This window comes from Cheilinus undulatus, linkage group 7 (assembly GCF_018320785.1).
Source record: "Cheilinus undulatus linkage group 7, ASM1832078v1, whole genome shotgun sequence".
Lineage (NCBI taxonomy): Eukaryota > Metazoa > Chordata > Actinopteri > Labriformes > Labridae > Cheilinus > Cheilinus undulatus.
In genome coordinates this window covers 39,578,829-39,683,509 of record NC_054871.1, presented here as the reverse complement: position 1 = coordinate 39,683,509, position 104,681 = coordinate 39,578,829, and the positions used below count along the sequence as shown (strand labels likewise).

Below are 104,681 nucleotides of genomic sequence, written 5' to 3'. Positions count from 1 at the left end.
TCAAAATGAAAACATATGCTTACAATGTAATATCAGTTAAATAAAAATATGTAATTTAAAATAACTAATGCCAAGTCTAGCCACAAATTCTCGATTGGATTGAGGTCTGGGCTTTGACTCAGCCACTCCAGAACATTCACCTTTTTGTCTTTAAACCATTTCTATGTTTCGCTGAATGCTTCGGCTCATTATCTTGCGGCAAAATAAACCTTCTCCCTAGCCGTAGTTCTCTTGCAGACTGGATAAGATTGTCCTCCAGGATTTTCCCATCTTTTGCAGCATTCATTGTACCCTCTACCTTTACAAGCCTTCCAGAGCTCTGCCAAGAAGCATCCCCACAGCATGATGCTGCCACCACAGTGAGGATGGTGTGTTTGTGGTGAAGTGCAGTGTTTGGTGTCCACCAATTATAGCATTTTGTCTGATGGTCAAACACCACCATTTTGGTCTCATCAGACCAAAGAACTTTCTTCCACTTGATGATGGAGTCTCCCACATTCCTTTTGGAGCTTTAACGTGTTTTCTTCAACAGAGGCTAAATCTAACAAATAAAAAGATAAAAGGAAAGAATGCAGGAATGCAAACCCGTTTTCTCACAGAGTAAGACAGCCATGTTTACATACTGGATTGTTTATTATGCAACAGAAAAAAAAAATGGATTTGTCATGAATAGGGTTTAGTAGGTCAATCCAGGGACATCAAGCTGAGAGGACACAAACACAAAGCAGCTGGTCTCCTATGGTGTGAAATGTCTGTTCAGTGTACAGCACTCAGAGCTGTCTGACCACAGAAACAGAGAAGAAGAAATATAACCATGTCTCTTTTGAAAAGTGTCCTTCCTGTAAGTCCCTGTCTAAAAAGATTATGGGTAGTCTGCATTGCAGGGTTTAGCCTCTGTTTCTGCAGCAAGAACTCCAGTTTAGACAGCATTTTTCATTGCTCTTTCTGACTGCTCATTTGGGGCTGTGCAGCCTCACTGCTCATGCAGCTCGGTTCTATTATACCACAATTATCAGCTAATGATTTAATTAAATATCCAGATGCCTCACTTTGCCTCTGGCTTACATTGGGGGCTTTCCTCTGTGGCTAGGTCAACACCTTCATAATAAAGTAAAATACAGCAGTTGTTTTTGGATGTAATGTAGAACCCTCCTGTGTGCTACTGACCATTATGTACACTGGTGAGGGAGGTGGGGGCAATCACCCTCCTTGGTGCCCTCATGTTTTAACAATCATTGCAAAAATGCCCTCTCTGATGCCTCTACAGAAAAATTACTATGACAAAAAGCACTCTTTGGTGCCCTCTGAGTGGGATCAAAACAACATAGTGCCCTTCTAAGTGCCCTCCAAGTGGACAAAATTTAACAAAATGCCCTTTATAATGTCCTCTTCATGGACAAAATTTGACAAAGTGCTCTCTTAAGTCCTCTTAAAGGTGGAAAAAAATAGCAAAGTGCCCTCTTAGGTGCCCCTTATTGGACACAATTTGATAACTTGCCCTTTTAAGCGCCCTCTTTGTGGACAAATTTGATGAAGTGCACACTTAATGTCTACTAAGTCAGTGATTCCTGACAGTTTCCCTTAGGGCCCCTTAACTCATATCTAAAAAAAAGCTAAGCTAGATAGATATCTAGCTCACCTGGAGAGAACATTGCTGTAAGAGTGTCATAAGGTTCCTTGTCACTCCTAAGATTAGGAGCAAATATTTGGCTGTACCACAAACATGCTGGAAATTGTGCGGGGCTATGGATGTCAATCATTCACATATGGTTTATTGTCCAAGAATAAAGGTGTTTTGGGAAAGTGTTTATTTGCTTAAAAGAAAATTCTTGGCTATGTTATACCTATGACATGTAAGGTACTCATTTTGGTATCATTGCAGGAGATACTGTTTTAAGACAGGATAGATATCTTTTGAAAATCCTGTTAACAGTCAGTAACAAAGCCATTATGAGGAGATTGTATAAACCTGACCCACCAACACAACAAGAATGATTAAACATTGTTAAGGAAATATTTGCCATGGAGCAGCTGACCTATGAACTGAGGATTCAAGAGGAGAAAATGTCAAGAGAAATGGAAGAAATGGATGATGTTTACATCACAATGACATGATAGAGCCTGAGTAACTTAAAACATTGTAGAGCCAAGGCAATCCAGAACTCATATTCGATTTGGCTGTTGTTAATTCTATAACTTTGTTATACAAAAAAACAAAACAAAAATGAAGTATAAAAGAAAATCACAACATAATAGACCTATATACATTGTCTACATACACTGTCAAAAGATCTATGTATAAACTATCCAGCATTATGATGGAGTATTAGGACCACTCTAGAAATAAATTGCAAAAAGGATCCATTGATTTTCAAGAAAATAATTGAAATTCTTAAGTTAAAAAAAATACTTTACACTGTAGTAAAAATCACAATTTTAAAAAAACTTAAAATTATTTGGTTTGTAGTGTCAACATTTTATATTTTACAAGCTACGAATTTCATTTTTTTTGATTGCTCAAACTTTTTAAACTCTGAAATTCTAGTTTAATTTCCTGTAAATAAAAGACTTTCAAATGTTTTTTCCCAAAAATTGTGACTTTTTGCACAAGATCAATGGATTCTCTTCATTTTTTCATCTCTCATGCTATGAGCCATGACTACCAGCTTATTTCTGTTGTTGACAAAGAGCTACAACCTTCTTGCTTTTACTTTGAGTTTTTGTTTTATTTCTCAGTATGGATGCTTTTTAAAATGTATTGTAGCACAATACTTCCCCTAAAATACACTTGAAAAAAGGAATAATGCTTATTTAATATTTACTCAAAAAGCTCAAAAAGTGTTTATTTCTACTGTAAAAATTGCCATTTCTTTCCATACTGGCTTTATATTAAACAACAGCGGTTGCATCTTGGTTACAACTGCACTGAGCTGCATTTGAAACTAATATCTGTACCCTGCATCACATCTTACATAAGCTGTGAAAATATTTCAATGCAACTGTGAATAAAAAACTATAAAAAGTCACAATTATATACTTATATATCAGTATACATCATATAAGAGGCTCTTTTGTTAAACAATAATATCATTTGTCACTAAAATGAATAAGATCACTTTATAATACAGCTGCTGTAAAGTTTAAAAGAAAAAAGGTCAGACTGTATAAACAGCAGCCTAAAAAGACTGTAAACAGACAGGGATGTATCACCAGCATGAAGGTCTTTAGGAAGGAGCTCTTAAAGAGCCATTGAGCTGATTGAAGAGATGAGAGGAGCGGGCCTTTTAATGTCAATGTGTCCTTGTGAGTGACTTGACCTGCACTCTAAAGGACAGTAATAGCTCAGTGGCTATAAAGGTAAACACTGACAAATCAATGCATCTCTTTTCATCATCATCCATCTAAAAATAAACAGCCCTGCATCATAAACATTCAACCCTGAAGTAAAAAAAGAGCTCTAGATTCTGTTAATAAAGGCTCAAGATATTCTTAATGCATTCTATGGTATGCCTGTTAGTTAAATCAATTTTCTCTGAGCATATGAATGGTCGTGGGTATAATGCCATGCTAAGCCCATTGCACATGAGGCTGAGCAGCAATAAAGGGCAGTGAACAGGAACTCTCTATCTGGTTGTAGGATACTTTGGCTCCTCAGGTTTCAACCCAAGTGAAACTCAATGCTATTGTGACCTTGCTCTCTCTGCACAGTCCTACCGCTCCTACTGCTTTCTTTCCTTTCCTCCCTCACATTTGATTTCTCTTGGGCTCTTTCCTTCTCCTCCACTTCTATCTGATGCAATTTCTTTATTTAATTCATCAGCATTAAGATTTCAAGGTCTAATCTGTGCACTGAAAGTTTGCATATTGCTTTGAAGGAGCAGCCCCAGTGAATACATGAAGCATGTAGAGTGAGTGTGAATCACTACAGATAAAAAAAGCATGATGTCACCTGCATGAATCACCACATGCTTGATGATGCACGCCATACAAACTTGTTAGCCCTTTTCTGAAGTGAAGTAGGCCAAGCTAAAGACCCAGTTTTATAAGTGAGCGTTAAAAGGAAATGTCTTTAGATTATTTAGGAGGACCAGGATCGTCTGCTGAACGAAGGCAAAGGAGGAGTCTCTGTATTGTGTCTGCTCGGCCCTCCAGCTCTGCTCTGCTCCGTCTAAATTCAGTGGCACAGGAGCCTGAATAATTTATTGGTTGTGTGAGCTGTTGCCTTAGGCCGAGTGTGACAGACATGTTTTCTTAAAGAGACGCTCTGTGTGTATCTATCAGACATGGAGAGCAAACTCCCTCCCTAACCACGTTCAACATTGAAACAAGAGAGAAAAATAATGTCAGGTGTTGAATTATAAATATGAAGACATTGACTAAATTGCAAAATCATCCCTCCTCTTATGTCACCTCTCCTAATTTATTACAAATTCCTAATGTGTTAATTATAAAATTAAAGCAACTGCAGAAGGACTTAAAATCTAACATTGCACTGTCAGGCTAGTCATAATGACACAATACTAATAATTATAATCATTAATATAAATAAATCAAATTATTGGTCAAGATTTGTTACATAACAGGGCACCACCTTGTAGACGAATGAACTGTAAACGTGTAAATAAAGCAGCCATACAAAATTTTATTGAAAATTTAATGCAAATCTCAATCTCAAAAAAGCAGGGATATTATATAAAATGTGCATACAAACAGAAAACAGTGATTTGCAGATAGACTGTTCCATATATCAATTTCATGTTTGGGATATGTTTCATCAACCATACAAAGGCTGAATCTCAAACTCCTCCCTAAACCCTGAGCCCTTGACTTAACTGACTGCACCTGGAAAGTGACTGAGTGCATGAAGTCAGCTCTTTGTTTTATTTTTGACAGTCGGCATCTTGCAGCGCTTAAAACAAAGATAAAAACAAGCATGCCTCACCTATAGACCTGTTTTTCAGTGGATGAAAGCTGTTTTATATAACATACTTCGAGGAAAAATACTTTTTTTTTTTGCATCGTCCACCCCTTTTTGCACCTTCCATTTTTTTGTCTACAATTTTGCTCTTTTCACTCTTATAGCGTTTACCAGCGGGCACCCCCCCCCCGTCATACGTCACAGTGCAATGAACTATGGGTAATTCCCTCATGCTAAGTCTGCAGAGATGCCCACTCATGGAAAGGGTGCATGAAGGGCTCAAAAAGTCAGCGAGAGATCCCTCGTGCACTTTATGATTTGACGGTGGGACGGCCCTAAGCCCTCATAGGCTTAGCGGGAACGTGCCTCAAAGTCAGTGAGTGGACATTAGGATTGGGCCGAAGTGTTTTGGATGGGCAGGACAAATTATCAGAAGCTGATTGGACAAACATTTTGTTTGTCACATTCATGACAGGCCAATCAGAGCGACAGGATAAAATGAGGTGGTAGACATGCACAGCTCTGGTAAGTGACATGAGCCTGGCAGGCAGGTGCTGTCGCTCTTATGAGCGATGGAGCTTGTTGGTGGATAAAACTTACGCCAAGGCCACTTGGGAGAAGTTCAAACCGCTTCTGCACCAAGAAAGGCTTTTAGTGTGGTTCTGTCCCCTTCTTTCAATAAAGAAATGCTCTCCAGATTTGACAAACAACTGTAGCTAAGGCTACTTTAGAGCTAATTGCTTCATCAGTGGCAGCCATTGCTTCTGGCTGCAGTACAATTGAACTCTGCAAAGTCATGCTGAAGCAGGTTGCATAAGAGTGAAAACAACTTTAGGTAGATGCCTGTAGGCATACTAAAACCATGAAATGGATGATCATTGATCATTGGATTATTCATTGTATAAAATGGCATGAAGTAATTAACAATAGGTATAAGAATTAATTCTCAGTGAGATTTTGATACTTCTGTGGGCTTCATAAAATGATGTTCTCTGGCTATGATTGCTTTTAGACTGAAGAAAAACCACCTCATATTGGACTCTGCCTGGGGCCTCAAAATGACTAAATCTGCCCCTAGCTGGTCACAGTAACAAGGGCTTGTTGTTACATTCAAGGGCACCTTGGCAATATCCAGGGGGTGAACTGTCCACAGATCATGCTAACTGATCTGTGTTTATTTGAGCTACTGACCCTCCACTCCTCAAGCTAGGTCCTCAAAGACTGAAATCCTGTTGCTGTTATATCCTCAGAAAAACAGAAAATGTAGTCCAGCCAGTTAAAATGCTGTCTGTGTCACTGCAAAAGTAATATAACAGAAATAAACCATAAATAAACCACTCTGAGAGGAAAACTGGGAGACTGCTGTTGTGATTTTCAAGGTGAGAACAATTACAGCACATAATGGAGTGGAAAGCCTGTGAGATAGGCGCCCTCTGGTGGTATTCATGGTTAACTATGCCTTTAGAAGTGAAGTATTACAAGTTACAAAGTGATAACAAGGGTGCATTAAACTTCTCAGCAGGACCACCCATAAAGGGGGGAAAGATGGAAAGCTTTCTAGGACCCAGCTGCTGAGGGAAGGCCATGAAGACCATTCATAACCTTGTTGAATATAAGCGGTGAGATAAAATACACATTTGAGCACTCACACTTGCAGCATAATTCCAGATTCTATCAGCTATTATTGGACTAAAATGCAGATCGTTTCATAATTTAAAGAACTGCATTGTGGGCCTGGACATATTTGTCTTTTGTTGGGATTAGATAGAGTAGTAATGTGGTTCCAAATCCAACAAGAGGAAGAAAAAGAAACCCAGTAGGCAGTACATGAGGCAGAGGCAGCTCGTAGACATGCTGAGATTGCAGCCATTGTTTATCAACGAAAAATAGAAGGATGCTGGTAGTGGAGCAGGTATGTAGACAGGAGGAAGTAGTAAGGTGTACTAGGCTGTGGCTCAGGCTAAGCAGGCAGATTCTACCCCTAGGGAGGGGACTAGTCTCCCCTCCTAACACAGGAACATAACACTCCAAGTTGCAGACAGCACAAATGGCCCAGTCTCAGCCTCAAGCCAGAACCCCAGACCCCACCTTCCTGTGATTTCAACCCCCAGTATTCGACAGCAGTGTAGTGCTCCCCCACCTCCTCACAGAGGTGGGAGTAATCAATTCATTAGTGCCTCAGTTCAACAGTTCACGGGGTCTCCACAACCCCTAAAGCAGGAGTAATCAACTAAAATCCAAAGAGGTCCAGTCAGAGAAAATATATTAAACCAAAGGTCCGGAACAATGTTTTTCTAAATAAAGATCCACTGTAAGATTAACGGTGGAAGAATGATTGACCCACGCAAACCCACTGAGGAAAAAAAACACATGATTTTAATCGAATTTTACTCATGTTCGATACAAATTGTGGAATTCCTGGAGGAAACAAACGCATTTAAACCTTTTAAAAATTCTTAAAGTTTAGATTAACAACTCAGTGGTTTCCAAATGGGGGTTCTGACCCCTTGGGGGCTGCCAGAGTATGCTAGAGTGGTCACAGGAAATGGAGGGAAATAGGATAGAAATAAGATCAATTAAACTGTCCATAAAATCCCACATGTATGTCACATTGAATCACTTTATATTAAAATCCATATGCCATTTCCCAAGCAGTTTTACAAAAATAAACATTTAATGTAATGTATTCTCAAGATATTTTTAATGTAATGTCATAAAAATAAGTCATAGATATAATGGCTATGATCCTGAATCAAATTTTCTTACTATTGCAGAGACCTATATATCAATAGGAAGAATTCAAATTGCTGAGTCAACACTTTCCATATTCTCTTGTAATGCAAACTTAATCCATTTTCCTCATCAACGGTTGCAGCTTATCTAAAAAGATGACAATTTTAGCCAACATGTCTGCTGCCTCGATCATAAGTTTTCTATTATAGCTTTAAATGAATCCATTCTATGAACTGTCTGATTATGTCTAAGGCTAATGAAAACGGGGATCTTTGCATGGCAAAGATTTGGAACCCCTGGTCTAATACCAAAAAAAGTACTGAAAATTCAATTTACTTTTTAAATGAAAATCCAGTGTAAAACTTAAACATGCATGCTGGTATAAAACACGTTTTTAACTAACGTTCTCATTAACCAAAGAGGTTAAATGTTATCACAATATACAGATTGGTGACCTCTGACCTAGGTGAATCCAGGCAACACAGGAACCTAGTTAATTCTGCACGTCTATTCATTGAATCCATCCCAATGCATCCATTAACGGAGCTATTTTTTTATTTCACTCAGCAACAAAATGAAGCATTCATGAAGGTAAAGCTGTTACTTTAAAGCAGGACTCTTTCTCTCCTGTTATTTTATGGCTCATATTTGTGAGGCATGAGTGGCACTTAGATTCAGTCATTTGAGAATGATTCTGACAAAGAAGTTCTTATAATCAGACATTTCTGTTTTTGCAGCTATATATACATGTATCTCTTTTTCTGTAGAGATAAGTATTTCTCCACAGTGCTCTGCTTATTGACTTGTTTTTCTGGCAGACAATTTCGCCAGCCTTGGAAAAAAAAATATTTGTTGTAACAGACCATAATGCTCAGTTCATCAGTTTACCCAGTCAGAACTTAAAAATAAATCTCCTTTCTCATTTTCATACATTGTGAAGACTCTCTGGGGTATGGCATACAAACAGCGATGCTCAGAAACTGTAAAAGCGATGAAATGAAGTTTTGAGATAAATGACAGATTCTGGTGAAAATGATGAACCATTTAATCTGATTACACTGACTTCGATGAGATTAAAGTGTTTTTTCCAGAAGGTGGAGAAATTGTCAACCAGAAATTTAGCCATTAATGCCACCTGTCTGGGGAGAAACTTTTCATAATTAAAATCTGCGAAAAATGTGGATGCACCATGATAGCTCACAAAGATGAGTAAATGCAAATCACTGCAGTTTTACCGGAGAGGATCAAATCCTTCCCCGACTGAACAAGCAGTAATAGTTTGGTGTACACTTTTTTATTAAAGTTGTAAAAACAAAACACTGTTCATGCATACACTTGAAGCATCAATTAAATGCAGAATTATGTGACTTTTATCGTAGAAATTTGAGATCGAAACAGTGCGTTGTTGTTGAAATGCTCCAGTTGACCTTTAAAACAGCTGCAGTAACTTCAGTATACCAAAAGATGTCCCTGTTTATCCCAAAACTATACCCTAAATCTTTGAATCATTGAACCAGCTTTACTTTTGCACTTTTAAAATTATATTCTAAAATTACTTTAAAGGATTTACTTGGTATCTGTATGTTGGTAGGAAGACCTCAGAAGGTCACCATGTGCAAGTGTTGAGATTAACAACCTCTCATCCTTCTGTTTTCACCTGCTTTGTTTATATCTTTTTATTTGCAAGGTTTAGCCAGTTCATTGTATATAAATTTATTTCTGATGTTTCTTTTGGGCTTATTTTCAAAGTTGTAGAACAACATGCATAGTTTCAACAGAGATTCAACTGGCTATTTGTGGAAAATGCCAGAGCTAAACCTTGTCACTCTGAGACTGTTTTTCGGGGTTGTCAAATTTATTTATCTGTTTATTTATTTGTCTATTCATTTATCAATTTATTTCAAATATTTTATTCACCAATAAGTGCTAACAAACAAACCTGTAACAAGCTTTGGTAAAAGTTAGCAGTAGCCTAATGATAATGATAATGATAAATCTGAAAATAACCTATGAAAAATAATACATATTAATACAACTGAATTAATAATAATAATAATAATAATAATAATAATAATAATAATAATAATAATAATAACAATAATAATAATAATAAAGTTTTGTCATGTTGCAGCCTGATGCAATGACAGCTGTTATTAAGGCCAAGGCAGGCCATACAGAATATTAAGTTTATTAGTTATTATGTGTGAAAAAAGACTATTTAGTCGTGTCAGTTTGTTATTTGCCAATAATAACAATAACATTTTTAGTATTAAACAAGTTTTTGAAAGATTTCAAAAATATTTATGTTATCTCGTTTTTTGGTCTAATAAATTTGTTAAGCACTGTATATGAGCTTACATAGATGTGAATATGCTTTATGTCCATGTTTGTACAAATATGTAAATGAACACTTGTAAATTCTTTCACTATCCCACAGATGTTACAGCCACCTATTTAAACGTGCAATTTATTTGCTCCTCAGCTACAAATTTAATTATTGATAATACTATTATTATAATTTTTGGATGTGTAATGTTGCCTGGATATTTAGTCCATCTTTCAAATCAATACCATTCACACTGTTTTTCCTAGAATCTGGACTTGATCCTTCCACAAGTTAAAGTGTGCATTTGTAAATATGTAAATAAGATTATTTTACCACTGCTTTTTAACATTGCAAACATTGCAGTATTGCAAACATTCATATTTACATTTTGGTTCTTGTTTTATATTTGCATATATAACTTTTCCCTATTTTGAGCTGTTGTTATAACCAAATTTACCCCAGTGGAGGATTGATAAAGGTTAATCTTAATTTTGGACATTTACTGAAGTTCTGTTGCTCTGTTAAAGGGATACTTCAACATTTTGGCAAATTTGCCCATTGCCATAATTCCTATAGTCTTAGTAATAGGTTAGTTTCCTTTAGTTGTCGGTGCAAGCTGTTTCTAGATCTGTGGGGACCGATATACCAGCTGAACAGCTAACGATATGGAAGCAGATAGAATTTTTTGCTTTCCCTCATCAAACTCAACAAATACACAATCCAACAACTACAAAACGCTCTCGTGGAAAAGTTGTGACCTGCACATTCACCACGCTATGAAATAATAATGTATAATTATGTAACATTATGACACATGAAGCAAACACTCAGAACTGTTTCTTGAGTAAACCACTGGGCGGAGTGACACAGTGCAGCAGCCATGTCTGGAGTGTAATTCCAGTTTTGCATTTAACTTTAAAACATCTCTTTCTCATAATGTTCCATGATTATTTCATAGCATGGTGAATGTGCAGGTCACAACTTGTCCACAAGAGCGTTTTGGAGTTGTTGGATTGTATATTTGTTGATTTTGATGAGGGAAAGCAAAAAATTCCGTCTGCTTCCATAGCGTTAGCTGTGCAGCTGGTATATCGGTCGCCCCAGATGTTGAAACAGCTTGCACCAACAACTAAAGGAAACGACCCTATTACTAAGACTATAGGAATTGTTGCAACGGGTGAATTTACCAAAATGTTGAAGTATCCCTTTAACTTAAAATAAATCCTTTCTACTTTTTTTCACTCATTATTGATGCTTCAAGCTAAAGGAGGAGGGGCCTCATATTGGTCTTTGCTCTGGGCCTTCCACTGCCTTAAACCGGCCCTGGCTCAGACCTGCAAGTCTACGCCCTGCCTCATTTTGTGGCTTTGATTTTATATGTCTGCTGTTTTGGCAGTATTTATTATTAGTAGTACATTATAGATCAAACAAACATCCACATTTGGACAACTTTCGCTAGATTTTAAGTTACATCAACATTTGATCCATGTTTTTTATGCTCTTAGATGATCATCAGGAAGCAACTGAAACAGTACAAGAAGTTTCAACTTGAACACAAGACAGCACACCTTAATGAATGAACTTACTGAAGGGAGTGGGTAATAGATTTATTGATGTAACCGGCTCACTATAGGGCCACAGGTTTTTACTGTAATTATTGCTGGGGGGCTGAGAACATTTTATAGTGGCTTCAGCCCCCCAAAAATGTCCTAGCTTCCATAACTGAAACTGGTGAAAATTATGGGAACATTATGGGTGTATTACGACCTGTAGCCTCTGCATAAGGGCACCAACCTTTATACAGCCTTCAAGTTCATTTTTAACGGAACACAGACAGACTTAAAGAAAAGCTTATTCAGCTCGATGAAGAACAATTTATTGTAGCGTAATGTGACTCTTTTGAACACCGTCATCCAACAATTCCAACAAAATATCATGACAAACAAAATTTTTCAGTGACAGAAGTATTTTGGTACAGCAGGAGGGTTACTAACATTTCACCGTTACTCGACTTGCACCGCACAGACCGCCTGCACAGCGGTCAGCTGAACATTTACAACAGTTTACATCCATCACAGCCACAGGGGATGATTACTGGCATTGTCCAGCCAGGTTTAAGAGAGAGCAAAAAAAATCCACAACTTCGAATATGGAATGAAAAACACACAGTCAATGTTGAAAACCTCTGTATCTTTTTGCTGATATTGCTTGCATGACAAATACTCTGAGTGATGTTAAGAAAAGGCAATAACCTGTACAGAATAGTTCATATGTACAGTGCTGAGACAGTTGGTTATTGTAAAATCATTGCAGTCTCTACTACTGGCAAATCCAGGATTTGTAAATCCAAATTTAAACTAAAATAGTGCTGTAAGTCAGTGATTCTCAACTGGTGGGTCAAGACCCAAAGTGGATTGCTAAAAATATATATATACAGTCATGTGCATTCGTTTTAGGCATGCAGGATTCATCATTGGGCCCAGTGTGCTACAACCCAGGGGTGGGGATGGGCGGGGGCAGAGTCAAGTGGATTCATGTTGACAGCCGTGTCCCTCAGCAGCAAAGGTCAAGCTCGATAGCATTTTTCTTTTTGTCTGGGACTTCTAATCCCCGGTGATACGCCCAGAGACCGCCGGGGTTTTTCAGGCTCTCGGGACATCCACAGCACAACCAGGGGCTTGTGGCAACACTACTACCCACCAGGATGGTACCCTTGGCTGTGCTTACTCGCCTAATCCACCCCTTACCCCGCCCTAAAGGTGTGGTCTTTCTTATTTTTCCAACAGATTACTCTCCCATGCCCCAGGTAATATGCAAGGACATCCAGATCACGACCTGGGTTGTGTCAATCCTTACTCTCCATTACATGCTTCACTTCAGCCTCAGTTTTGGCCCAACATGCCTAAAAGTTCTGCAAAGTACAGAAAATAGCAAAAAGTCTGATGTACAGAGGCCCAGAGTGGACACATGCCCATACAGATTATTTTTTCTCCATTTTCCTGTGTTAAAAAGTACATTTGTGTTTGTTTTCTCAAAATCCTGACATTTCTACACTTTATCTTGCAATAACAAAGCTACCCATGATATTGTGTTAATTTCTCAAGAGCTCTAGTAAACAAAGAAAATTAATGTTATCAAAGGAAATGAAGCAAAATAACCTATGTGAAAGCATGTTCCACCATAGCTTCTGTAATGACACACTTTTAAAAACATGTTTGTTCCACTCAAAGTCCAAGCTGCACTAAAAAATCTGTTTGGTTGAAAACTTTTTGGAATGTGGATTCTCATTTAGGAGAGGGTGGTGGGTCTTGAGGCTAGACCGGCTGAGAACCACTGCTCTAAATGACAGTTGTGAGTGCTTTTACTTAATAAATCCAAGGTTTACAATGATGGATTAATTCAGAAGCTTTTACCACCAAAACACTACTAAAATAAACCACAGTAATATATGTTATAGGCTGACATTTAGCAGCACCTTTCAAAGGTGTACAGTACCAATGTTGTGTGTGTGATAATACCTCCATGTATTTGCAGGGATGAACATAGGTGTACAGCCTTAATGTCATTGTTACCCTGCCATACCATGCATAGTGCACAGGATCAATGCCCTATTTATCTATGTAAAAACATCATAAGGGCATTGTGAAGTGTTGTGATTTCCCAATTACAGATACTAAAAATCAAAAATGTATAACTACTAGTGTTAACTCACAACAGCTGAGTTGTTACTATGTGTGATTTAAGGTGACTAGTGATTTTTAAGACTAGTGGTTTTCTTTTTTTTCAAGTAACTAAGTTTAATAAGTGGCCCCTTTTGCAATTTAACAAGCAGATATGCATACGCTTCTTTAAGGAATGTGAAAAAATCTACCACCTGTATCTTTTTAAGTTACTACTACTGAAGGGGAATATGAAAGTTCTTTTCATGTGTTGAATATTTGCTTATTGAAGGGAGGTAAAGGCATGACTGAAATCCTTCAAATACACAAGTTAATGAGGGAAACTGATCCCAGAAAGCTAATAGGTTTAGGTTATAGACTGTATAAAGAATGGACAACACAGAAGCGGGAGAAAAGTGAAGCCAAAATATTTGGAGCACCCCCTTCTGACAAGCTGTTTGTATGGGTAATAAACCCTGCCTCCTCCATGTTAACATCTGGAACATGGGTCACACTTGACATTAGAATAGATTAAGACAAAAATAGTGTATTTCTGCCTTAAAATGTAAATCTTAAACTTGCCAGGCTGTGTCAGGAAGTCATACCGGAAACTGTCATTGCTTGGCATCAGCAACATGGATGCCAAAAGACTGCTTGTTCTCCTCCAGACTTTGTTTATAGAGGAACAAGAGACAAGATGACAAAGGTGATCAGATATAGATTAATACCTGCCACAGCTTGTTTTCCCTTCTCTTGAAAATGGAAACACAACCCCATTTAAAGGCACCAAATTAAATCAGTTAAATCTTGATATGATTATGTATTTCCAAGTGAGTAGTTCTGTTTTAATTAGTTATCTCATGACAAAAATGGGAATGTGACAGCTCTGTTTACAAATGTGGCTCCTCCAAATTAGCTGACTGGAGTAGGAATCGGAGGCCAATCGTGTTGAAAATGGACCCAATGGTGCGCAAAATCCTACAGATCCTTGAGTGTCCACTTGAAGCTGACTGAAAAAGCTGAGGAGGTCACATTCAAAAACGCCTGTTTTTTCCTACAGTTAAACTGATTTACCTGGCGTGGAGGCAATCAGTATTGCAAATTACTCAGTCCTGCAGACCTTCTAGTGTTGTCTAGCCAGACAAAAAGAGTAAGAGTCTTGTGGAGTTTTGTACGGAGCTTAGAGGCTAGCCGAGCCCCTTTCCCTACTGGTTCCCAACTTTTTCTGCCAGGCTCCTTTTGGCAAATTAAAATATGTTCAAGCCTCCCACCCTTCACCATAGAGCTAATCAGATACATCTATTAATAAACTGAAAAAAAATCTTCTCACAAAGGTAGGATGTGGCAGAAGGCAGGAGTTTGGCCCTGTCCTTAATACCTACCATTGCACTGGTGAAGTCATGGGAAAATATGATCCATCATTAAGTCAAGTGTCATTAAATTTTCTTATCACAAAGTGATAAGAATTAGTTCTGCTGTGGACCTTAGCTGTTTGAGGGATCTATAGTGTTTTATCTGTAAGTTAAGTGTGTTTTGGTTAGCTTTGGTTAGAAGGCGAGGCTTTAACTGTAGTCAGTCCCTTCTGTGCATGCCTTAGCTCCAAAATTGTCAGCAGATCAACATGTCAGCATTAGTCATGGGGGGTTTGGCTTCAGTTTCCAAAGATGTGTTGTCCATACAGTCTACGTATAGTTTGGGTGCAGAGAACACTCAAAGGAACACTGACATTTGTTGAAATATGTTTGTTGTTTATCAAAGACTTTAATCAGTTTCATCTCTCTGCATCCGAGGCTAAGCCTAGCTTAGCGCTAAAAACTGAAGCGAGAAGAAACAGCTGTCTGAAACTGAAAAAAATGCACTTCCTATAAAACCTTAAGATACATCTTTATACAGGGTTATAAATTTGCTGATGAGAAAACTTACAAGTCTGTACTGATATTATAGCTCTAGAGAAGGCATATAGTTCTAGCCATAGCTAAGCTAGCAATTTCTATGTGCTTTCTCCTAAGCTAGCATGATAGGGTTTTAATATCTAGCAAAGAGATGAAACTTCATATCAGTCTGACCTGGTAACAAATATATTTCCCTACATACTGGAACAATGAAAAACACAGGAGTCAGTTTACTGGGATGTCGTACGGTTATCTGAATGTCTTTAAACTTGGTGTAAAAAGCTATTAGCATAGCTTAGGCCATTGGAGCTTCCCCATTATGGAGTCACTGAGGCACTACTTCCTTCAACGACGCCAAGGCTGAATGGATGCGCACATGAAGCCTGTTCTCAAAGTCGTAGCCTGTAAAATCCTCCTAAAACAGACGGACAGATAGATTAGATAATACATACAGACAATAGATAGATAGATAGATCGATCGATCGAGATAGATAGATAGATGGATGGATAGATGGATAGATAGATAGATGGATAGATAGATAGATAGATAGATGGATAGATAGATAGATAGATAGATAGATAGATAGATAGATAGATAGATGGATGGATGGATGGAGGGAGGGAGGGAGGGAGGGAGGGAGGGAGGGAGGGATGGATGGATGGAGGGAGGGAGGGAGGGATGGATGGATGGATGGAGGGATGGATGGATGGATGGATGGATGGATGGATGGATGGATGGATAGATAGATAGATAGATAGATAGATAGATAGATAGATAGATAGATAGATAGATAGATAGATTGGATGGATGGAATCTCACCTTTGCTTGAAGAAGCAATGATCTCCCCTTTCCAACAGTCTGGATGGCATTATGAAAAAAAGATCAGGTAAAATAAGCATGTGGTTAGAAAATACAATGCAAATCAAATTTTAAAAATAAATTGTAATTAAGACTCCCAGCTGCTTTTCTATCCATTTACGGTCCCGTTATTCCTAACGATGATGTTAGCGTGGCGGTTGTTTTCTACAAGTTTTCTTTCACTCACGGAGGAAATTGTCAAAAGTGGTTCTTCAGTTAACACATTGATATTTCTAATAAATACATTCATGTCTTCTGTGCACTTCTTGAAACAGTTCAGGAAATGGGCAGGATTGGACACGCTCATTACAGGTGTGGGTGGGAGGGGATGGTAATGGTCAGAAATCCAGCTGGAGTGGGATTAAGAAAAGAGTCCTGTGCAGGGCTCTACCAGGACCTTTTTTAAATTTCATTTCATTTTTTTAACAGTGCATGTCCTTTGAAGGGTTCTGTTTATAGTATGGTACCTTTCATAACATAGAGTGACTGAAAGATTAAATTCTAAAAAGAAACTTTAATAGAATTAACCAAAATAAGTGAAGAAGACATTAAAAGACAAGCCTATCACACTTACCACAAGTTTTTAATGTTACACCATCCAACTTTTAGAGTAGATATTGCACTTTAGCACCTATTTCTCATTGCATAACAAAGCTACCCCCTTATCCCTCTTTCAGTGGTCCAGCTGAATGCAGTAGAGGTGGGAATTACAGCTGTTTTTGTTGATTATAGATCAGTGGTTCCCAACCTTTTTCCTTTGAGCCCCCTCTACTTGCACTTAAGAAAGTTTGAGTCCCCTGGTACAGATGTGCAAAAAGTAGTGATACATTGCAGTCAAAAATTTCCATAAATTTAAATGCTTTTATTGTTTCAATCTTGATAAAGTAACCCTAAACAAGCATTTGGTCCAACTCAGAAATAGGTCGGCTCTTTTGGCTCCCAAACATCTCTTCATTTGGCACCATTCTGGTTTAGTCAAATCAGCCAAAGCCAAGCAATGTATTCTCTTATGATTTATATGTGTGCATGTATTTCTTTCGTCATTTTAATCGAACTTAGTCATATTATTCCCAGAATAACACTATTTTTCATGATGTTTGTTTCAGTGGAGTAGAGATCTTCCTTTTATATTGTTGTGTATTTAATCAAAGGGGGAAAAGGTGAGGGTGATTTACCGTAGGATCCCTGGTTTTAAAGGTCACATATCATACCCTTTACCCACTTTTAACACAATCCCCTGTGGTCTAAATACAATTTCTGCCCTGTGCTTTTGTTAAAATTTTGTGTAAAACAAGCATCAGAGGTATTAAACCATTTCTTGACAGCCTTTTATCAAAAAGCTCTGTTTTGGTGTGTGACTCTTTGAATGCAAATACTCTCCTTCTCAGCCTGCTCCTCTTTTCTGTGGGGTGTGCCAACACGAGCACAGCTGTATGTTTCCATAGCCATGGGTTGGAGATTATTTATGGGTGGAGATACCAAGCGAGGGCAGATGTTATTATAATGACTCAATCTGATTTCATGTTTTTAAGACACAGGAAGACCACGAACAAAGAACTGGTTGACTTATTTCACTTTGTGGGTCAACTGACATTCTTAATACCAAATAAATCTGCGGAAACACATAAAATTGATCTCATTTGCAATATGGGATTAAACACTGTTGATGTACTCAGGGTCCAATCTTTCATAAGATATTTTGAAACCTAAAAAACAGTTTTAAATGCCCAGATGCATACTTGCATTTCTGTTATGGTCACTACTTTAGAGACTGGCAGCGGCATTTTGAGTCCAGAAAGGTAAATATGGCTTAAATCATGAGGTGTTTGAAATACAGGAGCTTAAGCAAAATGAGTTGAGAGCATAAATGTTTTTTTCTGCGTTCTTTTGAATGAATTAAAATGTAAGCAGAGTGTGCAACAGACTGACCTCAGGTTTAGCGAGAAGTATACATCCGAGCTCGTAGACGGCGTACGGCTGAACGTATGAGTTGATCTGCCTTCCGTACTCGTCTCTTGCAGCCAGCTGGAATGCCTGCAGCACAGAGGAAAAGGTAAAAGCTATTTAAGTAACACTAAGGAGAAAAGACACTGCAGAGTCATTCAGTGCTGAATATAGACTGATACCTGAATAGCATCTCTCATATTTCCATGACATTTGTGAATGGCTCCAAGAAGGAGATGTTTCAGGCCTCTGCAGGAAGATTCATCTAAACTCTGTAACACTAAATAAACATAGAACAGAAAATTATTACACATATGATTAAGCCTTTAGAAATAATGCTGCAGCTTTCTTAGGTTATGTTGGTGAAGGATCCAGAGGGGTTTCACTTACCTTGGTTCATTATCTGCAGTTTAGTTGCGGAGCAGTTTGCGAGTGCTTTCCACAGATACAGAACTTCGATTACACCCAGAATACATAGCTCTCTGGTGGGCGAGGTTTTTCTCAATCTCTCAGCCTGCAGGTTGAATTCAGACAAAGGCAATAAACCATTGTGACACAGCTGTAAAGATTTTCTCAGGAAAGAAAGAGGGAATTGATCGGTGCAATGACTGTCTCCTATTCTATTTATGTTCCTCAAGTTTTTCAGCTGAAACTACTTAAGTGTAATGTTATGAAACTAAGACCAAACAAAAACAGAAAATGAATGTTTAGGAAAAAATAATTAAACTATTGAAAAAAGGACATTGCTGTGTGTTATGCAATAATTTCCTGCTCTGAATAAAAGAAAGGGCAGAAAAAGTGGGAAATTCTGCAGCATAACTCACCCTTTTGACAGCAAACTGCTCTATCTGGTTATTTTTCCTCTTGAACAGCTTCTGCACGTCTTTGAAAACTCCACTTGCTCCATCCAAGTCACCTGAAGCACCTTGACATACTTTTGAAAAAAAGAAACAGCTCAAGTTGTAGCACAGAAATAAGGGTAAAATCTGAATAACCTCAGGCTTTGTTCCAGGACTAGCCTCTCTGTAATTTTCTGTCTAGGTCTAGATGTATGTAGGGATTTAAATTTGTCATTGACAAGCTTCCAGAGTAAATAAGAATATATTTGTGTGCAATGGTTGTTGCATTGTCTTTGCATTTTCTATAGACTTACAAGTTAGGGCCCTAGTAAGTGTTAGCTTAAAATAAAATGCACATAAAATACACTGTGAAAAAGTTTCCCCCCCTTCCTAATTTTTTATTTTTCTGCATATTTATCACACTGAATGTATCAGATCATCCAAACAAATTTAAATCTTAGACAGAGATAATGAGAATAAACACAAAATGCAGTTTTTAAATAATTATTTTATTTACCAAGGGACAAAAAATAACTGGTTGTGCCATCATTGGTTGCAACAACTCCTAGCAAGCGTACTCTGCTCTGCCTGGCAGTCAGTCCTTTACATAATTGTGGAGGAATTTCAGCCCTGTCTTCTTTGCAGAATTGTTCAAATTCAGCCAAATTGGAGGGTTTTCTAGCATGACTGGCCTGTTTAAGGTCATGCCACAGCATCCAAATCAGATGCAAGTGCGAACATTGACTAGGCTGCTCCAAAACATTTTTTTTTTAAGCTATTCAGAGGTAGACTTGCTGGTGTGATCTGGGCAACGTCCTGCTGCATAACCCACGTGTGCTTGAGCTTGAGGTCACATACTGATGGTCGGATATTTTACTTCATGATTTTCTGGTATAGAGCAGTATTCATGCCTCCATCAATAAGGGCAAGCTGTCCAGGTCCTGATGCAGCAAAGCAGCCCCAGACCATCATACTATCTCTATGTTTGACTGTTGGAATGATGTTCGTTTTATGAAATGCTGTGTGAGTTTTATGCCTTCCAAAAATGTAAACTTTTATCTCTTCAGTCCACAGAATATTTTCCCAAAAGTCTTGGGAGTCATCGAGATATTTTTGGGCAAACCTGAGATGAGCCTTTGTGTATTTTTTTGTCAGCAGTAGTTCTGAACTCTCCCATGAAAACAGTTTTTGCCCAGTCTCTTTCTTAGTGTTGAATCATGGACACTGACTTAAACAGAGTCAAGTGAAGCTGGCAGGTCTGTAGATGTTGTTCTGGTTTTGTTGTGACCTCCTGGATGAATTGTTGATGTGCTCTTAGAGTAATTTTGGTCATTTTGGTGACTCTTGGAAAGGTTCACCATTGTTCCGAGTTTTCTCTGTTTGTGAACAATGGCTCTCACTGTGGGTTGCTAGAGTCTAAAAGCCTTAGAAAGTGTTTTTTTTTCAACCCTTTCCAGACTGACAGATGTCAGTGACTTTGTTTCTTGAATTTCTTTAGATGGCATCATGATGTGATGATTTTTGAGATCTTTAAGCCTACTTCACTTTGTCAGACAGGTTATATTTATACAGTAAAGAGGCCTGTGTGTGTGTGGAGGGGGGAATCATGTTTTCACATAGGGCCAGGTAGGTTTGGATGGCATTTTTCCCTTCAGAAATAAATCCTCACTTAAAAACCCATTTTTTTTTATTTGCATTATCTCTCTATAAAATAAAAAAGATCATTCATAATCTGAAACAATTAAGTGTGACAAATATCAAGGGAAGGGGAAAATACATTTTCACAGCCCTGTCCCCCTATTGTGGTTTCATCAACTCAAATATATTCATCTTAATGTTATGTTAACATTTGACTGCTATTGTGGGATATAAAACATGGGGAGAGGTGTAGATAAAAGATGGTTAAGGTCATTTTATCAAGAGTTTGTACTTGTTTTCTTGCAGAAACAAAGGAAAAAATCCTTCATTACAGCTGACCTCCAGAATGCCTTCTAATTTTTTTTATCAAGAGATTTCTCATAGTACACTTAAATATAACACATCTAAGTCCCTATTTACTGCATACTGTATACATATGTATGACCTCAGTGATATGCTTACCTCCAGTCAAGTATGCATAGTAGCACTGTGACCAGCGTGATTCATTCTTAAGCCTCTCAAATGACCTGAACGCATCCTCAAAATTCAGCTCTATCATGCTACACCAACCTAAGAAAAAAGACAAAATATTAAACCTGTAAAACTCTCCTTCAAAGTGTGTTCAAAGTGTACAGAATAACCTAACAATAAAACACTTACCAATCTCATAGAGACACACATGCTGGATCTCTCTTTGGTCTGATGCAAGCTCTAATGCATCATGGAAACAGGCCAGAGCGCTGTTGATATGACACTGGAGAGAAAAATAGAGACAGGACAGACAGGAAACAGTAGTTATATAAGACACACGTTATATGCAGGTGTTGAATGACAGAGTTAGATAAGTAGAGGGTGCATCACATGTTGGTGAACTTGTGAACCATTTAACACATGCTTTCTTTCTACAATAACAAGAAAACATTTATCAGCTGTTCCTTTGCTATCTGGTGTCCTAATCAAGTCAGTGTAAACAAAATAAAACATAAACATCTTCAGCAGACTCATTAAAACTTAGCTGATCTGTCACTGATTAGTGCTGATGAACATACCTCTAGCCTGTGGACCCGTCCTTTAAAGAACATGAAGAGAGAAGAGTTTGGGTAAACCACTGACTTTCTCTGCAGGATTGCTTTGGCTTCCAGTAGCCCCTCATTTGTGTCTGAGCCATCCAGAGCAAAGAAAGGCAGCACTACTGTGTGGTACCACAAGAGGGCCAACCTGGTAAACACAAATGGAGAGTCCCCTCAGTCTGATGCAGCCTCAAAGTCCAACACTAATCTGAATTAAACTGATGGTTTATACAGGGTAACATAAGGAAATACTCTGTTGTTTTCACCAATGACGATGTAGAAGGGATTTATAAAAGAGTGTGCATGTTTGACAATGCAGAAATTCCCTACTGTATGCTGGTGGTGAAGATCATTATGTGTGAGGGTGCGCTCTTGGGTTCTGTTTTGGTATTCACGGCTTTCATGACTAATACTGCATCTTCTATCTTAGAGATTTAGAGTGGCCAACAAAACAATACAGTTGCAAGTTCATTGTAAAACAAAAAATGATCTGAATGGTGAAAAAAAGTAGTGTTTAGAAAAACTAATATGGTGTAAGCAATGCCTATTACATGACATTTGATTGACCTTTTGTGCCAAACACTTCTTGTATGAGCTGTAATGCTCCATGACTTTTGTTGGACAGATTTATAGACAAAATAGAACACATACCTCAAAAATAAACATACAAAGCAATCTCTGTCTTTTCCTGTCTGTAAAAAACATCTTCAGCCTTGGCTTACTCACGTAGCTAGAGGCGCCTTCATATCTTTGCTCTCACTGGCGTACATGAGGGAGGACAGACCCTGCAGACGGTCTCCAGGGAAACCCAACAGGTTGATAATCTTCAGCAGGTGTGGTGGTACCATAGAGATGCACAGGTGGAAGAGGCCGTAGCCGAAGCTGACGGAGCCTTTGAGGCGGTCCAGGGCCTCAGCCGTCACGCCGTTCTCCACTGGTGCGTTGTGGTTGGCGTTGTCGGCGGTAAGAGACTCCTGATTGACGGAGGACCTCCGCTGACACGCCTCCTGCAGCTGGCTGATGTCACTGTGGCACTTATTGTACATTTTCCATGCCTTACGGAGAATCCAGCCTCCTTTGATATAAGCTGTTAGAGGAAAAACAGGAGATGTGTACATTAACCTTAAGCATCTTTACTTGAATGATTGCTATCAAAATTTAGTAAAGGTATTTATGTTATGGTAGGGATATTTGTTGGTGGACCAATACATTTTCAGCCACTCACATACGTTGCTTAATCTACACAGTTATATGTAGTATGATCTTATTACAAATTCAGTTTTACTACAACCCCATTTCCAAAGAAGCTGGGGCACAAAAATCTAGACTAAAACAGAATGCAATGATTTTCAGATCTCATAAACCCATATTTCATTCACAATAGAACATGAACAACATATTAGATGTTGAAACTGAGACATTTTACCATTTTATTAAAAAAAATATTAGCTCATTTTGAATTTGATGGCAAAAACATCAAAAAGAAGCAGGGAGAGGGCCATGTTTACCTTTGTGCAGCGTCCCCTCCTCTTTGAACAACACTCTGTAAACATCTGGGAAGTGAAGGGGCCAACTGCTGGAGTTTTGGGAGAGGAATATTGTCCCATCTGGGTCTAATGTAGGATTCTAGCTGCTAAAAAGTCCTGGGTCTTCTTTGCTGGATTTTTTGTTTATCATGCAGCAAATGTTGGAAAGGTCTGGACTGTAGGCAGGCCAGTTCAGCACTTAGACTCTTCTACTGTGAAGCCATGCTGTTATGTTGGATATGGTACGTGGTTTAGCATTGTCTTGCTAAAATAGTCAAGGCCTTCATTGAAAGAGACGTTGTCAGATGGGAACATATCACTGGCATTGGGCCAATACCATGTATCTCCAAAATCACCACTTTTAGAAGGAATGAAAAACACTTTATTTTTCTAATTAATTTAACACTGAATAGTCATAGTAGGCATCTTTTTGACACTTTCTGTTGTTTTGAAATTGGTTAAAACCCAAAGAGAGATGTAAAGGGTGACCAACAGCACTGATCTATGAAATAAAAATAAATATCATGATGGCACCTTTCCAGATGTGTAAGCTGCCCACACCATAGGCACTAGTGAAGCCCCAGTTCCATAGATGCAGGCTTTTGAACTGTGCGCTGGTAACAGGCTGGATGGTCATGGTGTTCGTGGTTTACGAAAAGAATTTCACATTTTGATTCCTCTGACCACAGAACAGTTTTCCATTTATCCTGAGTCCTTTATTAAATGAGCTTTGGCCCAGAGCAGAAGTTTCTGGATGGTACTCGCATATGGCTTCCTTTGCATGATAAAGCTTTTACTTGCATTTAGCAATTGTGAAGAAGTGTGTTGACAGACGATGATTTCTGACAAGTATTTCTGAGCCTATGCTATGATTTCCAGGACAGAATCATGCCTGTTTTTAATGCAATGCTGCCTGGGGGCCATGCAATACTAAGTCTTCGTAAATTTATATTGAAGGGCTGTTTTTTTCTGAAATTGTTCTGCAATGTTTAGATGCAGTTTTTTTTTTTTGCAGATTGGGGAACGTCTGCCCATCTTTACTTCTGAGAGACTCTGCCTCTCTAAAATGCTCCTGTTATACCCAGTTATGTCACTGAACTGTTGCCAGTTAACCTAATCAGTTGCAAAATGCTACTCCAGCTGTTTCTCATCAGCACCATTTACTTTTCCAGGCTTTTGTTGCTCTGTTACTTCTTTTGTTTTAGATATGTTGCTGCCATCAAATTAAAAATACGATATTATTTTTCAAGAAAATTGTGAAATGTCTCATTTTCAACATCTGATATATTGTTTATGTTCCAATGTGAATAATGATTTATGACATTTGTAAATATTTGCATTCTGCTTATTTTTATGTTTTACACAGTGCCCCAACTTTTTTGGAAATGGAGCTCAACATTAACCATGGAGAGCATTTTTAATTTTATTTAGATCATCTGCTCAATGCAACACTTCATATATCTTCATCTCGTCTTCTATTGTTACAGCAGAACAAAGTGTTTACATCAGGTCTATATTCTGCACAGAGACAACAACATGATTACATAATGCCTTGAATGCTGGTTGCCATGGGAAACAGACATAAAGGGTCACAGTCTTTGTGGGTTTAGATTTTATTACCTGAAAGTTCCTGCTTGACGAAGGAGAGCACGGCAAGGTACACTTGACAGTCTGCAACGATGATCTGTCTCTGCAGGCGGTCGACTACAACCACGCCTGACCTCTGAGAGTCCATCTGGAACACAGACATGCAGAAACCATCATATAAATATGCTTTAGACCAAGGAGATTAAACCACCTCAATGAGACCAGTAGAAATGTTTTACCCCATTTTGATTGACCAAACACCCTGCCAACAAAGAAAATAAATATGAACAGAATCATGCAATTATTCAAATTACACATCTTCATTCATGCAATGTTTGAGCTAGCTGTAATATCCCAGAGTGCACTGCATAAAATTTGCAGCCTACATGTGAATCTGCAGGCCTGTCCTGAATCGCTCCCAACACTTCCTTACCTGAACACATTTTGCCGTTCTTGTTCTTGTCTTTTAGAAATTTCCACCACACTAACCAACAGAACTCTCTGTTGTATTTCAGCTTCAGTCATTATCTGGACATTTTTCAAACAGTAAGCATTATCAAAGAATATTTTGTGATAACTACTGATATCGATTCATGTGGAAATCCAATAAAAGTGATGGCCGCCAAAAGAAAAGAGTGCTTTAACAGTGGCTCTACTCCTCACTCAGTTTGTTGATTACATTTTTTCTGAAGCTCTAATTGAATCAGTGAAGGGGGTTGGCATGATCTCACCGCTGCCTGCATCATTAGGACTGATGTCGAGGATTTGATATGTGAAAAGTGGTCTGTTGCGGCTGCCAGTTACTGTGCCTAGAAAAACCATTCAGCCCCTTGGATGTTTTATCCTTTTACTGATTTTATACATCAATCATTGTCAAAATAATTTCAATGTTTTTTACAACAAAATTCACACAACAACCTCTTCAATGCCAAAGTGAAAACAGATTTTTGTAAAGTAATGCCAATTTTAAAAATATGTAATGTAAAATAAGTAATTGCATAAATATTCACCCACTTTAAAGAGACAGACCTAATTCAACAGAGGTCCAGCCAATCAGCTAGTAGTCTCACAATTAGTGAAATGGGGATCACCAGATTGCATTGAATGTGTCTCAGATGATTGTATTATAAGGACACCTGTGCCTGGAAGGTCCAGTCACTGGTGAATCAGTATTCCTGGCTACTATTACACCACGGAGACAAAAGAACGCTCCAAGCAACTCGGAGAAAAGATTATTGAAAAGTTTAAGTCAGGGGATGGAAGACATGGAGGGGTTATGACACATGTGTAAGTCTGCCTAGATCAGGCCGTCCTCACAAGCTGAGTGACTTTGCAAATAGAAGCCTTAAGAGAGAGGCCACCAAGACACCTATGACTATTCTGAAGGAGTTACAAGCTTCAGCAGCAGAGATGGGAGAGACTTTGTACACAACAGCTGTTGCCCGGGTTCTTTACCAGTCAAAGCTTTAAGGAGAACAGCAATGAGAAAGTCACTGTTGACTAAAACTCAGATTAAATCTTGATTTGGAGTTTGCCAAAAGGCATATGGGAGACTCCATGGTCAAGTGAAAGAAAGTATCTTTGGTCTGATGTAATCAAAATGGTGCTTTTTGGCCATCAGACACAATGCTGAATTTGGCAACACCAAACACTACACATTACCACAAACACACCATCCCCACTGTGAAACACAGTGGTGGTAGCATCATGCTGTGGGGATGCTTCTTGACAGATGGTCCTGGAAAGCTTGTAAAAGTACAGGCTAAAATATAGGAACATCCTGGTGGACAATCTTATTCAGTCTATAGGAGACCAACTGCGTGGGAGAAGATTTATGTTTTAGCAAGACAATGACCTGAGCATAAAGTGAAAACTAAACAGAAATAGTTTAAAGACAACAAGGTGAATGTTCTGATAGAGAATTTGTGGCTGGACAGGTTGCACAATCCCCGTGTAACCTGACAGAGCTCGAGTAGTTTTGCAAAGAAGAATGGAGTAAAATTGCAGTGTCCAGATGTGCAAGCCTGACTGATACCTATCCACACAGACTCACTGCTGTGATTGTAGCCAAAGGTGCATCTACTAAATACTGACGTGAAGGCAGGGAATATTGGGTGACATTTTATTGGGTGTTTTAACACTGCATTGCATTGAGATAATGCAAATAAAAACATTACATTGCATTGTTACAGAGCTGTAACAAAACCTCATCATTACACTCTGAGACATTCAGACTGATACCAGGACCTTGTCCACATCTGTCAATTTATAATGCATTTTGGCATCGCTAGATGGTGAAGGAACACAGACCAGAGGGAGCTTCTAATACACATACAGTCAGACATAATTCAGTCATACTGAACTGGGATATTAAGACCAAAGGGGACTGTAATAAGATGTAGAAAAGGTGTGTCATATGTGTCACCTTTAATTCTAAATCACTGTGAATACACTGTGTTACCGTTCTCTATTTGATCTAAAGGTGATTATAAATTACTTTATAAAAGACACTTTTATCAACTGCAGCACCAAATGTAGGCCTATAGTATTGCTGTGTGTTTTTAAAATTAATTATATCAATAATCTTGCTGCCAAGCTTTGTTAAGGAAAAGAAAAGAAAGAACACATCATTCCTGTTCTATGTTTTCAGGATTAACTTTCTGTTTTTTACTTTTTTACAGGCTATTAGTTAAGTAGAACCAGCCTTTGTTACTAAGTCCTTGTTTTCTAATCATTATCCTCTTAGATTTTCTGCACAAAATCAACAGCTCAGCCCTTTTTATTAACTTCTTTTTGTATTTCGCATTTGTTTGGATTTGTTCTTTTGCACTAAGAGTTCCTCTTGCAGTGTGAGATGCTATAATAAATGCAGACCCTCGCTGGTCTGGATGTATTCCTGCATGTTCTGAGACCCAGGCTGGCAGGGTGGTGAGAGGCACCGGCTGATCCATGAAAGAGTCTGAGCAGTCGTGGAAAAAGAGAGGCTGAACGGGACCATGTGGCTGAGACAGCAGTGGACATGGATAAGGTGGGAGAACATTAGGCAGAACAGGATCACCTGATTGTACATCATGCAGGCAGACTTTCACCGAGTCCAGTTCCTTGTCCCCGCTGTTTACAATGTTCCACCTAGTCCTGTTAACCTTCATGCCTAGAGCAAGATTGAGATACCTGCCCACCGTGCTTTGGAAAAAGATACCTGGAACATCTCATCAACAGCTTCCCAAAAGCCCTTGGAGGCGGGCGCTACCGCTGGTGATATGACAAGGTACTCAAGGCTGTTGCTGAGACACGGCCATTAGCTCAGGGAGACACCAGCATGTGCCCAACAAGCCCATCATCTTCATCAGAGCTGGAGAAACATCCTGTCCAATACCAAAAGCAAAGACTGCTGGAACTGACTGTGCTGTTGGAAAAACACTGAAGAAGCCAATGAGAGGAAGAGGGCAAAATACCAAGAGCTGGTGGATAGAGGCTGTTTGGTCCTAGAAGTGAGCCTATAGAAGTTGGCTGCAGAAGATTAGTAGGATGCTTGTTTAGCTTAATTCTACACCTACTGAGCATCACAGGTACAGCCAAGACAAGGGCCGTCCAAGCTTTAAGCGAAGCCAAAGAGAAAGCACTAGATGGCTTTGGATCAAAAGGGCAGATCTGTGGGCTGTTTCTGCTGGGCTGCAAGTCTGGGCCTTGATCAACCCAAGCTGAGTGTCTGATGTTGGTGACCCGAAAGTCCCTGCACATCCAGAAGATGTATCTTACACAGATTTAAAAAATAGGCATTAAAAGAATTGGATTTCATGAAATATTAAAAATGACTTAGGCTGGCTACATACGAGATGATCTTTAAATCTTAACTGATTAAAAACAGGTTGGAGACCTAGAACATAAGAACAATTTCATTTTTTTAACATCATAAGCCTCGGAAGGCACACACTGGGTGATTCTGTCAGATCTCAAGCGATTGTAGAATAAAGACACCAGTTTCTGGTAGGTCCAGTCACTGGTTAATTTAGAATTCCTAGCTACATTACACCATAGAGACAAAAGAACACTCCAAGCAACTCAGAGAAAAGGTTATTGAAAGTTTAAGTAGAGGCTCTGAACATCTCCCAGAGTTTAGTTAACCCATCATCAAGAAATGGAAGGAAAATGGCACATGTGTAAATCTGCCTAGATCACGTTGCCCTCAAAAACTGAGTGACTGTGCAAGAAGGAGTCTAGTGAGAGAGGCCACCAAGACACCTATGACTACTCTGAAGGAGTTACAAGCTTCAGCAGCTGAGATGGAAGAGATTCATACAACTGCAACATGCAGCTGCCACCCATGTTCTTCACCAGTCAAAGCTTTATGAGAAAAAGTCACTGGTGAAGAAAACTCAGATTAAATATTAGTTTAGAGTTTGCAAAACGGCCTGTGGGAGACTCCATGGTCAAGTGAAAGAAAGTTCTTTGGTCTGATGAGACCAAATGGTGCTTTTTGGCCATCAGACAAGACGCTGTGTTTGGCGACACTAAACACTGTACATCACCACAAACACACCATCCACACTGGGAAGCACGGTGGTGGCAGCATCATGCTGTGGGGATGTTTTTGATCAGTCTGCAAGACAACTATCGCTTGGGAGAAGATTTATTTTTCAGTAAAACAATGACCTGAAGCATTACAGAGCAAGCGACATAGAAATGGTTTAAAGACAACAAGGTGAATGTTCTGGAGTGGCCATGTCAAAGCCCAGACCTCAATCCAATAGAGAATTCAGGGCTAGGCTTAAAAAAGGACCATTCAACCCTGATTCTCTGTGACACCTCACAGAGCTTGAGCAGTATTGCAAAGAAGAATAGAGTAAAATTGCATCTATATTGTAAATTGCATCACAATTGTTAAATTTTCAGTGGACTGAAAAGTTTGGGCCTCAATGTGATATGTATTTTGAACCATCCATGGTTTTGTACTCACACTTTTCTTAATTTTATTCCTAATTGTCTCGATGACTCCGGCGCTGTCGCTCTCACACAGTTTCTCTGTGGTCCTCAAGTCATCACAGGCCATCTGCATCTTCTCCTCCTCAAAAGTCATCATAGCATTCTGCAAAACAATACAAACATTACAGTTTATCCAGAATATATCATTAAAAACAACCGATATATTGTATTTTTGGCTGTACTGCTCAGATTCAGGCTAAGAATCAGCTTTATTAGCTAGGCATCTTTACAAATAGAAGGATTTTGATACTGGTTTTTAATGCTATCAGTATCTTTAAAGAAAAAAAGGCAATATTAAACACTGATATAAAACTGTCTTGTTCAACAGAGCAGATTTCATCTTAAGCTGGCTTACAATCCCAAAGATCTTGTAAGAGGAGGGAAGGAGTGTTATGTAACAGACTTAAAAAGGACAAAGGACTCTTGTGCTTAACAATGAATGGGGAACACAGTGACATCTGTACAGCTGTGTGTTTGGAATTAGAGCGATCCGATACTGTTATAATGAGGAAATCTTTACTGAAATGTTGCTGCAGGGTCCACTTGAAGCAGAGGGGAAATAAGACACAAAATAGTGGGTATTTCCCTTTAAGAATTACTGATTTAAAAAATAACATAGAGTCAGATTCAAGTGGCATTTACAGAAGATTTTTTGTGGATTGACATTTTGTATTTTGTTGTATTACTGAGGCCTTATCTCCATTTATGCTGCATTAAACTCCCCTCTGTGCAACGTGCATGCCCACCATGTTGGTCAGATGTCACCACCCCCACTCCCTTCAGGGCCATTTTGCATCCGAGGGTCAGAGGATGACATCATCTCGGTTTTCATGGTATGTGGCTGCTGTTCTGGGGGGCTGTACAGTGCTTGTGTGATCACCACGCTGTGAAAAATCTCCCTCTCCCCCTCGCAGTGATGTTCCCAGTGTTACAGTAATGTGCTGTTCTTTGAGAGGAAGATGCATCCATTATGTTAATGGACGGAAAAGGATGCAGAGGATGCCAGCGGTGACAATGAGGAGAACAGTTTGACAGATTGGGTTATTTCTGGTCTTCACATTGGGCTACTTATGAGCTATGACTTTATTGCTGGACTCTTACTCTGCTGCAATTTTATGAATCACTGCTCTGCTGTTTCTTCAGCTGATATTTCTGTTGACATTTCTTTGACCGCAGCGAAGATGAAACTCACCAGAAAACTGACAAAACTGGCTCCAAAGCTCATCAGTGGACTCTGGGTCCTATTGAGAAAAAAGGGGGGAAAAAGATAAAGTCAGTGAAGTACAACAGAAATAAACGTAGTCTTTCTTTCTTAATACAAGACCATAGAAAAATCAGTGCATTTTCTACCAACACTACTCAAAAATTAACTAAAAATATCACAACTAGGCAACACAGACAAATCTATATAAGCTACATTTACCAAAAAAAGAAGAATTTATATTTGTCATGATACCAAGATTTAAACTTGGATTGATTCCAAATGAAACAAACAATATTGGTATCAATTTAGCCTGTGGCAAAAGCTGCATTTTATGTTCAAAAGTATTTAGCCACCTGACCATTACACCAACAGGGACTGTAATGACACTGTAATCAAATACATGCACTCTAATCTGGAGTTGGTCCCCGTTTGCAGCTATAACAGCTGCTTTCCACAACATTCTGGATTGTTTTTATGGGAATTTGTTCCAATTCATTTATTCTGTTGGCCATTTATGAGAAAAGGCGCTGATGTTAGACGAGAAAGCCTGGCTTGCAATCCAACCAAAATACCGTTGTAGATTTGACGTTTTCACTTAATTTGGTGAACTGGTGGAGAGCAGTTTTAATGTACTGTTTATTAAAGTGCTGCCTCTTGTGTCTGATTGTCTCTAAGCCAGCTAATGGCTGAAAATAAACTCTGCCAACAGCTGCTGAACCTCAAACAGTGCTGAAAGTGTAAAAAAAAAAAATGACAAAGTATTGTGATTTGGTGATAACTTGAGCCAAAAAAAATCTTATTCTACAGCCAGTCTAAAATAATGACTGTGACATTGAGAGGTAAAATTGTCAATAATATGGGATCATTTTATACTTTATAGTTAGAAAGCTAAATTTATCTCTGCTCATGAAAAACTAAAGCGTAATTGATAACAAGAATGCACTTCTGACACCAAACAGCCTGTAAAATCTTCTGCTCCCCTTGTTAGAAGAACATAAACTCTGTCTGAAGTTGGAAGCTTCATTCAGACGAGGCTAGGTTGAAACTTATAGCTGGGTGAGGGCCTGTGTGTTCTGAGGTTAAGTTGTAGGTTTCACTCAAACCATCTAAAATCATCATGAATATGAATGATTCACACACTGGCCTTTTGGTAAAAAGATGTGTTTCGGGCTGTTGTTCATCTTCAAACGATGAAAACAATTGAAATTGATGTTTTTTTTTTTTTTGTTTTGTTTTTTTTGATAGCACTATGGTACTATCTGGGCAAGTAGAAGGGTTGTCATGAGCCCCTGTTCATGTTGTGGATGTACCAAGGGCCCAAAAATAGCCTGTGGTCTCTGGGCATATCTCCAGAGGTGAAAAAAGCAATGCCATTGAGCTTGACCTTGGCTGCAGAGTAACACACGTGTGTCGAGCTTGACCTTGCCCCCCCTTCCAACCCTGGTTGTGGCACAGCAAGCTAAATGAAGAAATGCCATCAAGTTCTGATAAAACTGGCGCTTTAGCAGCATCCACGCTAATCTCTTTCTCCATAATTACGTATGATGAATTACGTTATGTACGTTACGATTCTGCTGCGCCTGAATGTACTGCCCCTCGTCGCTGATTGGTCCTGTCACTTTCTAACCGGGCCCAAACGGTTCAGATGGGAGCTTTGCAATATGGATTTGCCAGTGAAAAACAAGGAAACGGGCATATCCATCTGCTTTGCAAGGTTAGTCTTTATTTGAAAGAGATCTATTATTCATCACAGAGTTCAGAGTTGTTTGCCCTTTTATTTGTCTGCTTAGTATTCTTTATGATAAAAAAATAATGTGTATTTATCTGTCTTGATATTTGTTTCAGCTAAAATGAGTTTTGAAATATCGATACATCAGATATTGGAAAAAATCCAATATTCATTTGCTTTCATATTTAATTCATCCTCCAGTGCTGTCACTAAAATTTTGATTGCAAAAGAGGAAACGAATAATAAAAACACAAAATGAGTGTGCGTGGTATAGTGCATGGCTGTGTTCAGTCTAAGACAGGAAATATCCAATAATCACAATCAGTACAGTAAATAACTTCAAAGAGCTAACTTTTGTGATAAAGCAAAAGTGCATCATTAAATATGCTCCTTCAGTTTAAGTATTTCCTTGCTCTGTATTTGGTGTCCACCATAAGATATTTGCAATCAAATAAAAAACAGAACTACATCAGCAAACCCCAAACAGGCAGGTAAATAATAACTTGATAAAATAAGTGTCTGAAGAGGGCTAGACTAAGCAGTGAATAGTTTTTTTTTAATATTCTGGTGACACTGGTGCATTGATGGAAATATTGTCACGCCTTGGGTCTTTGATTACAATTTCATCAGTCTTTTAGAATCATAAATCAGAGCCAGTCTTCAGCCTGTCAGTGGGAGGACCAGCTGGACAGACAACCCAGGGGAATAGACCCACTTCACTGATTAACAGGCTTTATGTGCACAGAAGGCACGTTTTTAACATGCAGGGTGTATTTAAGTAAACTAATCAGTTTTGCTAGTGCTCTGAATTCCAACTGCAATTTTCTTGCAGGTAACTTCCACTCTTGCAGAAAAAAACAGGCCTAGGGAACAACATACACAGTGGGCAGCAATACATTGAGTTTTTAAGATTTTTTTTAAACTTGATTAAGAGTAAGACAGTGGAATAAAGTTAAAAAGTAAAAAAAAAAAACTAAAAAAAATAAAAGTAATATACTTATTAACCACAAGATGATCTGTTTGAAATGTTTAGTCTAAATGGGGAATAAAATTTTTATTCATTTTATTTAATATAGGGAACATTTACCTCACATTGTATATTTTATTATATTACACACATCATATATTGATGGTGTTTGGTAGCATAGCAGTAGAAGTCCTGGACATCCATTATTGGGTAATTTGTTGCTAAAATATATAAAGAAAAGCAGGCTAACTCCTACATACTACAAATATTGCACACAAATCTTGGCAAAATATAGAAAAGGTGATGAAGTTACAAGAAATGAAGATTTCCCTTGCTTCCACCTACTTATACAAATAATGCCAGTGTATTCATGCAATTTAGACCATGCTCGCTCCAGTTGGTTATTATTAAGCTTCTGCTAAGCTTTTGATGCCATGATCATCAAAATAGTGATGATTTGATCATTCTTAAAACACATTATACATTAAGCTATAAGAAAATGTTGACAACTACAATATATGGTCATGTTATAGGTGTTTTGTACAATTTTGACAGTGTTATGAACAATTTGTGCTCATTACAAATGAAGATGTGCCAATACTGAATGTCTAGGACTTGCATTTGTGTTGCCATGGTATCAGACAGGTATCAAAACTGCTGGATTTTTACTGTAATCATATCCACGTTTATAATTCTGGGTATGTGACAAACATATCTCGCATTGCCATTCAGCTAAAACATACTGAGACAGGATTTTTGGTCCATAACACCCAGGCCTCACACAGAGCATTAAAGCAACAGCTCCTAATAATTACCTGTATCTCTTGAAGAGCTCGTCGCTCTCCTTAAATCCATTGTTGAGCAGCATGTTGATGCCCTGCAGGGCCATCTCAGCATCATCTATGTGCTCTGCCTTCTCCTCCACCTGCTGCTGCTGCTGGGACTGCTCGGGACCCGCCATTGTTTGGACCACTACACCTCTGTGGCTGCTGATGGGCTGAACCGATGCGTCTTCGAAACAGATCTGAGTGTGATACTTCTCCAAAACAAACCCGCATTGGTTTATTTCCACTGATAAAGGAGGCCTATTCAAACCGAGACGCGCCTTTCTTCGGCTTCAAACAATAAAGACAGAGAGCAGCTTCTGCAGGCTCCAGACGTCTGTGCACCCCAGGGAGAGATAGATAGGCCACTGATGCCCAGATGGGCTCCAAACAGTCGGTGCTTCAACGATTCACAGCTTTCATCCTAGTTGTAGGCAGCAGAGCTCTGCTCGCTAATAAACCAACACGCCGTGATTTGCCTCTAAATCAGCCATCCGTCCGTGTTTGTTAACCCCTGCGTCTCTGTGGCGTGCGGCAGCATCCGACGCATTACATAACCAGGATCCAAGCGGCTGACTGTGTGGCTCTTCCAGTCCCACGTAATGCACTCGTCAAACGGCCTGGCGTCAGAACGCAGCGCGTTTCGCCGGGAGGATGGAAGGAGGATGAGGCCCGGTGAGGCGAAGCTGCATCCTGTCAGTTTTCATCCACTCACAATCCCTCCACACCCGCAGGATCCAGCCTTAGACCCCGCCCCCTTTTTAGACAGGCAGCCAATGAGAGCACAGAGAGAACAGCATGCAGATACACATGACAGGCAGGTGAAGAGAGTCAGGCAGAGATGCAGATAAACGACATTCCTCTTTTTTGTTCTGAAGCAGGTTATTGTTGTTGCTCATCTGCTTTGATATGAGCCGGGATTTTTTAAAGTGAAACATACTGACCTCATGTTCTCATTTAAAATTTCCAAAATAATTCTCTTACCATGCTTTTTTTCAAGATTTATTTTGGGGCTTTAATGCCTTTAAGGCACTCATTCCTAAAGTCTGGGTCGGGACCCATGGTTGGGTCGCAGGAATGGTGTTTTCTGGGGTCACCAGAATTTATTACATTATACATATTATAGTCAAGTGGGAGCTCCACTAACCTTACACGCCTGAATGACTCTCAAATATCCACTGCATGGATGTATTTCACATTCATCTGGAAAAGCTCCCAAAGAAAGCGTTTAGGAAGGGCAGGACTTTTCAAAAATTCTTGGAAGGTAAATGGAGGAAAGTCCTGTCTGTCACAGTCATGACGGGCCAATCAGAGCAATAAGAGAAAAATGAAGTTGTACAGCTTGAGCTGATAGGCAACTGCTGCCGTAAATCGTTAATGGCAGAGCTTCTCGTGAGTAAAATTGTTGCTGAGGCCACTTGGGGGTGTGCAAAAATGTTGTCTCTACCAGGACAAGCTTTTAGTGTGTCTCTTTGCTCTTGTTCAAAAACGAACTGTGGTCCAGTTCTGATTAAACTGCAGTTTTCCTACAGGTACAGCCAAGCTAATAGCTACAGCTGCAGCTATTGGATACACCAGCAAACCCCACCCATAACGATCGCAAACCCATGCCCAAGCAGACCGGGAGGGAAAGAGGGAAAACATCTGTCAGGAAGAGTTTTCAGTGTTGCTCTCTGTCCTTGTTTTAATGAAGAAATGTTGTCCATTTCTTCCAAAGCTGCTGCTGTGGCTAAGTCTGAGCTAATCACTCCACTAGCGGCCATTGTATACAAGCACTCACACAAAAATAAACCCTTTATCCTGTAACTTTCACAAAGCAGGTAGGAAGCAGGTTGACAGAAGAGAGAAAACACCTTTAACATCATGAAAAACTTTAAGTGTTGTTCTTATTCTTTCTTCCATGCAGAAACATGGTCAAGTTTTGGTAAAACTGATGCTATACTAGAGCTATATCTGAGCTAATAACCACACTGGAGGCAGCCTTTTCAAACGGCTTTGAGCCCAGCTACACCACCTCATTCTCCTTAAATGATGCTGATTGGTCCAAACAGTATTTGGTTCAGCAAAAACATTGTGGATTTGACTTTTTAAGATGGATTTGCCTGATGACAGAGATAGAGTCTGGCAAATCCATACTGCTTTGCAAGGTTAGAGCTCCACCCTATCCCACTAAACCATAGTTATAACCATAGTAAAACACAAAACAAGGCTCTACCAGCGACAGGATGAAAAAAACACAGTTGTCTGTTTTTGGAGAACAAAAAAGGAACATTGTCCAAGACCAGACAGCCACTGAAGGCCCAAGGGATGAAGCAAGCAAAGAAAGTCTATGTAATGGAGGTGAGTTGAGCGAGGTTTCCTCTTCAGTTTTGCAAAACAGAAAGTGCCAGATCAGGACTAGATTGAGTCTGGAATTAATGTTTTACAAGCTGTTATTATATTGAGATAAAACACGCACAATGTGGTTCACCTTGTTATGCTTTGCAAGCTAAAATTTTTGTCTTATGATCTCCTTGGTGTAGATGGTTAACCAACTGTTAGCAAATTATTTATTTCTGTGTTTTAACATTATTAACCTGGTAGTTTAATGCATGGAAGATGTAACAAATTATCGCCAGTGATTAGTGTTAGCAATTGGTGTGTTAGCAGTTAACATACACGATAAGCCCGCGAGCGGTTAGTTAAAACATGAACAAGTACAAGTCTCTAAAATGTTTCTGTATTATTGCTAATATATGCACTCTTTTGTCTTAGTTATGCTGACATTATGACGATGTCTAGTTATTATGGGGGTTATTTTAACTTAAAAATTTCCATTTGGGGCACGCCAGTAGTGGAGTGGCCAAGGCACATGCCATGCAAGCAGGTGACCCAGGTTCAAATCCGGCCCGTGGCAACACTTCCTGCATGTCTCTCCCCGCTCTCTTGCCTGTCTCCAACTCTATCCACTGTCCTATCAAATAAAGGCAAAAAGGCCAAAAATAGCTTCAGGTGTGTTCATTACAAGAAACAGCAATGTAACTCTGACAGTGTCGTTTATGTGTTTATTATTGATTTGCAGGCCACACATATATACACACTCATTTGTATTAAATAGCATTAAAATTATTAGAGTTAAAAGAAGAAAACTGCTTCCCTGATGTTCTTACTGCTACACCCCGACCAACACTCACCGCCCAAACCCAACATTACAATCCTTTCCTGGTCCTCACTAACACTCACAGCTCTTTTTGTGCTTAGCTCTTCTCTGCATCGTGCTTGAGAATGATCTTGTATACATAAAGAAGGTTGTGCCCCTCAGATAAACATCTCTGTTTCACCTCTGAATCATCTTCAGGAATGACATTGAGTCCAAAACATAAACCTGTTCTTGAAGATTTTTTCTGCTTGACTTAGTACTTCGTGTGTTATGACCTATTTTTCAAAGTCAAGCTCTCTTTGCAGGCCCTGTGGATTGGAAAAAGGATAGCCTTGATTCACTCTAGAATGGCTGATTGCCAAATCTTCTCCAGAACAGCAGCACAATACATTTCTGTCAGAGGTATAACCTCTGTGTACAGCTGTAGCTGACATCCATTGTGTAACACAGACAAGAAAAGTCAACAAATGGTCATCCTTTGAACCGTAGAGGAGGTGGTACCTCAGCAGTAGGACAGCGTGCTTCTACAATCACCTCTGAAGAGTAAAGCAGAGTTAGGAGAGTCTTTTGCACTCATTAACTCCCATTAAAGATGGACATGGAGCTTGGATCAACAGTCAGAGCTGTGAAGAGTCAAAGGGTGTTGGTAGGAGATGAAGTCTGTCCTGCTGTCATTATTATAAAGGATGGGAAAATCTGTGAAATTCACTCTGACAAGAACTTTTCTGGGGGTGATTCCTCTGAGGTAGGCTGGCTAAGATTTAAAACTATCCCTGCTATTTGTTTGTTAAAATAAATGCATACATTTAACTTTGTTATTTAAGCTCTAATAAGGGTGTTGCATGCAATTCACCTGTGACAACAGGTGCTAGATGCCGGTGACAGTGTGGTGATGCCAGGCATTGTAGACTGTCACGTCCATGTCAATGAGCCCGGCCGCACCTCCTGGGAGGGTTTCTGGACCGCCACTAGGGCTGCTGCAGCTGGGGGGGTGACAACTATTGTGGACATGCCTCTGTAAGTGCACTGACATGTAAGGTCACACATGAAGGACTGAGGTTGCAGAGTAAACAAATTGTGAAACAATAACAATCACCAGGCAGGGGTCCAAGATATTCACCAGGTAAACAGTCTCATTGCCCATTGAAGGTCTAGTACTGAAGTGTTGCAAACATTATTTTCAAGTTAGAGAATACGCACTGCGTAGGAATTTTCTTGGATCTTTTTGATTGGCAAGAACCAACCATGAGATCCAATAATCTTGACCTTTAACCTCTAAAATCTCACCAGTTTATCACTGAGTTTAAGTGGGCATTCCTGCAAAGTTTCAAGAAAATCTCTCAAAGCATTCATCAGATATTGACTTCACTGGCAATGGATGACTATGAGGCCCAGTGACCATGACAACTTTTGACAACCAAAATCTTATCAGTTCATCTTGAGTCAAGGTGAATATTTATGCAAAGTTTGAACAAAGCCTTTCAAAGGGTTATTGAGATATCATATTCACAAGACTAACCTTACAAAGCAGAGGGATTTGCCAGACTCCATCTCTGTCATCAGGCAAATCCATCTTGAAACACTCCAATCCACGACTTTTGCACCAAACTGAACACTGTTCGGACTAATCAGCATCATTTAAGGAGAACAAGATGGTAGCTACATATGAGGTGTAGCTGTGCTCGAAGCTGTTGCAATGGCAGTCTCCACCGCGGTGATTAGCTCAGATATAGCTCTAGTATAGCATCAATTCTACCAGAACCTGACCATTTTTCTGTATGAAATAAAACACTTCAAGCTTTTCATGATGTTAAAGGTGTTTTCTCTCTTCTGGCAACCTGATTCTGCCTGAGTTTGTGAGAGTTACAGGGGAAAGGGTTGGCTGTTGTATACAATAGCTGGTAGTGAAGTGATTAGCTCAGACTGCCACAGCAGCAGTTTTGTCAGAAATGGACAACATTTCTGTATTAAAACAAGGACAGAGAGCCACACTGAAAGCTTTTCATGACGGAAAAGATGTTTTCACTCTTCTCCAGGTCTGCTTCAACTTGGGTGTACGATGGTTTCAGATGGGGTTTCCTGGTGTATCCAATGGCTGTTGCTGCAGCTACTAGCTTGGCTGTAGCTGTAGGAAAGCAGCAGTTTCATTGGAACTGGACCACATTTATTTTTAAAACAAGAGCAAAGAGCCACATTGAAAGCTTGTCTCAGCGCAGAAAACGTTTTTGCACATCTCCTGACTGGCCTTGACCTCAGTTTTATTCACAGAGAAGCTCCGCCATTAACATCTATGGCAGCCGGAGCCTGTCAGCTCAAGAGTAGCGCATGTGCACAGCGTGATTTTCTCTCATCACTCTGATTGGCCCGTCATGAATGTGACAGACAGGGCCTTCCTCCAGTCACCTTCCAACAATTTTTTGAAAAGTCCTGCCTCTCCCAAATGCTTTCTATAGAAGCTTTCCCAGATGTATGTGAAATATATTAATGCAGTAAAAATATATAACAGTCAATCTGTCATGTCAGGTTACAGACAAACGGATGAACAACCCAAAATACATAATGCTTCAGATCTTGGCTATCGCAGGCAAGAAGGCATAACTACAACTACCCTTTTCATTTCTCTAATGTGTGTAAGCTTCTATGACGCTTTCATACTCTGTCTTTAACTTAACTTATCCTTTTTTACCTTACTTCAGTCAAGATTGAGGTTGCCTTGTTTTTTAATGAAGATCTTACAATTAAAACTGCATGGATTTTTTTGTTTTTTGCCTTTTACTTTCATTTTAAAAAATCTTTGTCAGTTTTAACAGCTTCTCTTCATCTCCAACTGTTATATCTTTACTTCATATCACTCATATCATCATTATAGCACATTTATAAACACTGAAAATGCTTTTTGAATTTACTTGGCTAAATAATTGGCTGGATAAAGCTATTTCACTTGACTTTTGGTAAGTCACATCATCTACATTTAGATGATCTAGAAAATTATACTTAGCAGATTTTGAGTAGGAACCGCCTTTTTCCAGCTAAAACGAACAGCAAAGTCTTAAAAAGCCCACAGCAGCCCATGGATTAGCTTACAAGACCAACTCAACTTTCAGATGCTCCCCTTAAAATGGGTTCAAAGACAATAATGTTTGGATTTAACTGGATTTCAACTTGCATGCATTAATCTTTGAGTTTGTTTTATTTCCCACAGAAACAGCACCCCTCCAACCACAAAACTTGGTCACTTCCATGAGAAGCTGCGGGAGGCATCAGGACAGTGTTTTGTAGACACAGCCTTCTGGGGAGGGGTGATCCCTGGCAACCAGGTACAGTGGGACAACCCTCCATTTGTAAACTATAATGTTTATACCAGCAGGGCCACTGGAGCTGGAGACCATCCCAGATTTAATTCTCACCAATCAATGACAGGGTTTACATCTTAGACAAAGTATACCTATATTCTCAATGCTGTCAGACTATAAAAAAACACACATAACTCATGTCTCCTCATAGCTAGAGCTTCGTCCGATGATCCAGGCTGGAGTGGCCGGTTTTAAGTGTTTCCTCATCCACAGTGGGGTGGACGAGTTCCCTCATGTGACTGATGCTGATCTTCATTCAGCTATGAAACAGCTGCAGGGAACAGGAAGTGTCCTGTTGGTAAGTGACCAACTACAATGTTTTTCATACAAAATGTGACATGCCACATACTAAAACTAAGTACAGTAATATGACTGAAGTACCCTCTGCTCTGTCTCCATTAGTTTCATGCAGAAACAGAAGTTCAACAGACATCTGAGGAGAATGGAGGTAGCATATAAAGATGGATTTACAAATCTAATGTGGACTTTTTTTTACCATAATGATTGATTAACACCATTGGAAAAACAGTTTCTTTCCCTTGTAAATGGTGCAGCATCTGTAAGGAACATGCATTCGTGTGATGAGCAGCAGAGCTGAGTATGTGGGTTGTGCCCATAAAAATTTGCCAAATCTTTTCTGCAAATGCCAAACAGCTTATTCTACCATTGATTCTTGTTTGGTGGACTTGATGATTGAAGTCTGAAGAAACAAGACATATTGGCAATCTAACAATGTATTCATTTAACAAACAGGAGTGTCAGTCGCATGTGGAAGAACCACACACAGCCACAACAGCCTGGCACCTCTTCTTCATGCTGTTCACCAGCCTGGTCACACACTGCTGTGGGATAGCATCCTATTCTTCAACCAGCATTTGTCACAAGTCAGCCAATGTGGTTGTGTTGGTCACGCTGGCAGGAATAGCATCCCCAAGCTAAATTCCATGAGTGTTCAGTGGGGTTGAGGTCAGGACTGCTGGCAGCTATCCTCTCCACTCCCAAATTCTGGAGGAAGTCTCTGATAAACGCTACTCTGTGGAGGTGAGCGTTGTCACCTTGGAGGATAGAATTCAGTCCCAGACCGCTAAGATATGGGATTGCCACTGGTTGCAGGATCTTATCTTGGTAGCTCTCTGCTTTAAAATTGCCTCCAATGATGACAAGCCATGTTTCCCTAGTGAGGGAGATGCCACCTTACACCAACACACTGCCTTCATTACAACGTTACTCTATTGGTGCAGCAATCAGGATAGTGTTGTCCACATCTTCTCAACACCTTGACCCTACAATCCAACTGCTGTAGGTAGAATCTGGACTCATCACTGAACATAACATTTGTCCACATGTTCAGGTTCCAGTGTATGTGTTGCTGACACCAGCGCAAACTAAAGGCGAAGGGCAGCCATGGCAGGCCTCCTGGCAGCCCCATGAGACTGAAAACTGGCTGTGCAGTCTGTTCCGAATTGTCTGGGCAGAGAGCCGTCGGCCATATCATCCTGAAAACCTTGACTGCAAATCAGTAGAAGACATCCTATGTTTTCTAAGTGCTGACAGGGTGAGAAAATGTTTTTCTTGGATTGTCGTCTTCTTGGGACGCCCACTTTGCAACCTGTCTCTGACATCCCCTGTTATGTGGAACTTGGCCTCCTATTTGGACATGGTACAAGGGCCTGCTCCAAATAATGCTGCAACTTTTTTGTAAAACACTAGCTTGAATTTGACCTAAAACATGGGCCCTATTCAGATAAATCAATCAGGCATGCAGATTCTTGGAGCAGACACATACTGACTACTGTAGCAGGGCCCATACTCATACCTAGGGGTTCTGGAAGCTCAAAACAAGAGTCAAAAGCAAAAGCAGAATAAGCTGTTTGGCATTGTCAGAGAAGATTTGGCAAATTTTTCATGGGCACAACCCACATACTCAGCTCTGCTGCTCATTCCACAAATGCATGTTCTTTACAAAGGTGGCACCAAGGGAAATAAACAGGTTTTCAAATGGTATAAGATTTAATGTCAAGAAGCACTGTTACAACAAAGGAATAATGTACTGAACACAAATTTGCTTACTTAATATGCTAGGTCTTGCTATTTTAAGTCTGCACAATGAAAAAGAAATATCACACCTATCCTCAGTCTTCAATATTCAACTATACTCCTGCTAGTGTTGTCAGTAAAAAATATGTCAGTCAGACACTCCTCTTAGATTTATTTTACTAGCAAATGAAATAGTGTCTTAAATTCCCATGTGGGAAACTACAGGTGGATGCTGGGGTTGAGGTATAGGGTTAAAAGCAAGAGTGCAGTACTGATTCAATAGAGAGCTGGCAATAGCAGAGCAGAGGCAGAGACCAGAAATCCTTCAGCTTAAGAAGACCGCCAAATGGAGGAGGATGTTAGTCAGGTGATTGGATAAAAATGAATGAGTGTGAAATCAGAGCAGCTCATGTTTTCTGCCTGAAGTAACATACAGGCGTGGATCCATTTTTTCAGAGCAGCTAGGCCCGATACAAACATCAACTAATCAAACTAAGGTCCTGCTTGATTTAACTGCGCTGAAAATGTCCCTAAATATGAATGTCACCTTGAAAGATTGAACTATGACAACAATAATTGTAGAGAATAACATTACTGCATCTGCGATGTGGCTTAGTGGTGAAACTGCAAGATATCTTGCTGCAGTGTTGCCTGATTGGTTTGTATCTGCAGACCTTTGCTTGTTAAACATTGACCATAATCAATAGTATTGGCCGCATTGATGCACAGGGGGGCAGGGATCAAATACAGCTGAGAGCTCTGTAAAGGTTTGGCAAGGCCTTTGTAACTCTCATATAAATTAGTTAATAAAAACCGCAAGAGCATTTGCAAATGTGATATTTTATTGGTGAAATGATCCTTTAGGTATGTGTACATTTGTAGTTTTTGTGTCAGACAAAGCTTTGAATTGAGGTTTAAAGATTTTAGGTTTTACTTTTTTGGTTTAAAAAATAGCAACATTTACGCTTTTATGTTGGAAGTCAGGCTTTATATTAACTTCTGTTGATGTTGGACCAATATTCTACCTTGCTGTGGCCTGCAAAATATGTAGTGAATTGTAGCTATAATTTGGATTTTTATTTCTGCTCAAGTACTGTTGTACAGTATGAGGCAAAAACGTGTTTGTGTAAGTAATAACATTTCATATGTATATAATAAACAAAGGGAGACAGAAATGTAACAAAAAGGTATTACAAGTAACTGCACCTCACTCTACTTCACAGCTCCTTATATGATACTTAGGCTTTAGGATTATATTCTGCTTACTATTTCAACCAGTGATATTCATGTGGAAGTTATCCCTCATTTCAGTCAAATGTCTTAGAACTGAAAGGTCAGGGTTATAGGATGGTTCTCAAATAATCTGTTTTAAACTAAAGCTCCATATTTCTAACCCTTTTAGACCCCTGTCAGTACTCCACCTTCCTGCAGTCCAGGCCTGATGTCATGGAAGTCGAGGCCATTCGAATCGTCTGTGACCTCTGCCTCCAGTACCAGTGAGAAAATCATCATGTTTTGGATTTAGATGTTTGCATCAAGATGCCAAAAGCAGCTAATGCTCTCTGTCCCAGGGTGAGGTGCCATATCGTCCACTTGTCCTCTGCAAAGCCACTTAAACTAATCCACGAAGCTCGACAGGCCGGAGCGCCCCTCACAGTGGAGACCACCCACCACTACCTCAGCCTGTGTGCAGAGAGTATACCTGCAGGGGCCACACAGTTCAAGTGCTGTCCCCCCATCAGAGGATCTATGAACCAGGTAAACACAGAAGATAAAGGACATTACTGTTTAATTTAGTCTTCACATGAAAGTGGGCTGCATTATCATAAGAGGAGATTGATTTTGTCCCCACAGGAGCAGTTGTGGTCCGCGCTGAAGGCTGGGCAGATTGACATGGTGGTGTCCGATCATTCCCCCTGCACCCCTGATTTGAAGAAACTGGAGACTGGAGACTTCACGCAGGCCTGGGGAGGAATTTCTTCTCTACAATTTGGTAACTAAAGACAGATTTCATATGCTGCTTTAAGGAAGTTTTTGCATATTTATTACAGATGTCTAATCTGTTTAGATGGTGGATATAATCAGCAGAAGCAAACAATTCCTGGGTGTATGCTCTATTAACCAAGAAAGCTGAGTTGTCCTGCTTATGGAATCTGGCCAGTGTTGCCTTTAAGTGCGAAGATGTATAAGACACAATGCTGCTGTTCTCCAATAAACATTAACCTCAACCAAGGGCACCACTTTGGTGGAGCGGTTAGGGAGTGTGCCCCATATACAGTACATTATCTTCTAATGCTCTTTCTAGATTCCAGCCTGACCCTTGACATTCGCCAAATGTCATTGCTGACTCCTTCTCTTCAAATTTTATTTCTTTACTTTCCTATCCAAATTTGAGGATTAAGGTTTAAGAAAATATCTTAAAAATTGTACCCATGCTGTTGTGACTAATGCAGTATGTGGTTTGACATAGTCTTGCTGAAATATGCAAGGCCTTCCCTAAAAGAGACGTGGTCTGGATGGGAACATATGTTGCTCTGAAACTCTGTATACCTTTCAGCATTGATGGTATCTTTCCAGGTGTGTCAGCAGCCCACACCATAGGCACTAATGCAGACCAATTCTATCAGAGATGCAGGCTTTGTGCACTCATAACAAGCTGGATGGTCCCTCTCCTTTTTTAGTCCACAGAACAGTTTTCCATTTTGCCTCATTCCATTTTAAATGAGCTTTGGCCTAGAGAAAATCACATCTGATATGTTGTTTATGTTCTGTTATGAATAAAATATGGATTTATGAGATTTGCACATCATTGCATTCTCTTCTTCTTTACATTTATCGACGCCCAAACTTTGTGGGAACTGGCATTGTATTTCAATTGATTAAAACCAGGACAGAGGCAGTCCTAAAAAAGGAATTATTAATGTTTTATTCATATCTGTCTTCACTCAGGACATGGAACTTTAAAGTAGGACAGTGCTGTTCAAATTGAGATGCAAATTGTGTCAAGGCTGCACAACACAGTAGGTCTGTGTAGACTTGAACTCTATGTGGAGGCCAGCCAATATGCACCACCTCAAAAATGATGGGTCAAAACGATGCAGACTGTGAGATGGTCCACTGATTAGTGCTGGTGACTGCAAGTCTCTGAGTATGTCTTTGGATAAATATGAAATTAACAGCTGAAGACAGCAGTATAAGTCCATCCAAAAATATCAGAGGTGCACTAACTCATCCATGTCTCTCTGTGGTCAGTTGAGTGCAAAACACTCCCCATCCTCTGCCTCAACTGATGAAGCTGTACTTTCCATCATCCTGCATCTCCTCTCTTTTAATTTGCAATAACCACAGCATAAACAGCTGCTGCTCAATGTTTGTCAGCTCCAACTCCAACATATGCCGGCTGGGGTACTGCAGAGCGATGTAGACATATAAAGTGCCTATAAAAAGTATTCCACCTTCTTGGATGTTTTACCCTTTCATTGATTTTATAAGTCAGTCATCTTCAATGTTATTTGGCTTTTTTCACCAAAAATGTACAAAAAACCCCTCTCTAATATGAAAGTTCAAACTGATTTTATCAAAATATTGTAAATAAAATAAAATTATGTTTGTAAATATTCACCCTTTTTAAAGTGACTGAATTCAACAGAGGTCTAGCAAATTGGTGCTAGAAGTCTCACAGTTAGTGAAATGAGGATCACCTGAGTGCAGTAAATGTGTCTCAAATGACTGTAATATCATGATACCTGTGTCTGGAAGGCTCACTGGTTAATCAGAATTCTTGGCTACCATTACACCATGGAGACAAAAGAACACTTAAAGCAACTCAGAGAAGAAGTTGTTGAAAAGTATAAGTCTTGGGATGAGTGCAAAAAAAAAAAAAAATCCAAGGCACTGAACATCCCCCTGAGTTCAGTTAAATTCATCATCAAGAAATGGAAGGAACATGGCACATGTGTAAATCTGCCTAGATCAGGCACAAACTGAGTGACCGTGCAAGAAGGAGACAAATGAGAGAGGCCACCACCTATGACACACCTATGGCTACTCTGAAGGAGTTAGAAGCTTCAGAAGCTGAGATGGGAATGACTCTGCACACAACAACTCTTGCTTGTGCTCTTCACAAGGCAAAGCATTATGGGACAATGGCAAAGAGAAAGCCACTGTTGAAGAAAACTTAGATTTAAACTCGAGGGAAACTCCATGGTTAAGTGGATGAAAGTTCCTTGGTCTGATGAGACCAAAATGGGGCTTTTTGGCCATCAGACAAGATGCGATGTTTGGTATACACTACAAACACACCATGCCCACTTTGAAGCACTGTGTTGGCAGCATCATGCTGTGGGTATGCTCCTCAGCAGCCAGCCCTAGAGGGCTTGTAAAGGTACAGGGGAGAATGAATGCAGCAAACTACAGAGAAATCCTGGAGGACAATTTTATTCAGAACTACGGCTTGGAAGAAGATTTATGTTCCAGAAAGACAGTGACTGAAAAGCATACAGTGAAAGCTACACAGAAATGGTTTAAAGACAACAAGGTCAATGCTCTGGAGTGGTCGAGACAAAGACCAGACCTCAATCCAATAGAGAACTTGAGGCTTGACTTGTGTTTTTTGTATTTTTTTGTTAAAAATACAAATTATATTGACTGTGATTTTATTAATAAAATCAGTTAAAGGGTGGAACATCCAAGGGGGTGAATACTTTTTATAGTCACTGTGGACTCGACACAGAAGAACAAACCAGCAGTAAGCTTGACAGGGACAGAATCATGCAGACTGGCAATGATCTTTGGGCTGCACTGCTCAAGTCTGCAGGGTCTCCAGAAGGGGGCGCTTATGTTAAGTACTAGTCTCATTGGGACTTTTTGAAATAAATTATATACTTCTTTTAAAAAAAAAAAAAAGACTTATTTTTGTGCCTTTACTAGATAGAGGAGGACAGTGGATAGACTCAGAAACAGGAACAAGAGAGTGGGGAGAGACATGCTGCAAAGGCTCACAGGCTGAATTTGAACCCGGGCCGCCTGCGTACATGGGGCACGCCTTGAACCACTCGACCACCTGTGCAGCCTAATTATATACATTTTTAAACAATTCAAGCAAGTGAAAATGATTATAACAATGACAAGTGATGGCAAGTGCAATCATTACCTGCAATTTCCACATACGATGCCTGTGGCGTACGGCCCTGATCAGTGGGCAGAAATCATGGGAGAACTGCGTGGAAAATTGTACCTTCTGGGGTTAATTTATCATCCATTTAGGTATAAGTCCATGGTATTATTGCTTCCGCCATTGGGTGAGTACATTAGGAAGTAAAAAGGTTAAAGTTTGCTTAAAGGATCTGTGGTTTTATGTAAAATTCTTTGGCTAAATGTCCTCAAGTCAACTTTTCCTCATCAGTGGCACTGTTGCAGCTCTGTGAACCACTAACTTCTCGGTGACCTTTTGCTCTGGCTTCAGGATGAGATGTAATTTTGATGTAGTGATGATTTACGGTTGGTGAGTCTGTGCATTGTGTTGTATTTTAAAGGGGACATATTTTACCCTTTTAAGACAAGTTTTTATTGTTCTCAGAGGTTCCCGAGGCATGCCTGTGAAGTTTGTTGCTGAAAAAGCACTCCATTATTGGATTTTTGCATGTCTAAAAACACTCTGTTTCAGCCCTTCTCAAAACGAGCCATTTTTGTGTCTGTGGCTTTAATTGGTAATTAGCTGACTCCGCCCCTCTCAGGAAGTGGATGCAGCACTCCTGATGTTACGGACACTTTTATCCAAAGTCAAGGATAAAAGAGAGGATTCAAACCTTCAATCTCCCACACCATAGTCAGCAGGGTAACCCACTGAGCTATCCAGGATCTCAGCTGGTGGCTGAGAGGATCAGAAGAGGAAGACGGAACTTTCCTCCAAATGGGGAGGGCCAACCAACCCTGGGGGCGGTTGCTTACTCCTCATGTGAGGTCACTAGGTGTAAAATCTGAGAACGGCTTGTTACAGCACACATTTTCTGAAAGGTGGAGAAAGAGAGGGGGAGAGGGAATAGATTTTTCTGGTACTTGATGGGATTGTGGACAGGCCAGGGGCACATATTTGTGTTAGAAAAGCCTGAAAAAGTGACTTTTGCATAATATGTCCCCTTTAAAAGAACTGTATATTCTACACTTGTGACTTCCTGTTTTGAGCTTTCTGATTGACGGGAATTAAAGTTGTTTGGCAGTGGCTGGAGCAAAAAATAGACCCGCAGAGTATCTCGAACGAAGCGGAGCTTAGTGGCGATCCAGGAATGTGACGCTGCTGGACTGGAGCGCGGGCTGTGGAAATGCTCTGATAGACTAGAGAGGGAGCGATTTGCTGTGCAGTACGATTCGCCAGCGGTCACAGCACGGTCACTGTATGTGGAAATTGGAGGTTAGGATGTTATGAGTCATTAATGCAAGTATTTTTAATTTTTTTGTGGGTGGGAGTTGATATTACAGCTGAAGAGAGGCAGGAAATTTTGGGAGAGAGTGGAGGAAGACATGCAACAAAAAGCGTCAGGACCAGGAATTGTTCCTGCAACCTGTGGGTCAAGAACTGAGGCCTCTATACAGGGGCACCTGCTCTACCAACTGAGCTTAACCCGCGTCCAATGCAAATATTTCTGTCTCTGATATTTATATTGCTGTATTTGCAAAGTACTTTAGAAGTGAGTGTTATAAAGAATGCCATAAAAATAAAGTTTTATTCCCTAATATTGCAATATATCATTATGGGGCTTTTAAAATCTCTATGGCTGCTGTTTCAGACACAGCAGTTTCCATATAATTCCTGTCCATTCAAAAGCTCCAGGATGAGTCTTAAGATGACAAATTCTCTCTTGTGTTCAGCTGGAAGAGACATTCTCTTCAAATTCTCCCCTTTAAATCTAGTCTGTGCAACATAACAGGATATTTATATGCAGATTTTCTTTTTAAGATGGATTAGTTGTTTCTTCCTCTCCTTCCTCCCAAACATAATCCTTCTGAAAATCTCCCAAACTGAGCAAAGTTCACACAGAGGTAAACAGAAGCAGAGAGCCAGAACAATCATTTACTGTTCAGAGAGAAAAAAGAACTGGTCAAAGTCTGACCGAAGAAAGACTGACATTTATCCAGAGTGTTTAACCTCTTATAATCTGAACCTTCTTAGTGTGATTGTACATTTAAAGAAGAATTAAGGAGTGTAGGAGTGTCATAAATATTTGATGTTGCTTGACCTGTCTGGCCTCTCTGTCTATATGAACTATCACCAGGTCTGCCACTGTTTTGGACTTCAGCCAGTAAGAGAGGCTTCCAGCTCAGTGACGTTGTGAGACTCCTCAGTCGGAAAACAGCCCAGCTCTGTTCTTTGGACCACCAGAAGGGCAGCCTCGCCCCTGGATATGATGCTGACCTCGTCATATGGGACCCAGAGCGAGAATTTAAAGTTTGTATTAAGAATATTTACATCCTTTGTCTAAACATCTCATGGTTTCCCTCCTTGTGTTGTGTTCTTTGTATTCCCTTTGGTTGTTGTCGCCTCTGTATCCTCCTGTGTTTGCAATGTTTCCTTACTTTTAGGTTCTAGTGTACCGTTTTGCTGTCTTTCAGTCCTCCTGTGTTTCTTGGTAACTGTCTTGTGAAGTGTTGCATGTTTCCTGTTTTATTTTGTAGTTTGCCCCCTTTGATTGATTTCTGGTTTTCTTCCTGCCTTGGTTTCCCTCCACTTTAATTGCCCTCACCTGTTTCACCTGTTTCTCATTTGCCAAACCTGACTTCATGTGTCTAATCACTCACAGTCTATTTAGTTTCTGTGCTTCCCTTTGTCTTTGTCAGTTCATTGAATGTTATCCAGCCTCCAGTAATTCCCTGTGTTCTTTGTGTTTTTCTGGTGAGCCATTTTGTATTTTGTAGCATTTTTGTGAACTAGGTTTAAGGAGTTTTTCAGTTTTTTGCCATTTATTAAACTTTTGGGTTTCTTTTGACTCTGCATTTGGGTCTTTCTTTTGTTTATAGTTTATTTTTCAATCAATCAATCAAACTTTATTTACAAAGCGCTTTTCATACATAACATGTAACTCAAAGTGCTTTACATAGACAAATAAAAACATTCCCTCAAACCCACCCACCCCCACCTTTTGCTTAACATAGACAATTAGAGTCATTCCCTCATACCCACACACCCGCAACCACCCTATCCCACTATCAACCACCCCACAGACAACAGTTACATGTGCACCCACTCACACACACTGTTTCACAAACACATACACTAAAATAGTGGACATTAGGCTGAGTACAAGAGGCTGAGTACAGAGAGCTGAGAGAGTGTCATCAGAGGAGCCGTCTGCACCAGGAGCAGAGAATCACCCACAGCTACAGGACACCAATGCAGGACCCAGAGGAGGGATGAGGCAGAGACACCAAACCTCCACCAGGAACCCACGAGACAAACCCCTGCAGCCATAGCCGACCACCACTCCTGGTGCAGAGGGCTCCCCCAGAGGAAACACTGGAGATCCTAAAAATGATAAAAGGATAAAAATAAGTAAAACCTAAATACAAATAAAAGCTAAGAACTAAAATATAAAATAGCATAACTAAAAAATTAAGGTAGGAAAAGAATAAAATGCATAAATAAATACAGATTGAAGGCCTAAAATAAATATCATAAATAAAATAGATAAATATTAATCAAAAGCTAAAAAGGTGTGTCTTGAGCCTGCTCTTAAAAACATGAACGTTCTCTGCGGCCCTGAGGTCCTCTTCATTTTTGCTAATTCCTGAGACTCCAGAGATGTTATAAGACTAATTCTCTGTCTTGTTCACAGATTGAAGAAACAAACATACATCACAAAAACAAGGTAAATGTGCATTTTATTTTATATATAAGGGGCTATTTTTGTATTACTTAGCTAATAGCCTTTGTTCATGCGTTTGTGTGCAGATAACGCCATACCTTGGCGTCTCGCTGCAGGGTGCTGTGTGTGCCACTATCGTCAGGGGGCGTCTGGTGTACAGAGAAGGCTCCTTCTGTCCTGAGCCTCTGGGGAAACACCTCCTCATCCCTCACAGGAGAAATCAAGCCCAACTGTGAAGACAAATAACAAGCTGCAATGAACCACAAAAATTTGCTTCTGTTGTTGTGTGACATGTAAATTCTTGGCGGTCTTTTATTTCCTTTTTCTTTTTTATTGTCTTTTTGGTTAAAGGCTACTATTCAACTTTATTATCTCTGCATATATTGTGCGGCAAAATGCAGAGCAGCCTCTAACCACAAGTGCAAACAAGCTTCGAGGCACTAAGTCTCATGCTAATTACATTGGATTATCAAAACATTTTGCACCAAATTTTCATTTACTGATAAACAGGAAACACTTGTTGAATGAACAGCAAGTAAAAAAGTTTGTATGACTTTTTAAATTTTGTAATGTGATAAGCAAAAAATTAATTGGCAGAGAAAGCATGCAACAGTTCCATAAAAAGAGATATAAATTATATAAGGATCATTAGTTAGGAATGTATTTAACAATATTAAAGCCTGCATGGAGTTTGTAAAAAAAAAAAAAAAACACCTGAAAGACTCTCAGAATGTGAGAAACAAGACTCTCTGGTCTGATGAAACCAAAATTGATCTGTTACCTGCCAAATACCATCACCATACCAACAGGGAAGCATGGTGGTGGCAGCATCATGCTGTGGGGGTGTTTTTCAGCAGCAGGGACTATAAGACTGGTCAGGGTTGAGGGAAAAATAGATGGAGTAAAGCATAGAGATATCTTATGTGAAAGCCTGTTCAGCAGCAGCAGCAACGGGAGTGGCTTATGGACAACTATGTGAATGTTAGAGTGGCCCAGTCAGAGCCCTGAGCTGAACCCTATGACCCTATCAGAGATCTGAAAGTGGTTGTCCATAAACAGTCCCCATCCAACCTGACTGAGCTTGAGAGGATTTGCAAAGAAGAACCACAGAAAATCCCCCACTTCAACTAAGTACTCAGTCAAATGTCTGAGTTTTTTCTTTGAAATAAATTTTCAGAAATGTCTAAAACTCTGTTTTCTCTTGTTAATTTACACTCAGTATCCTGTAGATTAATGAGAGAAAAAAATATCCTCTGCATACCTCTTTCCTTCAACTCCCACTAGTCTGATCATTCCCTTCTAATCTCTGACATCAGTGAGGCTTTTTGGTCTAGGAACTGTCATTTGCTGGATATCATGCCTTTTTCTCACCATCTTCTGTAAACTCTGGAGATCACTGTGCACAACAGAGAATCTATCCGTGAAAGTTATAAAATCATGTCAGACAAATGCTTTAGAATAGAATAGCAGTTTAGTGGTTAAGCTGGACTCTCAGGAGAGTCTGTGGTCAATGATTAACATCTGAATGTAGGCTGGGTGACCTTCGTATCTTCAAAAATGTGACAGAATCAAAGTAGCTGGACCCACTGGGCACAGACAGCAGTGAGTGTTGACAGAAGGAGCAGAGATAAAGGCCACAATGTTGTGACAGACTTCTGACCTGAGGAGCTTACTGGTTGGACGGCGGGGAGGGCTCAGCTCTTACCTGCTTCCACTCCTTTTTGTACTTTCACTGCGCTTGTGACACAGCTGGAAACATGTCGTCCATCTCTGTCCCTCCACCAAAATGTCTGCAGAAACCGTTGGCGGTTCCCCATCGCCACATGTTTGGACCAGGACCCTCCAACGTTCCTGCACGAATCCTGGAGGCCGGAGCCAATCCTGTCATTGGACACATGCACCCAGAGATATTTGAGGTAACTCGGTGCTTAAACACATTATGCAGCAGAAACAGTTTACCTTAGACTTTGTAAAGATTTATGATATACCTTTACTATGACATACTTAAAGAACCACAGAATTATGAGTTTATAGATTTTTTTAGACTGTAAAACATGGTAATAGAGGAAAATCATAAATACAGTGCTTCACTTTGCTTCAAAATCCCTGAGCTCAGCTAAGATACATTTTTAAAACACGTGGTCCATGATTTGGGTATTTCCATTTGATTCTACCTTATACTTTTACAACATTCTAGATAGGTAAATTATCCTTTTCCCTGCTACATTGTTTACTTATTTTCACATGCAAAATATGTGATTTGAAACAAAAGCAATATAATACACTGCAATGCTGTACAATACATTTGTATACAGTGTAATACTGTATGATAAGATATAATTAAAACAATACAATAGAATAGAATATGATATGACTATGAAATATGATAAAATATGAGCTGATAGTGTATGATACAGTAGATAAGATGCAACTGACAGTGGGATGCAAGGTGATACAATACAGTTCATTTAAGTATGGTATGATAGAGTGAGGCAATCAATACAATAAGATACAACACAGTAGGATACAATAGATACTACATTATACAGTGTTATATGATGCAATTGATGTGATGCAATGTGATTCTATAAGAAACAATATCTTACGATGCAATAGAATACAGAATAACACAGTACCATAAGATGCAGTACAATACAATACCACACCAAACAAAACAATCCATGCAGTGCAATGTGATTGGATGGTATATGATACAATATATTCATGTACGGTAAAATACAGCACAATAGGTTGCAGTTGGCACAACATGATAGGATAGGAATGCAATGCATATGATACGATACGATATGATACAACACTTTATCAAACGATACGACACGATACAATGCAATACGATGGGAAAGGATAAGATTAGGGCTGTAAAGATTGAGTTAATTGTGAATAAACATGGTCCGACAATTGCTTTAATCTTTTTAAATCGTGATTAATCACATCCTTTATTGTCTCTTTTTTAAGCACACTTTGGTTAATCCCTGTAGCCACAGTGATGTAAAATAAGTCCACCACTTCTTCTTAATGTCTCATTTCACTTTAAAAAAAGACAGCTCAGTGGACACAGTAAAAAGTCATCTGCATATTGTGTTATCATGAGTCATTATAAGTTGCATTTTCAGTTCAATTTGGGGAAACCACTTAAAGTGCTAGTTGTGTTGAGCTATTTCAATTCCTTTTGTTTGATTTTTACATTGCAAACAGCAGAAAGTCTGTAAATTTTCACAATAAACCTGATTTGCAATGGGGGTTGAATAATTTTGATTCTAACTGTACAAACAGAAGTAGGTCTGTGTCCAAACAAAAAGTCCATTTCCCTTAGTTTCAGACAGTGGAAGAATCCAAAATGACACAGAAACAGTTTTAAATGCAAAATATAGGGAATTTAAAAATGCAATATATAGGTGTGATTAATCACAGTTAACTACAGGAATTCTGAGATTAATGGTGATCAGAATGTTTAGTCTTTGACAGCTCTAGATACAACTGAACAGTATGTCACAGAACAATAAGATGCAATCAGCACAATAGGATAAGATAGGATAGGATAGGATAGGATAGGATAGGGTAGGATAGGATAGGATAGGATAGGATAGGATAGGATAGGATAGGATAGGATAGGGGAGGGGAGGGGAGGAGGATACGTTATGATACGATACAATACGGTGTGATGTAATGTGATGTGATTTGATACAATAAGATACAGTTACATTGGCTGTGATACAGTAGATAAGATGCAATTGATGCAATGTGATGTAATATGATACTATTGCATATGGTATGATACTGAAGAGTATCAAATGCCCCTAAAAAGCTTAAGTGTGGGATTATAAAATTTCCCTCCACTATGAAGTTGTTTTCAGCTCTCAGTTGGCCCTAGTGATTTATACAGTAATATAAAATATTGATATTTTGTCCAATCCCCACTGTGTTACAGGGGGTTATAATAATCCAAAAACAAGTACATCACCATATTTAACTGTCAATAGGATGATCAGCATAATGAAAATACTACTTATTTACCTAAATATCTTAACACACATCATTTTCTGCATGTTTACTTTAATAGTACAGTTTAAATGCAGGGATCCTTACATGGTATTGGATGGTATGGACATGTTCAGTGTTTGAGTAGGCAGTCAATATTATCATAAGAAAAATGTATATTGCTTGTACTTGTGTGTATAAGATTTCTATCTGTGCCCTCTTTATTTAATTGCCTAAAGGGTCAGGGTGTGTATTTAATTCTGACAGTGTACACCTTTAACTCACTCTGAGTTTTGTGTTTCACATTTAAATGAGTTAAATGCTCATGGATTGTCTAGTTCAACAAGTGATCTGAACATATATTATGAGGCTTGTATCCTTCTATATATGTGGTTGAAATGATATGTACACCCTTGAGCTCTCTTTTGACTGAACAGGTTAAAAGTGGTTCACCTGTGTTAGGGCTAATCACTTCAAGGGACAACAGGGTGTGAAATATATTTGTATCTAAACTATTGTTCAACCATTATTTGTCCATTTTGCATTTCAGATAATGAATGACATCAAAAGTGGAATCCAGTACATGTTCCAGACTCAGAACAGCATGACTTTAGCTGTGAGCGGTACTGGACACACCGCGATGGAGTGTGCCATCTTTAACTCAGTGGAGGCCGGGGAGAGCGTGCTGGCTGCAGTCAATGGTATATGGGGAGAGCGAGCAGCAGAGATGGCTGAAAGGATAGGTAAGACTTGTACACATCTTTATTCACAATTTCAACCTTTTCTTAGACAGCTTACAATGCCATATTCCACTTAAAGACCTGAAACTCTTCAGGCACAGTTGACTTGTGGAGGCTAATGTAAGAATTTAACTGGGTTAGGGACTTTTTCTCTGAACACTTGTCCTGTCTGTACAGCACAAGTATCTTGTGTTTGCTTCAAATCTGGAGCCCGCCAAAAAAACTCATACCATGAGACTTAAAGTGTTCACCTTATTTTTTATCAATAAACAGACACTTCCAGTGCAAATGCTTTGACTACAGAGACTTAAATATTACCAGGAAAGCATTTGCAGAGTCTCAAAGTCCACTTGACAAACCACAGCTGTTTAGTTCGCTTTGATGAGGCATCTGCAAAGTTAAAAATAAAAATTTAAAATGGAGGGAACCTGAGCTAAATTTCAAGTGTTTTTTGCAAAGGGTCTGAATATTTATGTCAATGTGATATTTCTGTTTTCTATTTCTCAATATTTGGCAAATGTTTTTTAAATTCTGTTTTCACCTTGTCATGATGGGGTATTGAGTGAAGATTAACAAGAGAAAAAAATGTTTTTTCCCCAACTATAGCATCAGGCTGCAAAATAACAAAATTGACAGAAGTTCAGGGGGATAATACTCTTTAAATGCATTGTAGGTAACACAATATAAATAATATGTAATTCTTTATCTATTCATTTGGCAATTGGCATATTTTCCATTCAGAAATTATGGCCTGTCACAAAGCTGAATCCAGTGTAGGCAGTTTGCTTTTTTATTGAGCTTTAGAGAATGAGATAAAATCTATTTTATTCTCTGTCCTCACAGAATACCTTGTATCAGTGTTGCTTTTACCCCATGCACAACGCTTGACCCTTTTTCTAAGTTCTAACTGGATTCATTTCAATAAAACAGCAAGAAAATCTAATTTCTATATCTAATATTTTTCTATGGAGCTCTGCCAGTGGAATGTCTGAGTGCACTGTGTTGTGCAAGAAATCTGATTGACTTGTGGCATTGGAGGGCGGGCACAGTGATTGGCTAATTGGGTAGCTGTCTTTACTGAGAGCCTGGCAAAGCTGATAGCCTGTTCTATGCATGTCAGTGGCATGGGATATCCAGTACTTCACATTCATCTGGGAAACAGCCCATCCACAGAGGTTAGACAAGCTGGTGGGGGGAACAGGAAAGTCATCTTTTCTACAGAGAAAAGCTGTCAGTGAGGTTCTGCACTCTTCTTTCAATATAGACATTTACAGGTCTGTTTCAGTAAGCATCTGGTGAGCTAATAACTGACAACTACAAAAATAAAAAGATAAGAAATAGAAAAGGAACAGTGTCATGGAATTGATTGGCTTCTATAACATAATGCTGCCGTTCTCTTTAAAATGGGCAGTAATTTAGAGAATAAACATTAATTTTGAAGGTGATTATACACATGCTTTTTAATACACTTCAATCCAACAGGTGCCAGAGTTAATACTATTGTGGCGCCCCCTGGTGGATTCTTCACTAATGCAGAAATTGAGCAGGTATCATTCTGACTTTCCTATCATATTACTCTGCCCCAGGTATAGTTCGTGTGATTATATTGTTTTCTCAACACAGGCCTTATCCAAATACAGACCAGCTGTCTTCTTCCTCGCACACGGAGAATCTTCTACAGGAGTCCTGCATCCGTTAGACGGCATCGGACAGCTGTGCCATAAGTACGATGTCATCTTTACTCATCTTTAAGACCTTTAAAATAAAAGGGACAGTAGTAATTTATATTTTGATTGTTCTTTACAGATATAACTGCCTGTTTCTTGTTGACTCTGTTGCATCCATTGGGGGGGCTCCTGTCTGTATGGACCAGCAAGGTTTGGTATTTTAATCTGCTTGAAGATGAAGATGAAGATGCAAATCAAATATATTAATTTATTTTGTATTTGCAGACATTGACATCCTCTACACAGGCTCCCAGAAAGTTCTGAATGCTCCTCCGGGTACAGCACCGATCTCGTTCAGTGAAAGAGCATGGTTAGAGATGATATATGAAAATGAAATAAAAAAGTGTATGTTAACTGTTCCAAATATTTTAAGCATGAGTTTTTTCCACAGCCAGAAGATATTTAACAGAAGGACAAAGCCTGTGTCATTCTTCTTGGATTTGAGCTGGCTGGCAAACTACTGGGGATGTGACGGCAAACCCTCAAGAGTGTAAGAATTATTTCTACATTATAAGAACAGATAGCATTTCATACTTTACATCTCATTTTGAGCCAAACTTGCACAATGACTGATTGTCTTTCTGCCTTTTTCATATTTTCTCTCTAGGTATCACCACACAGGTCCTGTCACCTCTTTTTACACCCTGAGGGAGAGCCTGGCTGTTCTTGTTGAAGAGGTGCAATGTCTGTTTGAATTAAATACTTCAAGTGCATTCAGAAAATATTCAGACCCCCTACACCTTTTTAATTTTGTTACTTTGCAGCTTGATGCAATAATTTAAATCCACATTTTTTCTCATTAACCTATGCTTAGTATCCAGTCATGACAAGTGAATACAGAATTTTAGATGTTTTGCAAATTTATCAAAAATGAAAAGGTGAGATACCACATTGAAATACGTATTCAGACCCTTTACTAAGTTTTTAGTTGAATTACTTTTCAGGTCTCTACAGAGATGTTTTATAATTTTCAAGTCAGGACTCTGGCTTGGCCACTCTAAGGCATTCATAGATGTCCAGAGCCACTCTTAGTTGTCTTGGCTGTGTGCTTAGGGTCATTGTTATGTTGGAAGGTGAACTTTCATTGAGGAAATCTCTATAGTCTGCTCCTTTCAGCTTTCCATCAACCCTGCCCAGTCACCAAATCCCTGCTGCTGAAAAACACCCCCACAGCATGATGCTGCCACCACCATGCTTCACAGTTGGGATGGTATTTAACAGGTGATGAGCGGTGCCTAAGGATTAGATTTAGAATCAAGACCAAACAGTTCAATCTTGGTTCCATCAGACCAGAGAATCTTGTTTCTCACAGTCTGAAAGTCCCTCGGGTGCTTTTTTGCAAACTCCAAGCAGGCTTTCATGTGTTTTCCACTGAGAGGAGGCTTCCATCCAGCCACTCTGCCATACAGCCCAGAATGGTGGAGGGCTGCAGTGATGGTTGTCCTCCTTGAACTTCGTCCCATCTCCACTCAGGATCTCTGCAGCTCAGGTAGAATGACCAAGCGGGTTCTTGGTCACCTCTCTTGCTAAGGCTCTTCCTCTTGATTGCTCAGTTTGGCCAGGTGACCAGCTCTTGGAAGAGTCCTGGTTGTGCCAAATGTCTTCCACTTGAGAATTATGGAGGCCACTGTGCTCTTGGGAACCTTCAGCACAACAGATTTTTTTGTAGCCTTCCCCAGATCTGCTGGCAGTTCCTTTGACCTCATGGCTCGGTTTTTGCTCAGATATGCATCATCAGCTCTGACTCATTCTATAAGAGGTAATTTGCCTTTCAAAATCATGTCCAATCAATTTAATTTACCACAGGTGGACTCCAATCAAGGTGTAGAAACATCTCAGAAAAGATCAAGAAAAATGGAAGTCTGAATACTTATTCAATGTTATATTTCAGTTTTTATTTTTAGTTCATTTGCAAAAAAAAGACTCAAATAGCTGAGATGGCAGCATAGCATAATATTTCCTTTTCTGTTAATCTAGGGTCTGGAGAATTCATGGGAAAGACATCAAAAAGTGGCTGAATATTTCCACGCTGGCCTCGAGGGCATGGGTTTAAAACTATTTGTAAAAGAAAAGGTGAGTTTAGATGTAAATGCAATCAAGAAACTGTTATAAATTTACTAGCGGTAGAGCTGGCATCATTGAGAATAAGACACACTCCTGTTTTTGTTGGTTGTATTACAGAAAGCAAGACTGCCCACAGTTACCACTATAGTTGCTCCTCATGGATATGACTGGAAAGAGATCACAACATATATCATGAAAACACACAATCTAGAGATTTCTGGAGGGCTTGGACCATCAGTTGGCCTGGTAGGAGTTGATGCTGCTATACACTGTTTTTTTTTTCAACTTACAATGCCTACCAAAAAGTTTTTTTTAAGTCTTTTGTATCCTGACATTTGGATGTTTCTGGTCTTTCAGGTGCTGCGTGTGGGCCTGATGGGATGTAACAGCAGCATGGCTAATGTTGACATGGTGCTAGCAGCACTGAAAGATGCTCTGAAACACTGCCATAAAAGCAAAGTATAACATGATAGACAATCCTGAATCAATGCTCTAACAGAGAAAAGACTGTGTGTAATAAATATTTGATTCTGAGTCAAAGTGTTGTGCGGTTCAATCACTAATGGCAGCAGTGGTGTTGACTTCATAGAGATGAAGTCTGGGTTCTTTGGTATCATATTATTGTGTTTTCATTCTTTCACTATTATTTGCAATCTCCAACAGGCCTGCTTGTTTTAGGTCAAATCTCAACAGGGAGGGTCTTTGCTGCTATGCTGTCCTAAATATACAATGGAAAAAGGTTTGAATCTGATCATTTAAGTGCTGCTTAGCACAGCTTATGCATGCAGGGCTGCAGCCTGATTTTTAAGTACAAAAGATGGCTTGTATAGCTATATAAACCCATTTTGCTGATAGTCTAGACATGGGTGGGTAACAATGTGTTCTGTGCTGCAAGTCATTACATTGTAAACATGAGGAAAGCATGCCGATAGCCATGGAATGATTTAATGTAGAACTACTTCAGTCAGAGAAGAGATATCATTGGCCATGACTGTTTTTGTAAAACTATTTTAGATGTACAAGGCATTTAGAAAGTATTCAGAACCTCACAAGGCCTCACAGCTGAAAATGCCCATCAGAGCAAAACCAAGCCATGTAATGTATAGAGGAAACCAGGCACCACTCATCACCTGCTGAATACCATCTCAACAGTGCAGCATGCATGGTGGTAGCATCATGATGTGGGGGTGTTTTTCAGTAGCAGGGACTGGAAGACTGGTTAGTGTTTAGAGAAAGCTGGATGGAGAAAAATACAGAGATATCCTCAATGAAAACCTGCTCCACAGCACTCAGGACTTCAGACTGGGCCGAGGGTTCACCTTCTAACATGACAATGACCCTAATGATTTTAGCATCTGGATTTATCATAAAAAAAATGTGAAAAAGTGAAGGGGGTCTGAATACTATCTAGATGCACTGTATTTTTAAATATATATATTTTTTTAAACATAGAAATTCAGTGAATTATACTTTAACCACTATCAAACATATTCTGTCCATTAAAAAGTTGAACTTAAATTGGCTTGAATTCTATGTTTAGTTCATTAAATCAAGCATTTCAATTTGCATTAGAGTCTAAAAAAAGTTGGTTAATAAATTCTGAGGAAAGCATTATAAGTAATTACAATGGTTAAATTGAGAGTATCCTATTGTTCACATTAAGTAATCCCTCTGGCAGTGACAATAAAATGTATGTTGCCCTTCCCTGAAAAATATGGTACAGTTCCTCAGATATTTGCTAAAAAAAAAATTTAGAGCTGTGGCAAAAAATAATTCATAAACACAGAGTTTACTTTAAGTAAAATGCACATCTTTGGAAGTCCATTCCCGCCAGTAAAAGATAAGTAAAGGTAATAATAATAATAATAATAATAATAATGATAATAATGATAATAATAATAATGATACTACAAATAATAATAATAATAATAATAATAATAATAATAATGATGATAAAAAAAAGTAAAGTCAAGAATAGACAGTAAATACATAATTATGAGATCAGAAGTCAGAATTATGACATAAACAAAGACATGATTATGAGTTGAAAGCCTAAATAATGAGATAAATGGTCATGATTAAAGATCATTAAATTATAAGTCAAAACGTTATTACCTGTCTCACAGTAACGATTTTGAATCTCAGAATTTCAACTCTTTAACACAAAGGTACAAGAGTATGATTGTTATCTTAAAAGTATGACTATTATCTGATGATTTTACGTCTTTATCCCATAATTTCGACATTCCTTTTCAGAATTATGACTTACGACCTGATAGTTTTGAGTTCTAAGATTATGAATAACTTTATTTCGTTTCAAGTTTTTTTGTTTAACAATTACCTGGATTTCATATTTTTTCTTGGCCCTGAGGTTATTGAAATATAATTATATGGATTTCTAAAATTAACGCAACAATATAAATGATCTTATTCATTTTAACTTACGTTTAATTGGGCGTCTTTCTTTCTTAGAAAAAAAAAGAAAAAAATGTAGTAGACAGTTTCTTGTGAGTTAATAAAGTCTTCAAAAAAAAAAAACGTGTACGAAGCCGGAAGTGCGTTTTTGTACTTCCGTGTTGTTGTTTGGCTTCGGAAAATAGCGGGTAAATGTTGGCGTTGATAAAGAAGCTACCAGTCATTTAGCAAGGAGACAGTGAGCTGTTTTTCTGTTTTGTCGGGTTCAGTAAAGCACTAAACCATAGCGGTGAAATGGCGTGTAAAAGAGGAGCTCTCATCGTGCTGGAGGGAGTAGATAAAGCCGGGAAAACGACGCAGTGCAAGAAGCTGGTTCAGGCGCTACAGCAGAGCGGTAGACCGGCGGAGATGATGAGATTTCCCGGTAAGACAGGCCTCTCTATCGATAGATGCCCCGTTAAGTGTGTAGTACATTTGTCAGTGTCAGCAAAACCATTAATTGTGGTTTTGTGTTTGATGTGGCAGACAGGACAACGACAATCGGACAGCTGATCAGCGCCTACCTGGAGAAAAAGAGTGATCTGGAGGACCACACAGTTCATCTGCTCTTCTCTGCAAACCGATGGGAACTAGTGTAAGACCCTTATGGTCAAAATCAGCCCTGAGCTAACTTTAGTGCCATAATTACAATAGACAAAGGCAAAACTATGACTACCCATTTTGCATTTAACGGTTCTTATAAATAAAATAAGTGATTAAGCTAAATAACAAGGACTTCTAAGCGGCAGGAACTTTGACATGTAGCAGCAGGGAAAAACAGGTGAGAAATGACAGCTGACGGTGAGGAGATCCAGGTCTTTTACATGAGAGCTCAACAAAGTAGGACACGTGAAAATACCTTCATGATTGGACATTTTCTAGCTGTGCTCATAACTGCGATCACCAGTTTGCACATGGGCATAAAGGCAGGGCTTAAACTTGTTTGCTCACCTGTCACTGTGTCTGGCAGTTTTTCCAAGTTACTAGCCACTCTGAATTTTCACTAGAAACGGTTTTCTTGTTGGAGAAAACATATATGATAAATGTTGACTATGGCATGCTGGATATACTTGAACTAGATCTGCAGTCCTTTGAGATGTAAATGAATACTGTACTTTCAACTTTCAGCTCTTTTTCCCTCATGCACCCTTGGGAAAACATAAATTGACTATGATAGGTTCTGGTTTAATACTAAGTGTGCACAAATCTAGCACTTTGAAATTATTTTTGGTAAAAAAAAAATGTGTAAAAAATGGCCTCATTGCAATTAGCATCTGCTGCTGTGACGGTGTTTACAAACACTGAAGCAAACAGTTGAGCCCAGTTAAAATAAAAATTCACAATATTGACCAGTATAATTGTGATTGCACATTATCAATGAATTGTGAAGCAATAGTTCAATCTCCATAAAAAGCCTCTGTATGTCTTCTGATCAGGCAAAGTATTATGAGGTAGGCTGACATAAATATATCACATCAACAAAATAGTGGGTTCTTGTGTGGTAAAAGGGCAAACAAATAAAAAAAAATCAGAATCTGTAGCACAGGAACTGATATTACACCTGTTGTATTACTCCTACACCTTGCTTTGAGATACATTGAACTATTAAGGTCTGAAGACTTTGAGTAAAATTGTTTCTCAGATGAGAGCTGATGAGCAATTATTGTTTGCTCAAATTTGGACATTTTGTCTAGTCATGTAGTTCTGTGATTTTTTTTTATCTGTAAAGGGATGCTTCAAAAAGACCTTAGATTGCTTCTTCCTGGGGTTTCCAAGTTACTAAAACCACTTGTGCTTGTGCTCAATACATTTAATTCAATTCATTGGCGTTTGAGGAGCAGCTATTGTTTGTAATTGCCCTTTTGCAGTGTTTTTGTTTTGCCCAATAATGATGTGAATCACAGAGTTAACACACAATATGATATACAGTTTGATGCAATAGGATACGTTGCCTTTGATAGCAATAGTTTCACCACACAGTGAGTAATTCCACAGTATTTGATATCTTGCAAAATTAACGGTGAATTACTATATCTGATTAAATGAATAAAATCCCCTTATAAAGTTAACTTCTGGATGTTCGTAATTATTCAGTTTTGCTCCCTCTCATGTTCATAACTTTACTTGTCATAAATGAGGTTTCCAATCTGGGAAAATGCTGATGTAGTCCTTGTTGTTAGTCCTGAACTCTGTCCTCTTTTGACATACATTATAGCCCTCTTTTTAGCATGCATTTTTATACTTTCATTTTTACCACAGGCCTCTGATGAAGAAGAAGCTGGAGCAAGGCACCACTCTGGTTGTTGACCGGTACGCCTTCTCTGGGGTTGCTTTCACAAGTGCAAAGCCGGTGAGCCGTTTGTGTACTTCTGCATCCATCAGTCTGTCATCTGTGTTTGTGAGGAGTATGTGATACTTGCATTAGGGTTGTTACAATAACAGACATTTAATTTCAATATATTCTTGTAAAAGTAAAACAGTATTAGCACCCAACATCAAACATATATTCTTGTTTTTAGTTACCAATACCTGCAGGCAGAGTCCCTGCAGAAGCTTTTTGTTAAATAAGCTTCAGTATATTTCTCATACTGTTAGTCATGAAAATAATAGACTGTATCCTTTAAAATAAGTAAGAATGGAAAGGTCCAGGGTATCAAAGGTGTTTACAACCTTGACTTTAATTGTGTCCTCTTCATCCCTCAGGGTTTCAGCCTGGACTGGTGCAAGAACCCTGACGTGGGTCTGCCAAAGCCAGACCTTGTCATGTTTCTCCAGCTCAGTCCTGCAGAGGCGGCTCTCAGAGGCCAGTTTGGAGAGGAGAGATATGAAACCAGGACTTTCCAAAAAACAGTCCAACAGAAGTTTGAATACCTGATGAAGGATCCCTCAGTCAGCTGGCAGGTATGAGGCAGATCTGGATCCTAGATGAAAACCACAGACTGTAGATAGAATTTAATAATTTTATGTCTTGGTTTGAATGTGGAGCCATCACAGAAGTGCCTGAATGTATTTCCTCTAATAGCCAGCAGAGGGCAACACTAGTGATTGCAAAAATATATTGAAAAGATTAATCCTCAATTGGTTCATTACCTAAGCAACAATTTTCCCTACTAACCTCAAGTGTATTATGAGGTTAAATTAATATTTATCACTCCACTTGAAGTTGAAGAGACAATAAAGATAAGTAGGCTTTAAATCCAAACCAGGATTAAGATGAAACAATGCATATGGACCACTAAGTCCAAATATGGCTGCATCTGCTGACTCCAAAAGAGCTGGTGTCTGATTTCAACCCAGGTGTCTTTTTAATCAGCTAAATATCTATAAAACAACTTTTGATTTGTCTGTTGTAGGTAATAGATGCTTCTCAGAGTGTTGAGGACGTGCACAAGGACATCACAACTCGCAGCCTAAATGCCATCAACACAGCCCAGAACCTGCCACTGGGAGAGCTTTGGAAGTGAATGTGACCAAATCAGAGACCAAACTGCTGCTTTTAGACAGAGCATCTGTGTAGTGACTAAATGACTGGTCTAAAAACGACACCTTTTTTTGCACTGCAGTTTTATTTGTCCTTGACTGATAAATGCAAAAGTGAACATCCTTGACTGTTACTAAAGTAAAATTTCTAGAAAATCGAGGAGAACGAGGGTCAAATATTAGATTCTGATTTTATTTTTGATTCTCTTACATGTCTATTGTTCTTTCACCTGTCTATACAGCGTATTGATTAAATAAATAATCTTCAAATGAACATGTGTATATGTTTAAAACTTGGCAAGGATACTTTGCATGAATAATTAATACAGCATGTCTGCTGAGTTGACTTATTTTGGTTTCATTACAGGCTGTTACAGACTTGTTAGTAGTGACAAACCGCGTAAGCCATGGGTGTCATGAACCAATGTGTTTCTATACAACATAAAACTGTTATGGCAATTTTAAGTATGGAGTCAGGGAAAGGCACCATATCACTTCAGAATAAACATTTAAAGTGTTAAGACTCAAATGGAAACACATGGAAGTGGAAGATGTGCATACAGAATAAATCCTGAGCTCCTGCTACGGCTTCCACCAGGCGGTCTCAATGTCGGATACGGAGAGCAGCATTCAGTGGCTGTTGAAGAATGCTGTGTGATGCACACTGACTACACCATTGGAGCTGGACCGGCTCAAGAGGTCTCCAGTTAATGTTCATCCTCTCAGAGAAGAGACAAGAATCTCTCGCCAACTGTCGAGAACAGTAAATCATTGTTCGTTTGTTCCTCACAGGGAAAGGATCTCAAACTCTTCATCCTCTGAATCGAAGAACCGCTCCAACCTGTCCGAGTCTGAGAAGTCTGGAACGTGAGGGTCAACACATAAAAGGAAAAATGAATTATTTTACTTATTAAACACTTTACTACAGTTGTGCTGATACACTGAAAACAATCATTAATAGCTGATTTTCATTAGAAAATATGTGATCAAAGATTGGAGTTGATGCTTCTAGTCACCTGTGGTTAATACTCTGGCTGAGAAAATCAATACATGTGCTGTGAAGTGTTTATATATATATATATATATATATATATATATATATATATATATATATATATATATATATATATATATATATATATTAGACCACCTGTCATATTTGTCTCAAAGACCATCCAGCATCATGAAGTGCTTTAATGCAGACTCTTTCATTTTCAGTGAGCTGGCTCACTGGGCTTCTCTGAGAAGTCAGAAATAAATCAAGCCTAACATTCAACCACAAACTAATTTTTCTGTTCAGGAATGCAAGTAAATAACTATAATTTGACATATAAATCAAGAAATAATAATGTGCTTTACTATTTTTTTTGTAAATCAGTAAATTTGAAAATTCATGGATAACAATTATTATGATATTTTAGCATTACAAATATCATTTGGGTTAAAGAGCTTCTACATATTGGTGTATTAACCATTGCAGAAATATAAAAAATGATTTTGGTAATTACTAATGCTGTTAATTTAGGGCAGCTGTGGCATAAACCTTACTTTGGTTAGGGTTAGGGTGCTCTAATAAATTTGTTAAGCACTGTATATCAAATTAAACTGAAATGAAGCACCCTTTGAATATCAGAAAACAGCTGCTGCCAGTCAGTCCTCTTCATTCACTAAAGTCAGGGGAAGCTCTTTGAAACCCTTTAGGTAAAATATTAACCCAGTATTGAAACAAGCAATAGTTTTTAGGTCAGTATTGTAAAACTACTATTATGCAAGGATTTATAAAGTGTGATTATGTGTTCAAATGTAACTAGCATATTTTATAATTGAATCAGACACATAATACAATTAATTTAATGCTCTGAGATTTAATGCTTTTTATTTATTAGACTATTTGCACTATTCTGACCGTTTGAATTGGCCTATTTTTTTGGTCTATTCGTTCTGTTTGTTACATGAGTAACTACCCTCTAGTGAGGAATATAGACATTATGTATTTCAATTATTACTGTAGGAGACTTTTGGCTGACTGCTTTAACTTTCATGGTTACTTCAGTGTCTACTGCTACCTGCTACTTGTAACAGTGGCAAAACATAGGGATGCACGATTTTGGACTTTTGCCGATATCAGATATGCCAATATCCCGATACCGATATTTAAATGTAGTTCAAACTTAAGTCCTTAAAACACATGATTGAAAGTTTACGGATAAAACAATTCAGAAATTGCAGTCCTTAAATGTAACCAACAGGGACAAAAAAGAGAAAGACTTCTGCTGACATGGACCTGTTGGTCAAGCTGAGCACTCTACTAACTTATTGTTTGTACAGCCAAATGCAATCACGCAATCCTGGATGTCTGTTGGGGATCAGGAAGAAAGTTAGTACTTAACAGCTCTAAATGGACCTCTATGCTGCAGTTATCTGAAAATTTCTACTTACACTGAGAATAATCCCAACACTTTACAAAAAAAGTGATTTTTACCACAATTTAACAGATCTACATGAAGTGAAGTGATCAACATCACAAATACTTTCCTGTAGACCTTCAAGCATCTACCATCGCCTAGCCAGATGAAGGGAGACAAGAGTCTAGAGCAGTCTTGTACTGAGCTAAGAGGCTAGCTGTGCTCTACAAAAAACCTTGTTTAGTCACAAACGTGCTTGTAATTAAAACAGTGATATACAATAACGTTTGTGGGGTAAGCGACCAAGTGATTATGTGCCATTCACAAACAGGCCTCTTCTGTCTTAAATATGAGTCCCTGTAGCTAGCTCCAGTCTGCATGCCAGTTTCCTCCATCCTTTATCCTTATTTAATCCACATTTAAAAAGCCAAAGTGTTACCAAAGGAGACAGATTTCCTGTCACAATGAGCGAGGTTGGTCGGCATCAGCTGAGGAAACGTGGGTAAAATCAGAGTTTAATGTGCTAAACCATGACAAACTGTACTGAACAAAACCGGACCGATTTGTGAAGTCAGACCATAAATGAGCCAGGTGTGACACCGATCATCCAGGCTTCAAACGGGGAACTTTTTAAAATCCCTGCCTGCTGCTGTTTCACCGTGAGCTTTTAAAAACTTCATTTTTGCCTGAATATTTCACTACTTTTGGGAGACAAAAGTAGCTTAAGAATAAGAATGTTTGCTTTTCGAACTTTGAATGATTGGCATAGTTGTAAACAGCTCAAACGTGGCCTATCTGGTGGCATTTCTTTATGAAGAAATTAAAACTCCACCCCCCCGGGGGAATTCTCCGCTGCTGTGTGACATATAAAGATCCATTATTAGTAGTCAATATTAATAATCAATATTAACATTTGGTATTCCAACATAAATTTCCATATCTACTGATACAACCTTTGAAGCTAATATCTGGTGATACTGATATCATCCTGATAATATCGTGCATCCCTAGCAGTGGTTGGATTAAAAACGTTCTGAAGCCACTGATAAAGGTAGATGGATTTATCTACAGTCATATTTCACAGATTAGACATGGTTTACATATGTTTCATATCTACTTCTGAAAAAGAGAGAAGAAAGATGACTGTCGATCACATATTTGAGAATAAGAGCTGTTATTCTACTTAACAGTTTAATAATTTATTTGCTGTTTTCTGTTCTTGCTATGTATTTAGTAGCATCGGCAAAACCTTTTTTTTAAATAAATAAGTAAATAAGTATTTTATATTTTTTTCTGAAGCAGTTAGTTTGCAGTCTACTGATTGCAGGCAGCTCTAACTTAATCATGTTCACAAGATTCTTTTCTGAATGTCAAAAGATGAAAAATAAAAATGCTATCCACAAATCAGAGCAGCAAAACAAATATGCTATTCTTGATCCCTTTCTGGAGAATATCTCAATCCTCTGTCAGTGACTTTGTGTTAAGTGTCTACTCTAATACAGGAGGATGTTTAAAGCCTGTGTTCTGTGCTTCTTTTGTAAGATAATGTTTGCCACAGCTTTTGGAGCAGCTGAGCATTTCACACTGTTCACCTTTTTCTTTAACTTGTCAAAAATAAAGTGAAATAGAAAGCCATGTTAAAGAGGAAAAATGTCCACATCTTCAGTCAGTTCTCTTTCAACCAAGCAGTTATTATAGAGAGATAACACTGCAGGAATGGCAGCTTGTGTTTTTCTCTGAGTTTGTCTATTAAAGCATATTTTTGACTAAATAAGTAGGATGATGCCACCTGTAGGAAATCTAAGTACACTATGAAGTTAAACAGACTGAACAACCACTAAAACTGCTAACATATCAAAACAAAACATGAGTGGTTCTAGTAGCAAAGAAAAAAGTGATCAGGTCATCCCTCATTTTTGACTACATTTTCCATCAAAAGGAAAATTTAATTTACCAGGAGTAAGGTTAAGGGCGTCCACAATGACCATGTGGGAGGGCTGACTGTCTACAAGTTCAAACATGGGCAGGCCGCCTCTTTTGCAGGACAGCTAGAAGAGAAAGACCATTAACACATCTCTCTAATAGGAAACTGATGCTTCATGACACATGCATTGTATTCACAGACACATACCCTTCTGATGCGCATACACCAGTCATCAAACTCATCCTCTGTTCTGCAGAAGAAACCCTGGAATAAAACAGAAAACATCGAGCTTCTGAACATCTGAGTTGCTTTAGCTCTCTCACATAAAACAGCAGGCTTTATTTTGGGATGAAAAGCTCTGGCCTAAATAAACCCTCTCTGCTGCTCTTACTGCTGCAATGGATGGGTCCAGTTCACAGATGTGCATGCGACAGGGTGGGTGCTGACAGTGGTACGTCTCATCTTGGACCTGACCATCTTCACACGGCTCCACTGCGGGCTGGGTGGTGTGTGGGTCTAAATAGATGAGCTCTTCACCTTACAAAAGAACACATACATATTTATAATTTGCTGAATCTCTTTGTGTACGTAGTGTTTATGAGGTGTATATGAGTGAACACAGCTAGGAGTTTATTTCTCGAGCACAGAGACCAAACATACCGACATAGCCAATGAAGTAATGGGCACTGTTGGGTTTTCCCCCAATAACGCCCAGAGACTGAGGCAGCATGAAGCATTGCTGTGAAAAAATAGAAACGACTTTAGTTTAGTGGTAATTCAAGCAGCTTTGTTCATACATTTTTAGCCCCTTTCCAACAAATGTACATAGATCAAATCTTTAGTAAACATCTGCAAAGTCCACATAGTACCTGTCAGTTGAAGTGGAAAGGAAGCATATGGCCTTGTGGGTGGGTAACACCCAATTTACAGAGAATGTGGTCCTTCAGGCAGACTGCCTGTGTTTGTCTACCTTACCAAAACTGCACGCCCTGTCTCTCTCACGCCACTATCCACTTTCCTATCTCTCTAATAAAAGCAGAAAAAGGCCAAAAAATAAAAATAAAAAATTGGATGACAACCAGTTGTTTATTAATTTCCATGTTAAGGCCTTGAGTTTGATATTTTTCCCAAATCCATATTTGTATATTTGCATAAGATACAGAATATCCTTCTTAAACTTTAATGTGACTCAAAATTCAAGTATAATTGCTCTTTAAATAATAAAAGTCATCCAGCCTTGTCACACATGCACAAACTGAAAATTTCCAAGTATTTTCCACAGCTGCCCCCTAACTTTAGCAAGAAGTCAGAGTAAGTCTCTCTGTGAACACAGCAGGAAATTAATGAAAATTCCCAACAAGCAAATGGGCAAAGGTGATGATGCTTCTATTCTGAGACCTCATTGGTTGAACTATGACTATCTGCAATTACATGTAGTATTTGATTTAAAATTTAAAAAACGTCAAACTTGGACTCTGTTGCTTCATCTTCTGTCTTGGATATGTTGTTAACATTTAACTAGGACTTCTGCATCATTTTTACATCATTCTTGCCCCCTTAGATCCCCCACTCTCATGTCTGCAATAAGGAACACATGTAAGAGCTGCTTGGGATGATGTGAATAGCAGGTCAAGAGTGCATGAGTGAAAAGGTCCATTGTTTCTTTAGTCACTCATGTAGTAAGATGTTGTCATGAGCCCCACATTATAGAGAAACTGAGATTGCAATGTGGCCTGTTTTAAATGAAAATATGTGAAACTGGCCCAGTAAGATGTAATTTTTCTATGCAAATGTTTAACAACATCTGGAAAGGAATATCTTGTACTTTACAAGTGACAGTCATTATAACAACACTCTTTAAAGTACTAGTTACATGACAAATACAGTACTTGTAACAATAAGAACACCAGTAGTTCAATTCAAGAAGTGAAACTCTCATATTATATAGATTTATTAGACACAGAGTGAAATAATTTAAGTCTTCATCTCGTTTAAATTTGATGATTATGGCTTACAGTTAATGAAAACCCAAAATTCAATATCTCAAAAAACTTAAATGATACATCAGACCAATAAAAATGTTGGTCTGCTGAAAGGTATGCTCATTTATATGCTCTCAATGCTTGGTCAGGGCTCCGCTTACATGAATTACTGCATAGAAGTGATCAGCCTGTGGCACTGCTGAGGTGATACAGAAGCCAATGTTGCTCTGATAGCTGCCTTCAGCTCTTCTGGATTTTGGGGTTTGGTGTCTCTAATGTTCCTCTTGACATTTCCCCAGATTCTCTATGAGATTCAGGTCTGGTGAGTTTGCTGGCCAATCAAGAACAGGAATATCATGGTCATTTAATTTTTACTTTTGGCAGTGAGGGGCAGGTGCCAAGTCCAGCTGGAAAATGACTTTGGACTTTAGAAAATACAGTGCACCAACACCAGTAGATGACATGGCTCCCCAAACCATCACTGACTAGAAACTGAAAGTCAAAATGTACCTTTGCCTGAAAAGAGAACTTTGGACCACTGAGCAATAGTCCAGTTCTCTTTCTCCTTAGCCTATGTACACTTCTGATGTTGTCTCTGGTTCAGGTGTGGGTTGACAGAGGAATGTGACAGTTGTGAACAATCGCTTCATACATCTGTGTGTAGTGGCTCTTGATGAACTGAATCCAGCCTCTGTCCACTCCTTGTGAAGTGTCCCCAAATTCTAGATTGGGCTTTGCTTGACAATCCTCTAAAGGCAGTGGTTATCCCTGCTGCTAGTGCATCTTTTTCTACCACACCTTTCCCTTCTACTCAACTTTCCATGGATACGTTTTGAAACAGCACTCTGAGAACAGCCTGCCCTTTCAGCAATGAGCTTTTGTGGCTTACCCTCCTTGTGCAGGGTGTCAGTGATTGTCTTCTGGACATGTGCCAAGTCAGCAGTCTTCCCAATTAACTTTTTAACAATATTCTAATTTTATGAGATGCTGAATTAGGGTTTTTTTATGAGCTGTAAGACATAATCATTACAATTAAAAAAAAATGCACACTTACATAATATTTCACTCTGTGTGTGATGAATCTGTATAATAAAAGAGTTTCACTTTTTGAATTGAACTACTGAAATAAATTAACTTTTCCATGATATTCTAATTTATTGACACATGCCTGTATTTCCATTTCTTAACCCTGTCAGGGAGAAAAACAAACACTTCTAGTGGATTGACTTTGGCCACATGGATTATTTTCAGCCACTGCTGCATAAATATTGGAAAATACCCTTGAACCAAGACGTGTTTCTTTGAATAACAGAGACATAAAAATGCCAGAGTACACTGGGTGTTCATCGTCTACTTCAGTTTTCAGTTGACAATAATGCTGTTATTGAGTTTGGCAAAACCAGCAGGTAAATCTGTGTCCATCTGGAAATTAAGACTCAGCAGTCAGTAACTTCAGGGCACTTTTAAGATGCTCAACGACAATTTTAGGATATTTAAATATAAACTGTTCTGTTATTCATTTTTTTGATTGTCATTTACTTAATTCCTTTTTAATCTTTTCTTTTAACATATTTCATTTTGAATGTTCTTTGATGTCTTTTAGTAATTTCATTATTAAACTTTAAAACTCAGTTTTTAACTCTGTGTAAGAATGGTGCCATATCTGACCTTCAGGGTTTCTATGTAGGCCTCATTTATATCGGTCAGGCCCAGCCTGAGGGGGATGAGCAGGACAAGAGGTTTCCAGAGAGCTGTCTCCTCCTCCGCTAGAGCGCACGCCCCCTCCAGGCAGCCGTTGAGCTCCCCTGCTGCCTCTGGTTCAGCACAGGCTCCGTCCAACCAGGGCATACAAAGACGCTCTGAAATGACAAAAAACAAAAATTAATAAATTGAGTACATTAAAAAGATCTTATTGTGCTGAAAAAAAAATAAACTAAGAAAAAGTTCACTCTACTAGACTGTAGACTCAAGCAAGTGAAGGATTTAAACTACTGTGGAGGAAATAACTTAAAACAAAAAACAATACCCATCTAATAGCAGCTTGTCACCTGAAACATTTTTATCTCTATGTCTTTGCACACTGCCAAGTAAAAACAACCTTATATTCCCTTTCACATTATTTGTTTTCACTCAGAACCTTTGTCCTGTAATAACTGTGAGATTAAGATGAAGCCCTGCCTCTGTAAACAATCCTAGCACTATCAATAGTTCAGACAAGCACACAAGGACTGAGATGACATTTAAACTGCTTATTTAAATGCATGAAACCCTCAAACACAAGGCTGCAACACAAGTGCACTCACTGATCTCCTCGATGACCACAGTGTTGTCCATCGCCACGTGTACGACTAATTTGCTCCATGTATCAAACACTGCCAGCTTCCTGAAAACAAGAGAGCACAGTGAAATTCATCATCCTTATATGTTTTAATGAGACTATAAAGACTTTCCCTTAAACTTCAGCCTCCTCAGGGAGTGGTATCTTGTCATGGTGTTAATAGTTCAAGGGTGCATTTGTGATGAGAGTGGAAAAGAAAGATATTACTGCTTCAATGTCAGCGTGTAATGCAAAACACATTCACAAGTTCACACTGTTTTGCTAACTGGCCACTGGTACCACTTATGTGTTGCAAAACCATTTTTTCTGCAAAGGCAGTGAAAAATAAGACATCAAATGATTTACGATGTATTAATTATATAATTTAGCATGTTAAATAAGCAGACACAAGAATGCTTGTAGATTGAATATGTTACAGATGTTTGATAGATGTCATGGATTCACATAAAAATAAGTTTGAACACTGGAAGAAAACAATAAAAAGTTTTGTTACAAGAAAACTCTCCAGGGTGCCTTTAAATCTGCATGTTGTTAAAGCAAAGTGCCAATATCCCCCTAATTCAAGTTTCTAAAATAAGAGACTGTGCAATAATTGTGAGGTTAAATCATGTGGTCTACGTGTGGGAGTGCTAATTATTCCACTTGCTATCACTTGCACTTGTTTTTGTGTATGTTCTTATGAGTTTCTACTGGGTTTTTGTGTAATATGAGTGCTCCTGCAGACTTTAAAGTGTGCAATTGACTATCATTGCCAGTCTGCATGACACTGTCCCATGTATTTTTTGAGCTTAATACTACCAGAGTGGCAGTGACTTAATGTGCTTCTGTGGTTATCATGCAGGAAAAGAGCTAAATGTTGGACTTTATCCTTTTTCTTTACTGGGTCAACCTGCAAAATTTAGTATGGTAGCATGCTGGCATATTGCAGCTGCAGGCTAACAGCCACCATGGTGTCTACAGGGCTAAAAAATCAGAAGTTTATTTTTTCCAGTGATTTACTTCAAAAAGTTAAACTTTTATAAATTCTAGATTCAGCTCATACAAAGTAAAACATTTAAGACTTTTGTTTTAATCTTGATTACGGCTTACAGATCACAAAAATCTAAAATCCATATATATGGAAGTTTTCATCTTGAACGATTTATTTTTGTGCTTTTTGACTTTATATGGAGAGGACAGGACAGTGGATAGTCGAGGAACTAAGAGCAAGTGAGTGGGGAATAACATGCAGGAATGGAGCCACAGGTTGAAAACAAATCCAGGCCACCTACTTCAGAGACTAGCTTTGTACACGGTGTGCTACTTTTCTGCTGGGCCATTAGAGCCCTAAAATATGCTAGTATAAAAGTGCACAGCCAACTTTCTCTATGTTTCCTCTACCTTTTGTTTTCCTTTCCATTCATTTTACTCCTTGCTCTCTCCCTTGTTCTACAACCTCCTGTAGGATTTTGCACAATTTATCATCTCAGACCATCTCTTATTTCTGTAAAGTTTTGTTTACTACCATGTTATAGTATATGTTGTTACTTGTTAATGTGGTGGTTTTAGATGTCCTGTACAGATTCTTATTTTATTTGTGAGTTCATCTAGAAATTGTGTGTAAAAATATACATTTATTTGCATGCTTATATTAATTTTTTCTGTGTTGGAGTTGGAGTTTTTGGAGTGTGCTGTTACAGTTTGCCTAAATAAACTGATGTAAACACCAAAGAGAATCTCAGGACCATAGAACCATTCCACCCTTATTTCAGCACAACAAATAAGCTAACAGTAAATATTTACAGCACTTACTTTAGGACCTGGGCGACTGTGTTTGGTCCATACCACTGGCCTATAGGCTTTCCCTCTCCGACTCCCATCTGGGCTGCAGCAATCAGGAATAAAAAACAACCATTAAAACCAACAGTACAGCCTCAACACGAGTGACCAAAATAATAAGAGAGTTTTGACACTTACCGATTTGATGGATGGAATAATAGCTGTCTTTTTTGTCAATGAAGGCGTTGAGAATACTGATGTACTCTTCTCTTTGTTTCTTGCCCTTCACCCATCTCCAGTCTGAGAACAAAAGGTCAGTCATCACATCAATGTGAAATGAGCTTTGTTTGGTGGAATCTACTCATCCGAGGAGAGATGTTAGTGCCAAACAGTCAGTATGTTAACATGCACAGTTAAGCTGAGCCATAGTTATAGCTAAATTAGGATATTTGACTGGAGTACTGCCCTAGTCAGCTTGCAAGGGCTGGGGGGAAAGTTATAGGTTCTTTGCAGATGACAATGAAGAAGTGATTTCTACATAGAGAAAAGTTACCAAAACGTCCATGTTTTGAGTTGTTTAGAACTATACCATGCATTCAAAGAACAAAAATTAAAACATTCTTAAATGTAGTGAAACATTTAGGCAAGAAAAGTTTTATAAAAACTCAATTAAAAAAGCCTCTGTCTGAATCCTGGAGGAGCAGTGTCACAGACCACTCGAGTATGGACCGTTTCAACAAAGAGACCTGGTTTGGTTTAGTACAGTTTCAAGCACGCTTAAACTCAGATCTTGCCAGTGTTTCCTCAGCTGATTCTGTCCAGCCTTGCTTGTTTTTACAGGATATCCATCTTTTTTAAGAAATCCAGATCATTTAGCTCATCTCAGCAGAGCTGGTTGTCTGGCTAATCACTTTGTAACACTTTAGCTTTTTAAATGTAGACTAAATGATGACAAAAAAGGAGGAAATGAAACTGACACTCAAATGGGAGCTAGCTACCGTGACACACATCGATGAATGGTTTAGTTGAGCAGGTTCATTCTTGAATGGCACAATATTACTTGTTCACTCACCACACAAGGTTTATTTGGTTGAGAGTATTTTACCATTTTAATTAGTGACATATTTATGACACAATAAGTAATTTTCTATATGTTAAAGGGGCTCAGCTAGCCTCTAAACTCAGTACAAGACTCGTCTCCCTTCATCTGGCTAGACGGCGCTAGACACTAGGAGGTCTATGGTAGTAAGTAATTTGTGATATTGACAGCCTACAAGCCAGATAAATCTGTTAAAACAGAAAGTATTGTGATCATACTCAATGTATGGAGCTATTTTCTGATAATAAATGCAGCATACAGGTCCATTTAGAGCTGTGATGTACCAACTTTCCTCCATTCCCATTGGTTCCTAATGGTTCTCCCCTACTTCCTGCCCCCCAACAGAAATTCAAGATCCCATGACTGCAAGCAAACAATTAACAAACATATGTCTGCCTCCATTTAGCTAGGTACAGAATTTCCCCCTTCTAAGCTCGTATTTATTGGACCTTCGTTCTACTGATCATACTAACAAGTTAACAAGCAGTTAACCGGTTGTATATTGAATGATAACACTATGATCAAATAAACAGTTCTATAATTCCTTACAAGCCCTACACTTTACTTTTTGGTACAAATATGATGCATGTTACCCCCCCAGCCCATGGTGATAACCAAAGGCTGATGAAAGGAAGTATCATATCAGCTAGACTGAACTGTTCACATGAATTTTTAAAGTCCATTTCAGAATTGCATAATAATTTCACTCTTTCGAGCTGCACATAAACATACATACTGTAAGGATGCAAAGATACTGTTTTTCATGTAGAGTTATGTAAATAATGTCAATAATCTTTTTCATTAGCAAACTGTGCATCTGCCGATGTTTTGTCACTGGCATGAATGTGAAAGCTCCAAATGCTGCTGTGACTGTCTTCGTTCCTTTTTATTTAAGACTCAGCAGGCTGTGAAACAGAATTGCCCTTCTGGGATAAATAAAGACATCTGAGTCTGAGTGTTAACGTTTTCTGTCCAAAACCAAGAGAGAAAAATAAGCAGGATTTTTCTTTTAGTATGTCTTACCTCTACCTAAATGTCTACACATCAAGGCTTCACCAAGGATCATCTGGCCGCACCGTAACATACACCCCCATCCCGTATCTGATGTTGGTCCTGTCCCACCTGTAACACATTAAAGAATAATGTAAGAGCTCTTCTTATGCAGTTAGATGAGAAACCCAGACTTCTCAAATCTCCAAACTCATCAACTGTACATGAGGAGCTTGAATATAGACAGACACCACTTCACTTACCAATAGGTGGGAAGTTTTTTCTGTATGTGAACCACAGTCGGGATGTGACATCTGATAAAATGTCTTCTCTCTCTGTATAAAGACAGAAATCCCCATGTTTGAATTCACTCACAGAGAAAAGGGTATGCAGTGTTTTTATGCTGTTTAAAACCTAAAGATGTGTTCATCTTTGTCTCTCACACATGCTGTATTACCTGTGAGAGCATTATATTCTTTTCCTAAGATCCACACAGGCTCTGAGGTCTCAGGAAAATCTTCAAACTCTCCAAAGCGAAGTGTGTCGTATGTTAAGGTAGCTGCAAAAGGAAACAAGTATAAATGCTAAAAATTGTCAACCAAAAAAAGCAGGCAAGTAAAGATGAAGATCAATTATTTGCTTACAAATAACTCCAATAACTTTCTCCCACAATTATTTTTAGGATTTGTATACTAGTCTTTGTGTAGTTAAATTCTAATTTTCCCCTGTAATTTAACCTAATGGGCTTTATTTCTATGACAAGTAAAGAAAAAATCTATCTGTGGTGTAAACAGAGCGTGATGTTTCTGACAATTGTATTTCAGGGTTAAATGATGAAAGCAAAAAGAGGGGTAAAATAAAAATACTTTCAGAACAACCTAAAATTATTTTAAGCACAGCTGAGCATAAGTTTGAAGGAGCACACCATAGTACAAAAATCTATACTTCAAACTGCCTTTAGCAGTAAATTACAACAGAATATGATTACAAAATAAAATATAATTACAGGATTTTGTTTAACTACTGTATAAAAATCTGTTTTCATAAGTCATATTTTTATTATTCATTAAGAGCAACATAAAATATAGGATAACAATTGTGGTGATGATACAGTAAAAAATTATGATTTTTAGGTTCCCACAAACCTGCTGACATCCTGGCCCTGGCTTCCAATTAGTCTAAGCTACATCCAGGCTATCAAAGTGGAGGCTCTGGGGTCAGATCAGACCCCAGAGGTCATTTTTGTGGCCCTTAAAGTAGACTACTAATGCTTAAAAGTGATTTTTGATCAAATAATGTGGGTTTATCTTATTTGTATGATCATCAGTCACATTTATTTCTCAGTCCCATACTAACTGTGCTCTAGGGTACAGCAATGTGGGTCCTAATCAAAGAAACAAATAAACAAATATACCGACATATGCATTGATCTCCACTTTGATGTCTCAGCATGCACATTTTGGTGTCTGTGGACACATCCTTGCAAGCACATAAGCCATAAACAAACAAAAATTTCTCTTCTACTTTAAAAAGTACTCAGACAGTTCAACAGTGAATGTTAAGAAAATTTGTGTTTGTATCTGTTTGTGCAAGGTATTCCGAGACAACCATGCCAACTTTGACAACACCTGGCTCTGACTTTTGCTGCTAGGAGATTTTTAGACCTCATGCTGAGAGTACATGGCACCATTTTGGGCTTGTACAGAACAAGAGAGAGCTAAAACAGCATCACTACTGGTGACATAGATTTTAGGGGAAAAGAAAAAGCCATTTACAACTGCAAAGATCATCAAGATGTGTATTCTTGTGTCGGCTGAAGAGGCTATTAAAGATGAGATAATCCAAAACAGTTTGATTGATTGAAACAGATGGTATGCCATGCAATATCCTTCAGGCCCTTCATATGGGATCCTTATTCAAGAGCTGGCCCCTTATTCAAAACTAATTGAATAGTCCTGGTCTACTTATTTGACTGGGAGCACTGTGAGGAGTAATGTGGTAGGGTAGATAGTATTGGAATTGTCACTACTACTGTTATTAGGATGCAAGTATCATGTTTTTTTTTTTTTAAATTAGGACAGTTATCATGTAAACTAAATATTAAAACTACTGCAAAAGAACGTGAGCTGTCCTGACATGTCCTCCCTAGTACTGTTCAAGTTAAATCTTAAATTTTCCATGAAGCAACTGGATTACTGGTTTCCAACCTGTGGGGAGCACCAAAGATCTCAAAGGGGGTACAAGGATTTGACTGCTCGGAGACCGTCAAAATTACATCTGCATTTTCTACTAGGAAGATTTGAAAAAAATGTCTAGTGTGTGGCCAGCCTTACACTGCTTTTTTAAAAATGTCCACATTTTTCAAAACTTTAAAATCTAGTTTTGTTTTTCTGTAATAAATTAAAAGTATTACCTTTTTAGGGTTGCGTTGACATCCACATTTTTAACTTCAATATGATACTAGTAAAAATCAAATTACATTGATACCTGTTTTGTTACAACAACAACAAAAACAGAAGTCCTTGTTTGCTTGGATTTGCTCATTTCTGGACGTAAAGTTTTGTTAAGTTTCAATACTTTCACTGCTAGTTACAAGGGCTTTTTTCAGTTTTATGGATTTGCCAATGTTTGTGGCCAAGGACCATTTAAAAAAACATGATTTTTTTTTTTTGTCTTGAACTTCCCCCTTCACTTTCCTTGAGCTCCCACTGTTCCCACCCTTTCCCTTGTTTCATTCCTAAAGAGACATACAAAAACAACAACATCATGGCTGAAAATTTTGTGCTTTAAAAAAGGCAGCCAGAACTGTAAACAACTTCCTCTACTGAAACTAAAAAGTGCACTTTTAAAGATAAGTTAACCGCTTGCACTTTGACCCCAAAAGTGAAATTCAATTTATTAATCCCAGAAGGGATATTCAGTTTGCCTTTGTTATCTAATGACTAAAATAAACTCAAAACTTGCTCTGAGTCATTCTTAGTTTCCTTTTATGGTGGTGATGAAATAGATTAAAACCATAAATCAAATGTGGTGTGAAAATAACAGAGAATGTATTTTTAGGCCATATGGTGCGGCCCTGCTTCTGTAGCAGATATTGAAATATGAGCAATTCTATCACTTCAAACAAGCAGTAAATGAAAGTACTGAAAAAGTGAAAACCAAAAATTCCAGTACACTCCTCTTCATTTAGGCTTAAGATGGCATTTTATATCTTTTTCCACCAGCTGAATGTCACTTTTCATATATAATTTTGATGTTTGTTGACATAAGCAATTTGATAATTACATAAACATTTACAGTAACACATAAAATCAACTACATAGCCCATATAAATAGAAGAATTCGTTTTTCTGGTGCAATCATATGTAACAACAACATGGCGAGTACTTCAGTAATTAAGCAATAAAGAAATTGGGAAAGTGAAAGCAATCTATTTATAGTCCTTGTTTATCACTGCAACTGGTAATAACAAAGCACAAGGCCAGGAGAAACTCCATAATATACATTGTGAAAGGATTTATTTTTTCTTAACTCAGGAAAAGTTGGATGCCAGGTCAACTGTTGCCTTATCAAACACTAAACTGTGGGTACTTCCGATATTACTCGACGTTTAATGGCAAAACATGACGTTGGGCAAGTAAACAGCAAACTAAAGTTGCCAGTGTTGCTAACTGTCAGTTGGTTTTGACACAGAAAGCAGTGATTTGAGGGCTTATACCTAAAGAATGAAGTGCTGTCTTATTAGTCTGAAATGCAATAGGCAGGCTGTTTACTTCCTCTGAGAGCCATTACTCCACTACATTAGCCTCTCTACGTACTGTATTACATCTCTGATTGCTAATAGCATTCCCGGCGATGCTAACAGTAGCCTAATAACTGCTGTGATGGTGACAGTGCATCGACTTAGATGTTCCTTTTGGGCGTAACTCAACCTTAGCACTGACTGCCAAGCCAAGGACAAAAGGCATATTATTGAGAGGGAAAGTTATTGGAAATACACGACATTAACAAAGATGACAACTTGACCCCGTAGAGGGACTTATACGACCATACAGTGAGCTGTCAAAGCGGCTACTCCGCCACATTTAGCATTAAGAGAAGGCTAATGTTTGTTAGCTTTTAGCTTTAGTCATCACTTTGGCAAGCTAACGTCACCGAGGCTACAAAGCAATATGTGTCCGGCAGCGGGGGTTGGCAATCCAGCCATGACTGAGCAGATATGTCGCCAGATATGAAACGGCGATATTATGATTACCTTGTGGATATAACAGAACACGAATGAGGAGAAAATATGTTATTTTACAGGAAAATCTCTCTTACCTGCATCCATCCCGACGGTCTTCACCCTATCTTGTTTGTTGTTCTCTGCACTCCGACACGCTGGACCAATCACAAAAAGGATCTGCTGTGGAATTTGTAAGGAGGAGGGACACACTTCACAGTATCCAATAAGATCTTGAGAAAGGTGTGGTTTCGTTGGCCAAAACCAATCAGCTGCCGCTGATGTATCCAACCCGTCGACAACAGTAGACGGTAGGATCATGTTACAGGTGACACGATGATAAGATGTCAATATAGCTTCCTTATCCGACCCGAATCCATTGACATAATGTTCATGGATATATTTTTCTTTATTTTAAACATTACCAGACTCTTTAGTTTTAAAGATACTTAAAGTATGTCTTCATGACAATTAAACAGGGCTATTTATTGTATTTATTTATCTAAAAAATACTGGGGACATCAATTGATAACCCCCGCCAGTATTTCTCTTTTTTTTAAAACTCTAATTAACTCTAGTTACCTAGAGTTGTACAAGGGCCATACCAATCAATGAGCTAAGAAGAAATCAAATTTTGGTCTATTACTATCTATAGCTATCTTTGTCTAAGAATCATACAAACTTTTTAGTATTTGTATTTTCTCTAAAACTGATTGTAATTTCTAGGCATTAACAGTGAGATCAGTCACTACCACCAATACTGCTGCCAGCCTCAAGGGAGTGATTGCAACATGTTGGCTTGAATTGTAAAGTTGACACAAAACACTTCAGATTTAACCAGGATTAGGTCATGAATCATATTAATTTATCATACCTGACAGGTGGGTTTATGTTAAAATAGATGACTCATTCCTAGTAAAACTGTTTCAATATGAATCGTTTTTGGGGTTGATTTAATAGCTATGTGTTTTTTAAGACAAAGGACACCCTAAAAACCACAACACCTTTTCTCCTCCTCACCTTTTCTGAATTAAATCATATTCTCGGGGCTGGATAGGAAGCTTTGGGGCCTGATGTGGCACTTGGGCCACCAGTTGATGATTACTGGTCTACAGTAACTTAACATAATAATTGGCCCAAATTACCAAAGAAAGCAGACAAAACAAAGGCTCCAAATGAATCAGAAAATTTAAAGGATAAAAATGTTTGCATAAAAAGCGCAGAGAATCGCCAGAATACAAAAAAGCCAGTGTTAGCTACTGACGTTTCATTTTAGGTAAACTTCCAGCAGCATGACTTTTCTGATAACGGTGGTGGTACAAATTACTCCTTGTTGTGATGATGTTTTGTAAGAAAACCATAATCCAATACAATAATCAACACTCTATTTTTGAAAACAGGCAGAAAGGGTGACATTCAGCCTGGTATTATAAAAACAACTGTTTCAGTCCTTAGTTGAGTGGGTAACACTTTACCACAATGTACAAAGAAATTGGCAAAGTTAGCAGGGTGGGAAGTAACATTTACCTGTACTCAAATTACTGTCATTGGGTAGTTTGCTTTTTTTTCTTTCCTTTTTTTTTTTTTTTTTTTTTGGAAGGGGGGTCATTCATTTTTAAATCAGTACTTTTGCTTCTACTTCAGTAAGTTTTAACCAGAGTAACTATACTTTTACTTGAGGTCACATTCTCTTGTAATTTTTCCACTTCTTTTGACTACACAGTAGCTCATCTCCTGCTGCACAGCCTGCTGAGGGACCACTGCAGTGTCATCACAAATAAAATATGTGTCCTTTAGTGCCCTCTTGTGGTCCAGACTGACCTCGGGTTATTTTCCTTATTGTCTTGTCTTGAATGTTCCATTTGATTAACTGTGGTTAATCTAAAACATAAAGAGACCAGACTGATGTTATCTTCTGGATCTGGCAACAATCTCTGGGTAATGCTGCCTTCTTTATAAAGCTTTTTCTCATTTTCATTATATTGGTTATGAAGAGTCAATAAGTTGTAAGTACATACAATAAATTCACCACAATAAAGAGTTAATAACTCACTTTAAATGAGTAGATAGTTGAAAAATAAATACAGTTTTGAAGACCTAGATTATTTTTGTATCTTTAAATTCACAGTGCCTATTAACAGTATTCACCCCCATGGATGTTTTACCCTTTCACTGATATTATAAATCAATTATGGTCAATATAATTTGCCTTTTTGACTAAAAAAAAATACAAAAAAGTGCCTTTATTGATGGGGGGTGGCTGTGGATAGTTGGAAACAGGGATGAGAGAGTGGAGAGAGACATGCAAGAGTCACAGGCCAGATCTGAACCTGGGCCGCCAGCATACACAGGAAGAGCCTTAAACCACTGAGCCATCTGCCCCCACAACAAAACAACTCTTTAACCTCAAAGTGAAAACTACGGAAGCTATGGAAGCCCATTTCCACCACTTAAAAAATAAAAATGTGGAAGTTGGGCAATTAAATAATAGAAGTCAAAATTGTGAGATCAAAAGACATAATTATAACTTTTAACCCATATTTTTTATCTCATTATTTCAACTTTTTATCTCATAACTATGACTTTTTTAAAGGATTGCCCTACTTTTACAGTTTTTTTTTTTTTTATTTGGCGGAAATTGGCTTCCATAGAAAACAGATTTCTATAAGAAAGACAAATAAAAACATGTAATGTAAAATGTGGGAGAGGTGGTCCACCTCTCACCTGCAGGTGGACTCATTCCTACCGGATATGAGTCCTATGAGGGCCGAGCCATCTGCAAACCTCAGGAGCTTGATGGAATGGTGACTGGAAGTTGTTGAGCCCAACACACCGAGGAGGCCATCTGAGGCACCATCTTGGTTAGTGATGACCTGCCTGGTACTTGAGTATCTGTCCTGTACTTCTCTGGCTGTTTTACATGAAAAGAGATGCTTTAAAATATTTTGTTTACCCTCTATGATTGCTTTTATCATGATTGAGAAGGGCCTCATATTGGTCTTTACCTGGGGCCTCCAAATGACTAAAATAACCCTGCCTTTGCATTCATAACTGAGGGATCAGTGTTACACTTATTGGTTTAGTGCTGCTCTAGTCTGCTCTGGGCGATGTGCACAGAATAAACATGCTAAAATAATATCTCGCCAAAGCATTTATCAAAACAGGATATGATGTCCTGATCATTTCTTGCTCTAATCTGATGGTGCTGATACAACTTCACATCCATCTAATATCCATCGCTGACCATATCTGACCTCGCCTCAGTCCGTATGCAGCTTCCAGGGGTTATTGGTAAACTTCAGGTTGCTGGTTGCTTGTGGAAGTTCATGAATGACATTTACAGCTGCAGATTTTACACATCATAGTAGATCTTTTTTTAATGTTAATATTTAAATGAACAAACTTGATGCATCATTGTAAGAACCATTTATTTTTGTTCATATTTACAGCCTCAGACGAGTCACAGACATGAGTTCATTTTCACCAAATCTTTTTGCTACGTTATAAAAACAGAAATCATGAATAGAATAAATTTACTGTTGAAGTGAAATGTTATCAAAGTGCCTTAACATAGAGAAAATATGCTACATGCCTCAATACAGTTTCTCAAAGGGAACAATAAAAGAGAAAGAAAAATTGCACTCAATAGCTAGTGCTGTACGTGAATGTTAGAGTCATTAGGTTGGGTGAACAGACAACTGCAGACTGTATGACAGGGGTTTTGGTGTTCTTTCTTCTCCCACTTATGCAAATGAGGGAGTATGGGGAGGTAGAGCAACATCCCAATCTGGCGGTGATGCCAGATTGTGCATCTTACCTTGCCTCTAATTCCCACATCCTCTTTTGAAGCTGTCTCCTGTCAAACTCTCTTCCGAGATTCAGTTCTTTATAATAGTTAATGTTGAAACCAGGAATGGTGGCTTTTGCTTCTGGGGGCATTTGGGGCTAGCTGGCTAGTGAAGATAGTTTGTAACCACTTGGAGCTTACATGTGCGGAGCCTGGGTCTGTTGAAGGGGGCAATGCTGTTTGGGATGTAAGCACCATGTGGTAGGAAGGGTAAGATAAGGAGGTGTTGATGTTGGTGTGATGGGTGGTGAGAGCCAGCATGGAGGGGAGAAGAGTTCATTTCTACCTTCCTGGAGCTGTTGTCAGATTAATAGGATGAAACACCAGCAAAATAAGGTACCTTTTGATAATCCCAGTTGTGTTCTGGCTACATTAGTCTACATAGTTCGGTTTGGGGCCTGTGAGGGGCCATGTCACAGGGTAGCAGCATTGTCACTACCTGGAGCTTTGTACATACATAACATGAGTTTATTGAATGTGGCAATGCTGCAGCAACTAATGGCTGTTTCAGACTGGGTGCGTGCTTGCTGTGTGACAGCTGTGGTGTGTGTCTGCTCCAGCTTGCTCTGTCACAGCCCTGTCTTGCTTCACAGCCTCGATAAATCTCCCTACAAGTGACTCCATTATTTGTATAACTGAACTGGAACAAATTCTGGATGCAAGCATACAAAAGAAGAGCGTTTCTTTACAGAAGTGTTAAACTGGTCTTCTACATTGTAAAGTAAAAACAAGTGATGTACACAGCTTGTGGAAAAATAGTAAAAATAGTACCCATTGGTCTGCATGGTTGATTCGCGGAGGCAAAAACAGAAGTACAGGGTTAGGGATTTCTTCACTGAGTGCTGATCCTTTCTGTAGGGCACAAGTATCTTGTGTATATTCAAAATCTTGGTGTGAGACCCTGCACTCATGCAGGCAGTTTGAAAGCATCAAGCTATAAAGCATCCAATATGCGGTAGTCTGAAGTGGTTGTAAGGGCCATGTGGTAGATTAAGCATCCTGTCAGTAGGGTCATGGTTGGGGTCATAGGTCTCTTCACTGAACATTTATCCTTTCATTAGGGCAGTATCTGGTGTTTATGTGAAATCAGCTGGCTTAAAAAAAGCAAAGCCTTAACCCAAATATTATGTAATATGTAAAAAGCCCAGACAACTTCCCTATCTATAACTTAAGTTGATGAAATGCGACATTACAGACAGTGTGCCAGGTTTGTCAAGAATTTCAAAGGTTATTGAAACCTTTAAAATGTTTTTCATACATCACTGACTGGTAGATTAAATTGGTGACAAAATTAAATGTTACAGATTGGCTTTTAATGACATGTTTAGTACTTCTCTGTTGTTTAACTTTTAGCTACATATAGGGCACAGTCTTTAGGCATGGCACAAATTTTTGGTGTCAGCAGCTTTCTGCTTGTTGCATAAGTAGAATGCAGGAAAAAGGTCAGAAAGAAGACTAAGAGCATGCAAAAGGAAATATTAAAACCCAAAGGGTATCATTAGATAACAGTTAAGTTTTTATGACTTAAGCTTGCGGTCTTTGGGGGCATGTGATCGTGGATACAATTCCAGTTTTAGATGTTTTCCTCTTGTTCAAACTATTTTGGTATCTAAAGTGGTTCATAAGAGTGTACAAATTAATCCATGCATAAAAGAGAATGACTGGACTCTGATAGCCTTTATCACTTCTCTTGATATCTACATGTCATCAACATCAGTATTTTCCTAGAGGATGGCTAAACCATTCTAAATGCCTTAAATGAACAAAGAAAAAATTAAGATTAATTTCTGAAAACCTTGCTCACAGCTGTTGAACCTTTAAACAGTCAATGACTCTCACACAGATAAGTGGGCAAGCACAACTAACAGCTAAATGATAACAAATATCAGCTGGAGGTCTAAAGTTAGGCCTTTTCCCTGCTTGTTTATTTCCTTTCTTATAAGGAAAACAAAACAAAGAAGCATTCCATCTGTTTTCTCGGTGATTTAAGACGCTATCCAACAGTTTACAAAGGAAAAAATCAAAGGTGGAAAAAGTAAATGACTATTGTACTCAAGTAAAATGGCAGTTGCTCTGGTTAAATTGTAACAATGTAATAGTAAAATTACTGCTCTATAAATCTACTCAAGTAAAAGTAAAAAGTATTTAATGAAAAGTTTACTTTGAGTACTGAGTACTGAGTAGCTTATGAGGAGTTGTAAAGCAAGATATGATTTTTCCTTATTGGCAAGAACAACATAACAGATTTCTAACCAGGTTCAGGCAAACTCACCTCTATAATAAAGTAAAAACACAGCAAAATTGACACTGTTAATTTAACTTAAATAAAGTTAAATTCAACAATTAAAGGGTCATTATGGGTCCACACTACATAAAGTTAAATTGCACTTTTAAAGTGTTAAATATTTTACTATACAACAGAGTTGCAGTAAATCTCGAAAATCTGTGGTGAGTTGGGTCTCCTCTGCAAAGCAGAGAGTCAACCTCATAGCAAGGCAATGCATACTGGTGAAAAATATGTGCTATGAGTCCTTTAGCATCTAAAAGCACATGCTGGAACACTAACTCAGTTGATAACTTCACTCATGGTGCAAATGTGTCTCTCATCAAACCCCCCCCCCCCAACAATCTGCTTGAAATATGAGCAAAAGAACCCCAACAAGGGTCACTGTACAACAGGCAACATCCAAACACAACTAAACACTCTGCCTAAAGCCATGATAGGAAACTCCACCCACATATCACCCAGATTTTAAATCACAGTACAGTACAGTTACAGTAATTTGAGTAAATGTAATTTGTTATTTTCCACCCCTGGAAAAAATGCCCCAAAGTTGGAGAAACAGTGTGAATGTGTGTAGTCATATGGCCAAAATATTAAACATGAAAACTGAAGAGTCAGCACTCGAGAATGTCCTTTCAAGTTCTTTTAATTCTGGGTCAAGTTGTACACAAAACACAACAAACACGTTTTGACAAGCAGTCTTCTTTAGTGTTGTGAATACGCTTGCTCTGTTTTGTGTACCACCAAACTCTGAGTAAAAAGAACATGAAAGGACGTTTTCGAGTGTTGTCCCTTCAGTATTCCTGTAAGTCTTTTTCAGTCATGCACCTTAAGAAGTTTGATTGTTTGCTTGTACTCCTATTTGGCCTTATTTAAAAATATTAAACATGCCAGAAATCCATCAGTCCAAGGGGTTTGGTTATTCTGTTGTTTCATCTCATGTAGTGTGAACAACAAACAAAGACACATTTAAGACCTCACAGCTGATCCAATCTTCCAACAGAAAGTCTAGCATAGATATTTGTCCTGCCCTCTACGACTTGTTCCATGACATCAGTGATGTTTACCAATGAGGACGCAGAGCGCTCTGCACATGCAGCTGCCACAAATGTAAACAAAGCAAAACAAGAGTGATGAACTTGTTGCAGTGAGGCGGAACTATGAGGAAAGGTTTGTGATCACCTAATCTGGCACAGTGACTATTGTAACAGAAAAAAACAATAATGTAGTGTGAGCCAGTCTTAAAAATGATCTTGTATCTTAAGTGGGGGAAGGGTAATCACTTCCATCAGGTCATAAAGTGGGCCCCCTCATCCAGTGGTGTTTCATTAATAGGCCCACGGCGCCTCCAGAGGGCTCAACATCAACACCTAGCATCCCTGGTGTGCCCCTCTCTGCTTTCACCCCTCATGTTGGACCTTTTGCAGCCCAGTTCGACTCCTTCCTCTTCATCCAAAGCCAGTTTCTACTTTGATCAGCAATTTCTGAGAGTGACTTAACGGCTTATTAAAAGGAATTTCCTCAAAACCCCATACTCTTCTGAAGCCTGGTTGTTGATGTTGCAACTTATGCTCCACACCCAACTTTACAATGGTTGAAAGTTTCCTCTGATTCTTGCACATCAAAACAATCAATTCTCTCTATTTGGACCTTCTTACAAGTTATTTTTGCTGCATTAAAAAAACAAATCTGGAGTGGGAAAAGGAAAAAAAACTTTCACAAAACATTTCTTTTCCCTGCACCCTACTCTTATTGTTGCACAGTAAGACAAAAATATGCAGAAATTTGCATATATATTCAACACGTACTGGCTTGTTGGACAATTAGTGCAATTCAGATGAGATGTGAAGCACCACTTTGTCACAAATGGCCTCAGGATCTCATTGAAGTACACCATAGTTACCTTTTCATCCACTAGGGGCAGCCACAACATTCATAACAGTCAGCACTGTTGTTTCTGTCCTGTTTGAGGCACAATTAAAAGACGAAAAGAAAAAACAGTATGTGAAAAACACAAGATACAGCCACAGCAAACATGTGACTCAATAATGCTATACACAATAAATAGAAAATCTAGGATAGGAGGCAGAAGTCTGTGCAGGGCGAGTGTTCATCGATAACGGCTCAGTGCAAACAAGTGTAAACATGATCCAAAGCACAGGATGCTTCAGAGAAGTGATGGAGGTGGAGGTGTGGTGTTAGGTTAAATGTCAGTCTGCTCAGAATTCACTTCTCTCTGAGCAGGTACAACACAACGGCCTTCACATAGTGTCCAAAGGTGCAGAGGGCCGACACCAGCCAGTGAGAGCGGAAACTGGGGTCAGTATTCACCACGCACTTTGTCACATCCACCTGTAGAGAGGAGCAGAAAAGATACAGAGACAGAACGAGGGTGAAATTTAATGATGAAAGACAGAAAAAAGCAGACGTGACTGAAAACTCATTTGAATCCCACATGTGTTCCTGATCTGTAAATATTTTGAGAATCTGCAGCCTCAACATGTGCAAGCTGGCCACAAATATTTTATTTCAGAGCCAAAACCCACAGTGCAGTCTCTGCAGTGCTTTTAAAGTCAAATTGTCGAACTCGAAAACTTGCACAGACAATGAAACTCCCCAGAGAGCAGTAAAATGTCAGCGCTGACATTAAACACGTCTCCCTCTTCAGATCCTTCTGCATAACCTTACTTAGCTTTACTCCACACTGACCTCATATCCCAATGCAGAAATGTTACAGTTCAAGTCCAGACTGGAAAACAAGCTGCTCATTAGTGCTCATGAGGTCAGTTATTCAATTCACTGCTCCTCACTTTGTCACACTCCACTTCTCCTCCAAACAGAGCCGACTTGGGTGCCATGTCTGCGAGCAGGAGGGCGGTGCTTGTTCATTTGTTCACTTGTTGAGTTTTTTTTCCCAGCAGAGCTGAACAGAGGCAGGCTGCCAGCTAATGTGGTTTGACACACTGGAGTTTGTGTAGTAAAGTTTAAGTTGACAGATTTTTCCCATTAGCAGGATAGAAGATGGACATGTTCACATAGAAAATTCTGTTTGAAGCAGTTACTCAAGTTTATATTCTTCTACATTCAAATTATGCTAGAGGTGCTGTCAATGAGTTTTTGCAATGAAATAGCATTCAGAACAGCTCCATGTTGTAATTCAGCTATACATTTGAGCAATTAAAGCAATACATAAAGTAACATTTCCAACTTAAAATAGTAGTTTTGAAATTGATATAACAAAACAAGTTTCAGTGAGGAGAATGGCATCCATCATACTTCCACGGAGTGCCCTGGTCACCTGCTTAAAGCACAATGTAACTCTTGCAACAGCCATATCTTGTGCACACAATTTAAGAATGACATTTTTGCAAACCTACACTAGAACTTGAAGGTGAACTGATTAGATATTAGGAGTCAAAGGTCACTGTTACTTGATGTATTATGAGGTTTCAGTGACCTTGTACCATGTTGTAGCCTCATAGGAATTATGCCATCTTTATGCATGAGAGCACATACAAACAACTTCAGACTGTTTTTATGCACTAGACTAACATGAATATAAAGAGACATACAACATATCACCAACAATAGTTAACAAGGTGGCAGAGGCATATAAACATCTGGGGCTAGTACTTGTTAGCAAAAGGCTGTGGACACTAGTAGCAGGTAATTTTTACCTAGTTAGTCAATAGGTTCTTTGCAGTCATTTGCACAGGATTCTTTAATCTCACACACTGAGACCTTTGCGTTTTGTTTGAATTCACTGTAAAAATTTGCAGAATGTGACAAATTGTTTCTTAACAAAAATAAGCAGTGAGAATGTCACTCCTTAAAAGTTACACTTAATTCATACATCCTTACAGAGATCATCATATGCCACAATCTCGTATGTCAGAGCAACTTTTTAATTCAGTCTTTGTTGTTTATGCCTTTATCTGTAATATTTTTATCTGTAATATTGTAATATTGGTTGATTTACACATAAAACAAGCCAATCAGGACATTTAAAAGGAGGCTGCAGTGCATGAGAGAGAGTGAGAGGACTGATGCAAAAAAGAATCACATAAAACCAAGTTTTTGCGTCAGTGTGCAAACATGATCAGAATAACATGAGATCAATATTCCTTTTAAACGTTTGGAAAGTTTGGACAAAAAAAAAAGGACTCAGAGTGCAAAGGCCTTCACTCTAGTTAAATTTACTTAATTAAAAAGTAAAAGTATTTGTCTTTAAATCTACTCGAGTAAAAGTGAAGTGAGTAAGTGAGTATTAAATTTAAAGTTTACTTTAAGTAAAGAAGCAACTGAGGAGTTGTTTGGTAAAATATGATCCTTCCTCATTGGCAAGAGCAACAAGGGACTAGATCTCTTACCAGGTTGTTCAGGTAAAGTTGCACCTCTACAACATAATAATTGACAGTGTTGATTAAGCTCATAGAGAAATACAATTAACACATTAAAAGCGTCTATGTTGGTCCACATTTCACTTTCAGGGTGTTAAAGGTGGGTCTCCTCTGGCAAGTTCAAAGCGGAGTCAACCTCATGGCAAAGCAAAGCATGCTGATTCTAGATGCATCCTTTAGAAGCACCTAAAATCACAGGTGGGAACACTAACTCAGTGGATAACTTCACTCATGGTGCACATGTGTCTGACAACAATAACAACAATCCAAAAGAAACATGAACAAAAGCAGCCCAGCAGGGATCACTGTACAACAAGCAACACTACTAAACACATTGAAGTACGTCTTAACATTCTACCAAAGGGCATGATGAGAAACTCCATCCATACACAGGTGGGAACACTAACTCGGTGGATAACTTCACTCATGCTGCACATGTGTCTGACAACAATAACGACAGCAATCCAATAGAAACATGACCAAAAGCAGCCCAGCAGGGATTACTGTACAAAAAGCAACACTAATAAACACACTGAAACACGTCTTAACACTCTACCAAAGGGCATGATGGGAAACTCCATCCATACATTCCCCCCGATTTGTAATCGCAGTGGACGGATCTTGCATCAATTGAGTCTTTACAGAGTTGAACTAACGCTGGTGGATCAATACCGTCACATAACTCCAACACTGAAGACTGTTTCAAGCAGAATTGAGTTAAAATTATATTTATGGATCAGAAATGTTTAACCCTTGGATATCAACACTCCTGTTTATGCTGTTTTGGAATGTGATGTGGACTCATTCTCTCACTATAGTGCTTCTGTGTAGTCAACAGATGTTGGACAAAGTACAAGACTACTGTTCTCAAGTAAAAGTATGGTTACTCTGGTTAAAACTTACTTCAGTAATATATATTGACAATATGTCGATATTGTCAAAATGGGCCTTTTAAAATAGTAAAATATAGAATATTTTCTTACCCATCCCCCTCTCCTCTTTAACCAGGAGGTCAGGCTCTTACGAACAAACTCCCCCAAACAGTCAACGATGGTGTGGACCATCGCTGGATGACCATGTCGAACACAATCGACAGCCAGGGCTCCCGCCACTGCGTACAGAGACACCACCTTTCCCCATGTCACACCTGATGAGAAAAACAAGTTTAAGGATAGTTGTAACACATTTTTATTTGACCTTATTGGTAGCTTTTTGCACAGTCATGATGTCTGGCTAGCCAATGTCTGAAAAAACAGCTTCATCATTCAAAAGCTCAAAGTTCTGCAAACAAAATTATCTGATTTAAGGGTTCTTGAAAAATGGTGAAGCAAAGTGCTCTTTTGAGAGGAGCACTTTTAGGAGAAGCAAATGTGTGTCAGCTGGCCTCTTCAAGCTGGATGAACAAATTATAAACACAGGCAGAAGTCAGCATTTTGCCTCTCCTTCGATGAAGACTAAACACAGGATTTGGGGCAGCAGGCAGGCAGTCTTCCTCACCAAATCAGTGAGCAGAAGATTTTTCCAGCTTTGCTCACCCTTGGAGTAAAGCTTTTGGCTGCCATGCCATTTAAAGTAAAATCCTCAACCTATTTTTGCAGTGTTTACATCTCTAACTTCATTGCTCTGAGACTAAACTTCACAACCATCTTCTGTATGATTCCTTCCCAGAAGCTCTTTATCAGATGGTACTCAACACTGTCTTTTTTTAATGAATTGTAATCATTTTTGAGCTGTAAGTCCTCTGAATGGAGGATTAAAATCTACGATCTATTGTGATTGATGCCTCAGCTGGGCGTTTGTGTGTCCTTTTTTTTCTTTTGGAAAAATGGAAAAAGAAACAAATGATATTGAGCCTGATTCCCCAAGCTTTTTAAGAAAATTGTTCCTAAAACCCACTTATTCCGCTTTTAAGAGGATTCTAACATCTGCCAAAGTTTATTTTTTGTGATTTGTGCTTCCCTAAACCATGATAAATGTGCAACTGTGTATGCACTGGTATTCATTAGTTGTGTCTGGTGTATTTATGAAGATGACATTTCATGTTTTTGGATGTAAAGACATGACACAGATGCTACAGCAGTACATGTTGCCTATGTCTGTGCTACTTTACACAGTAAAAAAAGGTGTGTCATGATGAGTGAGCCCTTCTGAGGGCACTAGTGGGCGGGAAGGAGGATTAACACATTCCCGTTCGTACCAGGGGCATGGGAAAATAATCTGAAAACTGCCGGCAGTCTCCAGCCGTATCACTAAGAGTGAAAAGCCCAGGCAAAAGAGATACTGTCAAGCTTGACCTTGGCTGTTAAGTGACACACGTGTCAACATGTGTCGAGGTTGACTCTGCACTTCCCCCATCCTCCTTCCCGCCCCGGGTTGTGGCACATCAGGCCCCATGGAGATTCTTAGTTCCCTACATCCCTAAAAATTAAGCATTCTATATCTAGTAGAGCTGGGTTAACAGATTTAATTGCATTAATCAGGAGCCCCGTCTGAGCATAATCTCACAGAAAAATGACTCTTTAAGTCTCTATGTTCTGTTTTTTTTGTAACATCACCTGTAGTTTTGTAGGCATTAACAATAAAAGCTCTGAAGCAAAAAAACTGCAGACTTCTACAGTGGAGAACTTGTCAGAAATAGGTGTTAGTCATTGATTTAATGAGCATTAAACGGATGCTGTGAGTGTATGGAGAAACCATGTTTTACAGCTGCTTCTCCGACCTTGTTTAACACCACAGTCTGCTTCTATCAATCTTCATGGACTTGACAAGCGATTCACGTGTTAAGACACACCCTTAAACAGTTGTTAAAGCTGTTTTTGCACAAATCTCAGCAGCGCTGGGCTAAAGACAAACCAAGATGATCCAATGCAGCTCACAGCTTCCCTTAAATCCCCAAACAAGCTGTTAGACGCTTTGCAAAGCAAGCACGCTTGCTTTAGGTAGCTGTTATCACATTGCTCTTAGAGAGGAAAGAACAGTTTTTACCTCATTGCTGTGCTTCACACTGTACACTGACAGAAATGTGTGATGTTTGGCTTGTTACCTGGCTGCTCTATAGAGTCAGAGTGAAACATGCTGATGACTGGACTCTGACTGAGCTGCTGTCTGTTACATCTCACTCTGTTACTGTAGCGGAGGCATCGGTGATGTCCTGTGTTTAAACGACAACACCACACATGCATTTAAACCGGTAAAGACGGTACTGCAAAAGTCTATTCTGGGGCGGAAATTTTACCTGTGACAGCTTAACACTCACCACTAATGTGGAGTGTATTTTCATATTTTTATTTCTTGGTAGGTCATTAGAAAATGATGGACTTTAGCTTGTGGGGCCATGTGTAAGTCTACTTGTTTAAGATGGTGACTCACAGATACATTTGCAAGTCTGAGATGGAGCATACTGGTTTGAGACTTCACTTGTTGAGAAACAAATCCTTCAATGGGAGCTTACTGTTGTGTTGACCTTTTTGTTCTTAATGATTGTTCCATTTGGATCCAGCACGCCCTAAGGCAGTGTTTCCTTGGTTGATTAATGGCCTGAAAGCAAATGCCTCGTCCAAGATTAAGCCTGCTACTGTACTATGGCTGGTCTGGTCTCCATCATATCCAAAAGGAAATGCACATCATGTCTCCTCAGCAGCTTTAAGCACCACTATCTTGATGCTAAATTTGTCTTCTTTCTGTCAGAAAGTTTACAGAAGGTTCATCAGAGCTTTCTTCATTGGAAACAGCTGTCTGCCTCTGAGAAAAACACTCTAAAGTAAGTGGTGAGACACAGCCAGTTTGCAAAAATACTACAACTAAAACTATACTACAACTTTGGCACAACACACCTTAAAAACAAGGATCAGATTAGATTACAAAAATTGGGTCCATACAGTGTAAGAGATATGGTTTAACTTGTAGTCTTCATTCACATTAAACAAGTTTGTGGTCTTAATCTGCTGCTGCATGATTGCCCCTGGACAAAAGGACACGCTCTGACAATGTGATCACATCACTCTTCCTTTTTCTTTTTTTTCTACAGTGGCACCCAGTGCTCATAAGAAAACATTTCAGGGTTCCAGGGTGGACCAAAGGCAGTGGATAACATGGCATTACTGACCCACTGAAAACACTGAACTTTAAGCACTGAAGGATTCTGATCTTCCTCCAGACATTGTGGCCTTCATTTCCAATGAATTTCAAAATGTTCCCTTTATCTGAAAACAGGATTTTGGACCACTACTCAGCGGTTCAATACTTTTTTCTCCTTTGCCCAGGTGAGAAGCTTACAAAGTTTGGGTTCAGGATTGGGTCAACACTAAGAACATGACACTTGTAGCTCATTTCCATCTGTGTGTGGTGGCTCTTGATCCACTGACTCCAGCCTCAGTCCACTCCTTGTGAAACCCCCCTAAGTTCTTGAATCTGCTTAAATATTGTTGTTTACTTGCTGCTCTATGTGCCTTTAATTGCCCCCCAGGAACAAATAAAGTTTTTTTTTTTATTTGAATTTGAATTTGTTTGACACTACTCTGAAGACCCTGTTCTTGTGCTCCTTTTCTTACCACACGGTTCCCTTCAAGTCAACTTTCCATGAATATGCTTTGATTCAGCCACTGAGAACAGCCTGCCCTTTCAGCAAAGACCTTATGTGGCTTACACTCATTAAGAAGGATGTCAATGATTGCCCCCTGAATAATAGTCAAGTCAGCGGTCTTCCCAGTGATTATGGTTGTGTGTACTGGACCAGAGTGAGAAAATGAAGGCTCAGGAAACCTTTGCACATTGAACTTTTCCACATTCTTATACTTTTAAATAGTGGGTTTTAGATTTCTGTAAGCTGTAAGCCGTAATCACCAAGATTAAAGCAAAAAAGTCACTTTGTATGAGCTGGATCTAGAATTTATAAAAGTTTAACTTTTTAAAGTAAATAGCAGGAACAAAATAAACTTTTAAATTACATTCTTTTTCTGATGCACCTGTACTTCAGCCCTTTTATCTTTTACCAAAAGTCAGTCTGAGATGGCATTTTTAGGATGGCGACAGCTGTGGATTGGCTTCAAAAGACAGCTTCAGTAACCATATGACTGTGCTATTCAGACTTTGCCCAGTATATTCAATATCCAGAGTTTTTCTGCAGTTATCAGCAAACAGCTTTTTTCTCTAAATTACTTCTGACTCAGACTTCTCTGTCACATCCCCTGAGGAATAAAGCAGCCAGTGCTAATGTCTGAACTCCATGGGCGGGAAACAAACTGTCTCTAACAATCAGTTGTTCCAGTAAAACCTTCACCTAATATGGACTGAGTGTTCTCCCTGAGGTTTCTTTCCTGTAGGAGGATAATGACTGCAACTAAATGTTACAGACTAACTGGGATCCCATTTAGCCACTATGTTTCTGAACCCCCCCCCAGCAAAATAGGTACTGCTTTTGTAATTACTTAAAAAAATCCCTGGTAGAAGAAGCATTAGGAGAAGTTCTCCAAACATTCATTATCTTTATTGTCTCTGCTTCAAGCCTTGAAGTTCCGCCTTCCAACTGAAAATGAAATCAAAAACTTCCCCAAACAGATGACCCCACGATTCCTTCCTTAATTTTAAAGTCCATGTGTTTAACTGAGATGTCAACCTCATGAAAAACTTCTATGTTCTTTTCCAGTAAGGTTATCCTCAGTGCATGGCCTTCATTTAAGGACGTTAAGGTGCTTCCTACCTGTGGAGAAAATGTCCGCAGCTACAGCAAGAAATGCATCCGACACAACACTCTCTGACGCCACTGTGATGTTGAGCTGTCTTGCGACATTTCGATACACGTTGGGTCGAAGATATTCCAACTCATCACCTATACCAAAAACAGAAGAAACAACAACACATCAACTAACACATCTTTAATGTTTCTCTCAGTAGTCTGAAGATTGTGGGTAATACCCAAAATGCTTTGCAAATGGGGAAAAAAACAAATGCATAAACAGAAAAGACAATGGCCACTTCACAAGTCAAACACGACAATACAAATGTAGATAGCCACAACATTAATGTGGCGTTTACATTTGTGTGGTCTGTGCATTGTTTTTTTCCATTAAAGAGATTTTTCAGTATTTTTGAAGTTGACTTGTATGAGGTAGCAGTAGTAGTGGTAATTGCATTGGTAATTCAAAGAGCATTGCTCCTTTAAGAAGGGCTTGCTGGTTGCATGGGCCAGGAAGCTAGGCTATACAGTGTAACAGACGGGTACAGTTTCTTTTCCTGGAATTTTGCAAGTTTTGGTAAAAACTTCTTATAGCTGACTGCTTACTTTCTCTGCAAGAGAACTATGGCGCAGGAGAAGAGTTATTTCCAGCAAGATAATGACCCAAATTATACAGTGAAAGCTACACAGAAATGGTTTAAGGCAACAGGTGAATTTTCTGGAGTGGCTGAGTCACAGACCAGACCTGAGTCCAACAGAGAATTTTGTGCCTGGAAAGTAAAAGCGCTGTACACGCTGATCCCTGTGAAACCTGACAGAGCTTGAGCAGTTTTGCAAAGAAGAAAGGAGTAAAATTACAGTTTCCACATATGCAAGCCTGACTGAGACCTAGCCACACAGACTCAGTGCTCTGTTTACAGCCAAAAATGCATCTGCTAAATACTGACTTAAAGGGGGTGAACATTAATGCAGTCACTTATTTCACTAATAAAAGGGTAAAACACCAGAGGGGTTGAATACTTTTTCTAGGAACTGTAAGCAAGCTTAAAAGTTTAGCATTTTTTTGTTTTGTCTGAGCAAGGAGACCTGTTCCCCCCAGAGTCTTTGAGCTAAGTTAAGGTGGAATACACACTACAAGATAACCATATTATTGTGGGCTGGATTACCCCCTTTCTACCAAATACAGCAAGGCCCAACCATCCAATGGCTCTAAAGATTATCTTGCCAGATTTTCCTTTACCTCAAGAAGATCTTTTAGATTTACACCCAGTCCTGCACTAATTTCAGTGACGACTGTGGGCTTATTTGGTGCTATAGATCTTGAAACCTGGGTGCAACTCTTTGTTCATTTTTAATGTCCAGCTCTGATTTGTTTTTTGTCTTAATTGAGGCAACAGCCGACAAACCTATCTAACACTGGTAGGAATATGCAAAGAGTGTGGCCAATGGTCTCCAGCCTAGCAGTGAATACTGTACTACTTTTCCGCTACGATCCAAAATGCAGAAAATGCCTTGGAATTGAACTGCAATAACATTGTTGAATCTGAGGAACTCTTCTGCAGTGCTGAAGTCATCAGCTGGTGTTGCTTATCCTTACTGCACTGCGCCCCCCCTGCCATGACCCCATGCCCCCCTGGGGGGGCCCACGGCCCACTTTGGGAACCACTAGCATAAACAAAGAGCTGGTCCTGCATTTCAGACATCTAACATTTACTGCTATTGCCATCGGGCCTCAGCCAGGCTTTAATTGTGATCTTTGATCTAAATCTTATTGTGTAGTGTTCTGTGTTGGTCATCTCCATTTGTCATTATCTGTCAAGGTATTGGGTCACTTACATTTTCACAATCGATTCAGATTTTAAAAATTTTATAGTGTGCCAGGCTTAAGCTGACGAGCCCTTGACTAACATGGGAAAGTAACTTGAAGCTTATCTTTTAGTGTCTGAGCTTCTCTAGACAAGCCAGCACGTCTCCAGCTATTGTGCACTCATGGGAGTTTAATCCATCTTCACATCAATGTCAGCAAGAAAAGTGACATCATGTTTATTTCCAAAATGCCAAACGATTATTTCTTAATCTTATTTTATCTGTAGCTGGACGTTGTTGTAACCTAGATGACTTCATATCCATTAGACTTTCAAAGAAACAAAGTCCAAGAGCAACAGATCTAATCTCCTGATGGATTCTTGGCTCAGAGGTTTCCCCTCCCTGTTTTGACCACTGTTAATCTGAACTCACTGGAAGTCTCTCTTTGGGAAAGTACTCACAAACATCTCCACTTTTATGTGAGATTTGAGTTTTTTTTTCTAATGAAAAGTCTTTGTTGGATCTAAGTTTCAAGTGAATTGCATGATTACATAATGTGGAGGTGGGGTGAAACCACAAAGTGAAACCTCAGACTCAGTAGTGTTGTTTTCATTTTATTCTGGGAGCACATCCAAGTCCTGAAATATGTCTTTAAATGAAACTGCACCCTTAATATTCCAGGGAACCCCAGGAATCATTTCAAGGTATTTCACTGGAAATTAAAGATAATCGAGCATGTTTAGAAATGCTGAATGTACGTCTAATGTCTAAGTAACGTAAAGTTATATTATTAACATATTTTCGCATAGTGTGTTCACACTGAGAAATAGGCTATACTGAAATGCAGTACACTACTCACAACTGAAAACCATCTAAGAACTGAGTTTGGAAAGATAGACACTTCACACCCTCAGTAAAAGCCACATTGGTGATGTAGTGGATGCTGTCCTGTTGGCAAGCTAGTACTCTAGCTAACATTAGCATTCGCTAGCTAGTAGAGTTGTTTTGATTTTGATACCAGAATCGGGAATGCTTCAGGTGCTGCAGAAAATGTGGGCATCGGTGTCTGCGAGTATACTTTTTGCACCAATCCAATACAGTTTTGTTTTACTTCATATTTTGGTTCATTTAGCCATATTATGTTATAAACCGGAAATCAATTCTTCTTTGGTGCTTATTATTGCTTTTAGAGCAGCCAAGAAGAACTAAACAAAGAATGAAAACGACCCACTCAAGCAGCAAAGTTAGGAGGCAGCATGACATTCATTATTCTCTGTATATATTTGTTAAAAACTCTTCCAGACTGGTGTTGTCATATATAATAAGAAATGACACAAGTTATGAAAAGTTATATAACTTTTGAACCATAAATCATAGCTTCTTACTTTTTTCCCCTCTTGGAGCTAGCCATTGTGCCATTCCAATGATGCTATCCATTTCTTCCAATCCCTTATTAAAGCTTTTCTAGCAAGCCTGGAACTCAAGAGACTTTTCAGGGATTTTAAAGATTAAATCCACACCAGTATATCATATTCTGAACATCTTTTTAGCTGGAATCCAGTTGTTTATTACCACTAGCTAAAAAGCTAACAGTCATATTGTTTTATTGTCTTTCTAGCATGCTTTGTGAGGGGCTGTTCCATCATCACATTAAAACTACACCTAATGTGTTATTAGCAATGGTAGAAAATTTAAATCAAGAAAAAAAAAACATTTAAGGCCAAATAAGTTCATTTTCTTTAAGCGAGTAATCCTTTGGAGGTTACTGTACTGCTCTGCTGAACAACGCAAAAGCATGATGTGGACTGAAAAAGGCTGATTCTTGTGCTTCTTTAATTGGGTTACGCTGCCACCTGTAGGAGGTCCCAGAATGCCGCAAAGCTAAGTAGACTGACCAAAATTCAGAATCAGCTGATATATCAAAAAACTAAACTTTATCAGTATCAGCTGATCTCTTTCATAGATGATGGTATAGATACTGGCAAGAAAAACACGAGTTGGGCACCCCTAGATTTTAAAGTTTTGAAAACTACTGAGGTCAGAGTTCAAACACACTAAATGGAGCAATGTTTGACTATTAGAAACACAAAGGTGGGCAGTTTTATAGTGGCACTTCTAGTGTACAGTAAGTTACAGAAAACTGCAGATTTTGCTTCAGGATATCCTTAAGCACGCAAGGTCCACAACACTCAAGGAATAGGACCGACCAATATAAAGACATTTTGTAGGAAAGCTGTATTTCTACACTTTATCTACATTAGCATATCGATCTTACCCAGCCACAGCAGAACCGACGAGATCTCCCCCAGCGCTCCACCTGAATTAGCCAGTCCATGCTCAGGTTTAGACCATCCTATCCCAGCTCGGTTCAGCCTGGAATGAATGTAGTCCCTGCACAGCGCTTTGGCCTGGGATACTAGCTCCTTGTCGGTGGGAGAGCGGTCAAAAACTTCAGCGGCAAACACAGAAGAGCGTCGCAACATCTCCATGCCCCCCTTCAGTCATCCACCGCGGACTGCGCTGCTCTCCTCCCCGCCTCCAGCGCCTCTTAGAGCGGACACTTCTCCGCGGAATGCACGCCCCCTCTCTCCCTCTCCAGAAGATAATAAAGATCTCTGGAGATTATCCTGCATAATTAACAGGCGGATTAGTTTGTGGACATCTTTTGATAGCCTGTATACCGCTGTCAGTGCCAATAAAGCTGCAAGGGAGACTATAAAAAATCTCCAATCTGACTATTAGCGTAAGGAAAGTTTGACGAAACACCAGAAAAGTTCTATTAAATGCCACAGAGTTACTGTTAATGCGTCCACGCTTGTTAATAATGAAGGAGAGGACAATTAAAATGCACTTACCCGTGAATTCATAGGCTTACAACGCCTCCATGAAAAATGTAACCCTACACTGGCTGCATTGTTTCTCCTCTCAGAGCAGAAAAGTGAAGTTGATCTCTGACTTTTATGAACTGCAGATTGGCAGTGAAGCCGTAAAAAATGCTTCCCAGTTTATAGTCTGACAGGCTTTCCTTCTAAGGGCACTCGTTGTGTAGTCCAAGGGCGGAGATAGCAGGCCAATACAGGCACCGCCCCTCCCCTCCGCCCCCATGCATTAAATTCACATAAATGACCTAGTGTTCAGACTGTGAGCTGTTAATTACACCTCCGGTTATTATGGGTGTGCCTATGATATAAACGCGAATTCTCAATACAGGCTCTCTTCCAAGGAACCCACAGGAGCAAAATACGTGGTAAAAATGCAACCCTAATTAAAAAAAGTTGGGACGCTGCGTAAAACGTAAATAGAGTGCAATGATTTACCAATCTCATAAACCCATATTTTATTCACAATAGAATAAAGAAGCCATCAGGTGTCGAAAATGAGACTTTGATCATTTCATGGAAAC

At 38.9% G+C, this 104,681-nt stretch overlaps 6 protein-coding genes across 8 annotated transcripts; 3 read left to right on the top strand and 3 right to left on the bottom strand.

Moving 5' to 3' along the window:
* Positions 1 to 11,865: 11,865 nt before the first annotated feature.
* LOC121511878 (tetratricopeptide repeat protein 39C) lies at positions 11,866 to 35,273 on the bottom strand. The gene is made up of 14 exons (XM_041790720.1): positions 34,690 to 35,273; positions 31,167 to 31,215; positions 29,949 to 30,077; positions 25,025 to 25,139; positions 22,605 to 22,965; positions 21,858 to 22,026; positions 21,469 to 21,562; positions 21,271 to 21,378; positions 19,156 to 19,265; positions 18,722 to 18,845; positions 18,514 to 18,611; positions 18,317 to 18,421; positions 16,349 to 16,387; positions 11,866 to 15,943 (listed from the first exon to the last, which is right to left on the bottom strand). Exons 1-14 carry the CDS (start codon positions 34,833 to 34,835, stop codon positions 15,854 to 15,856), a joined length of 1,737 nt encoding a protein of 578 aa, XP_041646654.1. The 5' UTR covers positions 34,836 to 35,273; the 3' UTR covers positions 11,866 to 15,853.
* Positions 35,274 to 38,435: 3,162 nt separating this feature from the next.
* Positions 38,436 to 53,450, top strand: zgc:103559. Its single transcript, XM_041790640.1, has 11 exons — positions 38,436 to 38,582; positions 38,703 to 38,854; positions 41,040 to 41,154; positions 41,342 to 41,488; positions 41,593 to 41,638; positions 44,630 to 44,723; positions 44,799 to 44,985; positions 45,082 to 45,220; positions 50,499 to 50,671; positions 52,056 to 52,088; positions 52,172 to 53,450. The coding sequence occupies exons 1-11, from the start codon at positions 38,436 to 38,438 to the stop codon at positions 52,319 to 52,321; spliced, it is 1,383 nt and encodes a 460-aa protein (XP_041646574.1). The 3' UTR covers positions 52,322 to 53,450.
* A 242-nt stretch (positions 53,451 to 53,692) lies between these two features.
* agxta (alanine--glyoxylate and serine--pyruvate aminotransferase a) lies at positions 53,693 to 61,149 on the top strand. The gene is made up of 11 exons (XM_041790641.1): positions 53,693 to 54,001; positions 56,635 to 56,827; positions 58,307 to 58,371; positions 58,448 to 58,548; positions 58,631 to 58,701; positions 58,777 to 58,861; positions 58,943 to 59,041; positions 59,159 to 59,228; positions 60,529 to 60,624; positions 60,733 to 60,861; positions 60,973 to 61,149. The coding sequence occupies exons 1-11, from the start codon at positions 53,843 to 53,845 to the stop codon at positions 61,078 to 61,080; spliced, it is 1,176 nt and encodes a 391-aa protein (XP_041646575.1). The 5' UTR covers positions 53,693 to 53,842; the 3' UTR covers positions 61,081 to 61,149.
* Positions 61,150 to 63,179: 2,030 nt separating this feature from the next.
* dtymk (deoxythymidylate kinase (thymidylate kinase)) lies at positions 63,180 to 66,823 on the top strand. Its single transcript, XM_041791722.1, has 5 exons — positions 63,180 to 63,454; positions 63,556 to 63,664; positions 65,329 to 65,419; positions 65,773 to 65,970; positions 66,423 to 66,823. Exons 1-5 carry the CDS (start codon positions 63,325 to 63,327, stop codon positions 66,531 to 66,533), a joined length of 639 nt encoding a protein of 212 aa, XP_041647656.1. The 5' UTR covers positions 63,180 to 63,324; the 3' UTR covers positions 66,534 to 66,823.
* atg4b (autophagy related 4B, cysteine peptidase) lies at positions 66,722 to 83,430 on the bottom strand. Of its 2 annotated transcripts, none has more exons than XM_041791719.1 (13): positions 83,366 to 83,430; positions 79,503 to 79,604; positions 79,309 to 79,380; positions 79,079 to 79,177; positions 77,155 to 77,256; positions 76,990 to 77,062; positions 75,164 to 75,243; positions 74,529 to 74,719; positions 71,539 to 71,617; positions 71,270 to 71,415; positions 71,086 to 71,142; positions 70,909 to 71,002; positions 66,722 to 67,424 (listed from the first exon to the last, which is right to left on the bottom strand). In XM_041791719.1, the coding sequence occupies exons 1-13, from the start codon at positions 83,373 to 83,375 to the stop codon at positions 67,336 to 67,338; spliced, it is 1,194 nt and encodes a 397-aa protein (XP_041647653.1). In that variant the 5' UTR covers positions 83,376 to 83,430; the 3' UTR covers positions 66,722 to 67,335. The 2 variants fall into 2 exon arrangements, with proteins under 2 accessions (XP_041647653.1, XP_041647655.1); XM_041791721.1 differs by having other exon boundaries at positions 66,722 to 67,409.
* A 3,279-nt stretch (positions 83,431 to 86,709) lies between these two features.
* On the bottom strand, positions 86,710 to 104,287 carry boka (BCL2 family apoptosis regulator BOK a). Of its 2 annotated transcripts, none has more exons than XM_041791840.1 (5): positions 104,134 to 104,287; positions 103,554 to 103,905; positions 99,497 to 99,625; positions 94,782 to 94,945; positions 86,710 to 91,750 (listed from the first exon to the last, which is right to left on the bottom strand). In XM_041791840.1, exons 2-5 carry the CDS (start codon positions 103,765 to 103,767, stop codon positions 91,625 to 91,627), a joined length of 633 nt encoding a protein of 210 aa, XP_041647774.1. In that variant the 5' UTR covers positions 103,768 to 103,905; positions 104,134 to 104,287; the 3' UTR covers positions 86,710 to 91,624. The 2 variants fall into 2 exon arrangements, with proteins under 2 accessions (XP_041647774.1, XP_041647775.1); XM_041791841.1 differs by lacking the exon at positions 86,710 to 91,750 and adding an exon at positions 93,843 to 93,984.
* Positions 104,288 to 104,681: the final 394 nt, after the last annotated feature.

What these genes read in the sequence shown, in the direction of transcription:
- LOC121511878 (XM_041790720.1), bottom strand. Translation starts at nt 34,835, where the DNA reads ATGGCGGGTCCCGAGCAGTCCCAGCAGCAGCAGCAGGTGGAGGAGAAG. An exon ending in GACGGGTCCACAGGCTAGAG is followed by an intron (nt 21,563 to 21,857) that starts GTATGTTCATCA and finishes TTTTCTCTCCAG; the next exon opens with TGTCATATCAACAGCGCTCT. An exon ending in AGCAGTTTGCTGTCAAAAGG is followed by an intron (nt 18,846 to 19,155) that starts GTGAGTTATGCT and finishes TTCAACCTGCAG; the next exon opens with GCTGAGAGATTGAGAAAAAC.
- dtymk (XM_041791722.1), top strand. Translation starts at nt 63,325, where the DNA reads ATGGCGTGTAAAAGAGGAGCTCTCATCGTGCTGGAGGGAGTAGATAAA. An exon ending in GGAGATGATGAGATTTCCCG is followed by an intron (nt 63,455 to 63,555) that starts GTAAGACAGGCC and finishes TTGATGTGGCAG; the next exon opens with ACAGGACAACGACAATCGGA. An exon ending in ATCCCTCAGTCAGCTGGCAG is followed by an intron (nt 65,971 to 66,422) that starts GTATGAGGCAGA and finishes TGTCTGTTGTAG; the next exon opens with GTAATAGATGCTTCTCAGAG.
- boka (XM_041791840.1), bottom strand. Translation starts at nt 103,767, where the DNA reads ATGGAGATGTTGCGACGCTCTTCTGTGTTTGCCGCTGAAGTTTTTGAC. An exon ending in GTCGGTTCTGCTGTGGCTGG is followed by an intron (nt 99,626 to 103,553) that starts GTAAGATCGATA and finishes TTTTTGGTATAG; the next exon opens with GTGATGAGTTGGAATATCTT. An exon ending in TGCGGACATTTTCTCCACAG is followed by an intron (nt 94,946 to 99,496) that starts GTAGGAAGCACC and finishes TTTTCTCATCAG; the next exon opens with GTGTGACATGGGGAAAGGTG.
- agxta (XM_041790641.1), top strand. Translation starts at nt 53,843, where the DNA reads ATGTCGTCCATCTCTGTCCCTCCACCAAAATGTCTGCAGAAACCGTTG. An exon ending in TGCACCCAGAGATATTTGAG is followed by an intron (nt 54,002 to 56,634) that starts GTAACTCGGTGC and finishes TTTGCATTTCAG; the next exon opens with ATAATGAATGACATCAAAAG. An exon ending in AACTATTTGTAAAAGAAAAG is followed by an intron (nt 60,625 to 60,732) that starts GTGAGTTTAGAT and finishes GTTGTATTACAG; the next exon opens with AAAGCAAGACTGCCCACAGT.
- atg4b (XM_041791719.1), bottom strand. An exon ending in AGAATATAATGCTCTCACAG is followed by an intron (nt 79,381 to 79,502) that starts GTAATACAGCAT and finishes GTCTTTATACAG; the next exon opens with AGAGAGAAGACATTTTATCA. An exon ending in GGTGTATGCGCATCAGAAGG is followed by an intron (nt 71,003 to 71,085) that starts GTATGTGTCTGT and finishes TTTCTCTTCTAG; the next exon opens with CTGTCCTGCAAAAGAGGCGG.
- zgc:103559 (XM_041790640.1), top strand. Translation starts at nt 38,436, where the DNA reads ATGGAGCTTGGATCAACAGTCAGAGCTGTGAAGAGTCAAAGGGTGTTG. An exon ending in ACTATTGTGGACATGCCTCT is followed by an intron (nt 38,855 to 41,039) that starts GTAAGTGCACTG and finishes TATTTCCCACAG; the next exon opens with AAACAGCACCCCTCCAACCA. An exon ending in GACATCTGAGGAGAATGGAG is followed by an intron (nt 41,639 to 44,629) that starts GTAGCATATAAA and finishes TAACCCTTTTAG; the next exon opens with ACCCCTGTCAGTACTCCACC.